General features: G+C 42.0%; 1 protein-coding gene across 5 annotated transcripts; it reads right to left on the reverse strand.

Annotated features, from left to right (window-relative positions):
- Positions 1-30,323: 30,323 nt before the first annotated feature.
- On the reverse strand, positions 30,324-84,741 carry LOC139448285 (organic cation transporter protein-like). Of its 5 annotated transcripts, none has more exons than XM_071229826.1 (10): positions 84,482-84,741; positions 46,672-47,129; positions 44,581-44,786; positions 41,591-41,806; positions 39,554-39,790; positions 38,769-38,903; positions 35,509-35,591; positions 34,259-34,379; positions 33,068-33,140; positions 30,324-31,781 (listed from the first exon to the last, which is right to left on the reverse strand). In XM_071229826.1, the coding sequence occupies exons 2-10, from the start codon at positions 46,966-46,968 to the stop codon at positions 31,611-31,613; spliced, it is 1,539 nt and encodes a 512-aa protein (XP_071085927.1). In that variant the 5' UTR covers positions 46,969-47,129; positions 84,482-84,741; the 3' UTR covers positions 30,324-31,610. The 5 variants fall into 5 exon arrangements, with proteins under 5 accessions (XP_071085927.1, XP_071085928.1, XP_071085930.1 ...); XM_071229827.1 differs by lacking the exon at positions 84,482-84,741 and adding an exon at positions 84,157-84,239; XM_071229829.1 differs by lacking the exon at positions 84,482-84,741 and adding an exon at positions 73,870-73,953.
- Between the last annotated feature and the right edge of the window lie 37,572 nt (positions 84,742-122,313).

Here is a 122,313-nt window from a genome sequence, read left to right on the forward strand (position 1 = left end):
TATTGGCGTTCAAGTATTGACGTTCAAATAGTGACGTTCAAGTATTGACGTTCAAGTATTGACGTTCAAATAGTGACGTTCCAAAATTAACGTTCTTTTGTTGACGTTCAATTACTGATGGTCCGGTATTGACGCTCAAGTATTGGCGTTCAACTATTGACGTTCCAGTATTGACGCTCAAGTATTGACGTTCAACTATTGACGTTCAAGTATTGACGCTCAAGTATTGACGTTCAACTATTGACTTCCAGTATTGACGTTCCCGTATTGGCGTTCCTGTTTTGACGTTCATGTATTGCCCTTCGTTAATTGCTGTGCAAGTATTGACGTTCATGTACTGACGTTCATGTATTGGCGTTCCAGTATTGACATTCATGTATTGACTTCCATGTAATGGCGTTCATATATTGACGTGAAACTATTTACGCTCAGCTATTAACGTTAAAGTATTGACGATGTTCAACTATTGACATCCCTGTATTGACGTTCATGTGTTGACGTTCATTTGTTGAAGTTTATGTGTTAAAGTTCGAGAATTAATCTTCATGTTTTGACGTTCATGTTTTGACGTTCATGTGTTGACGTACGTGTAATGACGTTCATGTATTGCACTCTGAGCTCGTGACCCGAACAGTCAATAATAAGTAACACATCCGCTGAGTTTTAAGCGTTGGGGTGTATTCACTTGCATACTTTCATAACACGTGTGAAAATGTGTCTGGGTATGTACATGCTTTTAGCCTAGACCTAATCAGTCTTAAGTATATAATGATAAATTACAATAAATGTATGTTTCTTTGCTTCTTTCTTCCTTTCCTATATATTTTTCTTCTATCCAAAGAGGACACCTTTCGTAAACATAACTCATAGACATAACTGACCACAGGATACTACGATCGCTTTACGCGTGTCTGGCGTATGTTGTTTCTTTGCAGATCTCTGCAATAATCTTATCGCATACGAGAACTAGTTTTAATGGGGCAAGAAATATCGTCATCTTGTTAAATATTTTAGAATTTGGGGGTAAGAATATCGTTTTCGAAGTTACGGGTCCTTCGCCTTACGAGAGTGTCATGGTCAACTTTGAATTTACGGATCGCTCGGCTTACGAGTATTTTATGAAACGGATGGTTAACTTTGTATTTAGGAGTCTTAAGACTTACGAGAGTTTCATGACTTACGAGTTGAGTCTTCAAGTTTCATTTTGTGATGCGACAACCGTTAGTCTGTGATTCGTGGCTATATTGTGATCAGAACTGCGCCAGTGCCTGTAGATCTTATCCAAATGCTAAACGCTATGGGACTTTTGGTCTGTCAGCACCTAAGGGACCGACCATTTGATATTCCTGAGAGGGATTTTGTATCGAGATTAGGTATTTTGTCAGCTGCAATATTTTTAACAGTTTGAAGCATGCATATTTTTTCAAGAATTTTCGGGGTCAATTTATTTTAGATCAATTGCCAGCCCCTCCCAGGAGTATCAAATGTACGGCCCACTACCTCTGATCGGTTTGAGTCACTTTGTGCTTTCCTCAAACATGAAGCTGACACGTTATATAACTAAAGTATTGTGCAAACCGACAGGGGCATAGTTGATCGTGTCTAGTACAATTCGAGTTACAAATAGTTTGTCATATGGCTGTGTATTTTATTGTTGAACAATGGTTGTAACTGCGTTACCTTGTTTCTGTTGAGATTCGGCAGATTCATTGCATTGTATTTGGGCAGTGATTTGTCGCCATGAATGTAGTACTATTTAGTGTAAGCCGTCGTCAGGAAGTTACTCTATTTAGATGCTAGTCTGAAGTGTAAACTTCCGGTATATAGTGGACTTAGGCGGAATATCATGATCATTTGATCATGAGGGCACTGTGTAGAAATGTCCAGATGCTTGTTAGATTGTTTATGAAGTGACAAGAGCGTGTTTGCGTATCTCTCACGCATTTCATTTCGTCAAGACCAGCTTTCATGTGAGAATCACTCATCATCCCTGATTCCCAGCCTAGCCAATCTCGGAAGCTTGACCACTGTCGCCTCTGTGTGAAAATATATTATCATCACTGAATTTTGCTATCACCACTGTACTTTTGTATTTGATACTGACCACTTCCATCATATTGTATTTTGCCATTGAATATTGTCCTGCCAAACAATTGTGTTCTGCCATTGTAATTGCTATGCAGTAATTTGTGTTGATTTGTAAACTTTTTGTAATACAGCTGTTAATTTAAACCATTTGTTGGTCGATGGTTGGTTTCACAATAAGCTCTTTTACGTACAGGTTTCTGGGTTAAGATATTGTTTCAATCTGGGAATAGACAGGTAACGCTTACAAAATAGTTTCACTGTACCCCATGAACTTCCGTGTTTCCAAAGCAGCGTGACTGCTATCATGATCTTAACCCATTAGGTACCAATCCCATTTCATGACGAACTAAGATTGTCGTCATCTTGATGTTCAGTTATATGGAGGCGACGTTTTCACTCCGACACCTTTTAAATTAATGGAGGTCACCGAATAATGGTTATGAATGAAACCTAGATCTATCAAATTAACATTAACTCATGTCCTCTCTTGACACAGCAATTTATTAAATGTTTTATTTATGCAAACGTCATCTCATTTTATGGCATTTTCGCGGCGACAAAAAACGCCAGCAGCAGGTGGTCCTTGTTTAGTGTAGCAATATGTCATGACGGTTAAAGCGACACAGACAAATCCGGCCTTCGTTATGTTTCCAGGATCTTCCTGCCCATGATATGTATTATTAATCATGTCCTCCCTTGATGGCGTATATAACAGCATGTATTCCCTCAAATAATGGTTACAAACAGGCAAATCCCCTAAGCTACCTATGGATCTTTCTGACATATTTGTGTACATTTATCACTGACTATCTCAATGACGTATACAAAAGCATGTCATCCGCAGTGATAATGGTTACAAACAGTCATATCCCGAAGGCTTGGCCTGACCAGGATATAAGATGCCAGGCAAAAGAAAGCAATCACTTGAAAATTGTATTTGACCAAAAAGATCAAAACATTACTTAGCCGAAAATAGTCTCCGAAACAACGCAAACTTAAGGTCCATAACACAAGTATGATACCCGTATATATGACCATCGATTAGCAAGTTCTTGTTTGTTTCATTTTAGGCACAGTTGGCTGGAATTTCAATTGTCAGACGTACAATTGACGTACAAATGCAAGGAACATCGGTGTCGCATCATTTTGGTATGTCGTTTTATGATCCTCGTTTTTGTCAACAACATATCCGTGCCAGCGTCAGAAATTGGCACTGGTCCTGTAGTGCTTGCCAAACTGCCCAATAGTAAAGGTATCCTAAGGACTAGTAGAAATTGGCCCATTTTAAGGGTTTTGCTATATGTTATCATTATAAGGACTAGTGGACAAAAACTGTTGGTTTGTAACCCTGCATGCACAGATGAACCAGTCATTCAGGAGAGAACGTCACTGTGAAAATTATTCCAATTATAACATGTCTGTTTAATACCAGAGAACAACAGTCTCTCGGTTAGCCGACGAAACACATCCATTTGGGCGTAAAAGGCCAATTTGTGAACCCTTTCCTAAACACAATTAAGTGTAAAGCACTTTCGAGTGACTTATAATGTGTCACATAGCATGTCACTTCACAACGGCGATGCATGTATAATCACAATAAGCAACTCGAAGCATTTCTTGCAATATTCAGTGAAGTCCATCTCTACGTGATGCCTGCATTCGATCCGTAAATAAGTATATATGTAGACATACATAATCGTAACCTGATTTTTCTGTTTATATTTTCAGGGTTATTTGTAATGGTGATTTATTGTTCGTATTGTATATTTGGGATAACACTTTCTCAGTAAAGTACAGATTCTCGTACTTTTTTGGGTTGAGTCCCGTCCGGGATTCGAGTGAGGCACCTAATCGCCAGCACACAAAGTCAGCGATCTAACCCACTCAGCCACCGAGGCTTCCACAAAAACGAAAGTCCGACAACTGGTAGTATAGATCACGTACCTTGAGTACCCCTCTGACAAGTGTAAATTGGCACGGTTCCCATGGCCAAATACCCCAATACCCATTTTATCTGGAGTTCCATTTATGTTGGTAAAATCCCCGATATGGACCTGATAGACCAGGATCACAAGTCGGTCCTACAATTCCTGGATTCGAACCCACAAGCTGATCATTGCAGGTACAGCCAAAGAAGGATCAGTGGACCCTGACTCCACTGGACCAGTGGACCCTGTACCTCTTGCGAGTATTGTGTGATACTGAGTGAGTGAGTTGGATCCAACGCCGCTTTTAACAGTATTCCAGTTATATCACGGCGTGTCAGCTTAATGTAGGAGGAAAGCCCGAAGTGATACAGGTCTCAGACATTTACCACTTCGGTGAAACCCACAAGCACAGGTAAGGTGCTGACAAACCCAGAAACATTATGAGGGCGAACCGGGATTCGAACCCACAATCATAGGTTTCTGGCGTGCCCAAGGGACGCAACTCTGCACAGCGAATCGCGGCGCCTTAGACGACTGGGCCACCGGTGCCCCCTGTGATACTAAGCGACAGAGTTATAACACTGATTAGTATTCCACACACGATGCTATGTGAGCTGTAGAGGTGGAGTCCAAAATACCTTGTTGATACATACATATATTTGCATAAAGTGATAAAGCATTAGGCACCGATCCCGGCTTTAGAGCTGAGGAGAGCAGCACTCTCGTCTGTCACATGAAGACCTGGGGCAGTCCCGCAGAATGTCTGCAATGTAAGGTATCTGTCGCCTGGTGAAGGGATCAACGGTGGCATTCAACCCGCTCTGGACATTCGTCCACATCATGGCTGTAGGTTCTTGAATGTCTGTCAAGCAAGGTATCAATTGGAAACTATATATTTAATGATTTTTAAGGGTTGTCACTTCTACTCGAACACATTGCTCACTGTGTCACTTAATTCGCGCGACGACTTTATAGAAGAAAGCTGGTTCCGGTAGTTGTGGTTCTGCGTCTATATTGTCAGTGGGGTAGTTACGAAGTCTTATAGCTAAAATGGATAGAATTATCATTTAACCGCCCGCATGATAACAGAAATGAGCGGGATATTGTAACTTGATAATGCCCTCATATTGCTTGACGACGGGACATTATCACACCTTTTGTTAGGTGACGTCATATGACCTTCAATAGTGACGTCAGATGACGTTCAATAGTGACGTCATCTGATTTATTCTATGAAGTTTCCTTATTTGTAAAAGCGGGTCAGTGACATTCGTTGTGTGTTGATTGCAGTAGATATTTCAAGACTCATAGTATTGAAGAAGAGCAGTTGAAAAGTTGAAAAGGGCTTCTGCAATTGATATTGCCCTGAAAAATAGCGTTACCCTTATATTAGTGCTACGTCTATATTAAAGTGTGGGAGTTACAAAGTTGCTGTGCTATCTATATTAAAGTGTGGGAGTTACAAAGTGGCTGTGCTACCTATATTAAAGTGTGGGAGTTACAAAGTGGCTGTGCTACCTATATTAAAGTGTGGGAGTTACGAATTGGCTGTGCTACCTATATTAAAGTGTGGGAGTTACAAAGTGGCTGTGCTACCTATATTAAAGTGTGGGAGTTACGAATTGGTAGTGCTACCTATATTAAAGTGTGGGAGTTACAAAGTGGCTGTGCTACCTATATTAAAGTGTGGGAGTTACAAAGTGGCTGTGCTACTTATATTAAAGTGTGGGAGTTACTAATTGGTAGTGCTACCTATATTAAACTGTGGGAGTTACGAAGACTTAGTGCTATTAAAGTATGGCAGATAGGAAATTGCAGTGCTATTTATATTAAAATATGGGAGTTACGAAGTGGTGGTGCTACGTCTATAAGAATGACACCTGATCTGATAGTATGGCACTGATGAAGATAATGTTTACCCATCACCATTCTCCCAGGGCGGTAACAAGGCGAGACAAGTAGTTTCGATTTTGTGAAATAGACCACTATCAACTCCATTGCAAAGAATGTCGAATGTTGACATGACACTAGCTTTGCTTTGAAATGATTGGAAAGAGTGAGGAAGTTCTAATTCATGTCAACTTGTCTTCATTGATACTCCAGCTTAATGTCATCAAAATATAAGGTTATGCAGGGTTTAACAGAAATAAGGTACTCGGTTTTTTTCTAAAACAAGGGGCGGTCTGGTAGCCTAGTGGTTAAAGTGTTCGCTCGTCAGGCCGAAGACCCGGGTTCGATTCCCAGCATGGGTACAATATGTGAAGCCATTTCTGGTGTCCCCCGCCGTGGTATTGCTGGAATATTGCTAAAAGCGGCGTAAAACCATACTCACTCACTCAATTATTTTATAACATTGATCAGTTATACACGGCTCACAACGGTGATCGGTTGGGTTGTGTCATGTGATAGTCACGTGGTTTGTTAGCATCATACCCGCGCTCGTCGTTTTCACCAAAGTAATAAACGTGAAAGACCTGCATCACCTAGGGCCCACATTCCACATTAAACTAACACGACCTGATATATCAGAAATAATGTTTATATCGGTGTTAAATTAAACTTCTTGAGTACAAAGACAGAATTCGTTGAATTAATCATGTCTATTTTTATTGAATAATTGAACACAGCAGCGAAATAGTAACATATGACACCAATATGGCTTTCCAGGTTGTGTCCACGAAGGGAATCGAACCAAGATCCCCTGTGTCTGTAACCGAGGCAGTACCTACTGTGCCACCAGTGCAGCTACACTGACGAATGTGAACGGCTTGGGGAGGATCTGCTGCTTGCCCGTGGCTCGGGAGTACATGGTGACATCGCTGTAGATTGAGTGAGTAAGTGATGAGGTGAGGTGAGGTGGGTGAGGTGAGGTGAGGATAGGTGGGTGAGGTGAGATGAGGTGAGGTGAGGTGAGGTGAGGTGAGTGAAAACCAGTGAACTCCGGATTAAATGAACACTAAACATTAAGTTTAATAAGAAAACCAATCCTTAATCACAACATTCGTCTCCGTCAATCACTTCTGCTTTTTTACCGAAATGTGTATATCAAGCGGCTCAAACACATATCACGAATGTCTGTATTAATACGATCTGAGCCACAGCAACTATCCACGATGTCGGGGCACGATAACAGACATTGTAGCCTCGACATCCTTAATATGGTCTGCTCGACTAGGCTAGGTGACAACAAGGGGGTTAGGGTGATCTATTCTGTCCTGGAATCCCCACCAACCCACCCACCCCACCGGAAGACTAGCAAATATTACATGTCTGGAATCTGTCCCGCGAGACAAACAAGGCAATACACGGGGCATATTGTGCCTTGGAATCTCCACGGGGATACAGGCAAAAGGTAGAGGGGGCAGATTCTCACTTGGACTCACCACTTGGTAATAGCATCATAACTCTCCACCAAGATCTCAACATGACAACTGTATATCACAATATATATATATCTGTGTGACATCCTTCACAATGTCGTATACTCACCCATCATGGTGCACATAGACAACGTAACGTTGTGTTGCAATTATGTCGGAGATGTTTTTGTCATGTAATGGACCCTTGCAATCATCTGTCTTTCTGTACGTGTCATCTTGACCTTTCACCAAACACGTGATGGTGGTACCCTGCCCGGCGTAGATAATCTGTCCTGTATGCAAAACCAATGCATATTAAAAAGGCTAAGGGTTTATCTCCCTTATAATATAAAGTACACTACCTGCCAAAAAAAAGTATACACCCATGATGGTGGCTACAAATGAAACAAGCAAGAAGTGGTTATTCAAGGGTGGTGTTTTTCATACGGGTATCATAATAGAGTTTTGGACTTTAAGTATGAGGTGTTCCTCAACTGTTCAGTTTAGTTACATTATGATAACGTTTGAAAATTGTTGGTCAAATCGAGTGTTCAAGTGTACTCTTCCTTTTCCCGGCAATTTATATTCATATACTCTGGTTGATTTCAGTGTATCGTACATGGTGAGATGAAGGGTACATGGTCAGATGAAGGGTACATGGTGAGTTGAAGGGTGCATGGTTAGATGAAGGGTGCATGGTTAGATGAAGGGTACATGGTGAGTTGAAGGGTGCATGGTGAGATGAAGGGTGCATGGTGAGTTGAAGGGTGCATGGTGAGATGAAGGGTGCATGGTGAGATGAAGGGTACATGGTGGGATGGTGAGATGAAGGGTACATGGTGAGATGAAGGGTCCATGGTGAGATGAAGGGTGCATGGTGGGATGAAGGGTGCATGGTGAGATGAAAAGTGCATGGTGAGATGAAAAGTGCATGGTGAGATGAAAAGTGCATGGTGAGTTCAAGGGTACATGGTGAGTTGAAGGGTACATGGTGAGTTGAAGGGTGCATGGTGAGTTGAAGGGTGCATGGTGAGATTAAGGGTGCATGATGATTTTCAGTGGTCAAATCATATAGTTTTCACAGCTATGTTAACCCTTAGGCCAAATGTTAACCTGTTTGGCGGATAATCTGGGTTGGTTCTTCTCTAGCATTAACAATATATATTTTGGGGTTATAAAGTAAAGGTAACAATTCGAATAAATGCATAATATTCGATATATTATAATTATTGTGTGTAAATATAAACGCCAACCGCATCCTCCAAAAGAGACTCAAGTGGGCACCAAAAGCAAAATAGCAGTAAAAATTATATGAGTGGATCACTGAAAATCAGTGATGACACCAAGTGAGTAAGTGAGTGAGTATGGTTTTACGCCGCTTTTAGCAATATTCCAGCAATGTCACGGCGGGGGACACCAGAAGTGGGCTTCAAACATTGTACCCATGTCGGGAATCGAAACCGGGTATTCGGCGTGACGAGCGAACGCTTTAACCACTAGGCTACCCGACCGCCCCGATGACACCAAGAGAGTTAGCAAGTCCTGCATTACAGGTAGCAAGCGATACACACGATTTGCGCAAAAATGAAAACGTTTGTTGTCTAACGCCGCACAGCAGCACTCCTGCCACACGACGGTGATACACGATTTTGATAAATTGTTCATCTTTTTGTTCAACGCCACAGTAAGCAATTTTTCAGGCACATCAAATCGAGTCTTGGTCAGGCAAACCAGTGACAGAAAGGATAAGCATCGGACAATCCAAACAATCGGAATACGATTACACAAAACCAGACAAATCACAGAGGACTACCGATCTCAATTCTACGGTGGCCCTTAAGGGACATGGAGTCTGTTTTTCAATATTTTGATATTTCACTTACTTTTATGGTAACCTTTTGCAAATTAACACAATTTGTCATACAAATATGTGATAAATCATGTATAAAACAACCGAAAACATGGAAAATGTACTGTCAAGTAGCTATAGAATCGCTGAAATATGAAGCGAAAATGTCAAAAACTAAAATGGAAAAGTCAAAAACAAAAACGAAAATGTCAAAAACTAAAATGAAAATACAGAAAACTATTTCCACCGCGGTGTAAATAGTTTTCACCGCGGTGGGAGTATTATCACCGCGGTGGAAATAGTTTTCTGTATTTTCATTTTAGTTTTTGACATTTTCGCTTTTGTTTTTGACATTTTCGTTTTTGTTTTTGACATTTTCATTTTAGTTTTTATCCTTTTGTTTTTGTTTTTGACATTTTCGCTTCACTTTTCAGCGATTCAATATCTACTTTATACATGATTTATCACATATTTGTATGACAAATCGTGTTAATTTGCAAAAGGTTACGATAACAGTAAGCGAAATATCAAAACATTGAAAAACAGACTCCATGTCCCTTAAGGGCCACTGTACAATTCCAATCGCCCCTTATGACAACCATGAGTTAGTTGGAACCTCATGTCACCCGGAATCCGCTCAAGGATGTCTCACCTAGACTTTTAGTGTATTGGGTCGAGAGTCGGCAGCTTACCGTCAAAGTCAAGAGGCGTTTTAACACCAGTCCTCAGTCTCCACAGCAAGGTTGGATTAGAATTCAGCTCGTAGGTATATCTATAAATCTTGCCATTTAATGCCACGAACACGCACCTGAAGAACAATGTAAGTCAGTCTTTTGTTACTATATAGGTGTTAACGGCTGATGGAACTATTTGAACCATGGATGACAGATGGATGGATGGATGGATGGATAGTAAACAGACAGACAGATAGCTAGATAGATATAGATACATAGATAGATCTATAGACAGATAGATAGATGGGTGGATGGATGGATAGGTAAATAGACAGACAGACAGACAGATAGATAGATAGATATGTAGACAGATAGATAGATAGATGATAGATGGATGGATGGATGGATGGATGGATGATGGATGGATGGATGATGGATGGATGGATGGATGAATGGATGGATGGATGGATGATGGATGGATGGATGGATGAATGGATGGATGGATATTAGGAACTTACGGGAACCCCGTTTGATCTTATCTGATGTATATATATTATGTTATATAAAACGTGTATAGTTCCTAGTATAGAATATATTTAAAGGAATACCCATCATTACTGATGGATAGAGCACAGGCATGGTGCTGACAAACCTAGAAACATGATCGGGGCGAACTGGGATTCGAACCCACAATCATAGGTTTCTGGCGTGCCCAAGGGACGTAACTCTGTACAGCGAATCAAAGCGCCTTAGACGACTGGGTCAACCGTGCCTCCGAAGAAATGTAAATTGGATTATTTTTTCATTTATTTATTTTTTATCATTATTTTTTTTTTTTTTTTTTTTGGGTGCAAATATAACTTTTTTGACTGTGTATAAGCCACAGGTTTGGGTTGAAATGTTAACACTCGCGAGTCGGGAAATCCCTCTCCTCGTGACCAAACGTCGGAGGCGGGTTTTCTCCTATACTTCAGCATTATGACACTGGCCTACTCATAGACTCACTCACTCACCCTCGCCTGGCCAACTCACTCACTCACTCACTCTTACCTGGAAGAGGTATCAACAGCGAGGTTATTCCCCAGATGCACATAGGACCCTGGTTTGTTCATCACAACATCCACCTCGGGATGCTTGAGGTCAATACGAAATAGTTGAACTGCAGAGGCTGGCTTGAACATCTTTGGTCCATGGCGGATCAGGACGAACAAGAAGTTGTCCTTACTGTCTATTGCCAACGTGACAATTGCAGAGAATCCTGAAATACGACGGTTGATTAACAAGTTCTGAGCAAAGCCTCACATAACAAGAATTGAGTAAACTGGGACCTTGTTAGTGTGGGTATGACATGACGTCACAGAGGTATCCGGAAAAGACACGTGGGCATATTGAGCACATTGTTGTTCTGTAACTAGTCAGCAAAATATACAGGTGTCTGTGACATTTGTGAAATTGAAACTACTTGAGTAACGTGCTTAACATTTTTCAAACCTCGGCGGGAGACGAATTTTGTAAGTCTTCACACTACAACCTGTGTTGCGGAGATTTGTGACAGGGTGCGTTGGACATCTGGCCGAGATGATACATACATACATACATACACACACACACACACACACACACACACACACACACACACACACACACACACACACACACACACACACACACACACACACACACACACACACACACACACACACACACACACACACACACACACACATACATACATACATACATACATACATATCAATGGTCACATATTTGTGTGGAGCCCATGCTTGTGTTTCCCGCTGTAATATTACTGTCACATTGCTGAACGAGTTCCACACTCACTCGCACTACTGACCTGATCCTTTAAAGGTTCGAACAGAATTATACCCCGTTGGAGGATCCCATGACTTTGAAAAGAGCCCCATTGAATTTCTATTGCAGAAGTACAACTTTCCGTCACCCGGGTGATAGACCAAAGCTCCATGTGTAGACTCTGCAGGAATAGGGAAAATGGATACTACTCACTATTTGACAAGGACATTCTAATTACTTTCTGATACACCTAACTTATTACCAATAATATATCTGTGTGTGTGGTTACTCTTGGTCGTCCCGACCTTGGCCGATCACGTGTTGACCCATTGTTGAAACCGATCCAACAGCCTTGTGGAGGTGCTGGGCGCTACATTGAAATCCCTGGCTACAGCTGATCGGGATTACCCTAACTTATCACCCATAATATATGTGTGTGGTTGATTTGGATTTGTTTGTATTGGCATGGTTTGGTTTGACCCTCAACACTCGATATCGTTTGTCGCCCCGTGTTATTGTGTGTGTGTGTGTGTGTGTGTGTGTGTGTGTGTGTGTGTGTGTGTGTGTGTGTGTGTGTGTGTGTGTGTGTGTGTGTGTGTGTGTGTGTGTGTTGTTTGGTTAGGTGTCCATTCAATTTGATTGATGACGGGGGGGAGGGATTGTATTGAATACTTTGGTCAGAAATATGCCCATGAATAGTTTGTAGGCAAGTAGTGAAAAATATTGAAATAAATTACCCAAACGCCACATTTTTGCGTTAATAGTGAAACCGAATAGATTGTTTGTTGGTTACAGCTGGAACATAAAAAAAACGATTATTATTATAACCCCGCCATACATGGATGCTCCCTTACCTTCCGAAAAGTACGTCCAATTATAACTGTTTAAGTTGAATGCCGCTAAGCGTTGACTGTTTGAGGACCACCCAGAAACAATCAGTGTGACGTCACTTTCAGAGCTGGTGACACGTGACCGCATTGTACCTGTATGATGCACACAATCAGTTTATTGACTTTCACTTGGTGTTACTACACTGGAGCCTTCATAGAGTGACGGCTAGACTTGCACAAGTCTCTAAGGCAATAATTATTAGTTTAAATCATAATTTCCAGATTATATAAAACAAAAGAACAAGTTGTCCCTTTCAGAGACTGGAGTCGTTGTACTGTCTACATATCTAGAGTTGCCTATTATTAAGACAGAATTACTTCACATCCATAGAGTACAGCCTTGAGGGCTAAACTGTATGAACGTCGGAGTTTGCTTAGAGTCAAACACCGTTGTGTCGAATTTGAAGGGACCTCCCACATTAAGCTGACACGCCGTGATATAACTGGAATACTGTTAAAAGCGGCGTTAAAAACCCAACTCACTCACTCACTCATGGAAAGAACATGACCAGGAAAGGGAACAGTTACGGACTTTGGGAGGATCACAATGACAGACAGAACAGAACAAAATTATATTTACAATATATGTATTTATATTTATATATATATTTCTGGCGTGCCCAAGGAACGCAACTCTGCACAGCGCATCGCGGCGCCTTAGACGATTGGGTGCTTTCAACGACGTCGCCAGGATGTGTTGGTCGATGTCTGACTGTCATGGGTAGTGTCATGTACTGAATAAACATTTCCTATATATTGTGTAAAGTAGTGACGGATGTGCAAAGATGTTTAACTAACCGGGAGGACTTCAATTTTTAAAATACAATTTCAAAATTTACTAAGATTTGTAAGCATACTGACTTTTTGGCTTTAGAACAGAGAACGAAACTTAAGTACGTTTGGGGATGAGTGAGTGAGTGGGTATGGTTTTACGCCGCTTTTAGCAATATTCCAGCCATATCACGGCGGGGGACATCAGAAATGGGCTTCACACATTGTACCCATGTCGGGAATCGAACCCGGGTCTTCGGCGTGACGAGCGAACGCTTTAACCACAAGGCTACCCGACCGCCCCTGGGGATGAGTGAAGTTTGCTGGCATATACTAGTATCTAATACGTTCTTTACTGAAAACTGTACAGAGTGGAATTCATCTCCAATATCTTTTTAATCAAAGATTGCAGCTTTTATCGTACAATGCAACCTTTTTCCATCTGCCAGTTTCGACTGGAAGCGGATGATTTCATGATCTAAAGTACAATAGTGGCATTCTATATTTTACATCCAAAATAGTAAGGTATTGTTCAAATGGTACACAGTCCTTTAAGATGAGGTGACTGACGAGATTGTAATTGTACTGTTCTACACATGTAGATATTGGTCTTTGGGATAGATCTCTGTTTATTATTTTCGAATCCACTTTGTAACAGCCAAACATCCCAAAGTCCCCGAGCTTCTAGTATTGATTTTACATTAATAACCCATTGTTTACATATACCAGAATAAACATCATTTAGTAATATTTTTTTTTTTTTTTTTTTTAGTAATAAAATCGCAGATTTTTACTGCACTAATTTAACGTATACAGATAACGGGAAAGTTCCAGTTTCCCCACATAACACTGTCAGTGGTGTGCATTTTTTAACTTTCAACAGATTTTTTAAGAATCGTGATTGCAGATATCTGAATATTGCACAGTTGCCATCGCTCCATACTTCACAGCCGTAAAGTAATATTGGTTTAACAGGGGCTCGGAGTCAGGATACTGTTTCTGAGTGGGATATGAATGTTAAACTCTGGGCTGGCACTATGAACTGGCATTAGTCTGGACTAGTACGTTAAATCTTGATCTAGACGTTAAATCCCATTTAACCTCACCTCATGTCAAGGGACACGTCACTGGTGGGTACAATGTGTGAAGCCCATTTCTGGTGTTCTCCGCCGTGATATTGTGTGAATATTGCTGAAAGAGGCGTAAAACCATACTCACTCACTCACTCACTGTGTTCGGTGCTTTGTGTTTTGGGTTTTTTTATTTTCGAATATCCTTTACTTTTAGTGGGTAGTATATGCTGGACAATATATTCCAGGTTCGCTAGTATTTTCCTGAATAGATTACTAGGATATCATAGCCACCATGGCATTGACCAATGACTGGTGGTGTTGTTTAACGCCGAACTCGTCAGTGGCCCATCCATATAACGGTAAATAATCGAGGCTGGACCAGACAAACCAGTGATTTTTCGAGTACAAAGTACAAACAAAATATTAGGAGTTATAGAAGACAGAAGACATACCTGAATTAATGTTTTGAAAGAAGGTGGAGTGTAGCGCAGCGCCTACAGTTGTCGAGTGGTGTGTCAAGTAGAGGAGACCACGGTAAACAAAGCCGGTACATTGTTCCTTGGACGCGCAGAGACCAGCACACAGAAATACGTCAACAGTAGGCCAGCAATCCATGCAAGAACCATCAAGGTTCCAACTAGCCTGGTGCTTCTTGAAGTAGCTGCAGTTCTTCGTGTCCACGATGTGGAGAAGGGTCAGAAACACTACTGCCAACATGCTTCTATCCAAGAGTGATGCTTCTATCCTAGAGTGAGTGAGTGAGTGAGAGGGTGTTTGGGTGAGTGAGTGAGTGAGTGAGCGAGTGAGTGAGTGGGACAATGCATCAACTTATGCTGCAAACCAAGAAACATAATCGTGGCAAATATAGAATTCCAACCTGGCATCCCATAATTACCTGTCACGGTACCCAATCCCGCACAGCAACAGCAACATATAAAATATTCCAATAACACAGGGCAAAGCGTATATAAATTACTGCTTTGTCTATTATTCATGTGTCAATAACATGCTACGTGTCGATTCGCAAATTGAAGCAATATGTTAACACAGAAATTTGTACGTGAAGGAAATTAGTGTGAAACCAACAAACACTATCAAGTGGCATACAATCAACAAATATATTACAAAATTAACTAAGTTTGCAGATCAATACAAATTACTGCAAAGCAATTAAAATGGCAGTGGCCAGTATCAAATATAAAAATACAGTGGTGATAGTAGAAGTCAGTGATTATAATATATACATGTATTCACCCAGTGGTCAAGCTTTAACATACTAGAACATGACAGAATAATCCATATGTTTCTATAACATACTATCCCCGTTCGTGACATATGGACCGGAAGTTTACACGCCAAACTGGCATATATAGTAACTTCCTGACGACTGATCATTGTCCAAACACAACGCAATGAGCGTCTACTGAATCTCAACACCTCTACTCGAAACCATTACCGTCAATATAGCAGATTGTGTTGACGCGATTGTGTGCTGCATTTATTCCACTAAAGGATCTACTAACTTGTAGCCAGACCAGTAAAATGCCGAATATAACTCCACCGATATTGTTGACAAAAAAGTGCGGGTGTCATGACAAAAATGAATTATGACAAAAGACGCTCAGAAAACACATTCACAACGATGACATTAGAACCAGTCAGCTTTGGTATTTTATGTGAAATTTAATATAAAAGATCGTCATATATGGATTCTTTTGAAATGAATCTTAACACCAGTTTATCAGTGAATATGGTTCCAACAGTAGTTTATTTCTTCAAAATGATTGTCAACAGTCGCATGACTTTATGAAGATCTCTCCCATGCAGAAATGCTTGTATAATATATCACAACAGTGGATATCGCAATTGGGTCGCGATAGAGGGACTGTTAGATTTAACTTGCATTGTATACATTTGATTAAAGTGAAGCTGTCTGTGTACCTTATTATACACTATAGACCGCCCCCGTGGTCTAGTGGTAGAGCGTCCGCCCGGAGAGCGGAAGGTCCAGGGTTCGATCCCCGACCGCGTCATACCAAGAGACGTTAAAACGTTGTTACGCGCTCGGCGTTAAGGGGCTAAAACAAGGACTGGTCGGCTGGGAGTCAGTATACTGTCTGTGTGGGGTATTCATGTTAAACTGTGGCATGGTATCTCAGTGAGCTAGCACTATAAATCGGCATCAGTCCGGACTAGTACAAGCAGCCACACAAACACACACACGTACATGCACGTCGCTATATAAGTGCAATAATCTTGGCCGCGACGTTAAACCCCATTTCACCTCACCTATTATGCACTACGCATCTTACCTGTGTCCTTGGCGTAGTAAGGATCCTGTCTGGAACTAATACTACAGTAACTATTAAAATAGCATTTTATAATGTTCCCTATTAAATATTACATGCTAAGATTGAGCATCAGACAGGCCGAGAGGCCCCATGTGAGTCTTTAAATAATGCCATTGCGGTTGGAATGACAATGATATATCCACAGTGGGGCAGCACAAAAACATTACAACAGACCTATTTAGTCTTATCAGTTAATAACAATGGCAGATGCTCCCTTCCGTGTTTTGTATTACTCCTCTGAGGTGAATAGACACGGGGAGATGCGGTTTTTACATTCATTATTGGATGTTGGTAGATGTTATATGTCGGGATGGGTACATTAGACGCATCCTTAAGTCCTCGAGTGTATTGGGATTATGAAAGTTATACATGAAGATGTTCGTTTATGGATTTAAACTTCTTTATTATTTCATTGGGACTTTTTTTTGGTACGCGTGCTGGCATGTAAGCAGCAATTTAGTAGGATACACAATCTTTACAAAGAGACGTATGTGACGTGACCCACAAGGAGTAAAGGGATAATTATGCTATGACGTCATAAAGACGTTTGACGTTTACTTACTTCAGGGGTGGTCGGGTAGCCTTGTGGTTAAAGCGTTCGCTCGTCACGCCGAAGACCCGGGTTCGATTCGATGGGTACAATGTGTGAAGCCAATTTCTGATGTCCCCCGCCGTGATATTGCTGGAATATTGCTAAAAGTGGCGTAAAACCATACTCACTCACTCACTCTCTTACTACTTACTTCAGTGAAGGGGGTTGGGATGGTTGAGAACAATCTGAACACTGTACAAAACAATCTACTTATTTACCGAATAATATCAAACAAACTTTATCTTTCCACATATTACTCACAAATTTGGACATTGGGTGTTTCCACACAAACATTCACACGCCGCGCACGCACGCACGCACACAAAGAAATAGTGAGTGAGTGAGTATGGTTTTACGCCGCTTTTTGCAATATTCCAGCAATATCACGGCGAGGGACACCAGAAATGGGCTTCACACATTGTACTCATGTCGGGAATCGAACCCGGGTCTTCGGCGTGACGAGCGAACGTTTAAACCACTAGGCTACCCGATCGCTCCTTTTTAAGAAATAGACGAGGAATGGGAGTTGCTTATGGTACAATAAAACACTGCAGGTAAAATATTATTATTTCTTATATGAGATATCAACATTATGTACTGCTTATTTAAGGATGGTGGTTCAATGTACAAGCTTTAAAAATAACTACCCGTATTTTATACATGATGACTCCCTCAATAGAATCCGACCTCAGCAATGTCGGGAAGTCATTTTATGCACAGGTTGATATTTCCCGCATATTCTCAAATCCTCATTGACTGTTTCTCCCAATACCGATTGTCATATTTGTCCCGCTTTTGGATGCAATCGTTCGGCAATCGCGTTTATCTGCGTTGTCCAGCTACATCTATGGAGAACAACGCACTAAACACTCCCCTTTAAAAAAAAAACCGTCGTCCAAGTTGCGAGCGTTTGTTGGAAGCTCAAGAAATGACGTCATGATAGAACAATGGGATTTATGTGTGTATTCTCCCTTACTGATTTCACAATTTAGTTGTGTACGAAATGATTTCTGGATTAACCTCTGCTTTTCAATTTCGAAACCCCTCGGAATAGTAGCTACAATGATGATATGATGATATGATGGTTTTGTTTGTTTGTTTGTTTGTTTAACGCCGCACCCAGCAATATTTCAGCTGTATGAGGGTGGTCAGTTTATTAGTTGAGTCTTTGCAAGACAATCGAGTGATCGACATCATGAGCATCGATCCACGCAATTGAGGTACGATGACATGCATTAACCAAGTCAGCGAGCCTGACCACCCGATCCCGTTGGTCGCCTCTTAGGACAAATCCAGTCTCCTAAGGCAAGGGACAGTGATCGAAATAAGCCTCTGTTCACCTAGCAGTGAATGGCAAACCCAGTGTGACTGTTATACTTTTTACGCCTCACAGGCAGCTTGGGTTGTATACTTCCCATGGAGCTGATAATGAAAATCGAAATCACATTGATCCACTTATCGGAGTTATAATGTAGAATCTGATCTATCGTGGTGTAAGCTATTTGAGCAGTTATAAATCGGAACGTGAGTTTGACAAATTCAAAATTTAATTTCAAACGAAATTAATTTGGGTATTAATAATATAAGATAATATAATGTAGATGTAATACACTTGATAAGCAAGGTCGAGGGGCGATGACACCTAATGACGTCATCTGTTAAGTCACATCATACGACGAGCGAGGGTACGGTGGCCCATTCGTCTAAGTCGCCGCAATTCGCTGTGCAGGGTTGCGTCCCTTGGGCATGCCAGAAACCTATGATTGCTGGTTCGAATCCCGGTTCGCCCCGATTATGTTTCTAGGTTTGTCAGCACCATACCCGTGCTCGTGTGTTTCACCGAAGTGGTCAATGTCTGAGACCTGAAACACTTCTGGCTTTCCTCCCACACGAAGGGAACTGGAATACTGTTAAAAGCGGCGTTAAACCCAAATCACTCACTTTCGACATGCGTAAAGAGTTTCGCTTTAAAGAAGTTTTTGTGAATATTTTACGTCCGTTTCATTTACCTCTGATAGCTCGGATCTGTAAATCGGTACTCTCACTTGCGTCGGTTTGTCGGCCAATACTCACAAAACCTTCGCTCAACCACCATATCGGGGGCTCCACGGCGAAACGTTTAAAGTATACTTAAGAACATCGAAAAGCACATCCTCGATTGTACAGTGTATTACATCTTCATTCTATTAGATAAATACCCAGGTAGCTCTCGATATCATTGCGAAGATCCGGGTTTGAACCCATGCTTGTGTCCCCGTGGGTCCGGGTACAGTATGTCGTCAGCAAGATCCTGGTTACAATAGGTCGTCAGCAACTCATGCTTGTCTCACCGTGAAGATCCTGGTAACAATAGGTCGTCAGCAACTCATGCTTATCTCACCGTGAAGATCCTGGTAACAATAGGTCGTCAGCAACTCATGCTTGTCTCACCGTGAAGATCCTGGTAACAATAGGTCGTCAGCAACTCATGCTTGTCTCGCCGTGAAGATCCTGGTAACAATAGGTCGTCAGCAACCCATGCTTGTCTCACCGTGAAGATCTGGGTTACAATAGGTCGTCAGCAACCCATGCTTATCTCACCGTGAAGATCCTTGTAACAATAGGTCGACAGCAACACATGCTTGTCTCACCGTGAAGATCCTTGTAACAATAGGTCGTCAGCAACTCATGCTTGTCTCCCCGTGAAGATCCTGGTAACAATAGGTCGTCAGCAACCCATGCTTGTCTCACCGTGAAGATCCTGGTTACAATAAGTCGTCAGCAACCCATACTTGTCTCCCCGTGAAGATCCGGGTTACAATAGGTCGTCAGCAACCCATACTTGTCTCCTCGTGAAGATCCGGGTTACGATAGGTCGTCAGCAACCCATGCTTGTCTCGCAACTGTGCCTTCCAGTTCCCGGATAGATTGCAATGTTTCGATCTGGAAGTTATTGACCTGATTTGAAACCCCTGCCTTCTCACTGACCTGTAAATTTTGATTCGTGAAGTTGTAGTTCTTCTTCTCGTCTCTTGCCTTCCTTGACATATCCCTTGAACGTTGTTTGATGCTCCTCTCCGTTGAATGGCTAATGACCTTTTGGGCGTGTCAAGTTATGTGCATAAATTAAACGATCACCTGATTCAGTCACGCCACAGTATGTTTTCCAAGGCATGGAATGTTTCTCAATCTCGTCATATTGTCAGTTTTGATTTGTATCGTGGTTTATGATCAAACTGCTGTTGATAACAAGTTTTTGTTGTCGAATTTAATCATAAGGATTGACTTTGTATTATTATCGGTTCATTGATATGTATATCGCGAAAGCGCTGTGCAAACTTTAATTAGAATCCGCTACAAGATACATACAGTGTACATATGTGTCTTCCGAGTCATACTTCAATAACCCATGTGACGTCAGACGTCATACAATGTACAAGTGACGTCAGAGGTAGTCATACACGGTACTCGTGACGTCGGAGGTCGTCATACACGGTGCACATGACTCAAGAGGTCCAAGTGACGTTAGATGTGGTTATTTACAGTACATATGACGACAGACGTAGTCATACATGGTGCAAGTGGCGTCAGAGGTGGTCATACAGGGTACAAGTGACGTCAGGGGAGCTAATACACAGCACATGTGACGTCAGAGGTGTTATACACGGTACAAGTGACGTCAGAGGTGGTCATACACGGTACAAGTGACGTCTGTGACGTCAGGGGAAGTCATACTCAGTACAGGTAACGTCAGGGGTGGTGATCTCACACGGTACACGTGACATCAGATCAGAGGTGGTCATACAAGATGCAAATGACGTCAGAAGTGGTCAACCATAGTGCATGTGACGTCAAAGGTGTCATGCACAGTACAAGTGACATCTGAGGTCATATTTACAGGCCGCCGTGATATAGCTGGAATATTGTTGAATGCGGCGTTAAAAGAACAAACAAACTTCCGATTGTCTGCATTAGATTAAAATTTGTGTTCAAGAATGGTTTTGAAAAGAGATCGATTATTTTGGGTTTTCCCTAATGGGAGATAAAGTGTATATATTTATGGCTCACATGACAGGTTCAAAACACACGGCGAGGAGATGCCAAGTGATGTTCAAAGAGAAAGAAAAAAATGCACTAAAACACCATGTTTCAAATAATCATCATGTCAGGATTAATTATCTGTTTGTGTCAACTGAATTTTCTTAGATACAGAGAAAATACAGAAAATATATTTTCTTTCATACGTGTGTACTGACTGACTGAGTTTGGTTTAACGCCACTTTTAACAGTATTCCAGTTATATCACGGCGTGTCAGCTTAATGTGGGAGGAAAGCCCCAAGTGATGCAGGTCTTAGACGTTTACCATTTCGGTGAAACCAACGAGCACGAGTATGGTGCTGACAAACCTAGAAACATAATCGGGATTCGAACCCACAATCAAAGGTTTCTGGCGTGCCCAAGGGACGCAACTCTGCACAGCGAATTGCGGCACCTCAGACGACTGGGCATACAGTCAGTTATTACGATACTATTGTACTACTCCGTCGTGCTTCCGCTTCATAATTGATCTCGAAAAACATCAGCTTGTCAGACAAAACGACACGAATGGAGTGGCTCGGCCGCTTGATTGCGAGTCATCGTATCCGCACGAAGTGAGGCGTTGCTCATAATATCAATCACTGGTATATATCCTCGTGTATATCTGTAATATTGCTGAGTGCGGTATGAACAGGACCCCGGGTGGCCCATTCGCCTAATTGTGCTAGAAACTTGTGAGTCTGGGTTCGAATCCCAGTTTGCCTTGATTATGTTTCTAGGTTTATCAGCACCAATTCCCGTGCTCGTGGGTTTCCGTGACCTGCGTCATTTCGGGCTTTCCTCCCACATCAGGCGGATGGTCGGGTAGCCTAGTAGTTAAAGCGTTCGCTCGTAACGCCGAAGACCCGGGTTCGATTCCCGACATGGGTACAATGTGTGAAGCCCATTTCTGGTGTCCGTCGCCGTGATATTGCTGGAATATTGCCGCGTTAAACCATACTCACTCACTCACTCCCACATCACGCTGATATTCCGTGATATGACTAAAATGCCGTTCAAAGCAGCGTTAAACCAACAAGACCAACGTAACATATTAACTTTTTTTCACTGAACCTTGTGAATGACAGATGCTACAACGGCGTAAAGCATCATTCACTCACTACTGTTAAAAAAATGATGTTCGTGATGGTTAGACACTCAGACTTAAACTTAAACTATTTCATCATCACTGTTAACTGAAACTTTCAGCAACGTCTTAGAATAGTTTCCCGTCCGTCAACACTCCGCAACAACGAGTGCCAATTTGTTGTACCATTTTATTACAAAATTTACATAAACTACTAGTTTATTCTCAAGACATTTCACCCCGTCTTTACAGAGCTGTCTTTGACAAAGCCCGTGGGTGTCAATCCAATTATTGTGTAAAGTGTATCATCCCGACGCCTGGCTGTGAATACGCTGCTGGCGTTCAATCTCGCCCAGGTCACGTGCACTCCTACCGCGTCCATTACGCGCAGGAAATTGGTTCCTAATTTACCAAGAGACACAGTACATGCCTCGTTGGTCTTTGCCGAGATGTGATCATCTTATTTTAAAGATATTTCAGGAGCATTGTGTAAATTCCATCCTCCTATGAACAATATTTAAAGATCATGTTATCTAATTAATTTCGCCAAAAGCGCGCATTTCACAATAGCAGTGCCTTTGGTTATTGCGTTCTTGTTACTTAAAGGGGGCATAGGTGGCCCAGTCGTCTAAGGCGCCGCGATTCGCTGTGCAGGGTTGCGTCCCTTGGGCATGCCAGAAACCTATGATTATGGGTTCGAATCCCGGTTCGCCCCGATTATGTTTCTAGGTTTGTCAGCACCATATCCGTGCTCGTGGGTTTCACCAAAGTGGTAAACGTCTGAGACCTGCATCACTTGGGGCTTTCCTCCAACATTAAGCTGACACGCCGCGATATAACTGGAATACTGTTAACGTTAAAAGCTAAACCCAACTCACTCTCTCACTCACTCACTCACTCACTCACTCACTCTTGTTACTTCGTATTGTGACATATTGCTGATATAAAAAAAATAAACAATATTCAAGCAATGTTACTACGGATCATACTGAAAAAGAAAAGAAATAAATACATTTATTTTTTAATTTGATATATGAAACATTTTCTCCTTTGTCGTTTATCGTTGTTTGATTGCTTGAGTCCGTTTAGTTCTGATTCACTGGTCACAAACTGTTATTACCTTTTATGCAAGTTTAACAGAAAAGTTGAAAGTTTTCATTATGGTTGGCGGGAATCGAAACTGCCACCTCACATATGTGTATTTTTGTAACCAATGTCATCTCACTGAGCCACAAAGGTAGTGATGAAAATTGTTCAGTTTTACATGTCATTAATCCAGTTGGTCCATGCTGCACATGTTTTTTCTCTTGCACGCTTTGATCGAATTCCTTTTATACCGTGACACTCTGTATTGTTTCAATATAAGGTATCTCAATGTTTTCTTAAATTATCTATGTGATGAGTCGCCTCCCTTTAGTCGCCTCTTATGACAAGTATTGCGGCCTTTACGTCAAGCATGGGTTGCTGAAGACCTATTCCTACCCGGATCTTTACGAGCTGGTATGGTGCTGACAACCTAGAAACATAATCGGGGCGAACCGGGATTCGAACCCACAATCATAGGTTACTGGTGTGCCCAAGGGTCGCAACTCTGGACAATGAATCAATCTAAACAGTTTCCATTTAGGGATCCAGCACTATGATGTCAGGATAGGGGTTCAAGTTGGAACTTCGGGAAGAAAAACAAAACACCTGGCTTTCTGAAACTGAGTAAGTTTACTTCAAGGTCTAATGCTGTTGCATAGGTAACCATTGTTTAATTCACACAGGTCCCCTTACAACTGCCACCTTAACCAGTAACAGATCCGCGTGGATTCGAGGGCAAGACTGGATTATTTACAGGCCGTCACATAAACTACCGGGCAAAAGAAAGTATACACTTAAAAACTGGATTTGGACAACAATCACAAACGTAATCAAAACGTTACTTGACTGAAAACAGTCACCAAAACACTACAAACGCAGGATCCAAAACATAACAATGATACCCGTATCAAATACATCACCATCGAATAACAATTTCTTGTTTGTTTCATTTAGCAACCATTAAACATAGGTGAATACGTTCTTCTGCCCGGGAGTTCAACTGGAATACTGCCAAGTGCGGCTTTAAACAACAAACAGAAACTGGTGATATATGTTATCCAACAAGTACATCGACGGGCCTATAACAGTCACAGCTTTGTACGACATCACACACTAAACATGTCAGTTAAAGAGTTCGTACGTGTTGCTACTGCAGCAGTATCTCGGAACACCATAATAGGGCATTCATCAATTTGGACATAAATCACTCGCACTTGACTGAAGTCAGTCTCACATTTGTATTCCTTTTGACAATATAGAGCTTCTGAGATTAATCATGTGTTTAAATAAGTACTGAGCACAAGTGTCTACATGGGTTTCTTAAACCCATCTGATGCTAGGTGTTCCTCCCCATCACTGAAGAGCAGTAAACATCATTCTGCTATATTAATATTGAGCTTCTGAGATTCAAATCATATGTTCTGTGAAGATAAACACAGACTGATGGTTCGGTACTCGTAAAGGAAATCCGTAAACCAAGGATCATTATCTAGGATTTGAACCCATGATCAGCTGATCCTTGAACAGCCTGCTAACACAGATATACTAATTCGCAGTTTATCACTCAGGTATTTCCTATCTTGATAGCATTATCGATGTGAAAAAAAATATTTGCATTATAATACAGGCGGCCAATCTATTAACGGTCGATTTGGCCCACAACACAAGAAACACAAGTGCCCCAAACTTCCTAGGACAAAATAACAAATCGTTTGTTACGAAAGATCTTCTACTCGCATGGAAGACTATAGCAATCCACAGACCTCACTGAGAACACCAATCCAACCGAGGCAATTACGGGTCAGTAGACACGTATGCATTTAGGTATTGCCAGGTTTGTGAAAATTCACAATAAAGCTATCTAAAGGATAAATAATCTAGGAATATGTACTAATCGATTGTTCTTTAACCTCTTTGAGTAGTATATATTCCCTAACCAAATTTCAGATCACCCGCACCAAAATATTACTTAAGTTCCTCAAACACTAAAAGAATGCAATCAAAATATGTAAAACAAATATTATGTTAAACACATTTTAACATATTCATTGTAATTCTTTTGATTGGGATTTGTTGGTGTCTGCGAGAGCCTCACTTACGCCTGATGATAACACAAATGAACGAAGTGGCAAGATTCTAGTCAACAATCTTAGCGTAAGGAACTCCGAGAAGTCTGATTTCCAGAGATCGAACTACACAAAAAACTGCATTTATTTCTACTTCCTAGTGTGAATTAGAAAAAACAAACTATTCTCTTTTCACATACTGAACAGCAAAAAGGTTACCCGTTTTATATGTTTTGTTTTGGCAGTACGAGTAGGCCCATATCAGAGACAAACTTCGGGCAGAATACAAATGAAGACTTAAGAAAATCTGGAGTTCAGAGATGAAGAGCTCACAGTAAAGTCTAAGCCATTAATACTTATGCAGTACCACTCCTTTTGTATTCTTTTCGTGTTGTTAATTGGACGAAACAACAAATTCAGGGTTTGACACCCTCTCACGAAGAATCATGTACGTTTTCCAAGGACAGGCTATCTGAACGAACACTGCATCGAGTTTGTGTGCAGTGTGTTGAGAAGATCAGCAACCCTGCAGTAATTCGCTTGGATGAAGTCGGCTGGCCTGAAAAGTGAAACAGAAGGCTTTCTGTTTGCTGCTCAAGACTAGTCACTTCCAACTCGAAACCGTCAATGTATAATTTTGAATCAAAATGTAAATATGAAATGTAGATTATGCAATGAATTTAATGAGACTGTCCAACACAGTGTCAGTGGATGCCCAGCTTTGGCACAAACACGGTATCTTAAGCGTCATGATGGCGTGGCTCTATCATTTTATTACCGTCTTCGCCATGCTTGTGGTTTTGACACAGAGGTCCATCCATGGTACGACCCGGAACATGTAGAGGGCGGCATGGAAAATGATAAATACAAACCTCTTTGGAATAGGTTCGTACAGCCTCAGACATATCCAGACCAATACACCTGATCTTGTCCTTTTTGATAAATCCAATGAAATCATTTATATCATTGAATTTTCTGTCCCTTTTGACACTAATGTGATTGACAAGATTCGGGAAAAACATGGCAAATATGCGGACCTCGCTTTGAAATGTCACGCTTGCATCCCATGTATCAAGTTGTCCGACTCCCCATTGTTCTCGGTGCCTTAGGTTTGGTACCTTCGTTGACCGGAAAATAGCCCTTCTGACAATCTTGGTAATGCAGAAGGCTGCACAGTGTTGGGGAATCTTCACATTCCCCGAAAAGTTCACGGCGGGTTCGACTAGGTAGAGCTTCCTGGGAGAAGTCCCATTCGCTGCCTTGGCTGCGTGTATAGGGGGCAAGAGCCCTGAGCTGATGATGAGCCTAACAAGCCTGACTGTGCCAGGAATCACCCAAACCCTAAAATCTGCTGCATTTTTTATTTTAATCTAATAATAATAATAATAATAATAATAATAATAATAATACAGGCACCCAAAATCGACCATACACAAATAACATAATTCAAATCAGAATATAATATTAAACTTTGAATTTGTTCATGCCAAATTATTCCTACCTGTCCAACCCTGGAATAGTAATGCAGACAAACCAAAAGCAAGTTTTGAAAATTGTGAATTGTAAATTCGGCCAAAGTACAGAAGCTCAACTCAAAGCAATAAAACCCAAGCGATCCAATGTCAATCTGCACCATTTCCGGAGAAGGAGACATTCGTCTCTAATTACGGGCATAATCGGAAGCTCCACATATGGAATGTTTCAAAATATGGAAATGTGGCTTTTCGTCCCGTGTTGGCCCAATACGATAACTGATGGTGGAAGAAGATTGCTAAACAATTTATACAAGAGTACATGTATATACATTAAAGGGACTGATCACAACGCTACCGTGTTACCGCTACGGGAGGAAGAAAAAGCATAACTGTATTTGGTAACAAAAATAAATTCGACAGGGTCATGAATGACCATCGTCAACTGGTGGGGTGCTTCGCATTTGACATAGCCAATATTTCTAATTGTTGATTAAACTCATGATTATATCCGAGTGCTAATAATTCCCTGAGTGTAAACTGACCTCTCCAAAGAAAACAATTTTATATCTGAAGCTTATACGATATATGGCTTTTCTATTGGATGAGAGGTCGGTCACATGACCGCGAAATTGACGTTCACAAGTGTATGAACGGCACAATTTGACTTTCTTACGTTTTTTCACGAGGCTGTATTCTTAAAGCCACGTAAACCCTGGCGGACAACTTAAACATTCCCTGGAAAACCCTGGGAATTCCCTTGGACGAATACATAGAGAAGCGTTCGGAAATCTCTCCCGTCACGTTAATCGTGTCGGACATTTTGACGTATTGTACTTGATGTAAATGTATTACGACGCGCTATCATATTTACTGACTTGACTGAGGTTGTTCTTAACAGACCTTTCTCATCTAATAGGGATATTATTTGAATAGATTTGTTGACACAAAGTAAAAGTCAATTATTAATTTAAAAACACACAACTTTTCCATAAGAATGTCCATAATAGATTCACTATTTAAGAATTGACTTTCACTTTGTGTGAGTTCCAGAGAGTACGAACCTTCATAGAGTGAGGGCCGTACAATTTTTGATCCTCACAAACCTAACACAAGCGATACTACTGCACACTAATTTTAATGTTGCAAAATACTCGTCGAAACATCAGTGACCTTTACTGAATCGGAGATTTTACAAGATAAAGACCTCTTTTTGCACTTGGCGTTTCGAATTGTTGACAATTCGTTATTGCAATGTATCCGTCTTCCAGACCCTAGAAAATAAATTGAAACTCAAGTCTAAAATGATTTGGCAAGTCTAGATTACCTTAGCCTGAACTTAAGGATTGTTCCGGGCTCTATTTGGATGTTAATTTTATTATTTTATAGATATGTATTTTTAAATAAGATAACTTCATTCTGGGACTAAATGTCAGTCGAAAAGATTTCGTACAGGTTAGGTTGTAAAAGTTTCAGTTATAATTTTTTTTAAAGTTATATCCATATATGGCCTGATACTTCAACTTCGTTTTAGTACTATGAAATAATATGTATATATAACAAGATACATTACTCCGTACCTATAATCCATTAATGTGGAATATTATTAAGAAGGTTAGGTCTTCGGTACAGTGTCATTTTTATCTTTATAAATACAAGTCCAACCTACAAATCTCAAACCACCCCAAGAACGCACATGTTGTGAAATCTCGTTGTCTCGAACTCTGATAAGTCGATTAAGATGACGTAAAATCAGTAATCTCTATAGTTCAAGTCGAACTACCCACATAGAGGCTTAGGGTTCGACATCACGGGAAAAACACTGTTTGAGTTATAAAGTGTTTATACGAATATTAGTAGTGAACAAACAAAAATAAAACAAAATAAAACTTGATATTTTTAATATACGTGTCCCCTCTAAGGAAGCTCTCAAATTTGTGTATTCAAGGAGATCGAGTTGTCTTGAATGTACGAATGTCATGAATGTCTGAAAGTCATGAATGTCTGAATGTCATGAATGTCTGAATGTCATGAATGTCTGCTGAATAAAAAAGCTTCCTTTATGGAGAAAAATATGGCAAATTGGACCTCACGTGGTGAAATGACATATATACTCAGCGTCAATAGAAACGCGAACCATAGAAACTTATAGAGAAGTAGGTACGTTAAGAAGAGATGTTTCCAATGTGTACCAATTTATGACAATACTAACAATCAGTCAAGTGTTACTGCAGAGTGTCTTTATTCTTATCACGATATGCTGCACGTGATTTCCAAACGTTTACACGTTAATCCTGCACGAGACAAATGGTGCATCTCGAGTCATGGATCTATGACGTCACATGTAATGCGTCCATGAGCGTCGATTCACGCAACATGCCAGTTCTTCATATCTTAACCAACCTGGTATTCGCGTTTCTTTTGTCGATGAGTATAGTATGAATCGTACAGCAAGTATGTCGGGACATTATTGGATGTACTTTATCAACGACAAGTATGGGAACCTCAAGGTTACACAAGAGATGGTCGGGATTGAGATGAACTTGTGTTTATCTTGGCGAACCAGGGCCCCGTTCCACAAAGCGATCGTAGTGCTAAGGCGATCCTAACTCCTATACTTTAACATAGACTTACGACGGTCGTAGCGCTAAGATCGCTTTGTGGAACGGACCACAGGAGAGCAATCTAATTGTAAATAGCTGAATGTTCGGATCCAATCAGAGCTCGTCATTTTGGTCAGTGTAGAACATAAGAAGAGAATGTCCCCCCTCCTTACAGTCAATGCTGCTGAAGCTACATGTACAAGATTTGCTCACATGGCTGGGCTTGTGGGAAATGACAAGTGACAAGTGACAAATGACGTAATATACAATCTGTGCTTTAAGACAGGTAGAGGCCACAGGAAGAGAAACAATGGACTTCGCCTCGACCTATTTATCCTTATACAGTACTGTCAGTCCAACTACAACCAAACCTGTCACTCCACCTCTTCCCAACGCATTCGTAAGCAAGAGGCATAGCCAGCAGTGGTGAATAAATGGCAGGAAATACGACTATGACAGGGTAGAAAATAGAGAGAGCTGTAAATAGCGAGAGTGTCATAAAAGTGACAGGGGAGGTCAGAAAAAAACTTATCACTACTATACAAAGCGGATTGGGGGGGGGGGGGGGGGGGGGGGATTGTCATGAAAATGACAGTTCTTTCTTCACAAATAAAACAGTCATACATGTGAACAATATTTAGGGACCGGTCACTTAGTATAGGGAAGAGGGGGGTGGATAAATATTACGTAAAATCGAAAATGGGGGAAGGGAGGGGGGCGTACTCGGCATAATATGATACTGACCTAAAACCGATCTCACCCCACCCCCACCCCCACCCCCACCCATACCTCCACACCCTAACCACACCCCTACCCCCACCCTACAATAAATGACCAGCCCCCAAACACGCTTGAGATGGCCTAAATACAGTAAGATCAGAATTCATCAGTTGGACAAAACGTACGATCAATCAATGTTCCTTCCGCTTGCATAAAAATATTGAGTATGATAAATTTTCAGCATCAGTTTGGTCGGAAAGTTCGCCTTTGAAACCTTGCAAGATTCATTGGAGACGGGATGTTCACAAATGCTGGTGAGTGTTTAACGAGGTGTTCACGAGGTGTTCACACAATGCTTTTCACTGGGTTAACCTCTGTTGGAATATTTTATAACAAAGATATCTCTTCGTTCATCAATCCAATTCCGAGTAAAATCTCTTTAATTACGTCATGTTTTTCACACGATGTCGCCTTACAGAGTACTTAGTTTGTCAAGTCCTAAGAGTAATCGTTCTTAGTTTCTCAAGTCCTTGCTGAGTACTCGTTCTTTGTTTCTCAAGTCCTTGCAGAGTACTCGTTTTTAGGTTGGTCAAGTCCTTACAGAGTACTCGTTCTTAGTTTGCCAAGTCCTTACAGAGTAATCGTTCTTAGATTCTCAAGTCCTTACGGAGTAATTGTTCTTAGTTTCTCAAGTCCTTACAGAGTAATCGTTCTTAGTTTGTCAAGTCCTTACAGAGTAATCGTTCTTAGTTTGTCAAGTCCTTACAGAGTACTCGTTCTTAGTTTGTCAAGTCCTTACAGAGTTCTCGTTCTTAGCTTGTCAATTCCTTACAGAGTTCTCGTTCTCAGATTATTAATACAAAAGTAAAGGCTCCTATGTTTGCAAGTCTATCTTTCTTCACAACTTGCAATTTGTTACTGATAGTCAAGTTATTACAGAGTGCTCGCTTCTTCGTGTTCTACATGGAACCGTCCCTTGATTGTAAAGGTATAACGGACTCACCCTATGTTTGTCACGTGCACGCAGATTAAAATAATAATCTTTGATTTCACAGATCAAACACAGACAACGGTCCTTTGTGCAAACAATCATCTCAGCAAGGTTTCTTCCGCCCACACGAGTCTGATTAGATAATCAGAGTTTTTCCAGTTCTTCTTGGTCCATGAGTTTGTTCTTGGCGGGGTTGGAGGCGATGGTGTCTTCAAGCGGAGAGTCTTTGGTCTCCGCGAGCAGGCACGTGACTACAATGCAGACGGCCATGGTGACGCTCACCACGATGAAGGGCATGAGGATGCTGTCTCCGCCCTGCAACACAACATCCTTATTTCAAACACAGAGTATGTGGGGGGACGAAATGAGACGAGGGGGGCCACTAGATTAAGGGAAAGAGACAGGGAGAGAGGAAGAGAGAAACAGAGGAGAAAAGAGAAAGAGGGAGATAAAGGCGGGAGGAAGATAAAGACGGGAGGAAGATAAAAACGGAAGGAAGATAAAGACGGGATGAAGATAAAGACGTGAGGAAGATCAACGCGGGAGGAAGATCAACACGGGAGGAAGATGAAGACGGGAGGAAGATACAGGCGGGAGGAACATAAAGACGGGAGGAAGATAAAGGCTGGAGGAAGATAAAGGCAGGAGAAAGATAAAGGCGGGAGGAAGATAAAAACGGAAGGAAGATAAAGATGGGAGGAAGATCAACACAGGAGGAAGATCAACACGGGAGGGAGATAAAGACGGGAGGAAGATAAAGACGGGATGAAGATAAAAATGGGAGGAAGATAAAGACGGGAGGAAGATAAAGACGGGATGAAGATAAAGACGGGAGGAAGATAAAGGTGGGGGAAGATAAAGATGGGAGGAAGATAAAGACGGGAGGAAGATCAACACGGGAGGGAGATAAAGACGGGAGGAAGATAAAGACGGGATGAAGATAAAAATGGGAGGAAGATAAAGACGGGAGGAAGATCAACACGGGAGGGAGATAAAGACGGGAGGAAGATAAAGACGGGATGAAGATAAAAATGGGAGGAAGATAAAGACGGGAGGAAGATAAAGACGGGATGAAGATAAAGACGGGAGGAAGATAAAGGTGGGGGAAGATAAAGATGGGAGGAAGATAAAGACGTGATGAAGATAAAAATGGGATGAAGATAAAGGCGGGAGGAAGATAAAGACGGGAGGAAGATAAAGGTGGTGGAAGATAAAGATGTGATGAAGATAAAGACGAAAGGAAGATAAAGACGAGAAGGGATATAAAGCAGGAGAGGGAGAGAGGTAGGGATGGGGGGGAGAGAAACAGGTGAAGGAAAAGAGAGAAAGATAGGGGAGGAAGAGATAAAAAGGGAGGGAGAGGGGAGAAATAAACGGGTAAGAAAAAAAAAGAGAAAATGCGGGGGAGAAAAAGAAAGATAAAGAGGGAAAGGAACCACGACATACAGAAAGTGAAAACATCACAAACAAATAGGGATCGAATTATAATAATCAGCATAATAGATAGATGGAAAATCAAAAGGCCAAATGGTCGATCCCTTACTAAAGAATATTAAGCATGTAAAACCGCAAACCACACTTATCAGACGGAAAGGACTCACCAGCGTAAAGATGAATGGTGCGATGATGGCGCCAATACGGGATAGCATTCCAGCTGCGCCATATCCCAGATTCCTGAAGCAAGAAACACGTCATAGTATATCCCTTCCTTGCAGTACGTGCATAAACCTTCGTTATAACACACACATTATCGGCATATACATGTGTACCTTCGTTATACTTATACCTGGCATAGCACTTAAACGTGGCTATGTACTTCCATGTGACTATGCATTTACACGTAGCTATACACTTACACGTGGCTATACATTTACACGTGGCTATACACTTACACGTGGCTATACACTTACACGTGGCTATACACTTACACGTGGCTATACATTTACACGTAGCTATACACTTACACGTGGCTATACATTTACACGTGGCTATACATTTACACGTGGCTATGTACTTACACGTGGCTATGCACTTACCCGTGGCTATACACTTACAAGCAGCTATACACTTACACGTAGCTATACACTTACACGTGGCTATACACTTACACGTGGCTATACACTTACACGTGGCTATACATTTACACGTATCTATACACTTACACATGGCTATACACTTACACGTGGCTATACACTTACACGTAGCTATACACTTACACATGGCTATACACTTACATGTAGCTATACACTTACACGTGGCTATGCACTTACACGTAGCTATGCACTTACACGTAGCTATACACTTACACGTAGCTATACACTTACACGTGGCCATACACTTACACGTAGCTATACACTTACACGTGGCTATACACTTACACGTGGCTATACACTTACACGTAGCTATGCACTTACACGTAGCTATGCACTTACACGTGGCTATGTACTTACACGTGGCTATACACTTACACGTGGCTATATACTTACACGTAGCTATACACTTACACGTGGCTATACACTTACACGTGGCTATACACTTACACGTAGCTATACACTTACACGTGGCTATACACTTACACGTGGCTATGCACTTACACGTGGCTATACACTTACACGTAGCTATGCACTTACACGTAGCTATGCACTTACACGTAGCTATGCACTTACACGTAGCTATGCACTTACACGTAGCTATGCACTTACACGTAGCTATACACTTACACGTAGCTATACACTAACACGAAGCTATACACTTACACGTAGCTATACACTTACACGTGGCTGTGCACTTACCTGATAACGGTGGGGTAGGATTCGCTGGTGAGAACTTGAAATGCCGTCCACCCGGAACCTACCCCGACCTTAGCCACCAGAGCCAGGGTGGTGATGATTACACCTCGGGTTTCCGGTGGTGCTGTGGAACAAGGAAAATCATATCACAGATATATCACACGAACCTCTTTATATCACAGATATATCACACGAAAATCTTTAATCCATCATCAAAATTGTAAACAGGACATCCAAATAGGCTCCCCAACTACACACGGCCGTAAGCTGAGCGTTCAATCATAACCTTGTCTGGGTTAACGAGGTTCTTTAAATAAGGTTTATGTGAAATATTTTACTCAATATTTGTAGTTTTAGATGACGTTTGTTTAAATATATGCAATAGTTCAGGTTGTCGTTTAACAAAGCGATCTTAGCTATGACTATCGGTACGTCCATCCCGTAACTTTCGATACTCATAGCGCAAGTACAGATCACCTTGTTGGAAACGATATTTTATGAGTTCTACGTACAAACATATTAATGTGTGTATGTACTGGGATATATTTTATTTGTCTTGTCTGTAGAGGAGCTCTACATTTTCTGTTTCTCTCAATAAGGGGCCGACCTTTTTTATATTCACGTTGACCTGGGATAATTATTCATAGAGAGACCACGTGTAGGCCTTTGCGGGAAAACATACGCTTTCTTCTCTTCAACCCGCGCCAATCTCAGTCCTCAACGATCATGCTCTTTTAGAAGTGATCACGCTTAGTCTCATAAGGTATTCACGACCATCCAACAATAGAAAAAGCTCATCCATTCGACATCGATGTAAATTTCAAAGTTTCACTCACTTACTCACTCACTCACTCACTAGACTCCCACACCACTACAAAGTCAATAAAGTGTAATTTGTTGTTTTAATACTTGTGTCTTCCCAGCATGCATTGTGTTTCACTCTTACATTTACAGTGGGGATTAGTGACTGGTACTGATAACAATCAAATAAAATGAAATAAAAATAACAAAAAAGACACTTAACTTATTACAACCTTAATATCACTGGCAATGATAGGAAATAAAAATAATAAAATAAACATTAAAATATGAATAATAAAAGTAAGTTGATAAATGACTGAATGATTTTTGTTCAAGTCCTATTTGGTTCATACTCAACGAAAGGCCCGACTCCGAATTACGTTTCTTTTTTAAAACTTTAAAATCAATATAATCGACACGCGAACCCCGCGAGCGACGGACATTATACAAACCATGAATGGACGCTATTATGACGCTAAGGGCGCCGATGACTCCTAACACCAAATAGCCCAAACATGTAAACTTCCGGCCGAACCTGAAACAACAAGTATGCGCATGTCCAAATTATTTACTACTTCCGGACACCGTCAACTGCTAGGTTCGATTTCCGGGTCGAGGGTCAACTGGAATAAAGCGAGAGTCAGGACATTGTTGCACCGAGTATGCTGTAAAATACCTGTTACGACTGAAATAGACTTTCATGTACAAGAAACTCATCAAACTCAGGTAGAAATATTTTTTTCCAAACACGAAGAATAAAAATTCACACCCGATTGTACAGAATTGCTTTCACTGAAACGGAAGTATCTTTTAAACACGAAACATCAAAAACCACGACGAAGAATTAAATAATGAAATCCTATTCTATTCGGCATGCTGGACTAAAATTTTCCATTATGGCGATCAATAATCCGTAGCACCTGCTTTATGGCAATTGAAATAATCAGCTGTGAAAGCTGCATTCAAGCTATTATAGTCATATATACATATTTATATCAATATTAATCAGGTTAAGCCTATGTGTTTATATTTAACTGTACACCCAGATATTGTCTAAAGTGTAATCGTTTCAGAAATGGAATGTAGCGCTGTGGCATAATTATACTGCTGTGATCACCATGTGTACAAAGTGTTAAAAATGCGATTTTCGAAACAGAAAAAAATAATTAAAACAAAAGAAACGTCAGTACTGATTGCAAATGTGAAAACTGACAGTGTTACATGATAAAGTTATTGCAACAATCGTCATAAACACAATCACAATTGTTTAATCGCGTTGCCTGGCAATGGTGTCGGTGGTCTCTCCTTTAAAGATTTTACTATTTTACATAAGGATAGAAGATAATACAAGGAGCCTATATCACGATCACTGACGTCAGTCAAGTGTGTCATTGTGTTAAGATTATGGAGATACTGTCCGTGAACAGTGGTCATTGTATTCAGACAACGCCAGAAACCTATGATTGTAGGTTCGAATCCCGGTTCGCCCCGATTATGTTTCTAGGTTTGTCAGCGCCATACCCGTGCTCGTGGGTTTCACCGAAGTGGTAAACGTCTAAGACCTGCATCACTTCGGGCTTTCTTCCCACATTAAGCTGACACGCCGTGATATAACTGGAATATTGTTAAAAGCGGCGTTAATCCAAACTCACTCACTCACTCATTCACTCTTATTGGTATGAACAGGGATGCCCACTCCAAGTCGATACCAAGCTGACACTACCACCTTCAACGTACATATTGATCCGTTTGATCGCCATGCTTGTGGTTTTGACACAGAGGTCCATCCATAGTACGACCCAGAATATGTAGAGGGCGTCATGGAAAATGAGAAATACAAAATTCTTTGGAATAGGCCCGTATACAGTCTCAGACCTTTCCAGACCAACACACCTCATCTTATCCTTTTGGATAAGTCCAATGAAATTATTTACATCATTGAATTTTCCGTCCTCGGTGCCTTAAGTTTGGTACCTCCCAATCTGTTGACTGACATTGGGAGAGTACCCGGGTTTGCGACCAGGAATCTGGGTAATGCAGAAGGCTGCAGTGTTGGGGAGTCTTCACATTGTACGAAAGGTTCTAGGTGGGTTCGACTAGGCAGCGCTACCTGGGAGAAGTGCCATAAGCTGTCTGGGCTGGAGAGGGGGCAGGGGGCCTGAGTTTTTTGTTTGTTTTGTTTGTTTGTTTTGTTGTTGGTGGTTTTTGTTGTTGTTTTGTTTTTTGGGGGGGATGTTTTGTTGGATTTTTTTGTTTTTGTTTGTTTGGTTTTATGGGTTTTTTTATGTTTGTTTGGTTTTTTTGGATGTTTTTTTTGTGTTTTTTTGTTTGTTGTTTTTGTTGGGGTTTTTTTTAGGGGGAATGGGGGGGGGGGGTGGGTGGGTGTCAAGGGCCCTGAGTTGATGATGAGCTTAAACAGCCTGACTGTGCCAGGATCACTCAAACCCTCTTTGCTGCATTTATTTATTTTAATCTGTGTAATAATAACAATATTTAGTATTTAGTATTTGGAAGAAGACGATTTAGCATAACGCAAACTGCAACGTTACACATCTCTATCATAGTGTGATCTCAATAGCTTGAATCAGGGCTACCAATACTTTCCTTCTGCATCCTGTAATTCTTCAGTAAACATGTCAACAATATTTTCATACGAGTATGGTCTTCAGAGATAATTTCATCTCAACTAGTAATACATATACAATGTATATGCTCAGACTGTTGCAGATGATTAAGAAGTAGATTAATCGAAGCAATGTCTATGTCACTCTCATCGATAGTAGAACTACTCTTAGTGTCTCTTAATTACTAAGATCAAATAACCACAACATATTCTTTACTTCAAAATATCAGAAAAAATTAAATCATCGCGATCACATTAATCCTCATTATCCGATCCGACATACCCGTGAAGATACGGGGTAGAATACGTCTTCAGCAACCAACGCTTGCCGTAACAGGCGATGCTTGTCGTAAGAGGCGACTAACGGGATCGGGTGGTCAGGCTCGCTGACTCATATGCCAATTGTCCAGACTCGACTATTTACAGACCGCCGTAATATAGCTGGAACATTGCTTGGTGCGGCGTTAAACAACAAACAAACAAGCACAAATACCTTCATTGTACTTAAACCATCCCGATCACACATTTCCTCATTATACTATGTAGGCCTATCCTAATATGGGATCGGTTATCCCAATATATACAAAGACCTTGTTTGATAGGCATTACTTAGAAGTTAACGGCTGACAAGGTACACACAATTTTTTTGGATAACAACTTAGATCCTTATACCGTTGTCAAACAGCTTGTCAACCTTTTTACAGTATTAAAGAAGTTAATCCATAAAATTGAGATACCTTGTCAGTACACAGGTCGTAAAAGAGTTTCTTTGTTATAAAGCAGCATCAGCATCCCTCACAATCGATGCTCTTAACATACTAGCATCATCTCGGCAGGGGACACAAGAAATAGGCTTCACATTGTACCCTTATCAGAAATGAAACCAGGTCTTCCGCGTGACCAGCGAACGCTTTAACCACAAGGCTACCCACCACCCTTTACAAACGTCTGTGACTATGGATCGACATTATACGGGACAGAACGCAGACATCACTTGTCCATGCTTGAGGAAATATACAGGCGAGTGACCTGATCGGGCCAGGTCACGTGGGGGGACGGTCGTGTGGTATAGTTTTTCAAGTACTATACCTATTATTGAGGTAGAGCGTCGCGATGTCGGCAGGTATATCCACGACGCCCATGAGAAAGATGTTGAGACAGAGGTTACCAGAGAGGGCGTCCACGCCAAACAGAATACCGTAGTACACCAACGCCAAGCACGCCCTGGGGACGAAGAGATCGGGTTAAGTAACACTATAATTATAAGTCATGTTAGTACATATGTCACAGTAAAAAACACTGTATGCAACATTTAAACAAAGCAAGAATACGTTATTCACATCAATAAATCTAGGTAGGTTCTCAATACGATATTTTTTTTTTTTTTTTTTTTTTTTTAACGCCGATCTCAGCAATATTCCAGCTATATGACGGCGGCCTGTAAATAATCGAGTCTGGACCAGACAATCCAGTGATTGACATCATGAGCATCGATCCACCCAATTGGGATACGATGACATGATCAACAAAGACAGCGAGCCTGACTACCCGATCCCGTTAATCGCCTCTTAAAAGCATCGTCGCTTTTTACAGCATGTATGAATCTACCCAGGATCTTCATGGTTACTGATGCCATCAATGGTTTACAAAGCATTACGAGAAAAGACAACCCTTGTTTATCCACATCCCTTCATTCCGCAAACCTTAATTTCCAATCGATTGTAAACAGCAATTTACGTTCGCGAAACCATCATTCTGTTAATCGGGAGGGCGATGAAATCAAAGCGTCTGGATAAACGAGTCAAAGCGTCTGGATAAACGAGGTTCTGGTTACAAATGGCGGGTGTTCACACTAAAACTGATAACTATTTTACCACTGAAACTGAACAAGGAGCGACATCCTGCACATCTTCCAGCCTCTATAGATGTCGATGTAGGTATATTTCTTGTCTAGGGCAAGCCTCCTCTCCTCATCCGCAACGAGTTTCAGTATGCCCAGGGTGTGTTCTGGCTTAGGGCGATTGTTGAACTGGCACACCTTGAGGACAACCGCTTCAGCCTCCTCCAAACGGTTCTTGACGGCGAGCCAGCGGATACTCTCGGGGATGTAGCTGGGGGGAAACGACAAGGGTGAGTGTCCTCTAAACGGCCCAATCATTATAACCGCCGTCATATAGCTGGAATTTTGCTTGGTGCGGCGTTAAACAACATGAAACAAACAAACAAGCACAAATACCTCCATTATACTTAAACCACCCCGATCACACATTTCCTCATTATACTATATAGTCCTAGCGTTTTCCCAATAAGTACACAGGCCTTGTTTGATAGGCATTACTTAGAAGTTGACGGGTGACAAGGTAGACACAATTTTATGGATAACAACTTCTTTAATACTGGAAAAAGCGACGTTTCGGTATGGATCCTTATACAGTTGTCAAGCAGCTTGTCAACTTTTTTTTACAGTATTAAAGAAGTTGTTATCCATAAAATTGTGTCTACCTTGTCAGTACACAGGCCGTAAAGGTTCTTTGTTATAGAGCAGCATCAGCCCCATCCTATCTTCATCCCTCACAATCGATGCTCTTATCAACATACTAGCATCATCTCGGCAGAGGACACAAACGACAAGGGTGAGAGTCCTCTAAACGGTTCTTGAAGTACGCCAATCATTATAACTTTGGGGAATGAAACCCGGGCCTTCGCGTGAAGAGAAAACGCTTCAGCCGCTTGGCTTCCCCTGACTAGCGCGCCAATCTCCCATAACATGTCCTAATATGGCTAGTCTCAGCTTGTGACGCCCTCAGCAATATTCCATCTATATGACAGCGGCCAGTAAATGTTCGACTCTGAACCAAGCAAACCAGTGATTGATATTACGAGCAAAATCCCACCCCGTCGTTGTCGTTAGCATGTAATCAACCAAATCTGACAACCCGATCGATTTGGTCGCCTCTTTCGACCAGCATATGTTATCGAGGACCTATTCTAACCGGATTGTGTCACCCATTCTAATGGGCAATCCCAATGGTATGACAAGCAAGTATGAATGAGGACTTATTCTAACCCGGAATCTCCACGGGGAGACAAGCATAGGCTCCCGAAGACCTGTTCTAACCCTGAATTCCCACGGGGAGACAAGCACGTGTTGCTGAGGACCTGTTCTAAGCCTGAATCCCCACGGGGAGACAAGCACATGCTGCTGAGGGCCTGTTCTAACCTTGAATCCCCACGGGGAGACCAGCATAGGTTGCTGAGGGCCTGTTCTAACCTTGAATCCCCACGGGGAGACAAGCATAGGTCGCTGAAGACCTGTTCTAAGCCTGAATCCCCACGGGGAGACAAGCATAGGTTCCCGAAGACCTGTTCTAAACCTGAATCCCCACGGGGAGACCAGCATAGGTCGCTGAAGACCTGTTCTAAACCTGAATCCCCACGGGGAGACCAGCATAGGTCGCTGAGGACCTGTTCTAAGCCTGAATCCCCACGTGGAGACCAGCATAGGTTCCCGAAGACCTGTTCTAACCTTGAATCCCCACGTGGAGACCAGCACAGGTTGCTGAGGGCCTGTTCTAAGCCTGAATCCCCACGGGGAGACAAGCATAGGTTGCTGAAGACATGTTCTAACCTTGAATCCCCACGGGGAGACAAGCATAGGTCGCTGAAGACCTGTTCTAAGCCTGAATCCCCACGGGGAGACAAGCAGAGGTTCCCGAAGACATGTTCTAACCCTGAATCCCCACGGGGAGACCAGCATAGGTTGCTGAGGACCTGTTCTAACCCTGAATCTCCACGGGGAGACAAGCACAGGTTTGCTTGGGGAATCCCAACATTACGACCAACATAAGTCGCTGGGGACTTGCTCTAACCCGGAATACCCATGTACGAAGTCACAAGGTCATACTACTTACAACCAGCCACACAAAAAGGGGATGTGGATGACGCCGCAGATGATGTGAAGATTGGACCAATCAGGCGTCAGCCACGCGGTCAGGGCGAACAGACACACGCCCATTGACCAGAACGGCATCCCGGAACATAGAGAGCGCCACTTCTTCCCGATGAACTCCATATAGTAGGTGAAGCTGACCACAAGTAGAGCACCGACTGAGATCCCCAGGAGGAACCTGAATTGAACAATCAGATGAAGTTGGGGTTGTCAATCAAGACGCAGCCATGTTCGTGTCAAGATAGTTTAACATTACAGTGCTGGGTAAACATTTAAGTTGAACAACATTTTCTTGTCTCCTAGTGATCCTTTGTTATCCACTCACTCACTTACCAACCCTGTCACTCACTCACTCACCATCCATGTCACTCACTCACTCACTCACTCACCAACCCTGTCACTCACCCACCCACCAGCCCTGTCACTCACTCGCTCACTCACCAACCCCGTCACTCACTCACCCACCAACCCTGTCAATCACTCACCCACCAGCCCTGTCACTCACTCGCTCACTCACAAACCCTGTCACTCACCCACCCACCAGCCCTGTCACTCATTCCCTCACTCACCCACCCACCAGCCATGTCACTCATTCCCTCACTCACTCACCCACCAGCCCTATCACTCACCCACCCACCAGCCCTGTCACATACTCACTCACCCACCAGCCCTGTCACACACTCACCAACCCTGTCACTCACCCACCCACCAGCCCTGTCACACACTCACCAACCCTGTCACTCACCCACCCACCAGCCCTGTCACACACTCACCAACCCTGTCACTCACTCACCCACCCACCAGCCCTGTCACACACTCAACAACCCTGTCACTCACCCACCCACCAGCCCTGTCACATACTCACCAACCCTGTCACTCACCCACCCACCAGCCCTGTCACATACTCACCAACCCTGTCACTCACCCACCCACCAGCCCTGTCACACACTCACCAACCCTGTCACTCACCCACCCACCAGCCCTGTCACACACTCACCAACCCTGTCACTCACCCACCCACCAGCCCTGTCACATACTCACCAACCCTGTCACTCACCCATCCACCAGCCCTGTCACACACTCACCAACCCTGTCACTCACCCACCCACCAGCCCTGTCACATACTCACTCAAGCACTTACTCCCTGACTCACCACCAGCCCTGTCACTCACTCACTCACTCACCAACCCTGTCACTTACTCACTCACCAACAAGCCCGGTCACTCACTCACCCACTCACCCATCAGCCAATTCACTAACTCACTCACCCACCAGCCCTGTCACTCACTCACTAACTCCCCCACCAGCCCTTTCACTCACTCACCAGCCCTGTTACTCACTAACTCACCCACCAGCCCTTTCACTCATCCACCAGCCCTGTCACTCACTCACTAACTCACCCACCAGCCCTTTCACTCACTCACCAGCCCTGTTACTCACTAACTCACCCACCAGCCCTTTCACTCATCCACCAGCCCTGTCACTCACTCACTAACTCACCCACCAGCCCTTTCACTCACCCACCAGCCCTGTCACTCACTCACTAACTCACCAACCAGCCCTGTCACTCACTCACTAACTCACCCACCAGCCCTGTCACTCTATAACTCACCCACCAGCCCTGTCACTCACTTACTCACCTACCAGCCCGGTCACTCACTCACTAACTCACCCACCAGCCCTGTCACTCACTCACTAACTCACCCACCAGCCCTGTCACTCACTCACCCACCAGCCCGATCACTCACTCACCAGCCCTGTCACTCACTCACTAACTCACCCACCAGCCCTGTCACTCACTCACTAACTCACCCACCAGCCCTGTCACTCACTCACTAACTCACCCACCAGCCCTGTCACTCACTCACTAACTCACCCACCAGCCCTGTCACTCACTCACCCACCAGCCCGATCACTCACTCACCAGCCCTGTCACTCACTCACTAACTCACCCACCAGCCCTGTCACTCACTCACTAACTCACCCACCAGCCCTGTCACTCACTCACCCACCAGCCCTGTCACTCACTTACTCACCCACCAGCCCTGTCACTCACTCACCCACCAGCCCGGTCACTCACTAACTCACCCACCAGCCCGGTCACTCACTCACCAGCCCTGTCACTCACTTACTCACCCACCAGCCCTGTCACTCACTCACCCACCAGCCCGGTCACTCACTAACTCACCCACCAGCCCGGTCACTCACTCACCAGCCCTGTCACTCACTTACTCACCCACCAGCCCTGTCACTCACTCACCCACCAGCCCGGTCACTCACTCACCAGCCCTGTCACTCACTAACTCACCCACCAGCCCGGTCACTCACTCACCAGCCCTGTCACTCACTTACTCACCCACCAGCCCGGTCACTCACTTACTCACCCACCAGCCCGGTCACTCACTAACTCACCCACCAGCCCGGTCACTCACTCACCAGCCCTGTCACTCACTAACTCACCCACCAGCCCTGTCACTCACTCACTCACCAGCCCTGTCACTAACTCACTCACCCACCAGCCCTGTCACTCACTCACTAACTCACCCACCAGCCCTGTCACTCACTAACTCACCCACCAGCCCTGTCACTCACTTACTCACCCACCAGCCCTGTCACTCACCCACCCACCAGCCCTGTCACTCACTCACCCACCAGCCCTGTCACTCACTCACCCACCAGCCCTGTCACTCACTCACCCACCAGCCCGGTCACTCACTAACTCACCCACCAGCCCGGTCACTCACTTACTCACCCACCAGCCCTGTCACTCACTCACCCACCAGCCCGGTCACTCACTTACTCACCCACCAGCCCGGTCACTCACCCACCAGCCCGGTCACTCACTAACTCACCCACCAGCCCGGTCACTCACTCACCAGCCCTGTCACTCACTAACTCACCCACCAGCCCTGTCACTCACTCACTCACCAGCCCTGTCATTCACTCACTTACCGGAGTATTGCAAACATCTGCCATGACACGGAAAAGCCGGCGATGACGTTAGTGATGGCGTGGATGAGCATGAAGATGAAGTGGGACTTCCGGCGGCCGAACATCTCCGCCGACTGCCCCCCAGCGAGCGCCCCAAAAAGAACGCCGCCCATCTGTATAGACGTGATGATCGGCGTAATCCACTTCCGGCTGCAGACCAGATCCCACTGGCAATATAAGTAGGAGTGAGTGAGTATGGTTTTACGCCGCTTTTAGCAATATTCCAGCAATATCACGGCTGGGGACACCAGAAATGGGCTTTACACATTGTACCCATGTCGGGAATCGAACCGGGTCTTTGATGTGACGAGCGAACGCTCTAACCACTAGGCTACCCGACCGCAGGACAAACGTATTCAATATGTCCTTCACACATGGTTATGGCTGATACTTATCCATACTGTGAACTGAATCCTTATTTTTAACACAGATTTCGAATGTAGCGGAGAGAACCGAGAGGGAAAAGGTCGTGAAACTGATCGCAGCTCTACCGTAGCTACCACTTCACTTCGGGCTTTCCTCCCACATTAAGCTGACTCGCCGTGATACAACTTGAATAAAGTTCAAAGTTGCGTTAAACGTAATTCATTTAATAAATGTACAGCTAATGTCGATATTTTTTTCAAGATCATACAGATTTTGGGGCGTTAAACATTTCTTTTGAGCGGGCATATTAGTTAAGTTGTGATATTGCAATCGACCGGTCTCGATGACTTCAGTGTGCTTGTGTGTAGAACCAGATCGACAATGCGGTCCATTTACTGTTATCGTCAAATAACAGGGAAACAGGGACCGAGTTCACACAGGATGTATCTGGTATATTTAGGACAGCTGTCAGACAGGAGACTGACATAGAAAGATAATATTAGTGTGTCTCTATTGTTGATAGGGTCACCACCCCTACGATCACGTGAAGCCACAGAACGGGAGGTCAAGGACAGCGGGGTCAGAGGGTCACGGAATTGGTGAACTTTCATCCTTCAGTGTACCTTGACAGACAAAACAAAACCACACAAAACCACACAAAACCACGCTAGTACCGTGCACTACTGAGGTGAAATGGAGTTTAACGTCGCGTCCAAGATTATTGCACTTATATAGCGACGTGCTTGCACGTGTGTGTTTGTGTGGCTGCTTGTACTAGTCCGGACTGATGTCGATTTATAGTGCTAGCTCACTGAGATACCATGCCGTAGTTTAACATGAATACCCCACTCAGACACAGTATACTGACTCCGAGCCGACCAGTCCTTGTTTTAGCCCCTTTAATGCCGAGCGCCAGACAGGGTAACAACAAGTACCATCTTAAAATGTCTTTTAGTATGACGCGGCCGGGGATCGAACCCCTGACCTTCCGCTCTACCACTAGACCAGGGAGGCGGTCCGTACATAACAGAATAATACATTAGATATAAGAACAGAACCTTGCCTAAATAATAGATTAAGGCTTAAACGGATAGAATTATCATTAAACCGCCCGCATGTTATCAAAAATGAGCGGGCATCTGTAACTTGATAATGCCCTCATATTGCTTGACGACGGGCCATTATCACCCCAGTTGTTAGGTGACGTCATACTCATGTTCATTAAAGCTAAAAAGGATAGAACTATCATTAAACCGCCAGCATGTTATCAGAAATCGGCGGGCCACTGTAACTTGATAATGCCCTCATATTGCTTGACGACGGGCCAATATCACGCCCGTTGTTAGGTGACGTCATAGGATAGGGATAGGTGACGTCACGTTCAATAGTGGCGTCATCTGGTTTGTTCTATGACGTTTCCGTATTTGTATTCCAAGTCAGCAAGCCTGACCACTCGATCCCGTTAGTCGCCTCTTACCACAAGCACAGTCGCCTTTTACGGCAAGCATGGGTTTCTGAATATGAATAGGTCAACAACTGGACTGAACAGAAGAGGACAGAAGCGTCTTAGTGGAGATGCAAAACCAAGCAACAGAGTATTTCGAAAAAACAGATGAACAACGGAGTGAAAAACTACGACCAACAAAACACAGGATCGTTTTGTATCAAGTAACAAAAATAACTCACCTCGTTAACAATCGTGTTGTAGGTGTCGCTGTACACGCGCCTGCACGTGGCATTGCCGTCGGTGTAGCACTTGTGAAACGTTGTGTTGTCGAAGCTGACATTGCCATGTTTGGAATGGTTACCATGGTTACCTCCCTCAGGGCCGGGCAGGCACCACCAATCTGGTATCGTTCCGGTGAAGGACATCACCAGCATGCTCCATCCTAGGAGACCACGTGGACCCAGAACGGTCACCAGCATGATCTTCTGGAAGCGTCCAAATGTCCAGATCTCCTCAATAATCTCCTCCACGTGCATGTTGGAGACGTTGACAACCACGGAATGTGAGAGAGATGAGGGGATGAGTATGTCAGCGGATGGTGGTTAAAGCCCCAGGTATGAAGCACTTTCCGTCACTTCAGGGAGTTTCACGTACGGCGCAGAACTGGGAGCATCCAATCATTGTCTTTGCATCTTGACTGAAAGAGAAATATGAATTGCTAATAAAACCGACAAAACCTTTCCATATTTGTAAGAGATCTCTGCAAAAAGCACAGTCGATTGTACGATTCCGACTATAGCATGAGCATGTGTTTGTAAATCACTCTCAAACTGGGATGACACCAGGTGTTCGCGAAAAGGTGTGGATACCCGGCACTCGTCATAAAAACACATGCAAAGGCAAGGCAATTGTTCATCTGAATGTATGGTACACGTCAATATAGGGAATTGCATCGGACAGCATGCTCGATATTGTACCTCGAAAGGCTGGAGCTGCAGGAAAATCGCTCGACATAAAGGAAAAGATGACTAATGGAAAGTTGAAGTCATCCCTCTTGTCATACAGTCTTGTGGAGAGTGTTTTGTCACCCTGAATCTTTATGCATAAATCTTAATAAGAAACAGATGAGGCGGTCTCACTGGTCTCCTTTATTTCTAGTTCAGGTGGGTAGAACAGTGCAAGGGAATTGGCTATTTGATAGTTATTCCAAGATATCATCGATTTACTTGAAGTTTAAGTTAAACTTTGCTAAATAACCTTGTTTTGACTTTGCCAATCAGAGCATAAATTCTGATTCATATGCATAAAGAAACAGATCTGCAAGAAGGGGGGCACAGTTGGTGCCCATGGGGATGCCTACTTATTACCCAAACAATTAATGACTTACATACATTTTACATAGATGTTATCAGCATTTCACATAGTGTTTTCTCAGTAAATTGCAGATGGCATTTGCTTTCATATTTGACAAATTGCCATGAACATTAAAAATAATTATGTCGGAAACACACCACATAATATAACATAAAAGACACCCAAATGTCTATAGCTAATCTGTTATGGCTGGTGGATAAACAACATCCCATTTGTGGGTGTTCTTTAAATTTTCTTTTTGTACTAGATACTTACTGAAATGGTGTTGGGAAAGAAACGTCTGACAATTTGTAACAATCCATCAAATACCAATTATGGTTTAACATAATAACATAAATATATGTAAATTCACTGAGGAAATGTGAGTGATCCGTTTCTGTTTGTATGATTAACAATTTGTATTTACTTGGTAATATGTAATTCAATAAGTTGCTATATATTATAGCTTTATTCCACGATTCTGCAAGGGCTGTTCATGAGATGGCGATATCGGAATGTTCTCAGGGATTATTCTGGCCTCCCCTGGTCCAACAGAAATGCCATTTTTAGGCGTCTGAGATTTTGCTAACTATCCTAGATATTTCTTCGTCAAACCGTGGAAACTGTATTAGCTCTTCGTTATTTGTGTCACGTATTATGATGCAATTAATGTTACGAGATCATTTAGATAATATATTATTATCAATTAATTATTAATACGCTTAATTATTCCACAGCGAATATCTAAAATATATGTGTATATTATAGGATAATGAGCATTTTCAACTGAAACAAACTTACGAATTTCATTCTTTTGTATTTATTTCTGTTCATTGTCGCCCTTAGGGGGAATTTTTCACGAGTACAATCATAGATCGTTCAGCAAACGTGTTTACCATGATCAGCTGTTCATTTCGGGAGACGACAATCTGCAGTTATCAGATTTCTAGTTCTTTGACAATTATCTTAACTAAATCAATTCAAAGTGACAAGACATCAAATAGCGACCTTTTTGAGTCGTGTTGCAGTCTCCTGACAATATATTTACATATATCGAGAAATATATTTTTTAAACACGGTGCTTTCGTGAATTTGTTGTCCGTTTCCATCTGTACTATGTCCCATAAAGAAGGAAATACTGTGGATTTTTTAATTAGTAGTGATAGTTCATCATATGTTCACTATACAATGACTATTACTCCAGGTCACCCTTTTGTTTAATTAGTTACAATTAAGTTTTAATTTATTTGACTTGGCGTCTTTGCGATGTGCAACAGCCAGAAAATGTTGACAGTTAAACGGAACTTGAAAACACTGTTGACTTCATGTTTATGAGTTACGTTTAAAGATTAAGACACATTTTAAATTTTTATGGGCAAATCCGGAAGCAAGCGTATCGTATTCTAAACTGGAAATTCAATTTGATGTTTGACCAATAGAAATAGTTCAGAATTTGTAGTGAGTGAGTATGGTTTTACGCCGCTTTTAGCAATATTCCAGCAATATCACGGCGGGAGACACCAGAAATGGGCTTCACACATTGTACCCATGTCGGGAATCGAACCCGGGTCTTCGGCGTGTCGAGCGAAAGCTCTAACCACTAGGCTACCCGACCGCCCCTCAAAATTTGAAATTCCCTAACGGTGGCCATTCTTGCAGGAGGGGACTTCGTGAAAACTCTTCCCCCAGTGTCGTCGTACCTAAAGGCTCGGAGAATATCATCTAAAATACGATCGTTTGTACTCTGAATTTGTATATCATTATGGAGAAAATATGTATATTATCATGGAGAGTTGTAGGTATGTCTGTTAAGCTTTAAAAACAAACTCTGACTAGGACACAAACACAACTTTAACGAGAACACACACAAACACAATCGGTTTACCTTGCACTTGACACGACGCTATGAAGTGGACTGACGGCGTGAGCAAGTCCTCAGGCAATACATACTTGAAGATAACTGATCCAGAACTTCTAACACAATTACCTGCATCACAGTGGTATGTCAAGGAGCGTTCTATCGCTGTATATTTACGCTCACCTTGGACCTGAGAAGGTGAACTTATGTCAAGGATTACATCACTATGTCCCTACTTGCAACATAGTGACACTTAATAGTGCCTGATTTACTAAATAATATGCCTTTATACGTGTTATAAAGCAATTAACAGTGCCTGATTTTACTAAATAGTATGCCTTTATACGTGTTATAGAGCAATTAACAGTGCCTGATTTTACTAAATAGTATGCCTTTATACGTGTTATAGAGCAATTAACAGTGCCTGATTTTACTAAATAGTATGCCTTTATACGTGTTATAGAGCAATTAACAGTGCCTGATTTTACTAAATAGTATGCCTTTACACGTGTTATAGAGCAATTAACAATGCCTGTTTTTACTTAAAAGTATGCCTTTATACGTGTTATAAAGCAATTAACAATGCCTGTTTTTACTAAATAGTATGCCTTTATATGTGTTATAGAGCAATTAACAATGCCTGTTTTTACTAAATAGTATCCCTTTATACGTGTTATAGAGCAATTAACAATGTCTGTTTTTACTAAATAGTATCCCTTTATACGTGTTATAGAGCAATTAACAATGCCTGTTTTTACTAAATAGTATGCCATTATACCTGATAGAGCAATTAGCAATGCCTGTTTTTACTTAAAAGTATGCCTTTATACCTGATAGAGCAATTAACAATGCCTGTTTTTAGTTAAAAGTATGCTTTTATACCTGATAGAGCAATTAACAATGCCTGGTTTTTTTCTTAAAAGTATGCCTTTATACCTGATTATCGTGTTCTTGTGCTTCTTCGATTGAAAATAGCTCTTACTATTTCTTAGAATGTGTTAGTTGTTATTTCATAAGACAATTCATTTTAATAAAGTTTAACAAAAAGAAGGAATACCAGATGAAGAGACATTTTATATGGTAATATACAGATAAAGTCACATCATTATGTGTGCAGGCGATGAGGTGCCTCACTCTGGCAGTGTGGGTTCGAATCCCGGACGGGACTGAACCTCAAAAAGTACGAGAATCAGTTTTTTACTGTGAAAGTGTTATCCGAAATATAACATCTGTTACATTTGACCACTTTCTAAAGGACATTGAGTGTTTATTATTTTATGGGTATAGATATCGTAGTTGGTATATATACATTATTTATATATACATTATACATCATGGATGCGTGAATTATTGTATATAAATATGTACATATATTACATTATTTTTAATATAATATACATAGAATTCATAGTCTCTGTGCGTGACATTTCAGCAATGTCAGTAATGTGAGAGACTAGTATGTGAGCCACTTTTTCCGATCTGTTGTACTTTCGAGAGAAAAAAAAATGTTTAAACCACTACCCGCTTTTCCAAAAAGTGCAAACCCACCCCCAATAGCCTTTTCCCACTAAAAGCTGCTTCGGGTTTGCAACTCTAGGCTCCTTGTCTGAAACCTGACCACAAGGAATGGTATCGTTAAAGGGAGGTAACTCCTGTCACCTTACTTGTGTAAAAGGAATTTGAGTCCAAAAATAGTGCCTTCAATACCCATAAGGCATCATTAGCTGATCAATTCTTCGTTTTCACAAGAGTACATACACATTATTATATACTGCGAACACGACCTTTCTTCGTTTTAACAGGAGTACATACATATTATTATATAGTGCGAAAACGATCTTTCTTCGTTTTCACAGGAGTACATACACATTATTATATAATGCGAAAACAATCTTTCTTCGTTTTCACAGGAGTACATAATATGATATAGTGCGAACACGACCTTTCTTCGTTTTCACATGAGTACAAACTCATAATTAAACAGTGCGAAAACGACCTTTCTTCATTTCCACCGGAGTACAAACTCATTATTATATAGTGCGAAAACGACTTTCTTCGTTTTCACAGAGTACATACTCATTATTATATACTGCGAACACGACCTTTCTTCGTTTTCACAGGAGTACATACTCATTATTATATAGTGCGAAAAGGATCTTTCTTCGTTTTAACAGGAGTACATACATATTACTATATAATGCGAAAACGATCTTTCTTCGTTTTCACAGGAGTACATAATATGATATAGTGCGAACACGACCTTTCTTCGTTTTCACAGAGTACATACTCATTATTATGTACTGCGAACACGACCTTTCTTCGTTTTCATAGGAGTACGTACTCATAATTATACAATGCCTTTCTTCGTTTTCACAGGAGTACAAACTCATAATTATACAGTGCGAAAACGACCTTTCTTCGCTTTCACAGGAGTACATACTCATCACTATACAGTGCGAGCGAGAACGTTCTCCGATTTGATTTTCCGTCATATCATGTCCTAACTGTGGCTCCGGGTATTTCTCAAGAATTTCGAGGACCCATTTTGTGCCAATTCCCCGCCTTCAAAGATGCTTACATTCGACACATATTTCGCATGTTTACTTCCGTTGGAATGACTTTCCAAAAAAAGTTTAAATTTTGTAAACACCTAACTTCATGAAGTCTTTAATGGGCATTTAGACGTGGGACGAGCGTGAATGCATGGGTTTTTTTATGGATAAGAACTTCTTTTGTTCTTTGTAACGACGTTTCAGAGCTGATGAAGAAGCAAGAAGTAGCTCTTAAACGTCGTTGCAAAGAAATAAAGAAGTTGTTATCCATAAAAATGTGTCATGCATTCACCTCAAGTCACGTGGGAAAAGCGTACCCAATATTACGGGGATGGTACACCCTCGGTGTTCTGGCTATTTTTACCCTGAAAGCGGGGACGTGTTTGATTAGTTTAAAACGGAAGGAGAATACAACAAAGGGTTTGGTATGAGAGCTTTGGCATTATTTGTCTTCATAACCATACGGGGGCACGGGTGGCCCAGTCGTCTAAGGCGCCGCGATTCGCTGTGCAGAGTTGCGTCCCTTGGACACGCCAGAAACCTAGGATTGTGGGTTCGAATCCCGGTTCGCCCCGATTATGTTTCTATGTTTGTCAGCACCATACCCGTGCTCGTGGGTTTCACCGAAGTGGTAAACGTCTGAGACCTGCATCACTTCGGGCTTTCCTCCCACATTAAGCTGACACGCCGTGATATATCTGGAATACTGTTAAACGCGGCGTTAAACCCAACTCACTCATTCAATCATAACCATATGTATGGTGCCAGCTCGGTATGCAAAGTTGAAACCAGATTTGTTTCAAATACTTTATGTAAGCAATGTATTATTCATACCGTTTGGTTTCACACATTTACATTTTCGTAATTTACACACGGACCTGATTGGTAAGCAAGTCGTACGGCTTGTATAAATGCTGTTACAGGAATATATACAATTAAGGATTGACTGTGGACTGTTTTCGTTTTTTTGTGGTGTGAATCGAAAAATCGATGTGCAAACTATGTGATGAGTGAGTGAGTTTTGTTTTACGTCGATTTTGGCAATATCCAGGAATATCATGACAGGGGACACCAGAAATGGGGAATCGAACCCGGGTCTTCAGCGTGACGAGCGAACACTTTAACCACTAAGCTACCCCAAAGCCCGCTATTTATATGTAGCACATCGGTTCTTCTTGATATATTTCACATCTGAACAGGAGGTAATTCTTCTACAACCAAACGGAACCGTACATAACTGAGTGAGTGAGTGAGTGAGTGAGTGAGTGAGTGAGTGAGTTAGCAAGTACAAAAGAAATAATTATTGCGAGTTTGTTGCGAATATTAGTTTTTCGGGATACAATAACATATCCCAGAGAGACAAAAATAATATTATAAGTGGATAGTATTTAAATGTCCAAGTGAAGGTGTTGAAATCACACACTCCGTAATCGGCTTCCAAAACAAACCGATTTGGGGGCGTGGCCTAAAGCTACCGGCACAACTGTTGTCATTGGCTGAAAACCTGTGCCCCCTCCATAACTGTATCAAACTATCATACAACAAAGATGCTTGATAACAATTAGTACTTTAAACCCTCCCTCTCATCCTATTGCTATGCTTACACTTCCTTCCTCAGCTACAGTAAACTACGGTTATAACGAACTCAAAGGGCCACTAGCTTTAGGTCGTTATAACCGTAGTTCGTTATAAGCGTATATGTACAGCATATACATTGTATACAGCAAATAGATGGGACTATAAAAACAGTTCGTTATATCCGTCAGTTCGTTACGCGTGTTCGTTTTAAACGTAGTTTACTGTATTTGCGGGAAACATTTGATGTACTGCATCAATGTCTACTGGTTACTTTGATATTGTGGGGGCACGGGTGGCCCAGTCGTCTAAGGCGCCGCGATTCGCTGTGCAGAGTTGCGTCCCTTGGGCACGTCAGAAACCTATGATTGTGGGTTCGAATCCAGGTTCGCCCTGATTATGTTTCTAGGTTTGTCAGCACCATTCTCGTGCTCGTGGGTTTCACAGAAGTGTAGTCTGACTTACAGACCCTGAAACAAATATATCAAATACAGCCCATGCAAGTCTATACTGTTTGGCAAGTCTAGATTTCTGCTGTATCAGAATATGAAGAGAGTGTCTGGGCTCCTTTTTATTATTTTTTAAGATAATTTAACAACTGTTTTGTCTGTACGATATGTTCATGTCAGAGACTTCGGAGACCTGCATCACTTCGGGCTTTCCTCCCACATTAAGCTGACACGCCGTGATATAACTGGAATACTGTTAAGAGCGGCGTTAAACCCAACTCACTCACTACTTTCATATTGCCTTGTAGCCGCTGTGAACTGCATCGCCGCCATTACTCATGAAGACAGTGACAGCGAGAGGGCAGTGAGAAATCTCGAGTATTATTTCAATCGAAATATTCAGTTACTGGAAAATGTTTTTGAAATTAGGAGTTCATTCATATTGTGTAATCTGACCAAAAGTGTGACACATCTACATTCATTACTGTCGAGTTGATTGCAGCTTCTATTACCGACCGGTAATGTCAGCTGGTGAAAGCGGAGCAGGGCGTCTGTTCAACATCGCGGCTCTGATCAGAATGGTAACTTTCGAGCGAGGCGTCTGATTAGAAAGATCTCGACATTATCACTTCTGGTATGTGAACATTCTCCAGCGACCAGCATCACGTAGACGTGTGTGTTAACAATTACAGTAAACTACGTTTATAACGAACACGCTTATAACGAACTGATGGATAGAACAAACTGGTCTTTTGGGCATTTTGCTGAATATAGGATGCATATACGCTTATAACGAACTAAAATTAGCGGTCCCTTTGAGTTCGTTATAACCGTAGTTTACTGTACATACAGAATTAGCCACTCATTTCTAAAATACGGGATTCGGGAATCGGGATTAGAACCCACAATCATAGGTTTCTGGCGTGCCCAAGGGACGCGACTCTGCACAGCGAATTGCGGCGCCTTAGACGACTGGGCCACCCGTGACGCCCCGATTTTACAAATAACTACATTATGCACCTTTATGTAGAAAACCAAATATCCGAAAAAACGAATTATCTTAGGATCCTTAGGAAAATTGTTTAAGCCAATTACGTTTAAATAAATATTACCTTCATTGCATACTGTGGAATCTGACCAAATCGGATTTCATAACTGTCAATGTATTGTTACACGAGTACATGGGTCTTTTAGCAACAACCAATATTTTACCGAAGCGTATTGATGAGAGTTAACGAGTTTGGTTTTAACACCGCTTTGAACAGTATTCCAGTTATATCACGACGTGTCAGCTTAACGTGGTTGGAAAGCCCAAAGTGATACAAGTCTGAGACGTTTACCACTTTGTGAAACCCACGTGCACGGGTATGGTGCTGACAAACCTAGAAACATAATCAGGGCGAGCCGGGATTCGAACCCACAATCAAAGATTTTTGTTGTGCCAAAGGACGCGAATTGCAGCGTCTTAGCCGACTGCCCACTCCCAGCATTGATTAGAACAACTTACCGTAAATTACACGGTAAAATGATCCAAGGTACCACACAATCTGACGACAGTCCGGAGTGCAGAACGTCCAGATTAGACACTTATTGTTGATAAATGAACGTGTGGGATTACGTCTGGCTAAAGTACAGCTTACAAAGTATGATAACGATTCCACTGGACGAACCACTACACGTAGCTATGCTATGTGTTTCCTGACTCGCATACATATACCTCAAACATATTCGTTCTGCAAGACTTCACACCACACAAGCCGACACACCGGCACGAGTGGCACTCAAGCGTGTTGGACGGGCGGGACACAATAACCAATATGAAATCAGGCAGTTCATATTTATGTCATGGCTGCTTTTCAAGAGGTTATTCTGTACATAACAGAAAATTGGAAAATAGGTTTCATGGTATGCGGAAAGAATACAATTTGACAGTTATATAAGGTTCACACCTTGACACGTGTTGTGTCACGTAGTGGTCACGTGGACGAAACTAGTTGCATATTGATTCCTGCTTGTGTTGGCCGATGTCACAATTCCCTGAGTCGATCAGTGCTGAGTGGTCAGTTAAGCGTCATAAACTCCACGTGCCTGAGAAGCGAAACTAACTAACTCATGTCAAACAATGGTCGTCATATGACAATCAAAATGTTCGGTAAAACCAACACAAAGGCTTCCTCCCAGATAAGGCAATCAGCTGACAACCCCCAGCTGATATGTAAAGCTGGGGTGATATGTAAAGCTTGTATGATATGTAAAGCTGGGGTGATGTGTATAGCTAGTATAAGGCAATCAGCTGACAACCCCCAGCTGATATGTAAAGCTGGGGTGATATGTAAAGCTTGTATGATATGTAAAGCTGGGGTGATATGTATAGCTAGTATAAGGCAATCAGCTGACAACCCCCAGCTGATATGTAAAGCTGGGGTGATATGTAAAGCTAGTATGATATGTAAAGCTGGTTGATGTGTATAGCTAGTATAAGGCAATCAGCTGACAACCCCCAGCTGATATGTAAAGCTGGGGTGATATGTAAAGCTAGTATGATATGTAAAGCTGGTTGATGTGTATAGCTAGTATAAGGCAATCAGCTGACAACCCCCAGCTGATATGTAAAGCTGGGGTGATATGTAAAGCAAGTATGATATGTAAAGCTGGGGTGATGTGTATAGCTAGTATAAGGCAATCAGCTGACAACCCCCAGCTGATATGTAAAGCTGGGGTGATATGTAAAGCTAGTATGATAGGTAAAGCTGGGGTGATATGTATAGCTAGTATAAGGCAATCAGCTGACAACCCCCAGCTGATATGTAAAGCTGGGGTGATATGTAAAGCAAGTATGATATGTAAAGCTGGGGTGATGTGTATAGCTAGTATAAGGCAATCAGCTGACAACCCCCAGCTGATATGTAAAGCTGGGGTGATATGTAAAGCTAGTATGATAGGTAAAGCTGGGGTGATATGTATAGCTAGTATAAGGCAATCAGCTGACAACCCCCAGCTGATATGTAAAGCTGGGGTGATATGTAAAGCAAGTATGATATGTAAAGCTGGGGTGATGTGTATAGCTAGTATAAGGCAATCAGCTGACAACCCCCAGCTGATATGTAAAGCTGGGGTGATATGTAAAGCTAGTATGATATGTAAAGCTGGGGTGATGTGTATAGCTAGTATAAGGCAATCAGCTGACAACCCCCAGCTGATATGTAAAGCTGGGGTGATATGTAAAGCTAGTATGATATGTAAAGCTGGGGTGATGTGTATAGCTAGTATAAGGCAATCAGCTGACAACCCCCAGCTGATATGTAAAGCTGGGGTGATATGTAAAGCTAGTATGATATGTAAAGCTGGGTTGATGTGTATAGCTAGTATAAGGCAATCAGCTGACAACCCCCAGCTGATATGTAAAGCTGGGGTGATATGTAAAGCTAGTATGATATGTAAAGCTGGGTTGATGTGTATAGCTAGTATAAGGCAATCAGCTGACAACCCCCAGCTGATATGTAAAGCTGGGGTGATATGTAAAGCTAGTATGATATGTAAAGCTGGGGTGATGTGTATAGCTAGTATAAGGCAATCAGCTGACAACCCCCAGTTGATATGTAAAGCTGGGGTGATATGTAAAGCTAGTATGATAGGTAAAGCTGGGGTGATATGTATAGCTAGTATAAGGCAATCAGCTGACAACCCCCAGCTGATATGTAAAGCTGGGGTGATATGTAAAGCAAGTATGATATGTAAAGCTGGGGTGATGTGTATAGCTAGTATAAGGCAATCAGCTGACAACCCCCAGCTGATATGTAAAGCTGGGGTGATATGTAAAGCTAGTATGATAGGTAAAGCTGGGGTGATATGTATAGCTAGTATAAGGCAATCAGCTGACAACCCCCAGCTGATATGTAAAGCTGGGGTGATATGTAAAGCAAGTATGATATGTAAAGCTGGGGTGATGTGTATAGCTAGTATAAGGCAATCAGCTGACAACCCCCAGCTGATATGTAAAGCTGGGGTGATATGTAAAGCTAGTATGATATGTAAAGCTGGGGTGATGTGTATAGCTAGTATAAGGCAATCAGCTGACAACCCCCAGCTGATATGTAAAGCTGGGGTGATATGTAAAGCTAGTATGATATGTAAAGCTGGGGTGATGTGTATAGCTAGTATAAGGCAATCAGCTGACAACCCCCAGCTGATATGTAAAGCTGGGGTGATATGTAAAGCTAGTATGATATGTAAAGCTGGGTTGATGTGTATAGCTAGTATAAGGCAATCAGCTGACAACCCCCAGCTGATATGTAAAGCTGGGGTGATATGTAAAGCTAGTATGATATGTAAAGCTGGGTTGATGTGTATAGCTAGTATAAGGCAATCAGCTGACAACCCCCAGCTGATATGTAAAGCTGGGGTGATATGTAAAGCTAGTATGATATGTAAAGCTGGGGTGATGTGTATAGCTAGTATAAGGCAATCAGCTGACAACCCCCAGTTGATATGTAAAGCTGGGGTGATATGTAAAGCTAGTATGATATGTAAAGCTGGGTTGATGTGTATAGCTAGTATAAGGCAATCAGCTGACAACCCCCAGCTGATATGTAAAGCTGGGGTGATATGTAAAGCTAGTATGATATGTAAAGCTGGGGTGATGTGTATAGCTAGTATAAGGCAATCAGCTGACAACCCCCAGCTGATATGTAAAGCTGGGATGATATGTATAGCTAGTATGATATGTAAAGCTGGGGTGATATGTAAAGCTAGTATGATATGTAAAGCTGGGGTGATGTGTATAGCTAGTATGATAGGTAAAGCTGGGATGATATGTAAAGCTGGGATGATATGTAAAGCTGGGGTGATATGTATAGCTAGTATGATAGGTAAAGCTGGGATGATATGTAAAGCTGGGGTGATATATATAGCTAGTATGATATGTAAAGCTGGGATGATAATTATGTATAGCTAGTATGATATGTAAAGCTGGGATGATATGTATAGCTAGTATGATATGTAAAGATGGGATGATATGTATAGCTAGTATGATATGTAAAGCTGGGACGATATGTATAGCTAGTATGATATGTAAAGCTGGGATGATATGTATAGCTTGTATGATATGTATAGCTTGGATGATATGTATAGCTAGTATAATATATAAAGCTGGGATTATATGTATACCTCGTATGATATATAAAGCTTCTATTAAATGAAAACCTAGTATGATAGGTAAAGCTGGGATGATATGTAAAGCTGGTATAATATGTATAGCTGGTATGTGTGTAAAGCTTGGGTGATAAGTAAAGCTGGGATGATATGTATAGCTTGTATGATATGTGTAGCTTGTATGATATGTAAAGCTTATATGATATGTAAAGCTTGTATGATATGTAAAGCTGGTATGATATGTATAGTTGGTATGATATGTAAAGCTGGGGTGATATGTATAGCTAGTATGATATGTAAAGCTGGGATGATATGTATAGCTTGTATGATATGTATTGCTCGTATGATATGTAAAGCTTGTATGATATGTAAAGCTTGTATGATATGTATAGCTTGTATGATATGTAAAGCTTGTATGATACGTAAAGCTTGTATGATATGTAAAGCTGGGATGATATGTATAGCTTGTATGATATGTAAAGCTTGTATGATATGTAAAGCTTGTATGATATGTAAAGCTGGGATGATATGTATACCTTGTATGATATGTATTGCTTGTATGATATGTAAAGCTGGGATGATATGTATACCTTGTATGATATGTATAGCTTGTATAATATGTAAAGCTGGGATGATATGTATAGCTGGGATGATATGTATAGCTGGTATGATATGTAAAGCTTGTATGGTATGTAAAGCTGGGATGATATGTACAGCTGGTATGATATGTAAAGCTGGGATGATAAGTAATGCTAGTATGATATGTAAAGCTGGGGTTATGTGTATAGTTCGTATGATATGTAAAGCTTGTATGATATGTAAAGCAAATCTCAAATCTTCGTAGAAAGACCACGCTCGAGTGCACAGCTTTAGCTGTGAAATGTCGACACCTAAGAGCCTCTTGTCGTACAGTCTAGTTGATAGTTTTATTTTACTCAGAATCATTATGCCCAGATATAAATATGACACGGCTCACTGGTTGCTACTATTTCATATCCCAGGTGGGTACACAGATGGGGAAGGGAGCTAGCTATTATTTTCCATCATCATCATCATCATCATCATCATCATCATCATCGTCATCATCATCACCATGTACAGATCAAGATTAAAAAAATGCAGCAAAGAGGGTTTGGGTGATCCTGGCACAATCAGGCTTGTTAGGCTCATCATCAGCTCAGGGTCCTTGCCCCCTCTACACGCAGCCCAGGACAGCGAAATGGACTTCTCCCGGGAAGCGCTGCCTAGTCAAACCCACCCAGAACTTTTCGGAGAATGTGAAGACTTCCCAACACTTCTGCCTTCTGCATTACCCAGATTGTCAGACGGGCTGTATTCCTGGTAGCAAACTGGGGTACCCTCCCAATGTCAGTCAACAGATTGGGAGGTACCAAACCTAAGGCACTGATAACAATGGGGAGTGACATTTCGAAAGCGAGGTCTGCATATTTGCCATGTTTTTCCTCAATCTTGTCAATCACATTGGCGTCAAAAGGGACAGAAAATTAAAAAAAATAAAGGATTCCATTTGATTTATTATAAAAGGACAAGATCAGGTGTGTTGGCCTGAATATGTCTGAGGCTGTATACGGGCCTATTCCAAAGAATTTTGTATTTATCATTTTCTATGACGCCCTCTACATGTTCTGGGTCGTACCATAGCATGTCGAAGACGGTAATAAAATGATCGAGCCATCATGTCGCTTGAGATACTGTGTCTGTGCCAAAGCTGGGCATCCACTGAAAATGTGTTGGGCAGTCTCATTAAATTCATTACATAATCTACATTTCATATTTACATTTTGATACAAAATCACACATTGACGGTTTATTTTTATTACCGTTAAAACATTGTTCTACATTGTTAAATTTAAAACATTGTTCTTCAAACTTTTGATAGTATAAAGTAGGCACGATTGAAATTTGACTGGGAAATTGGTAAGCGCTACACTTACGAAACAAACAACTTTACTGGTACCATGACAGAAATTATTATCCTTTGTAGGTATAAGATCCTGACATTTCTAAGGGGCGCAACTCAATTGTGGCACATTTGACGTCAGTGTTCCACGTCGATCTTTCGTATGTCTATTCTGTTTAATGATGACAACTTGGCAAATCACTAAATTACCGAATCCCATTTTTTTACATTTATGCAAAGGGTACATCGGCAGGAAACGGTCTTTATTAAAGTTCTGAAATCTAATTGGGGCAATACGGTAGTATCTTCCATTGTATAGCACAATGTGCTGAAGTAACTGTGTTCAATGCTCTACATGTTTTACCTCTGGTTATATCAGTAAGTGTCTTATTTTCAAATGTGCATATATAAAATCATATACTTTCTTTTTTTCTTATCAATCAACTATGCAATATGAATTTCCCTTGGGATCATGAAGTCATATTTTATCTCCTATCCTATTGTAAATTGTTAGCTTGTTCAACCGATACTGAATAAATGTTGTTGTAAAATGTTTGAGTCCATGTGCAACTGTGTGCAAAGTTGTTAAATACATATGTTTTAAATAATTCCCGAGAACAGTCGCCGCCATGCAGCCGTAGGAACAATGGGAGATGACAGATGTGTCAGCGGTAATAATAAGCTCAAAAGTAATATAACTGTTTCAAAACGTTTAATGAACTCACTATTTATGCAAGCCATCAAAAATATTTAAATTCTTATTTGGAATATGACGTACGTCATGCTATGTGGAGATCTGTTGATTATACATCAGTAAATATAAACACTATGAAACCTTATTTATCATCACGTTCAACTGCACTGGTACATAGCCTCTCTCCTAATGTGTTGTTAGGGTTGACTAATCAAACGATAAGTGTGATGTAACAAGAACAGACTCCATGAACTGACTTTTACATAATATTATTTTTCAAAGGGCATCAATTTCATTTGCGTTTGTGTAAATACGTTGTTAACAAAAGGTGGGACCCAGGGCACCCTCCACAGGAACTCGCACCACACAACCACACACAAACTACACTCACATACCCAGACACTCACACACAAACTACACTCACATATCCAGACACTCACACACACACACACACACCACAGACACTCACACACATACACCACAGACACAAACCAACACACACAACACACACCAATGACACTCACACACACGCTACACAGAGACTCACCCACACACCACAGACACAAACTAACACACACAACACACACCAATGACACTCACACACACGCTACACAGAGACTCACCCACACACCACATACACAAACTAACACACACAACACACACCAATGACACTCACACACACACACACACACACACACCACATACACATACTAACACAACACAGACACTCACACACTTACCACATACACAAACTAACACACACCACACACACAAAACAGACACTCACACACACACACACAACATACACAAATTACACATACACAAACACACACACAAGCACACATAAAAGCTACAAACACAGAGAAACACACCAACTAAGCACACACACACACACACACACACACAACACATACAGACTACTCACACAAATACACTCAAACTACACACACAAACTACACACACAAATACACATAAACGCACACACAACAGACACACACACACATATATACAAACACATGCATACAAACACACACTCAAACATGCAAATACACACATACAAACAAACACACAAACACACAAAGACACACACCAGTCCTCAGTGCCCTCTCTGGCACGCCGTAGGATGACGCCACTCCTAGCTGTATCATATATCAAGCTAAAATTTATCATTATCGGTATCAGTATTTCAAATCTGTTGAAATAAATAAATATGCCCATATATTTACAATGACATTTCCACACAGGATAGATTAGCCTCAGTAGTATATGTACCTATATATTTCCAAAACCTACCGTGACAGCTGACGCACATTTGTCATGTTTTAGTCGAATACAGACATACAGTAGAAAATGGATATAACGAGCTACACGAGACCCGAGGAATCAGTTCGTTATATACGTTGTTCGTTAGCCATCTTGGATAAAACAAAAACAATACACGTTATTGCAGCACTGACCTGTATGTAGACATGTAAATACAAAAAAAAAAAAATTGTTTATTCCACTAAGATTACAAATTAAATGTACAAGATTCATGAACATTGACAAAGCATTGACGACTCAGGTTTGACGTGAAAAGGCATAGGAGCATATTTAAAATTTAATTGCACTCGCCGGTGGGTGGTAGAGAGGGGGGGGGGGGGTGGCGGCGAGTTCACGGTTTAGCAAAACGTGACTACCCCAGTTCCGTGACACGTGCTTCTTGGCGGGGTATTGTGAGGGCAGGGTAAACAAGCAGTGGCGAGAGAGTACACAAACACCACAGTCACTGAATACCATCTGACAGTGTCCGAGGTTTACACTGGTTCTCTCACTGATTGAGGTCCAGTCAGGTCCCACCGAACGTGGAAAACTTTACATTAGTATTTGCTGAGTCCCCGCTTGCTTTTTAACCGATAAAGGATTCAAGTCTGTGTGAGCTGTGAGCTGTGTAAAGTTTTGTTTGTTTGTTTGTTGTTTAACGCCGCACTCGGCAATATTCCACCTATATGACCCCGGTAAATAATCGAGTCTGGACCAGACAATCCAGTGGTTGAAATCATGAGCATCGATAAACAATTGCGATAGATGACATGGTCAACCAAGTCAGCGAGCCTGACCACCCGATCCCTTTAGTCGCCTCTTACGACAAGCATAGTCGCCTTTTAAGGCAAGTATGGGTTGCTGAAGACCTATTCTACCCCGGATCTTCACGGGTTAGGTTAGACCACGCGAACCCGGAACCTTATCATTGGAATCACTTTTCAAAGTTGAAGGCATGTTTTTTGGGTTCGAATCCCACGTCTTATTGTTCTATCATCAAAGTAAATTATAGGAACAACAGAAGTTCCGGTATTGTTTAGGGGCTTAACTTAAACTTTAGTTAGTTAATACTCGGTCATAGTCGTAGAAGTCATAGTTTAACTACATTTAATAGTGTGTATTCTGCGCTGAAAAAGCACGAGGAACTTTGCACGAAGAATGCCCTCTATTCTCATTAAACTTCATAGCAAGTGATTGTGGTTTGACGCCACTGCCAACAGTATAACACACTTACGTCACGTCGCACCGTAACCAGCAATATTACACACTTATGTCACGTCGCACCGTAACCAGCAATATTACACACTTATGTCACGTCGCACCGTAACCAGCAATATTACACACTTATGTCACGTCGCACCGTAACCAGCAATATTATGCACTTACTCTACCGAGATAGTTTTATGCAAGAAAAGCAGCTACTCTACCGAGATAGTTTCATGCAAGAAAGGCACTTACTCTCACGAGATAGTTTTATGCAAGAAAGGCACTTACTCTACCGAGATAATTTTATGCAAGAAAAGCAGGTACTCTGATGATAGTTTTATCCAAGAAAGGCATATACTCTGAGAGAATCATTTCATGCATGAAAGGCACTTACTCTGACAAAATACTTTTACGCAAGATCTGTCCTTACTCTGACGATAGTTTTATGCAAGAAAGAACATACCCCGACAAAATAAGTTTATGCAAGAAAGAACATACCCCGACAAAATAAGTTTATGCAAGATCTGTCCTACTCTGACGATAGGTTTATGCAAGAAAGGCATATTCTCTGAATCATTTCATGCAAGAAAGACGCTGCATGGTATCTCAGTGTGCGAGCACTATAAATCGACATCAGTCCGGACTAGTACAAGCAGCCACACAAACACACACACGTGCATGCACGTCGCTATATAAGTGCAATAATCTTGGAGGCGACGTTAAACCCCATTTCACCTCACCTCACCTCACCTTCATTGTACCAGTTTATTTTTACACAAGATTACCCAGCCACAGATTACTGGTTACAAACTGTTGCAGGGATAGACAGTTGTTTCAATTTTCAATAACGCAAAGAAAAAAATTCGGTATACTTTCTTTTGCTCCTCGGTATAACAAGAGAATTTGGAATATACGTCATTTATGTCTTCATTGTTAAAACAGCTTGTCACTCAGATTTATCATAGGCTGGCTCTTCATAAGCGGGTCAGGTGATGAACAATTCGGGTTATCTAAATAAACCATCAAAACACTGAGTCCTCGCGTTCTGCATGGCAGCTAACATCACATGTCATGCGTCACATAACACTGGCTGACATCACGAGACGAGCGTGATATCATTACAAAATGAATTTGTTACACACATTGTGGAAATTCTGATTGGTCGAGAGCTCAACTTTAATTTATATTCAATACATGCACAAAAACTTGCATTTACAGATCATAAATGCACGTTTTGCCGGAAGCAGCTGAACTATTTTCTAAATGACGTTGACGTTATTTACGTCTAGTGAATGAGTGAGTGAGGCACTCCAAAACAGATCGAGAATCGTAAAGTGAGTGAGTTGGGTTTAACGTTAAACAACAAACAAACAAACAACCCCACCTCGGTCGTATCGGTAAAACATGGCTCAGCCTGAAGACAATACGTATGGCAATATTGAACTGAACTCATCACCTATTGAACTTTTAACTTGAACAAGAAGAGTATGCTTTTAGATCTGGTATACATTTCAGTGGAATTAATAAACGCTAATGATGAGTCAAATCGGCATATTGAAGGTAAAACAAACTTGTTTACATTCATTATCTTAATTTTTCTGTTTTGATAACGAAAATATCTTGGCGTGTAGGAATGTCAAAAAACAAATCCAGACCTCATAAAACATAACATACATAACTTATATTTTTTAATCATTTTCTATCCATTTATGAATAAATTAATTACGAGAAATATCATTATTAGTTAATCTTGTAGATCTTCCAATAAATGACCAAAACGCCCATCCCGAGGGATGTGTGAATGAAAAAAGTGAATTTGACGAAGGTCGGGATTAAATTGAAAACACGAATAACAATTTTAAGTGTAAATTGAAGAATTAAAATTTAGATATACTAGAATTTTGAACATTAAAATTTATGTTCCGAAAACTAGCTTGAAGCTTTCAAAAAGCTTTCTAAGCAAGTAATGGCCGAAATTGAACAACACGCTCAACTCGAATCAACGAAAAGAAATACAAGGAGTTGTTAATCGTTTGGAAGGTAAAAATCCATCCTAAATCAGATAGATTTCTTCCCACCATAAACTACCAGATAATCGAATACTATTTCAATGGGCTTAAAAATAAGATTAATATTCTGTGTTTTTTCTTAACCTCCACTTTTTCGACTTTCCATAACATACCGGTATATTTGAAAATTTTCTAAACAGTCATCGTTGTTCAGATAATTGACTTGCTTCTTACAAAGTTTATTTTACTATCATAGCTTGGTGCACCGTAAGTGGCCAACCGAAACTGGCCCTGGCAGTTGTCGCACCCTATTACCCTTGCCAAATAGGCTACTTGGGGAATTTTACGCGACGCCATCCCAAAACAGACCGAGAATCGTACAGTGAGTAAGTTGGGTTTAACGCCGCTTTTAACAGTATTCCAGTTATATCGCGACATGTCAGCTTAATATGGGAGGAAAGCTCGAAGTGATGCAGGTCTCAGACGTTTACCACTTCGGAGAAACCCACGAGCACGGGTATGGTGCTGACAAACCTAGAAACATAATCGGGGCGAATCGGGATTCAAACCCAAAATCATAGGTTTCTGGCATGCCCAAGGGACGCAACTCTGCACATCAAACCACGGCGCCTTAGACGTCTGGGCCACCCGTGCCCCGAGAATCGTAAAGAGGCCCTCCCGGAAAACTGTGCGGATGAATATCGCAACCAAAGTCTAAAAAATATAAGAGCAGCCCTAAACAGAAAGCTAACAGATGCTGAAAGAAATGTTGATATTCTTAGAAATAAAACTTTTGATATGGCAAATAAACTTCTGAATACAAAGCGTAAATTAATGGCGAAACTACCGGTCCCGTCCTACGCGACACAAAAAGATAATTCAAAAAGGGGATCTAGAAAGAAGAAATGCCTCCCTTAAAACTCCTGACAATGTAGAAACCATGGTGTGGTTCTATCTTGCCACACATTTTGTTAGACGGGGGCTCGAGTTTCCCACCAACTAACAACTGGGGTGGGGGATACTGAACTTACTTCAGAGAAAAGAATGTATACGACTTGCGGTGAATTTAGTTTCCACCAGGACCCGCGCTAAACGCATGTTCTCCGAATTCATGCACGGTCTCCACGAATGCAGGTTGTAGCGTTGTTTATCGCCCTGTCACAAGGTTTCAGAGTAACTTGCACCTAGCGTGTAAAAGACAGTTAATACATTGTCATACGTCGAGCTTTCATCGAAAAACCATGATTTTGGCGTATCCATAGCGTATCCATAACGAGAGTGAGTAATGGTTTAAGCAATATTCCAGCAATATCACGGCGGGGGACACCAGAAATGGGCTTCACACATTTTACCCATGTCGGGAATCGAACCCGGGTCTTCGGCGTGACGAGCGAACGCGTTAACCACTAGGCTACCCGAACGCCCCATCCATAACGAGAGTTTACCGTATATGTAACGCATGTCTAACGTATTAGTAGCGTATCACTGACGTATACATAACTTATGACAGCGTATAAAAGCGTATTGCCAGAGTGTGTCTGGCGTGTTCAACGTATGGCCGGCGTATGAATAACGTATGACTAGCGCGCTCAGCGTAGGGGAAAGGCGCCTAAAACGGGCCGTATGGGTAACGTATATCTGGCGTATGTAAACGTATGAAGAGCGTACCTCTAACGTATGCCTAACGTATAATTCATACCTTCATACGTTCCCATACGCCGAAAATGCATGTACAAAACTGTTTTTTAAGCCTCGGCGTACTACAACGCACAAGCGTGCTTTTAACGTATACAACTTACGCCTAACTTATCCATAGCGTGTTTCAGCGTTGCCGGCGTTTTGGCAAAAATTCTCATACGTCGCCATACGTTACTGCTATACGTTGTAGTGAGACGGGGCCATTGCTCTGCCCACTTCGGACTACCGCCATTCACGTATTGAACAATGCCGGGGTGGGACCTCAATACAATGTTAATGTCTGGCCATAGGAACGAGGCTTCAGCTAGGAATTATACAGAAAAAGGGGGCAAAGGTGGCCCAGTCGTCTAAGGCGCCGCCATTCGCTGTGTGCAGAGTTGCGTCCCTTGAACACGCCAGAAACCTATGATTGTGGGTTCGAATCCCGGTTCGCCCCGATTATGTTTCTAGGTTTCAGCACCATACCCGTGCTCGTGGGTTTCACCGAAGTGGTAAACGTCTGAGACCTGCATCATTTCGGGCTTTCCTCTCACATTAAGCTGACACGCCGTGATATAATTGGAATACTGTTAAAAGCGGCGTTAAACCCAACTCACTCACTCACTATACAGAAGAACTGATCCTCTGACCAAACGAGAGCCAGGAGTGACACACTTGTCCACAGAGCTGCTCCAACTCCCTTGTGTCTTCAGACGACACCTGTGCCGACATTACACGTCGAGTACCCGCCGCCACATTTCCAAATCCTGTTTTTAACAGTTTTAGGCCAACGTGTCCCCCAACAACCTGTCTCCAACAGTATAATAATCTTACATACTTCTCAACCACCTTCTGCTTCTCATGCCATTTTGACTAATTCAAATTTTGAAAACTGTCAGTTCTCCATTTACATGAACAACGCTTGACATTACGACGTTAGCTGCTGTGATGCTCGCTGTCAATGCCATGTTGGTATGACTCCATTAATAAAGTCCCTTCCGAAAACAAATAATTTGAAGTTTTTCTCGCTCAGGCATAACGTCGGTGAAAGTAAAACATTTTCACAAACGATAAAGTATATGGGTATCCATTCAATAAACACATTTGTTTGTTATTTTTATGACGTAGCGGGAAAGTTGTCTTCATATATTTTGGCGCGTGTTACGATGTGCAGCGAAATGAGCACGCTTGTTAACAAACCTGATTAATAGAGTAGATATATCAGAAACGGATCGATATTGAACCGCTGACTGATGTCACGTGACAGCACGATTATAAAACCTGCTGACATCACGTGATAGGCTTTATACAACACTGACTTCACGTGTCAACGGTGATATATAAATAGCTGGCATCACGTGACAGACTCATGACACTGGCGGAAAGATATGACTTGTTCTAACATTGATATATTCGAATAACCTCGAATTTCAATGGTAAGCCTTTGCAATGCGTTAATACCGAAATATTATTAAATATATGTAACAATACACGTCACTCAAATTCAAAAAGGTATGTTTTAAACCCCCCTATCTTGGAAAAGGGGGGATCTGGTTTCAAAACATTCAAACCAGGGACCCACTTGGCAATGGGTGTCAGTTGGGTTTAATTCAGAGGCAATAATCCGGGTCAATCCAATAGTTCAAAGGTGAACAGTATGACCTGGATCACCCAACAAGACTTACTGGAGGAACTCGTCATATCGATTGTTACCCTGTCTGGCGCTCGGCATTAGGGGGCTAAAACAAGGACTGGTCGGCTCGGAGTCAGTATACTGTGTCTGAGTGGGGTATTTATGTTAACTGCGCCATGGTATCTCAATGGGCTAGCACTATAAATCGGCATCAGTTCGGACTAGTACAATCAGCCACACACGTGCAAAACGTTTGGACGCGACGTTAAACCCCATTTCACCTCACCTCATATGGACATTATTGTTGGATGTGCGCATTAGTGTAAAATCCCTGGAGCATGAAATATGCATGCTGCAATGGCGTGTCTGCCGGCAATAAAGGCCAGAGAAACATTTACGCACCCCTTCCTATTAAAATGTGGTCCTGAAGAATATTTACGTACCAAATTGAGGCCCGTGTTAACTGAAATGCATCAGAATACAAATCTTTAAGATAAAATCTAACATTCAAAACAGTTTTTGCATCAATTCTACCATGACTCAGTAAGTAAACCCGTAAGGGTGGAATCGAATGTTTTACGTAGATTGTCGATCTGACGTCAGGAGAGAGTGAGTATGGTTTTACGCCGCTTTTAGACAATATCGCAGCAATACGTCCTGTGACACCAGAAATTGACTTCACACAATGTTTTTTTTTTGGTTGTTGTTTAACGCCGCACTCGGCATTATTCCAGCTATATGACGGCGGTCTGTAAGTAATCGAATCCAGTGATTGATATCATGAGCATCGATCAACGCAACTGTGAAACGATGACATGCATCAACCTATTCAGCGAGCCTGACCACCCGATCCCGTTAGACGCCTCTTTCGACAAGCACAGTCGTCTTTTACAGCAAGCATGGGTTGCTGAAGACCTATTCTACCCCGGATCTTCACGGGTCCGACGCATTGTACCCATGTGGGGAACGAACACGGACTTCGGCGTAACGAGCGAACGCCTTTACCACTAGGCTACCCAACCGCCCCTCTGACCTCAAGAAATACAAACAACAGCCTTGAAACACAATATGGCGCTATAAATGCTGAAACATTGGTTTTTACATCACGATTCTTTACTCGCATACATGACTGATATTGAAACTCTGCAGGCCTACACGAAGTGGTTCCTCTGACAAAAAAAACACTTTTTTTCTAAGCTCGAATAGGTTAAACGTTCATATTAAGAAGAGTGTACCGGGCGATCAGTGTCTGAGTACGATTTCCTGGCCACGTGATAGTAAGGAATAGCACGACTCCTCCATTAGAGTGGTGTCACAGAGTGACTTAACTGCACTCTGGACAACGCAATGTTAAAGAATTGTAGCTTCTGAACAACAACCCTTTTTTGTACAGTATCGTTTAGGACATCTGAACTATTTTAACATGATGTAATCCATGCGTAACGGCGGTCAGTTGAACCTTTATCTAACACAGCATTTCACAGTATGACATTTATAGCCTTAATCCATTTTCCCCGGGCCGTGTCTGTAATCACATCCATAAGCCCCATGTCAAGGGCAACGCTATTGTCTCTTTGTCTGTCTATTGTTGTCCAATAGTGTATATATATGTTTACATCTTTACTGTTAGTCCTATCAGACTCGCTAAGTGCACTTCAGGCCATCAGTGGGAGAAACTCAAACTTCAGGCCAAACACAGTCAACAATATTCTATACGAATATACAAAACTATCGGACCAAGGGCAACAGGTGGAGCTGTGTTGGATCCCCTCTCACATAGATATTCATGGAAATGAAAAGGCAGACTCACTGGCGAAGCTAGCTCTAGACAAAGCGGATATACAGCCTATTCCCTTTAGTAAACTAGAGATAAAAAGCAAAATCAAAGCCTCCATAGCAAAAAGATGGCAAGCCCAATGGGACGCAAGTAAGATCGGCAGATGGCTATACAAAATTCAACCCAAGGTCCAACAAAAGCCAAACTCATACTCAAATGAAAGGAATATTGAAACTGCTATCTCACGCCTCAGACTTGGTCACAAAAAGCACTATGTCAAGGTTTGTTCATCTTGCAATCAGGCTGAAACCATTGACCACCTGTTACTAGAATGTCAAGACCATGCCCCAGCCCGGGCTAGGTTAAAACAAGAATTGCAGTTAGATCCGCTATGTGTCATAGATCTCCTAAAGCCAAGAGATGCAATAGCGAAGGCCAAACTAACTCTATTTCTCAGAGATGGACAGCTGCTCGAACGTATATAAACAGAGCAGCCAAGAATAAAAATGAAATCATATCAATATAAAAAAATAGAAATCATATCAATGCAAAAACAGAAAATATGTGAACACCGAAATCACAATAGATATGTGAACCCTTCTCACACACAGGAGTCCCAAAGAGGGACAGGTCAGCCGAAATTGCCTAGGCAGAAGGCGACTTCTTAAACACCTAATGCAACAACAACTGTTAGTTAGTCTGGTATTCCGACGGCACCTGCATGTACAGCCGCGAGTAGGATACGCCTGCTTGCCCGACTTCACTTGTACTTGTTGAGTTGGAATCTCCGCTCGACATATTTCTAATTGTATTTTGTTTTATTGCCGACTAAAAAAAAGTTTGGACTCAACGTATTCTTCGTCTTCAATCTGAGCTAATTTCCCCGTCAACACATGCGCGTTGACAGTGGCAACAATATCAATATGCTCACTACCCACACAATATAAACAAAAGGAACACGATTTTACATTTGATTTATACTTAGGCGTGTTATCAGTTGTTAAGAATGTAGCATTCGGGACAGTTTGTGTTGGACATCTGGCCAAGATCACGGCCATATTGGGAACAGGGACGTCTCCCAACGGAAATAGCTCAACCTTAACAGTGTGTGTGTGTGTGTGTGTGTGTGTGTGTGTGTGTGTGTGTGTGTGTGTGTGTGTGTGTGTGTGTGTGTGTGTGTGTGTGTGTGTGTGTGTGTGTGTGTGTGTGTGTGTGTGTGTGTGTGTGTGTGTGTGTGTGTGTGTGTGTGTGTGTGAGATGTGATATGGTCAATATGAACATACATACACACACACGCACATACATACATACATACACACACACAACATACGTACACACACACACACACACACACACACACACACACACACACACACACACACACACACACAATTCCATATGGACCTAATCATTGTATGGGACCAAAGTGATTGTATTTGACCTTCTTATGCCTCAAAAGTGAGATTGACCAATCAGAGAAAAGAACTATTAACCCCACAAGAGACCGTAAACCGTCAGTAACAGCCATCTAGAATTTTCCAACACCCACCTCACATATTTCACATGGAAATTCTGATACAGAAAATTGTTATTCGACACTGTTTTGTGTTTTAATATAATCAATTGTGATGAGCAAAGACATTATCTATTATAGAAACCACGTTTGTGACTTAATTTATAAAAAGTATAGAGAAAAAAACTTACAACGGAGGTCACTGAGTTACAAATAGCATCGTCATAGAACATACTATAGGATGACGTCACAAACAAGAAACAGCCCGTCGTTAGGGGAAAGCGGACGACTATCAAGTTACAGTGGCCCGCAGATTTCCATGTAAGACCTTACATAGATATTAGACAAGATTGCCGATATCAAACCATAGAGCTGATGTTAAACCATAGCCTCGATTTAAGACGATAGCATTGATACTAGATAACGCCGTCTATATTAGATTATTGTGTTGGTATCAGACCATACCGTCGATAAAAGACCATAGTATCGATATCTGATCATTGTGTCGGTATAACCCTCATGTGTATTTCATCATGGTGATTGAAATACTGATAAACTTTTTCTTAAATCAGTTATGTTAGATCACTATCATACATTTCCCACACACAATGTAGGCATTGACAACATATTACTCAAAACGCTGGCAAACAAAAAACAAACCAGGACAGACAATTATTTGACATGCCCCCCTTCCACACACAGCCCAAATCGGCGAGAGTAACACTACCCGTTTACCAGGCATGACCAACTAGTCAAGAAAGTCTTACCTTCTCGTCCGGTTATGAATAGTTATGTCAAGTTCAAACTCGAACAGTTCAACAGGACAAATCACGAGCGGTGCACGTGCTTGCTTTTCAAGTCAAGACTGGCAGCCAGCTATATCTGAGCAACAGGTGTGATGAATATCGCCAAATGGGTGAAATTGGTGTTTTAGTTTGTTTGGCCCCAGTCGTAAAAAAGTATGTGAATGATATTAGGAACCGACAGTGAACCGTGTTTTTGGGGTAACTGAGAACAGTACACACACAAGTAAAAGTACACGGCACAATTCTAGAAGGAGAGTATTATGTTTGAAAGACGTGCATCGATGAATGGAGCTGTTAAAGGCCCAACATTCACTGAGTAGCGTTTGTCATGGTAGAGTGAGCGCAAATACTCTACATGTCGGTGAGGTACACAGATTCGTACATCAGTCGCACACATGTGTAAACCTGATTCGTTCTCTCTGTCACTCTACAGCAAGCCCCCTTACTGTCACCTACATCCTCCCCTAACTGTCACTCTACAGCCCCCCCCCCCCCCTAACTGTCACCCTACATCCCCTCCCCCAACTGAGTGAGTGAGTTAAGATTTAACGTCACATCGGCAGTATTTCAGCCATATCATGACCATCCCCCTCTAACTATCACCCTATATCCCCCTAACTGTCACCTACATCCCCCCTAACTGTCACCTATATCCTCCATAACTGTCACCTACATTTCCTCCCTTACTGTTACCCTACATACACCCTGTCACCTTATAACCCTCCATGTTATCCTGCATCCCCTTCCCTAACTGTCACCCTATACCCCCTCTACCAACTGTCAGCCTTCACCCCCTCCCCTAATTGTCACACTACATCTCCTCCCCTAATTGTCACACTACATCTCCTCCCCTAATTGTCACCCTACATCCCCTCCCCTAACTATCATCCTACACCCTCCCCTAACTATCACCCTACATCCCCTCCCTAACTGTCACCCTACATCCCCTCCCTAACTGTCACCCTACATCCCCTCCCTAACTGTCACCCTACATCCCCTCCCTAACTGTCACCCTACATCCCCTCCCTAACTGTCACCCTACATCCCCTCCCCTAACTATCATCCTACACCCTCCCCTAACTATCATCCTACATCCCCTCCCCTAACTGTCACCCTACATCCCCTCCCCTAACTGTCACCCTACATCCCCTCCCCTAACTATCACCCTACATCCCCTCCCTAACTATCATCCTACATCCCCTCCCCTAACTGTCACCCTACATCCCCTCCCCTAACTGTCACCCTACATCCCCTCCCCTAACTGTCACCCTACATCCCCTCCCTAATTATCATCCTACACCCTCCCCTAACTATCATCCTACATCCCCTCCCCTAACTATCATCCTACACCCTCCCCTAACTATCACCCTACATCCCCTCCCCTAACTGTCACCCTACATCCCCTCCCCTAACTATCACCCTACATCCCCTCCCCTAACTGTCACCCTACATCCCCTCTCCTAACTGTCACCCTACATCCCCTCCCCTAACTGTCACCCTACATCCCCTCCCCTAACTGTCACCCTACATCCCCTCCCCTAACTATCACCCTACATCCCCTCCCTAACTATCATCCTACATCCCCTCCCCTAACTGTCACCCTACATCCCCTCCCCTAACTGTCACCCTACATCCCCTCCCCTAACTATCATCCTACACCCTCGCCTAACTATCACCCTACATCCCCTCCCTAACTATCATCCTACATCCCCTCCCTAACTGTCATCCTACACCCTCCCCTAACTATCACCCTACATCCCCTCCCTAACTATCATCCTACATCCCCTCCCTAACTGTCACCCTACATCCCCTCCCTAACTGTCACCCTACATCCCCTCCCTAACTGTCACCCTACATCCCCTCCCTAACTATCACCCTACATCCCCTCCCTAACTGTCACCCTACATCCCCTCCCTAACTGTCACCCTACATCCCCTCCCCTAACTATCATCCTACACCCTCCCCTAACTATCACCCTACATCCCCTCCCTAACTGTCACCCTACATCCCTTCCCTAACTGTCACCCTACATCCCCTCCCCTAACTATCATCCTACACCCTCCCCTAACTATCATCCTACACCCTCCCCTAACTATCACCCTACATCCCCTCCCTAACTGTCACCCTACATCCCCTCCCTAACTGTCACCCTACATCCCCTCCCCTAACTATCATCCTACACCCTCCCTAACTATCATCCTACATCCCCTCCCTAACTGTCACCCTACATCCCCTCCCTAACTGTCACCCTACATCCCCTCCCTAACTGTCACCCTACATCCCCTCCCTAACTATCACCCTACATCCCCTCCCTAACTGTCACCCTACATCCCCTCCCTAACTGTCACCCTACATCCCCTCCCCTAACTATCATCCTACACCCTCCCCTAACTATCACCCTACATCCCCTCCCTAACTGTCACCCTACATCCCCTCCCTAACTGTCACCCTACATCCCCTCCCCTAACTATCATCCTACACCCTCCCCTAACTATCATCCTACATCCCCTCCCTAATTGTCACCCTACATCCCCTCCCCTAACTATCATCCTACACCCTCCCCTAACTATCATCCTACACACTCCCCTAACTGTCACCCTACATCCCCTCCCCTAACTGTCACCCTACATCCCCTCCCCTAACTATCATCCTACACCCTCGCCTAACTATCACCCTACATCCCCTCCCTAACTATCATCCTACATCCCCTCCCTAACTGTCATCCTACACCCTCCCCTAACTATCACCCTACATCCCCTCCCTAACTATCATCCTACATCCCCTCCCTAACTGTCACCCTACATCCCCTCCCCTAACTATCACCCAACATCCCCTCCCTAACTATCATCCTACATCCCCTCCCTAACTGTCACCCTACATCCCCTCCCTAATTATCATCCTACATCCCCTCCCCTAACTATCACCCTACATCCCCTCCCTAACTGTCACCCTACATCCCCTCCCCTAACTGTCACCCTACATCCCCTCCCCTAACTATCACCCTACATCCCCTCCCTAACTATCATCCTACATCCCCTCCCCTAACTATCACCCTACATCCCCTCCCTAACTGTCACCCTACATCCCTTCCCTAACTGTCACCTACATCCCCTCCCTAACTATCATCCCACATCCCCTCCCTAACTATCATCCTACATCCCCTCCCTTACTATCATCCTACATCCCCTCCCTAACTATCATCCTACATCCCCTCCCTAACTATCACCCTACATCCCCTCCCTAACTGTCACCCTACATCCCCTCCCTAACTGTCACCCTACATCCCCTCCCCTAACTATCACCCTACATCCCCTCCCTAACTATCATCCTACATCCCCTCCCTAACTATCACCCTACATCCCCTCCCTAACTGTCACCCTACATCCCTTCCCTAACTGTCACCTACATCCCCCTGCCTAACTGTCACCCTACATCCCCTCCCTAACTGTCACCTACATCCCCTCCCTAACTGTCACCCTACATCCCCTCCCTAACTGTCACCCAACATCCCCTCCCTAACTGTCACCCTACATCCCCTCCCTAACTGTCACCTACATCCTCCCTAACTGTCACCCTACATCCCCTCCCTGACTGTCACCTACATCCCCTCCCTAACTGTCACCCTACATCCCCTCCCCTAGCAGTCACCTACATTCCCTCCCTAACTGTCACCCTACATCCCCTCCCTAACTGTCACCCTACACCCCCTCTCCTAACTGTCACCCTACATCCCCTCCCTGACTGTCACCTACATCCCCTCCCCTAACTGTCACCCTACATCCCCTCCCCTAACAGTCACCTACATTCCCTCCCTAACTGTCACCCTACATCCCCTCCCTAACTGTCACCCTACACCCCCTCTCCTAACTGTCACCTACATCCCATCCCCTAACTGTCACCTGCATCCCCCTAACTGTCACCTACATCCCATCCCCTCTCACCCTACGTCCCCCCTAACTGTCACCCTACACCCCCTCTCCTAACTGTCACCTACATCCCATCCCCTAACTGTCACCTGACATCCCCTCCCTAACTGTCACCCTACACCCCCTCTCCTAACTGTCACCTACATCCCATCCCCTAACTGTCACCTGACATCCCCCCCTAACTGTCACCTGACATCCCCCTCTAACTGTCACCTGACATCCCCCCTCTAACTGTCACCTACATCCCATCCCCTAACTGTCACCTGACATCCCCCCTCTAACTGTCACCTGACATCCCCCCTCTAACTGTCACCTACATCCCATCCCCTAACTGTCACCTGACATCCCCTCCCTAACCCTTCACCCCCCTAACTGTCACTTACATCAAAATGTTTATGTTTTAATCAACAAAGAAAAAAGTTGTTCACAACTTCACGTTATTGTTGATCGTGGAGATTCCTTTAACATATACATGTAGACGCTCCAATGGAACATTTCAGATCTGATCACAAAAGTAAATGAGCTTATATATAAAGCCGCTGTCCAATTCATACACGACACAAAACGATGTGTGACTTTTATCCTGTCGGGAGATCAGGTTAAGGGGTAGGATAGTGGGGTGGAGCGTGTCCAGTAGAAAGGGCAGGACCAAGATAGGACTAATAGTGATAAATAGCAACCGTGGTCTGTATTTCGCAATGTTTATCTCGGCGAACAAAAGGAAGGGTTCCTGATTTGCCGAGTCATGCTGACTTGCTGAATTTAACCGTTATAAAAGTCAGTGCGGATGTCATACGGTGCAGATATAACGGATCTTGGGGGAGCTATTTAGGAGATACACCTACTCTGTTTTTAAATTTGATGTAGTCCCACTGTACAGTAGATAACTATTATTTTAATTTAGATCCGAGCGCTTTAGCGCAATGACTCAAATGTATGAATAAGTGTACATTTATATATTGTGACCTCGATCGATACCCTCTTAGACGTTTTGGATTGTTTAAATGGATCAACTATTTGACTAAGCTTCTAGTAGTTAAGAACTGTATTCTTAAATAGAGAATCTCACCCAAGTGTCTTTCGATATCAAATATATCAACACAAGTTGATAAAAAAATTTATCAACGAGTGTTGTTATATTTGATATCAAACGACACGAGGTTGAGATTTTATTTATCATCAGACATCATTCTTCCAACTTTTTCAGTTTGTAGACAGTAATAAGCAGTGGCTCAGTGTAAAACGTACTGCTAACAGCTTCAGTAGGAGAGCCATTAGCTATGTCATTTGATTGTGACGTCATGGTAACAATGACGACACAATGGTCTGCAAAGCATTGTGATGCAATTTCATTGCAGCGACATCTACAATGTAGATATCGCTTGATCTCACCCAAGCGTTATTTCCCATGGGAGCCAGTTTTGAATGATAAAGGTTGTTTTTCATTTGGTTCGGAGACAATCATTTACCATCAATAAAGCAGAGAATTAAGCATCACAGACAATAATTCTTCTAAATGGGTATTGTATAGTTTTCTTGTTGATACCCACTCTATACAATATTATCTGAGAAAATCAATTCCAGTCATTTACCGAAAATATATAATCAACTTAAGGCTTTCAGTCCACATGTTATCAATTGAAACTGAATGACACCTAGGTTTATATTTGTTCGAAAGAATATGCCCGATGTCCTCTGGAAATAGAGGATGAATTTCATTTTATTCTTAAATGTCCATTGTGTGATAGTGAGTGAGTGAGTGCCACGCCGCTTTTAACAGTATTCCAGTTATATCGCGGCGTGTCAGCTTAATGTGGGAGGAAAGCCCGAAGTGATGCAGGTCTCAGACGTTTACCACTTCAGTGAAACCCACGAGCACGGGTATGGTGCTGACAAACCCAGAAACATAATCGGGGCGAACCGGGATTCGAACCACAATCATAGGTTTCTGGCGTGCCCAAAGGGACGCAACTCTGGACAGCGAATCGCGGCACCTTAGACGACTGGGCCACCCGTGCCCTCCATTGTGTGATAACCTAGAGATTGTTTCTGTGGTCTTTCGAAGGGAGGAGTGTTTTCTGGTGAACTTTCTAATCCCCTCCTGCCAAATCCTTACAGTGGTCACAAAAAGATTTGTAAACAACATGTTGTCATGAATAAGGTTTTTTCAAACACTTTTTATAATGTTATTTTAATCCATTGTCGGTTGTTTTAATGGGGAAATTGCCTGTTCCGTGTCTAATCGTCATCGAACATGCCCCTTACAGTTTAATAAACAGTATGATTTGTAGGCAAAAGATATGCCTTTGTAGAGTCTTGCCCCGGCTGCGTCATACCAAAAGACGTTAAAAGATGGTACTTGTTGTTACCCTGTCTGGCGCTCGACATTAAGGGGCTAAAACAAGGACTGGTCGGCTCGGAGTCAGTATACTGTGTCTGAGTGGGGTATTCATGTTAAACTGCGGCATGGTATCTCAGTGAGCTAGCACTATAAATCGGCATCAGTCCGGACAAGTACAAGCAGCCACATACACACGTGCATGCACGTCGCTATATAAATGCAATAATCTTGGACGCGACGTTAAACCTAATTTCACCTTACCTTCACCTCGTAGAGTCTTGTAATCTCATTATCGAAGCAGTAAGGGTTACAGCCTAGAACATCACACCGTGGCATCACTACCGTATTTCCTCTATTAGACGCTAGACTGTCTATTAATTTCTCGAGAGACGCAGACCAAGCATGTATTAGCGATCTGGCTTGTGTAAGAGCCCTAGCGTGTAATAGAGAACTATCGATACTTCTTACAGTTTCTATGTGTGATCGATCGGTAGCTATATTTTTATGAATCGATATGTATAGGTTATCGATGTATTCATGCTCACGTCTTTTATGGGAAAAGGCGTATGTATTTAAAAAGGGTATCCGTAGCAAAAAGGAAACCTCATCTTAACCAATCAGAATCAAGCATTCTTCAATGTCATGGTAGAGTGCCTGACAGAAGAAGCTAGCGGAAGAATTACAGATGGGCGAGAGTACAAACAATCACCATACCATCACAACACAACCACCATACAATCATTACACAATCACCACACAACCATCATACAACCATTACACAATCACCACACAACCATCATACAACCATTACACAATCACCACACAACCATCATACAACCATTACACAATCACCACACAATATCCATACAATCATTACACAATCACCGCACAATATCCATACAATCATTACACAATCACCACACAACCATCATACAATCATTACACAATCACCACACAACCATCATACAACCATTACACAATCACCGCACAACCACCATACAATCATTACACAATTACCACACAACCACCATACAACCATTACACAATCACCACACAATATCCATACAATCATTACACAATCACCACACAACATCCATACAATCATTACACAATCACCACACAACATCCATACAATCATTACACAATCACCACACAACCATCATACAATCATTACACAATCACCACACAACCATCATACAATCATTACACAATCACCACACAACCACCATACAATCATTACACAATCACCACACAACCATCATACAATCATTACACAATCACCACACAATATCCATACAATCATTACACAATCACCACACAACATCCATACAATCATTACACAATTACCACACAACCACCATACAATCATTACACAATCACCACACAACCATCATACAATCATTACACAATCACCACACAACCACCATACAATCATTACACAATCACCACACAACATCCATACAATCATTACACAATCACTACAAAACCACCATACAATCATTACACAATCACCACACAACATCCATACAATCATTACACAATCACTACAAAACCACCATACAATCATTATACAATCACCACACAACATCCATACAATCATTACACAATCACTACAAAACCACCATACAATCATTATACAATCACCACACAACATCCATACAATCATTACACAATCACTACAAAACCACCATACAATCATTATACAATCAGTACACAACCACCATGCAATCATTACACAATCGCCACACACAATCAACACACAATCATCACACAATCAACACACAATCATCACACAATCATCACAAAATCAACACACAATCACCTCACAATCATCACAGAATCAACACACAATCATCACAGAATCAACACACAATCATCACAGAATCATCACACAATCAACACGCAATCATCACACAATCACTTCACAATCATCACACAATCAACACATAATCATCACAGAATCATCAAACAATCAACACACAATCATCACACAATCACTTCACAATCATCACACAATCAACACACAATCATCATACAATCATCAAACAATCATCACAGAATCATCAAACAATCAATACACAATCAACACTCAATCAACACAAAATCATTACATGATTATCACACAATCAACACACAATCATCACACAATCAACACACAATCATCACACAATCAACACACAATCATCACACAATCATCACAGAATAATCACACAATCATCACACAATTATCACAGAATAATCACACAATCAACACACAATCATCACACAATCAACACACAATCATCACAGAATAATCACACAATCATCACACAATCAACACTCAATCAACACACAATCAACACACAATCATCATACAATCAACACACAATCAACACACTATCATCACACTATCAACATACAATCAACACACTATCATATCTCTGCCTATCTGACGCGACTAGAACCCCATTCAAGATCCAACACATACCATGATTATTGCAAGTGTTAATCAATCAGCCGAGCACAGGATGACCGAGGATATTGACAGCTGTAGGTAACATGTATCATAAGGTTTGATTAACCACAAAAAGGACCAACACGCTGCTTACTCATTATAAACGGAATGCAAGATACTGCAGCTGTGTAGCATGCAATATCGTATTTTCAGCATTATTACTTGACACGAACATGACCTACTGTAGTTAATAACATCGGACACTACAGCGGCTGGTGCAGGATTAAGATAAACTGAATAATAACAGGGTATTATTGTTATTTTTACAAAATATTAAAATGAGATGCGGTTTTCTGGAATATTTAATAAATATTAATCTTTGTGAGCATCAAAGTAAACCATTCGTACAATCCCTACAATAGCAATGCAGATTATGCCCCCGGGTCGTTTCAAACGGTGTATGATCTCCTGGTATATATTAATCTTGTATATGACGTTGACCACTTTGGTGAAATCCACACGGATATAATAAAGGCGAATCAGGGATTCGAACCCACGGTTATGGGATCCTGTCGCGACCAAGGGACGCATTTCAGCGATGCTGGGCCCCAATATGGTAAACATACATTTGCAGTATCGTGGAGTGACGCACTGTGGATAACGATAAATTGTAGTAACTTTTGAATGCTGGATTAATCCCACGGCTTTAATCATAACAACAACAATAATAACAATAATAATAATAATAATAATAATAATAATAATAATAATAATAATAACGATATGTTTCTTTCAAACATTTCATGAATCTTTGATAGAATGCAACAGAATACATAGTATTAATCTGTTTCGGGTGTAACAGCGATTTATGGCTGCATTTGACAGAACTTGTGTATCTGACGAAATCATCCCGTCATTGTGAACTTCAGAAAATAATCGATAACCTTTCCACAGGAATTTATTTCATCAGGAAAAATCCGTTTTTATCCTTATTTACAAGTTGTGAAGGGTTGTGGGGGCCAAATACGTTGTAAAAGTACAGACGTAGATTTCGGATATCATTCGAAACTAATAAATAACAGCTGTATATTGTTACATTTTCCTAAAATCTCAGGAAGTTAATTCAAGTTAAGACTATAAAAAGCAGGAATTTGAAATTACCTTCCTTTAAACATACTGTTGCGCTTTCACATAAATCGTGATAATTTAAACCATAAACAGACACACAACCTGACATTACACAACAGGCGACATAGGAGAGGAGAGGAGAGCTTTCGCGGATGCAAATGTTTCAGCTTTTTAACCATTGAGCACCGAGTAGCTTCAGCAACGTGGTTTGGCCAAGGGTCAGCGTGTTCTAACGGCAATATTTAGTTGACAATGGATTAACTTGAGTTGCACAGTTCCCATACGTGATTGCTCGCTGTGACATACTGCACTAAATAGTTCGTCATATCTGTCGTCATAACATCGCTCAATCTACGCATGTCAAACTGGTTAATCAAAATATTATGATGAAAACATTATGCTGTTATATTTCACGTTACCTTCTGCTGACTGATTCCGAGGGTACAGCGTGGCTCATCATTTCGCTGTTACGAAACGAGGCGATCGAAAGCTGGTATCGCTTACCATCTGGCCCCTCGGTACATTTCGCCGGCCCGAGAATTACCGAACGTATCACCATACAGCTTTTACACGCGTGTGCATCGGCAGGGATAGCATCCTTGATTCTCTCCGGATTTGATGAAATTCATAGCCACGTGGTGAAATAAATACTGGATTAACTATCATACTATAATGGTATTTCTGGACGGTCACACAGGCTAGACATGTGTCTCTACCGATAGAAAATAGTGATAAATGACTTACTTTTCTGTTTCCTCAAAATGGCGCCTTCGGCTGTCGTCTGCTTGCGACCCAAAGAAGGCAAATGTGACCTCTTTAGCTGGTCATGTGGAGTACAAGAAGAAGTCGGAATGAGGAAATGTACGATGTCGGTATACGCCACGGGTCTGTAGTCAAAGGGAGAATGAGAGCTGGTGACCTCTGTTATTTAAATTGAAGTGATCCACGTGGTTGACCTGTGAATGAACGCTCCGACTAAATCAAACACACACACAGATGTGGACGATAGTAAGTGGGGATCACCATGGTCTTCAGCCTACCTTCAACCCTCCATACATCAGTTAGCCAGCCTTCTTTTTCAATATGCACATGCTAATCGCCTGAAATACGCCCTCGTTATTGACTACTACTATGAATAGCACATCATAAACATATTGATTACTACCAGCCTCATATCACCATTTCCGACGCTTCTGAAGTAGTGCGAATCCCGTGTGGTGCCGTTATTCGATTTCTTCTAAATCCGTTACTCTGATATCGATTTTGGAAATTGTCCCCCTTTTCGGTACCAGTTTTGAGGAATAATAGGATACCATGGGAATTTCTTAATTCTTCATCATACTATAGACAGACTATGCATACACAGGGGCACTGTCCTGTTTTGAGGGTCATCCACAAGCCTATTTTTGGTTTTAAATTATATATTTCATTAGCAGGGCATTGGCCTACATCTTACGTTCCTTACTTGGATCTGTATTCGTGAAAAATCGGTTTCCACAGAAATTATCAATAATATATAATATAAAGGGCGTATTCTGCATTTTGGTATATCCATTTTGATTTTTAACTTATTCTGATTATAATGGACTAACACTAAGTCAATTATGAAAACTCTTCTTTAAAATAAATATATTTTTGTCTTCAAATGTCTTCTGCTGTTTGTGGAATTCAGAAAACTGACTTGGATCAGTTTGATCTAGACTTGCCTAGGCTTTTAGTAAAAAAAGTATATATATATATATATATGTATATATATATATATATATATATATATATATATATATATATATATATATATATATATATATATATATATATATATATATATATATATATATTCCGGGACGCATGGCACAGGACTATGATAAATAGGTTAACATAAAAAATACAATATTGAGATATGAGATCGGAAAGTACCGTTAGTCTGATACTGTGTTAAGTATACAGAAAAGAAAATCTAATTTGATAATTTTCATTGAAGAGAGTAAAGACTTGTGCAAATATGCTTCATACAGAAGAGTTCAAGTTATTCCGACAATGTAATGAATAGAATGGAATAAGGTTTAAAAAATATTATATATCATCCCAAACTGGCCTCCACGGGTGAGATCAAACGATCACTTCTTTGATATATCGCTACAATGAATTTGCGTGACAATGGTTTGCAGACAATTGTGGCGGCACCGGTTACCATGACGCCACAATTAAATGACAACCTTAATCTCTCTGCTACTGAAGCTGGATAGCCGTACTTTTTTACATTTCACACAGTTTTTACTGATTACAATCTGAAATAGTTTGAAGAATGATTTTGGGTGATAAATACAATCTCACACCCGTGTCTTTTGTTCTGAAATCCATCAATTCTCGTCGATAAAAGCTCAAAACACCAATAGTCTTAGAGCTTTTATTTTTTATCGACTGGTGTTGATATATTTGATATTAAAACACACTTGGATGCTGTTCTCTGTCTGGTTCTTATGGGAGGTATTAAGAAACAAATGCTTTGTTCAGAAGATGATCCTTCGCGAGGTGGGCTAGCTTTGGTTGCTGATGGCTTTTTGTCCGTGTTTTAAACAGTGTTTTAAATAATATTAAGCTCAAATTTGCATTTAAGTATCACTTAATTTAAAGCTATTAACTTGTTCTCGTCGCTGTATGGCCGTCATAATGCCGAAGTTAAAGTTTTACTCACTCACTCACTCACCCAATCACCCACCCACCCGCCCACTCACTCGGGGGCACAGGTGGCCCAGTCGTCTAAGGCGCCGCGATTCCCTGTGCAGAGTTGCGTCCCTTGGGCACCCCAGAAACCTGTGATTGTGGGTTCGAATCCCGGTTCGCCCCGATTATGTTTCTAGGTTTGTCAGCACCATACCCGTGCTCGTGGGTTTCACCGAAGTGGTAAACGTCTGAGATCTGCATCACTTCGGGCTTTCCTCCCACATTAAGCTGATACGCCGCGATATAACTGGAATACTGTTAAAAGCGGCGTTAAATCCAACTCACTCACTCACTCAGAAGATAATGAAATATGTAACTTTGCCTCAGGGTTTACGTCAAGAGTAACATTATTCAAGATACACGCATCTAGCATCGTACACGTATCTCGTATCGAATACGTATCAAGCGCCGTACACGTATCTACCCTCGTACATGTATCTGTCATAGCCACGTATCGAAATCGTATACGTATCTAGTATCGTACACATATCTAGCATCGTACACGTATCTAGCACCGCACATGTATCTAGCATCGTCACGTATCTAGCATCGTACATGTATCTAGTACCATGCACGTATCTAGCATCGTACACGTATCTAGCATCGTACATGTATCTAGTACCATGCACGTATCTAGCATCGTACACGTTTCTAGCATAGTACATGTATCTAGCATCGTACATGTGTCTAGTACAATGCACTGATCTAGTATCATACACGTCTCTAGCATCGTACACGTATCTAGTATCATACACGTCTCTAGCATCGTGCACGTTTCTAGTATCGCACATGTATCTAGTACCATGCACGTCTCTAGTATCATGCACGTATCTAATATCATACACGTCTCTAGCATCGTGCACGTATCTAGCATCGTGCACGTATCTAGCATCGTACACGTCTCTAGCATATCACACGTCTCTAGCATCGTACACGTATCTAGCACCGTACATGTATCTGGCACCGTATATGTATCTAGCATCGTACACGTATCTAGCATCGTAAATGTATCTAGTATCATGCACGTATTTAGTATCATACACGCCTCTAGCATGGTGCACGTATCTAGCACCGTACATGTACCTGGCACCGTATATGTATCTAGCATCGTTCACGTATCTAGCATCGTAAATGTATCTAGTATCATGCACGTATTTAGTATCATACACGCCTCTAGTATCGTACACGTATCTAGCACCGTACATGTATCTAGCATCGTACACGTATTAGGATCATACACGCCTCTAAAATCGCACACGTATCTAGCATCGTACACGTATCTAGCACCGTACATGTATCTATTTGTCTCTAAAAGCTGACAGTGCATCTAAGGATGGCAGCCTTTTATGGGGACAACTTGTTCTTACTATTTACATAATATAGAAACTATGATTTTAGGTATTAATTATGCTTTCTAGACTTGTTCAAGTCTATCCGGACAAGTACAAGCAGCCACACATGTACACACACATCTGCGCGCTCGCGTCGCTGTATAAATGCAATAACTTTAACACAAACGTAAACTCCCTTTCAACTCACCTTCATCGATATATCATAAAACATGTAATCAAAATTACTCCAAATATTTATCACATGTCATGTATTTCAGTCAGCTGTTGAAAGTAATCAATTCAAATCATTTTATGTAGAAGGTATACATGGATAATGTATGTAGTGGGTGTATATAGAAGGTATACATGAGCAATGTATGTAGTGGGTGTATATAGAAGGTGTACATGGGCAATGTCTGAGTGGGTATATATAGAAGGTATACGTGTGCAATGTATATAGAAGGTGTATATAGAAGGTATACGTGGGCAATGTATGAAGTGGGTGTATAGAGAAGGTGTATATAGAAGGTATACGTGTGCAATGTATATAGAAGGTGTATATAGAAGGTATACGTGGGCAATGTATGTAGTGGGTGTATATAGAAGGTGTATTTAGAAGGTATACATTGGCAATGTATGTAGTGTGTGTATATAGAATGTGTACATGGGCAATGTCTGAGTGGGTGTATATAGAAGGTGTACATGAGCAATGTATGTAGTGGGTGTATATAGAAGGTGTACATGAGCAATGTATGTAGTGGGTGTATATAGAAGGTGTACATGAGCAATGTATGTAGTGGGTGTATATAGAAGGTATACATGAGCAATGTCTGAGTGGGTGTATATAGAAGGTATACATGAGCAATGTATGTAGTGGGTGTATATAGAAGGTATACATGAGCAATGTATGTAGTGGGTGTATATAGAAGGTGTACATGGGCAATGTATGTAGTGGGTGTATATAGAAGGTATACATGAGCAATGTATGTAGTGGGTGTATATAGAAGGTGTACATGGGCAGTGTATGTAGTGGGTGTATATAGAAGGTATACATGGGCAATGTATGTAGTGGGTGTATATAGAAGGTGTAAATGAGCAATGTATGTAGTGGGTGTATATAGAAGGTGTACATGGGCAATGTATGTAGTGGGTGTATATAGAAGGTGTACATGGGCAATGTATGTAGTGGGTGTATATAGAAGGTATACATGGGCAATGTATGTAGTGGGTGTATATAGAAGGTGTACATGGGCAATGTCTGAGTGGGTGTATATAGAAGGTGTACATGAGCAATGTATGTAGTGGGTGTATATAGAAGGTGTACATGGGCAATGTATGTAGTGGGTGTATATAGAAGGTATACATGAGCAATGTATGTAGTGGGTGTATATAGAAGGTATACATGAGCAATGTATGTAGTGGGTGTATATAGAAGGTGTACATGGGCAATGTCTGAGTGGGTGTATATAGAAGGTGTACATGAGCAATGTATGTAGTTGGTGTATATAGAAGGTGTACATGAGCAATGTATGTAGTGGGTGTATATAGAAGGTATACATGAGCGATGTATGTAGTGGGTGTATATAGAAGGTATACATGGGCAATGTATGTAGTGGGTGTATATAGAAGGTATACATGAGCAATGTATGTAGAGGGTGTATATAGAAGGTATACATGAGCAATGTATGTAGTGGGTGTATATAGAATGTGTATTTAGAAGGTATACATTGGCAATGTATGTAGTGTGTGTATATAGAATGTGTACATGGGCAATGTCTGAGTGGGTGTATATAGAAGGTGTACATGAGCAATGTATGTAGTGGGTGTATATAGAAGGTGTACATGAGCAATGTATGTAGTGGGTGTATATAGAAGGTGTACATGAGCAATGTATGTAGTGGGTGTATATAGAAGGTATACATGAGCAATGTCTGAGTGGGTGTATATAGAAGGTATACATGAGCAATGTATGTAGTGGGTGTATATAGAAGGTATACATGGGCAATGTATGTAGTGGGTGTATATAGAAGGTGTACATGGGCAATGTATGTAGTGGGTGTATATAGAAGGTATACATGAGCAATGTATGTAGTGTGTGTATATAGAAGGTGTACATGGGCAATGTATGTAGTGGGTGTATATAGAAGGTATACATGGGCAATGTATGTAGTGGGTGTATATAGAAGGTGTACATGAGCAATGTATGTAGTGGGTGTATATAGAAGGTGTACATGGGCAATGTATGTAGTGGGTGTATATAGAAGGTGTACATGGGCAATGTATGTAGTGGGTGTATATAGAAGGTATACATGGGCAATGTATGTAGTGGGTGTATATAGAAGGTGTACATGGGCAATGTATGTAGTGGGTGTATATAGAAGGTGTACATGGGCAATGTCTGAGTGGGTGTATATAGAAGGTGTACATGAGCAATGTATGTAGTGGGTGTATATAGAAGGTGTACATGAGCAATGTATGTAGTGGGTGTATATAGAAGGTATACATGAGCAATGTATGTAGTGGGTGTATATAGAAGGTATACATGAGCAATGTATGTAGTGGGTGTATATAGAAGGTGTACATGGGCAATGTCTGAGTGGGTGTATATAGAAGGTGTACATGAGCAATGTATGTAGTGGGTGTATATAGAAGGTGTACATGAGCAATGTATGTAGTGGGTGTATATAGAAGGTATACATGAGCGATGTATGTAGTGGGTGTATATAGAAGGTATACATGGGCAATGTATGTAGTGGGTGTATATAGAAGGTATACATGAGCAATGTATGTAGAGGGTGTATATTGAAGGTATACATGAGCAATGTATGTAGTGGGTGTATATAGAAGGTGTACATGGGCAATGTATGTAGTGGGTGTATATAGAAGGTGTACATGAGCAATGTATGTAGTGGGTGTATATAGAAGGTGTACATGGGCAATGTATGTAGTGGGTGTATATAGAAGGTGTACATGAGCAATGTATGTAGTGGGTGTATATAGAAGGTATACATGAGCAATGTATGTAGTGGGTGTATATAGAAGGTATACGTGGGCAATGTATGTAGTGGGTGTATATAGAAGGTGTACATGAGCAATGTATGTAGTGGGTGTATATAGAAGGTATACATGAGCAATGTATGTAGTGGGTGTATATAGAAGGTATACATAGGCAATGTATGTAGTGGGTGTATATAGAAGGTATACATGAGCGATGTATGTAGTGGGTGTATATAGAAGGTATACATAGGCAATGTATGTAGTGGGTGTATATAGAAGGTATACATGAGCAATGTATGTAGTGGGTGTATATAGAAGGTATACATGAGCAATGTATGTAGTGGGTGTATATAGAAGGTATACATGAGCAATGTATGTAGTGGGTGTATATAGAAGGTGTACATGGGCAATGTATTTAGTGGGTGTATATAGAAGGTGTACATGGGCAATGTATGTACTGGGTGTATATAGAAGGTATACGTGGGCAATGTATGTAGTGGGTGTATATAGAAGGTGTACATGGGCAATGTATATAGAAGGTGTATATAGAAGGTGTACATGGGCAATGTATATAGAAGGTGTATATAGAAGGTATACATGAGCAATGCACGTGGAGAGTGTATATAGAAGGTTACATGGGCAATGTATATAGAAGGTGTATATAGAAGGTGTACATGAGCAATGTATATAGAAGGTGTATATAGAAGGTGTACATGGGCAATGTATATAGAAGGTGTATATAGAAGGTGTACATGAGCAATGTATATAGAAGGTGTATATAGAAGGTATACAAGAGCAATGCACGTGGAGAGTGTATATAGAAGGTGTACATGGGCAATGTATATAGAAGGTGTATATAGAAGGTATACAAGAGCAATGCACGTGGAGAGTGTATATAGAAGGTGTACATGAGTAATGTATATAGAAGGTGTATATAGAAGGTGTACATGGGCAATGTATATAGAAGGTGTATATAGAAGGTATACAAGAGCAATGCACGTGGAGAGTGTATATAGAAGGTGTACATGGGCAATGTATATAGAAGGTGTATATAGAAGGTATACAAGAGCAATGCACGTGGAGAGTGTATATAGAAGGTGTACATGGGCAATGTATATAGAAGGTGTATATAGAAGGTATACAAGAGCAATGCACGTGGAGAGTGTATATAGAAGGTGTACATGAGCAATGTATATAGAAGGTGTATATAGAAGGTGTACATGAGCAATGTATATAGAAGGTGTATATAGAAGGTATACAAGAGCAATGCACGTGGAGAGTGTATATAGAAGGTGTACATGGGCAATGTATATAGAAGGTGTATATAGAAGGTATACAAGAGCAATGCACGTGGAGAGTGTATATAGAAGGTGTACATGGGCAATGTATATAGAAGGTGTATATAGAAGGTATACAAGAGCAATGCACGTGGAGAGTGTATATAGAAGGTGTACATGAGCAATGTATATAGAAGGTGTATATAGAAGGTATACAAGAGCAATGCACGTGGAGAGTGTATATAGAAGGTGTACATGAGCAATGTATATAGAAGGTGTATATAGAATGTATACAAGAGCAATGCACGTGGAGAGTGTATATAGAAGGTGTACATGGGCAATGTATATAGAAGGTGTATATAGAAGGTATACAAGAGCAATGCACGTGGAGAGTGTATATAGAAGGTGTACATGAGTAATGTATATAGAAGGTGTATATAGAAGGTATACATGGCAATGAGCAATATAAATATTTATATATCAGAGGTATTTAGAATGTATACATGAGCAATGTATATACATGTATAAGGCGTATATAGAAGGTATACGTGGGCAATATATAACGAGGATGTTCATAGAGGGCAATGTGACTGCTTGTTTGTATCACACCACTTGTGGACGATATGTGACTTGATACGTGGTCCCAGTGTATAAACATCGTGACTCAGGAATCAGCTCATGGCAGCTGCAATCTGTCCTGTATCTTTAACTTATCATCTTGTAAAAAGTGAATGTAAATACTGATATGTAATTCTATCTTGTACTCTCTGAAACTAATGGAGGAAATAAGGATTATTCATTCATTATAGAAAGTGTATATAGAAGTGGTTCACGGGCAGTGTATGTAAAGTGTGTACACAGAGGTAATAAACGTACGCTACACAGATGTTCATAAGTCACAATATAGTCAGTTGACATTGTATAAGTGACAATGGGAGGTGGGGTGAAACAGGGTTTTACGCTGTTTCCAAGATTATTGCACTTATATAGCGATGTGCATCCACGTGTGTTTGTGGCTGCTTGTACTAGTCCGGACTGATGCCGATTTACAGTGCTAGCCCACTGAGATACCATGCCGCAGTTTAACATGAATACTGAATACCCCACTCAGACACAGTCCTTGTTTTAGCCCCTTAATGCCGAACACCAGACATGGTAACAACAAGTACCATCTTTTAATGTATGACGCGGCCGGGGATCGAACCACGGACCTTCCGCTCTTCCGGGCGGACGCTCTACCACTGGACCACGGCGGTCATAAGTAACAGTAACATGATAGCAGTGTTAATATACACGTGGAATATGCTAGAATTCGATATGTTGCGTACAAAATGTATTCCTAATGATCATTTCAACAAATATAGGATGAGTACAGGTGGAAGAGTTCCTCCTTGTGTCACACCGACATCACATGGGAAAGAAGTTGGAAAAGTCCAATTTATCCTCACACGCGACTTTATGCCCTGGTACAAACTGAATTATAAACTAAAACGTTTCCCTAGATCACATAATGTAAAATCCTTTCCTACGGATTTGATTCACTATGCGGCTTCTGATGACCAGAACAGATGACCGGGATCAATTCTAGAATCCCCGCCGAGCCTTAATTTGATATATTTGTCTCTAAAAACCTTTTAGAGTCACATCTTATTAAAACTAAAAACTACAAACGTCTCGTGCTTCATGCCTTGCCGAGGGCCAGGGTTCGATTTCCCAAATGGGAAGAATGTGTAAAGCCCATTTCTGGTGTCCCCCGCAGTGAATGAATGAATGAGTTAATGTCTTTATTTTATCCAGAGAACTGAAGAGTTGCTTTGATGTAACATCACCTCTTTTTTTTTACAATGTATTTTATTTTCATAAGTTATCTATGTACACATTATCCTCCGTGGTCTAGTGGTAGAGCGTCTGCGCGGAGAGCGGATGGTCCGGGGTTCGATCCCCGGCCGCGTCAAACCAAAAGACGTTAAATGATGGTACTTGTTGTTACCCTGTCTGTCGCTCGGCATTAGGAGGCTAAAACAAGGACTGGTGGGCTCGGAGTCAGTATACTGTGTCTGAGTGGGGTATTCATGTTAAATTGTGGCATGGTGTCTCAGTGTGCTAGCACTATAAATTGGCACCAGTCCGGAATAGTACAAGCAGCCACACAAAAACACACACGCACATGCACGTCGCTATATAGGTGTAATAATCTTGGACGCGACGTTAAACCCAATTCCACCTCACCCCCAACTGATGAAATGATAGTGAAAGAGTAATGACGATAAATATCTGGTGCGTCCACCATGTTGGGTGATACACACACGGCATCTTCATGGCATACTGTTGTTTAACTGCGTATGGTTGCAATCGGTATTGCACATCATTCCGCCTGAAGAGCTACCCAAGCTGGGCCACGTTGGCGTCTCTGGGTCCCTGGCGTACACACTGCGCCCAAGAAATCCCACAGATGTTCTATTGGGGGATATATCCGGGCCAGTCAAATGGCCGTGTGCCTTCTCCTCAGAGATACCCTGGGCACGGAGGGGTAGGGCATTGTCTCGCAGTTCAATATGTCTGCCGATACTTCTAGCCAAAGGAACAACAAATTTCGTCATCATATCGCTGGTCAGTCAAATGACCATTTACAATAACCAAATCAATTCGCCTGTCACGTGTGATACCTCTTCACACCATGACACTAACGCCCCAACACCGACTATAGTCAAGAATTGCTGCCCATGATTTCTGTTCGCCACTACGTCGCCAACATTTTTTTTCTGCCATCTGTGAAATTGAGTAAAAGCCTTGAATAAACCGTTAAACATGGTGTGACGCCCATTGACGCACAACCCGTCCCTCGTGTTGCCCACTCCGCTCATTGTCGCCTGTGGTAAGCTGTTGGGGTCACACCCTTCACATGACGTCTTGTATTAAGGTTGGCCGGTTTTTAACGGTAGATGTTGAAATTCGCCATCCGGTTATTGTACGGATTTCACTTTAGATAGCAAGAACAGAAATTAATGTTTTGCGTAATGCAATTAATGTTATGAGACAAACTTGTCTGGGTGTCGTTTTTTAAGCCTGCCACGTCTATTATTTAAGCACGCACGTCCGATTCTTGACCCACTCGTCCCAGGAATATTACTAGGTACACCTGTCTAAATGTATGAAGTGATAATTTTGTCGGGTTTTGTTTATAACAGTATTCCAGTTATATCACGGCGTGTCAGCTTGATGTGGGGGAAAGCCCAAACTTACGAGCACGGATAACTCCATGACTAACACATATACGTGCGCTGAATTGTCTGAAGAATGAAAACTTTGATATATACTCACACGTTCATTTCGTGCGTCCGATATACGTAGCTAGTGCATATGATATGCCTAATTCGTGCGTACGTACGACACGAGCTCATGTTCTCCATACATAAAGTTCATATAGAAAACATGAAAAATATCCTTTGTGTTTTGGAAGCACATCCTTGCTTACAATAACCGTCCACTTCCGATCACCGGTAAATGAATAAAATGTACTCAAGTTTTTATTTAAATATTTTAGAGTTATAATATTGATTATTTTTTTAGAATTTCAGCAAAGGGCTAAGGACAGCTGTGAACAGTTAAATGAACAGTTAAATGAACATTCAAATTTAGATGTTTACTCAACTATAAATGCAACTTTCACAATTGAACCATATTTGTTTCATGTACACCAAAAAGACCAAGCAAGATATTTAATATCATTTAGAATTGGACAATTACAAATTATGAAAAATCAAGGTAGACCGAAGGGTGTTGATAGAAACCTTTCAACTATGGGCACAGAAATCGAAAAGAACGAGTACCGAGCAGTCATCAAGTTTTCAATCTCATTAAAATCAGATCTTAGTTCTCCCTACCGCTAAACAAAGATCTGAGGACATCCCATTAGGGGCCCACAATGATAACTGGTCAAAATGTTAAAATTTTAGGATTGTGAAGTTTTTAATTTGGTTCAGTATATATATATATATATTTAGCAAATTTGTCATCAGAAACGTTTTCACCTCTCGTAGAAGAATTTGACTCAGTTCTTATTAACATTGATCATAGCTTCAGGTTATAGACTGAAGCGCTTGTGTTTGCCGTTAAAATATGAAAAGGGAAGTAACCATTGGTTTGACTGGGAGTGTGAATTACTTAAAAAGGAAAGATGTATTAACTTAAACAATTTCAGAAAAAAGGACAAAGAAGCCCTCTCTGCATATATAAGAGTTAGAAATACATAACGGACTACATGTAGACTGAAGAGGCCTTTTTTATCAAAACAGAGAGATGCTAGAAAGAAACATCTCCTCTTCAAAAGAATTCTGGGCAATATTACGAAAGGTTAACTTAAAAATAATAATCCCTAATGGGATGTCTTGAGATCTTTGTTTAGCGGTAGCGAGAACTAAGATCTGATTTTAATGAGATTGTCAAGTTTTTGACTTCAAAAAAAAAGTACACCCCAAGAAATTCATGACCGCATGTCACAAGTGTATGGGGATAAGTTCACTGTTAAACGTCGGGCAGCTATGTTTTAGGCTGGGAGAACAATCCTTGATGAGGACCCTTGACTTGGACGTCCCTCAACTTCCATCACTGAAGATTCAATCAAGGAGATAGAAAAACTTATACTGCCAGATAGACGTATTACCATTGCTGAACTTGAGGAAGGCACAGGTCTAAGCAATGGAGCCATGGAAACTATTATTCATGAACATTTACAGATGAATAAGATATCGGCTCGTTTGGTGCCAAAGCTTCTTATTTCTGATCTTAAGGAAAAAAGAAATGACATTGCCAGAGAAAACTCCTTCTTTATTGGAATTGAAAAACACTTCACTATCGATATGAGAACTTAGAACTTATTATTATTATCATCATCATCATCATCATCATCATCATCATCATCATCACCATCATCATCATCATCATTATTATTATTATTATTATTACACTTCATCTTTACTTTTTACCTCTTCCTATTGACCACCACTTTTTACACACTACATGTATCAATATTGTACTTGGGCCTGAGTAGATGCATGTATTATGTAAAAAGGGCTGGTTCATTAAGACGAGGTAAAAAGTGGGCAAAACTGTACTTGTGTTTGTTCTACTAATGGTCCCGTGAAGATCCGGGGTAGAATAGGTCTTCAGCAACCCATGCTTGCCGTACATGGCGACTAACGGGATCGGGTGGATCGATGCTCATGATGTCAATCATTGGATTGTCTGGCACAGACTTGATTATTTACAGACCGCCGTTGTATAGCTGGAATATTGCTGAGTGAGGCGTTAAACAACAAACAAACACAAACGTTTGTCTGTGCCCTTTATACTGAAACCAACTTTCTTTTATAAGTTGTGACAGTGCAGTTTGATAAAACTTTGTCCGCTTTGTATATGTGTATATGTTACAGTCAATGTGTAAAATCAGTCAGTTTGTAAAATTGACTAAAAATAAGGTAGGACATTTGCCACATTGACGGAAACTCGTCAAGTCATAAATTCATAACATATGATATAAACTTGCACCATCCTTTGATCAAACAGTATGTATCTGTAAGAACAACTACAGGATCACTGAGAAAACAGGAATCTGTTAATGGTTGTACGAGTTATGCCGGCGTGACATCTTCTGTGACCTCTCAGTTCTACTTCAAGGTGAGGTGAAAATGGGGTTTAACGTCACGTTCAAGATCACTGCACTTATATAGTGACGTGCATCCACGTGTGTGTGTGTGTGTGTGTGTGTGTGTGTGTGTGTGCTTGTACTAGTCCGGACTAAAGCTGGTTTTATAGTGCTATCTCACTGAGATACCATGTGCAGTTTAACATGAATACCCCACTCAGACACAGTATACTGACTCCGAACCGACCAGTCCTTGTTTTAGCCCCGAGCGCCAGACATGGTAAGAACAAGTGCCATCTTTTAACGTCTTTTTGGTATGACGCGGCCGGGGATCGAACCCCGGACCTTCCGCTCTCCGGGCGGACGCTCTACCACTAGACCACGGAGGCGGTCCTGATTTTACAAACATCGTTGATTAAATACACCTGCACCGACTGCTATACAAATCTAATATATATATATAATAATGAGTCGCCCAGGATGACACCTATGTAAATCGTCATAGATGTGACAGCAATATTCACAGCATATATGCAAACAAAGTCCTCAAATTAATAAATGTGTATATAAATCTTTATAAGGCTGTATAATTACAACTTCATGTCGCATTCAGCAACCGTACGTTGGTCATGGTAACCACTAGCCAACAACGCCCAATAGACGTAACCATACTTCCTTCAAAAGAGGGGCGGTCGGGTAGCCTAGTGGTTAAAGCGTTCGTTCGTCACGCCGAAGACCCGGGTTCGATTCCCGACATGGGTACAATGTGTAAAGCCCATGTCTGGTGTCCTCAGCCGTGATTTTGCTGGAATATTGCTGTAGCGGCGTAAAACCATACCCACTCGCTCTTTCATAAGATGCTAATATTAGATGAAATACGTCTCTGTGCGTATATTTGGAGATCTTTGATATCGGGGTAGAATTGATCCCCAGTAATCTATACTGTGTTCATGCTCGGTTTGCGCTAAGACGGAACCTGGTCGCAAAATGGCCATGAGAAGGGCAGGAGCATTCGTGACCAACTCGTGTTATTCCGGGACAAGCCGAATAGCGACTCGTGCCACTCTCATGGCCATTTTTGCGACCGGGCTCCGTCTTAGCGCAAACGGGCATACCTAAAACGATTGTTAACTCGTTGCGTAATGGTTCACATATATTTCCCAGTATATTATATATGTTTCAGATGCAATTTAAAGCACATCTGGACATGCGTTATTATACAGTATGATTGAACACATTTAACTGTGTCTTGGGTATATTTTTATATGCAAGACATATGTAAAATCAAAAAATATTTCTTAGTGATTCTTTGACGAAGAACTTGAAATCATACGCGCATTTTGATTGGTTTGTCGTATTTTCGCCTATAACATTCATCGATAGTGGGACGAGTCCTCTTGCAGGTAACGGAAAGGGGCGAGTGGTGACGAATGAAAAACTGGTTGCTTGTCTTTGAGACACGTGACCTACGGCAGAGATCGTCCTCACGAGAAGTTGTGGTACTGTATTCTAAAGGTGCTCCCTGTTTGTTTATCAAAAATCTCGAACAACACTTTGTAGTGTCTATTTTTCAAACCAGTTTAATATTTGCAGTTAATTTCACATTCTCGGATAGAAAATTAAATATTGTACATCTCGGTGTAATTGAATACTTGGAGGAAGACCCAGTGTCACGTGACCGCAATTCGCGTACAACGTTCACTTTTCATAATTTAAAAAATCAAGGGGTTAATGGAGACGTTTTGGCAATCTTCATTTTGTTTCTTCTCATAAAACATATGGGGGCCTCGAGGAAGAGAGTGATCACCCCCCCAAAAAAAAAAAACAAATTTAAAAAAATTGACATAATTATATTTTGTGGGTTGCCAGATACTGAAGTATCATCCCAAAGTGTGTTGTCTCCCCTACCTCGCATATTTATTGCATTACATCATCCCTATAACTATGACACACCACAGTACTTTGGTGCCATGTCGGAAAGAAGGTGCCAACCCGAAAAGACATGGCCGCTCACATGTTCACAGATTTTTCACAGACGTTTTGTGGGAAATATCTTCTTAAAGTGATAATGGCAGCACAGAGGACCTGACCATGCGAAGATGTTCCAGGAGAATCAGAAGTTGACACGTCTGACCATTTCAGTTGTACAAAATACCAAAATTCAAATCTTTTTAGACTTTTCGTGCTTTGTCGTCTTACTTCCCAAACCGATATTACAGTGGTTATAATATTGCTCAGTCGTTTTTTCTGGAAGATTAGTTTTTTTTCTGTTTCCAGCATGTCCAGTGTAGGTAAACGACTGAAGATCCGCATGAAGATTTTAAATGACTGGGTTTTTTCAATTCTGTTTTGTAATGCTAAGTTGTCAAACAGGGCTCTGCAAGCATACTTGGAATTTGGAACTTGGAAACCTCACTCACTCACTCACACATTCACTCACTTACACATTCAGTCACTCACACATTCACTCACTCACTCACTCAATCACTCACTCACTCACTTGTGAAAGAAACATATTTGAACACGATTATGGCGTAACAAAGTACAGAGTACAGAGAGATTTAATAGTATTTGTTTAGTCATCAAGATTCATAGGACTGGTACCTGCCTACGTTAGATCGGGTCTACCTCGCTATCCCTCCCGTCGGCACTGTATATCTTTCGTGAGTGACAGCGTCCATAAAATTGGCCATGATATCATGGACATAAAATTTGGCTGAAATATCAGCCATTAATTCTGGACATAATTGAGCGGTAATAAAAACGTGCTCAAGTAGTATCATGTTACACTGAGCACCATAAACGTATTTATCTAGGCAACAGGCGAAAGTACATAGCCTACAGAGGCTCATTGGTGACAGAGGTACTAAGACAATTGCACATGGAGAAACATTCGACTCTCTGATTGATAAATATTATTATGATTGCCCAAATATCTTTAAGTTTAAGGGTGCACGGGTGGCCTAGTCGTCTAAGGCGCCGCGATTCGCTGTGTAGAGTTGCGTCCCTTGGACACGCCAGAAACATGTGGGTTCGAATCCCGGTTCGCCCCGATTATGTTTCGAGGTTTGTCAGCACCATACCCGTGCTCGTGGGTTTCACCGAAGTGGTAAACGTCTCAGACCTGTGTCACTTCGGGCTTTCCTCCCACATTAAGCTGACACGCCGTGATATAACTGGAATACTGTTAAAAGCGGCGTTAAACCCAACTCACTCACTCACTTTAAGTTTAACGTAACAAATGTTATATTTGGGATAACACTTTCGCCGAAAGTCCCATCGTGAACACGACTACCTATGTTTTATCCAATTTAACATTAAGTTTCCATTTCTCACAGTATGATTCTAACTGATGATCAAATGTTGTGAACCCTTAAAGTACTTGAAAAAATTACAATATCACTAGCAAAGATGAGCATGAATATCTTAACTGTTTCAGGGTATAGTTGAATGCCACTTTCACAGTTAGGTTGATCTGTTCCGCATACTCGTTAATGAAAAAACAAAATAGAAGAGGACTTAATACACAACCCTGTCGCACACCAGCATGGCACGTAAACACATCAGAGTAAACACTGTTATTTTTAACACATTATTTTACATCTTTATACATATTACACAACAGTTTTCCCATTTTATTACTTATATTATGGGAACGAAATAGTAACCTCATTTCTTCATATAGCATCGGGGGGCACGGGTGGCCCAGTCGTCTAAGGCGCTGCGATTCGCTGTGCAGAGTTGCGTCCCTTGGGCAAGCCAGAAACCTATGATTGTGGGTTCGAATCCCGATTCGCCCCGATTATGTTTCGAGGTTTGTCAGCACCATACCCGTGCTCGTGGGTTTCACCGAAGTGGTAAACGTCATAGACCTGCATTACTTCGGGCTTTCCTCCCACATTAAGCTGACACGCTGCGATATAACTGTAATACTGTTAAAAGCGGCGTTAAACCCAACTCACTCACTCACTCATATAGCATCGAAGGCTATTGAAAAATCTATGAATATTGCATACAGCCTGCCTCCCTTCGTTCTTATATATCGGTTAATGATAGTGTGTAGAAAAAAATTATCAATGGTTAAATACCCACTTCTAAATCTAGCTTGCAACTTGGTTATTTTATCTAAAGATTCGGACCAAAATGTCAAACGTTTATTAATCATTGAAAAAGAAATTTTGCTTACTGTATTTGAAAGTGTAATACCTCTGTAATTATTCGATCCGTGAAGATCCGGGGTAGAATAGGTCTTCAGCAACCCATGCTTGCCGTAAAATGCGACTATGCTTGTCGTAAGAGGCGACTAATGGGATCGGGTGGTCAGACTCGCCGACTAGTTTGATGCATGTCATCTTATCCCAATTGCGTGGATCGATGCTCATGACGTCAATCACTGGATTGTCTGGTCCAGACTCGATTATTTACAGACCGCCGTCATATGGCTGAAATATTGCTGAGTGCGGCGTTAAACAACAAACAAACCAATCTGTAATTCTTCACCTTGTTATGAAGAGGAACAATAAAACCTCGTGCCCAATCTTTAGGAAAGGGAGAAATCTCCAAAATAGTGTTGAATATTAATTCAAGATATGGTAATATTGCCTCAAGAGAATATTTTATAAAATCCGATGTTAACCCATCCTTACCAGGACTTTTATTGTTTTTCGAATTTTCTACAGATTCGTCACTAGTTATTGGTAGATCAGTGGTCAAATTACATTCACTATCAAATCCCATACCAAAATCCCATATCATCTGAAGCATCTGTATCACCCGTACCACTGAAAATACCCTTGATGTATTCAAACCAATCGTCTATTTCTTTACTATTGGTTCCTACGTTTTTTAAGTTAACCTTTCGTAATATTGCCCAGCATTCTTTTGAAGAGTGAGTGATTTGGGTTTAACGCCGCTTTTAACAGTATTACAGTTATATCGCGGCGTGTCAGCTTAATGTGGGAGGAAAGCCCGAAGTGATGCAGGTCTTAGACGTTTACCACTTCGGTGAAACCCACGAGCACGGGTATGGTGCTGACAAACCTCGAAACATAATCAGGGCGAACCGGGATTCGAACCCACAATCATAGGTTTCTGGCTTGCCCAAGGGACGCGACTCTGCACAGCGAATCGCGGCGCCTTAGACGACTGGGCCACCCGTGCCCCCTCTTTTGAAGAGGAGATGTTTCCTCCTAGGATCTCTCTGTTTTGATATAAAAAAGGCCTCTTCAGTCTACATGTAGTCCGTTATGTATTTCTAACTCTTATATATGCAGAGAGGGCTTCCTTGTCCTTTTTTTCTGAAATTGTTTAAGTAAATACATCTTTCCTTTTTAAGTAATTCACACTCCCAGTCAAACCAATGGTTACTTCCCTTTTCATATGTTAACGGCAAACACAAGGGCTTCAGTCTATAACCTCAAGCTATCATCAATGTTAATAAGAACTGAGTCAAATTCTTCTACGAGAGGTGAAAACGTTTCTGATGACAAATTTGCTAAATATATATATATACAGAACCAAATTAAAAACCTCACAATCCTAAAATTTTAACATTTTGACCAGTTGTGGGCCCTTATTGTGTATTTAAACAGTAACGACCACGTATTGTCTTCAGATAACACCCGTTTTTGTGCCGTTGAATCGATCAAAATCATGTGCACAGCACTGTAGTGGCAAAAGTGTTTTTTCACGTGCAACTGGTCACGTGGCCATAATACCGCACGTGTTTTCAGCCATACTTGTTAGCAGTCATTAACAAAAAAAAGAAAAACACAAGAAAACAAAAGTCTTTACGGCCATTTGTCATGCCACGCCTTTCAAATGTGCAACGTGAACGTGCCATCGGCATGTTGCAGACGGGAACGTCCGTAGCTGAAGTCGCATGGGCGATGGGTTGTAGTCGACGAACTGTTTATGATTTACAGACGCATCTACAGCAAACGGGTACCACCGCTGATCGCCCTCGGCCAGGTCGACCACGTGTGACGTCACATGCAGAGGATCGTCAGACTGTCTTACGTCACCTCCGTAAACGATTTTTGACGGCTACATCAACCAGAAATGAACTGTTTAGGAGTAGACTGAGTGCGCAAACTGTTCGAAACCGTCTGAGAACTGCTCACCTTCAAGCACGACGGCCATACTGCGGGCCGATTCTGACTCAATTACACAGACGTCAACGTCAATTGTGGGCACAGCGAGTCGTCTTCAGTGATGAATCCCAATTTAATCTTCGATTTGCTGATGGTAGGGCGAGGGTGTGGAGGCGCCGTCATGAACGTTACGCCCAGTGTTGTGTACAGGAAGTTGACAGATTTCGAGACGGAAGTGTCATGGTGTGGGGTGCTTTCTGTGGCAATGCACGTTCCAGGCTTCTTGTCATCCGTGGCAACCTCAACGCTGCTGCTTACCGCGACCAGAAGCACCAGAACTTCTGCCTTTTATGGCTGCACACGGACCTGGTTTGATCTTCCTACACGACAATGCCAGACCCCACACAGCAATTTTGACAAGGAATTTCCTTCAGAATGCGGGAGTCAACGTCATGGACTGGCCGTCAAGGTCTCCCGACCTCAATCCAATCGAACACGTCTGGGATGCTCTTGGCAGAAGTCTGCGCACTCTCCAGAACCAACCACAGAATTTGCAAGGTCTTGGCACCATTTTGCAGCAACAACGGCGTCGTCTTCCCAATCATGTGTTCACAAGCATCACAAGGTCCATGCGGAGGCGTTGTGTGGCAGTTGTAAACGCACATGGTGGCCATACACGCTACTGAACTTGTGTGCCATCAGATTTTCGTGCTTGGGACTTATGATTTAAACTGTTGATGTGATTACCGAATACCGTAGGTGCTTGGAACAAATTATGGTTACCACCGTTAATTAAAATCCTTCTTTGGACATTAATGATTAAAAATTACCTTCTCTGATACATTTGTCCGTTATATATCATATATGGGATTACTTTTAAAAATGCGAAGTTTTTAATTTGACTCAGTATATATCCTTATTTCTTTCCCGGTAAAAAACTCTGGTGTTTATCAGAGTGAAGCCCTCGTAAAGTTGAGATGGTGTGACTCGTGACGAGACTCTTCGTTCAAGTGTTCATAAATGACAAGTACCTAGAATAAAATCAATTACTCTAGCTCCCATTTATAATAATGAATAATGAATTGGAATTCCATAAATAATAATATGATTTCTCCTATCACGTTCTGGGTTCATTGCTATATCAGGTAAAGGATTAGATATGAATAGGCACAGGCTATGAGAGAAAATGTCCACTTTTCGATATATCAACAAATGTGAAGACTCAACTACTGATAGTACATTAAAATTCTTCTGACAAATAATTTTCAGATACTTCGGACAGTGACATCAGTGGTATTCTAGATGTTCAAAATCTAAACCAAGGTCACGAGCAGGGCCGACTTGCACAAAGCGATCTTAGCGCTAAGATGATCGTAACTCCCATACTTTAACATAGGCTTACAATGGTCTTAGCGCTAAGATCGCTTTGTGCAAGTGGACCCGGATGCACACAGCAAACTCAAAACTGTCAGAGGTAAGAAGCCCAATTCTGGTTGCTTGAGAAGAGCTAGTGATTAAGCTAAATATGATGTACCATGGCCGCAAGACTATGCTGATGAAGACGTGAAATACATTGACCTCTCTTTACCAGAATATATTGGAGGTGAACCCACCTTATTCAGTTCCTTAAACCCAAGACAGAAGGAAGCCAGTTCAAAAGATGGAACTCCAAGTCTCGTTCAAAAAAGACATCAAACGAAGCAGCCGGCGGTTACCTGTTGATCCTTATGATAATAACCTTTCAGGTTTCAAGTGGGACGAGCTGTATTAGTTCGATACGAAAGTACCCTTAGGCATACACGCTGGAGCACTGACACTGACGAACTACTGTTGCGTTAATGCAGATGCAAATATAGTGAGTGAGTTAGTTGGGTTTAACGCCTCTTTTAACAGTATTCCAGTCATATCACGGCGTGTCAGCTTAATGTGGGAGGAAAGCCCGAAGTGATGCAGATCTCAGACGTGTACCACTTCGGTGAAACCCACGAGCACGGGTATGGTGCTGACAAACCTCGAAACATAATCGGGGCGAACCTTGGGCACGCCAGGAACCTAAGTAGTATAGTCTCAGTCCGCAGAAACCTTTTTTGGTTGATCCGGTTGATCCAGGCGGATCCGAAGTTGATTGGCTGATCCAAGTCACGTGATCAGATAGGATGACTCATGCATCAACAGCGCGTTGGGAAAATGGGGAATGAAAGGTGTGTGTTTATAAGGCAGAAAAGAATTCATAAGAAAACAAAAGTAAAGGGTTATGAAAAGAGCTATGTGTATAGCGTGCTGCCCTAAATAGACACACCGTACCCGTCAGTCCAGTTTGAATTGAGTGCGCTTGACAACTCTCGTGGCCTCGTCGTTTCAAATAACCCGCGCTCGCTAGAGCGTGCGACCTGGTTTGATGAATACAGGGAGCGTGTTGAAAGTACATCATACCACAATAGAGACGGGTTATGTCAACACGATATACGCCGGGTAATGTAGGAATAAAAAATGTACGTCTAGCTGGATCAAATTCATTTTGTACGGTGTACAAGTTGTACACCATGAACGTTAGACAACCTGTACAGAAAAAATATATAGATAAAATAGATAAGACTTCACAATCAGCCAGCTAGCAGTGTAGTTTACATTTAGCGCGCAACAACGAGGTAGTCACGTCAACCTGCATTGACTATAACGCTGAATGCAGCCGGATTTCGAATCACCCGCGCTGCGTACTATTGTGAACCATTTGTATAGAGGGCGTTCACTTATTCAGCCCTGTCCCGACTTGCATAGTTGATGTTTCAATGCTAACTTTTCCTTTTAACGCCATGATAAATAAACCGTGCGGTCTGAGTTTGAACCGTGTAACATGATGTGCACAGTTTTACTTCAGAACGTGCTATTTTGAAAATAGATAGAAAACTGATAAGTACATGTACCAGTGTGACGGCACGAAGCTAGGTTTGTTGGGAAAGTGATGGAAGCAATCTATAGGACATTTTCATGTTTACAATACTCACCCTTAATTCGAAGAGAGAACAGAGTTTATCATGGAAAATTGTTTGACGAGGAAAATGTTTTATTGGAAATATATGTCGAAGCAGGTTTATTCATAGCTAATGCATAGCAGAGAGACTAAGCGACCGACCGCCCATAACAATGTCAACATACCCCGGCCTTACAATTAATGTTAACATACCAGCCTCGCCTGAAGCTTCCCATTCATAAATTGTGTGACCATTGTCCCGTATTTATGATATGTTAGGGAAGATGTTTGTACATTTGTTATTTTAAAAGGGAGTTATTTCAGAGAGGATATATATGGGTATTCCCCTCATTAAACCTTTCTTTCGTTGGTGTCTATTAAACGTATCCGGTATTTAATACATTTGAATGATGTAGGAAAGTATGTGCGTGTAGATGTTGTACCTATATCCGAACACGAATGTATGACACCTTTCAATGGATCAATTACGGTTCTGACCACGACACACAACATGACTATGAGCGTGGTTAGCAGTTCATATTTATAAACACATCGTAAATGACAGATTTCTGATGAATGAACTCGCCCGCACACATGTCTATAGGGTTATGTTCGCCCGAACTGTAAACAGTGACACATTGATAACAGGAAGGGTGTGTGGAATGCACACGTCCTTGTAAGGGTAAAATACGCGTTTAAACTCACCATTTAAATGATGACATTACTTTTTTTAGATGTATTGGTATCAGTGAGTGAGTGAATTTAGTTTTACGCCACACTCGGCATTATTCCAGCTCTAGGGTGGTGGTCTGTCAATAAACGAGCTTGGGCCAGACAATCCAGTGATCAACAGCATGAGCAGCGATCTGTGCAACTAGGAACCGATGGCACGTGTCATCCGAGTCGGCGAGACTGACCAACCGATCCCCGTCAGTCGCCGATAAGCATGGGTTACTGAAGGTCGATTCTATAACCCGGACCTTCACGGGTGTAGTATGACGAAGACTATATACTAATATGATCGCTTTTTTTAACATACTCACAAGTCTGCTGTGAAGAAAAGAGTGTCTTCCAAGATTCCCTGCACGTGTAAGACAGTATAAACTCTACAGTAGTGTAGCACGACAAACAGTTTTACTTTCGCCAGCAAACGGATTGGACGTGAACAACATGGAGAAAGCATCAGATATTAGACTTGACCCTAGAGATATATTTAGGAAGACTACGTTGAGAAAATCACAACAGAGAAAGAAACCACAAGCAGCCAAGAGGTCGACGCTGAAGACAAAGAAGAGACAGGTAACACCTAAAATGAAAACGATGACAACCAAACAGGGATCGAAGACAACCCCCCAACCCGTGAAAATACAACATGTGTCGGAGGTGAAGGCTGTGGTGGAACGGGCACTTGCTGCCTTGAAGCGTCAACAGAGTCAAGGGTATAAAAGAAAGCTTCATACCCTCTAATCGCAAACCGTATTGGATCACCATGGGGGTTGCCACCTGTCCGGACTGTGAAAAAATGTTTTCAAGGAGAGATGTCATGTTACGACACAGGAGAAATAAACATAGCATACCGCCGCCGTTACAAGCCCACCCGCCGCCGCAAGTCCACTTGCCATTACAAGCCTACCCGCTAATGCCGCCGCCGCAAGCCCATCCGCTACCGCCGCCGCAAATCCACCCGCCATTACAAGCCCACTCGCTAACGCCGCCGCCGCAGCAAGTCCACCCACCGCCGCCGCTGCGTCAAGCCAACCCGCCGTTAACAAGCACATCCGCCGCCGCCGCCATCGCAAGTCCACTCGTGGCTTCCTCATTTACCATGTATATCTGATCTTCGAGAACAATTCAAGTTCCTGATTCCCTCAAATGCGCTCGTTGTGGGACCCAGTGGTTGTGGAAAGTCTGTGTTTACCTCTCATGTACTCCGGCATGGCCTGATCCAACCCCAACCTACCCGCATCGTTTGGTGTTATACTCAATGGCAGCCATCATATCCTGAGCAGCTGCCTCAGCTGACCTTTGTTAAAGGAATTCCCTACGATATCTTGGACGAGGATTACTTTGATGCTCGTCAACAGAACGTGTTGGTCCTGGATGATTTCCTGGCCGAAGCAAAGCACGACAAGCGTATTTCGCGGCTGTTTACTCAAACCTCACATCACAAGAATGTATTGATCTTTCTCTTGATACAAAATCTGTTTCCGAGAGGTAAGGAATCGAGAGAAATTGCTTTGAACGCGCATTATGTCACCTTGTTTCATTCCCCCCTAGATAAACAGCAAATCAAACTCTTCGCTCGTAGAATTTTCCCCGAACATATGGATCACTTTATGGCTATGCATGAAAAGGTTGCTGAAACACCCTATGGACAACTCACCATCGATCTAAAACCTACCACCAAAGATAAGGATCGACTGCATGTTAACCTCATAAATGAGGAAAACAGGAGAACAACAGCACAGTCTGAACCTGATCTGCGTAGGGAGAAGTTGACTACAACAGAATCTCTGGATAGTCCTCTGACACAAGAAGAGAGATTGCCCCAACATCAGCTCACTCCAATTGAAACCGATTCGGACACGAGTAGTGAGACATCATCGACTATGGCCACGGCTTGCGCAGATTGCGGGGTGCTGATAGATAACATGCACGATCTACAGCGACATATCAAACACTGGTGTCCGGCCAATAGCCTTCAACCTAAGAGAAAGCGTGCCAGACTCGAGAGTGATGACGATGACAGTGACTTTGACGACCTAGCCTCTTCCCAGAAAGGCAGTGGTCTTGCCGTCAAACCTCCACGTGGGAAGTCAACATTCACTAATATGGAAGCCGAGGAGTGGCAAAATGTAGGCTTACAACGCATCTGGAAGCAGGTGTACGATACGTTTCATGACAAGATGAAACTGCAGAAAAAACAGTACAAGTGACAGGGACGAACGCAAGAATGGATTGAGAGAAGATTGAAACTGAGGTGGGAGGATCTAGTGCGTAGTACTCTCAACTATGCGATGGAACATACCACGTACTTTAAAGAGGCACCTCTGTTTCAAAACATGCTATACAACCTGGGAGACATGAATCCTTCCACGGTACAATCCGTTCTCAAAAATAAAATCAAACTCCTCCTAAAACCCAAGATGAAAGAGATCCTGCCTTTGATGGATATGCCGGAAATAGAAAGTGAGACTGAATCTGATAGCATTGCAGAGGATAACGACGGTGATGACGAGGAGGAGGGTGATGATCGTGAGCAGAACGATTAGGCATAAATACCCATCACTACTATATCAGTCTAACAGTCAGAAGAGAATGCCGAGTCAACGCCACGCGTCTAGTTTGATTCATATTTTGAAAACACCTCGTAAACTGAGGCGTTTGAACGATAAGAAACGCCGAATTTCCCTCTACGTGAGAGGAATTGTGAAACTGGGACCTCCTGGACGGAAATCGTTACAAGCAATGGATAAAACATAGACTATAGATAACCATTCAACCTTGAAACAGCGTAGGAAAGGAAACATTCAACAGTGCGAAATGTATTTCAAAACATGGACTCGCTGTTTAAACAATAGGGCCTTCGAGCAGCAGTAGCATGTGTATATGAGTGACTAAATAATGTTCCAGAGTGAATACTATTGTCCATTCGTTTATCACGGCTTTTTATGGAACCGATTGACTCGAATCAATAAATGATACGAATGAATTGTTTGTTTTTTCTCAGTGTTTGCATATTAGTATATAGTCTTCGTCATACTACACCCGTGAAGGTCCGGGTTATAGAATCGACCTTCAGTAACCCATGCTTATCGGCGACTGACGGGGATCGGTTGGTCAGTCTCGCCGACTCGGATGACACGTGCCATCGGTTCCTAGTTGCACAGATCGCTGCTCATGCTGTTGATCACTGGATTGTCTTGGCACTTATAAGTTGTCTATCTATTTTCAAAATAGCACGTTCTGAAGTAAAACTGTGCACATCCTGTTACACGGTTATAACTCAAACCGTACGGCTTATTTGTCATTGCGTGAAAAGGAAACGCTAGCATTGAAACATCAACTATGCAACCCGTCTCTATTGTGGTATGATGTACTTTTGAACACACACCCTGTATTCATCAAACCAGGTCGCACGCTCTAGCGAGCGCGGGTTTTTTGAAACGACGAGGCCACGAGAGTTGTCAAGCGCACTCAATTCAAACTGGGCTGACGGGTACGGTGTGTCTATTTAGGGCAGCACGCTATACACATAGCTCTATTCATAACCCTTTACTTTTGTTTTCTTATGAATTCTTTTCTGCCGTATAAACACACACCTTTCATTCCCCCCTTTCCCGACGCGCTGTTGATGCATGAGTCATCCTATCTGATCACGTGACTTGGATCAGCCAATCAACTTCGGATCCGCCTGGATCAACCGGATCAACCAAAAAAGGTTTCTGCGGACTGAGACTATACTACTAACCTATGATTGTGGGATCGAGCCCCGGTTCGCCCCGATCATGTTTCTAGGTTTATCAGCACCATACCCGTGCTCGTGGGTTTCACCGAAGTGGTAAACGTCTGATACCTGCATCACTTCGGGCTTTCCTCCCACAGTAAGCTGACACGCCGTGATATAACTGGAATACTGTTAAAAGCGGCGTTAAACCCAACTCACTCACTAACTCACTTACCATGCTTGATGAATTTGCACCATGGGCCCAGCCTTTCACAACTTTTGTGACTTTAATTCCTTCAATGTGTATGAGTAAATTGCCTTTTCGCAAATTAGGGATATAATATTACTCCCACCCCACCAAATGCTACCTTCCACGAAACTAGCTATTTGAGCACAGTATCAGGTCGTGGTGGGTATTTGTTTTCGCACCTCTTACGACCAGACTCACTCCGTGTTCTAGTGGTAGAGCGTCCGCCCGGAGAGCGGAAGGTCCGGGGTTCGATCCCCGGCCGCGTCATACCAAAAGACGTTGAAAGATGGTACTTGTTGTTACCATGTCTGCCGTTGGCATTACGGGGCTAAAACAAGGATTGGTCGGCTCGGAGTCAGTAAACTGTGTCTGAGTGTAGTATTCATGTTAAACTGCGGTATGGTATTTCAGTGGGCTAGCACTATAAATCGGCATCAGTCCAGACTAGCTAGCACATGCCGCTATACTGGCATAATATTGGACGCGACCTTAAACCCAATTTCTTACGACCAGCATAGGTTTCTGGGGACCTCTTCTCACCCGAAACCCCGGGGGCTTTGAAAGCAGAAAACCCATCCTATCTGAACAAATTATTTCAATACTGTGGTTGGCTTGAATATTTGAAAATGCAGAAATATAAATCTTCCAATAGTTCCTGCTTCCAACGTCTGATAGGTGTCGTCTAACTTCGCCCATACCTGCTTCTACAGTGGGACGGCCTGTTAATTGAGGCTGATGATGTTGGAGATTAAACGAGCGCTTCCGGAGATGCCGCTAAATTGAGGTAATCAGTGTCCTTAGATAATGAACTGCGTCAGTTGCATGTTTTTTTTTTCCATAATGGCCTCTAAAGATGCTCGGGAGATGTCTCCTAATGCCGTCTTGGACCTCTGCAAACCCTGTCGTGGTTACTACGCTGTCTTATGCTCCTACGTTCAATCTACATTAAAAAAATCCAGCAATATTCCAGCTTAATGACGGTGGTCTGTAAATGATTGAGTCTGGACCAGACAATCCAGTGATTGATATCATGAGCATCGATCCACGCAATTGGATGTTACTGTCATACGCCTCTCTGTTCACTGTATGTCACATTCCTATGTTACTGTCATACACCTCTCTGTTCACTGTATGTCACACTCCTATGTTACTGTCATACACCTCTCTGTTCACTGTATGTCGCACTCCTATGTTACTGTCATACGCCTCTCTGTTCACTGTATGTCGCACTCCTATGTTACTGTCATACGCCTCTCTGTTCACTGTATGTCGCACTCCTATGTTACTGTCATACGCCTCTCTGTTCACTGTATGTCGCACTCCTATGTTACTGTCATACGCCTCTCTGTTCACTGTATGTCACACTCCTATGTTACTGTCATACGCCTCTCTGTTCACTGTATGTCACACTCCTATGTTACTGTCATACGCCTCTCTGTTCACTGTATGTCACACTCATATGTTACTGTCATACATCTCTCTGTTCACTGTATGTCACATTCCTATGTTACTGTCATTCGCCTCTCTGTTCACTGTATGACACCCCTATGTTACTGTCATACACCTCTCTGTTCACTGTATGTCGCACCCCTATGTTACTGTCATACGCCTCTCTGTTCACTGTCGCACTCCTATGTTACTGTCATACGCCTCTCTGTTCACTGTATGTCGCACTCCTATGTTACTGTCATACGCCTCTTTGTTCACTGTATGACACACTCCTATGTTACTGTCATACACCTCTCTGTTCACTGTATGTCGCACCCCTATGTTACTGTCATACGCCTCTCTGTTCACTGTATGACACCCCTATGTTACTGTCATACACCTCTCTGTTCACTGTATGTCGCACCCCTATGTTACTGTCATACGCCTCTCTGTTCACTGTCGCACTCCTATGTTACTGTCATACGCCTCTCTGTTCGCTGTATGTCGCACTCCTATGTTACTGTCATACGCCTCTTTGTTCACTGTATGACACACTCCTATGTTACTGTCATACTCCTCTCTGTTCACTGTATGTCACACTCCTATGTTACTGTCATACGTCTTTCTGTTCACTGTATGTCGCACTCCTATGTTACTGTCATACGCCTCTCTGTTCACTGTATGTCACACTCCTATGTTACTGTCATACGTCTCTCTGTTCACTGTATGTCGCACTCCTATGTTACTGTCATACGCCTCTCTGTTCACTGTATGTCACACTCCTATGTTACTGTCATACGCCTCTCTGTTCACTGTATGTCGCACTCCTATGTTACTGTCATACGCCTCTCTGTTCACTGTATGTCACACTCCTATGTTACTGCCATACGCCTCTCTGTTCACTGTATGTCACACTCCTATGTTACTGTCATACGCCTCTCTGTTCACTGTATGTCGCACTCCTATGTTACTTTCATACGCCTCTCTGTTCACTGTATGTCGCACTCTTATGTTACTGTCATACGCCTCTCTGTTCACTGTATGTCACACTCCTATGTTACTTAGGAGATAAACCTACTGTGTTTTGAAATTTGATGTAGTCCCACTGTAGAATAGATACCTCTTTTTATAATTTTGAACCGAGCGCTTTAGCGCGAGGTTACAAATTATGATAAAGAGGTTTCTATTCTACAGTGGGACTACATCAAATTTCAAAACACAGTAAGTCTATCTCCATTCTACCATGACTGCAACTACGCTTTGAAAACGGCGCTCTCTTGCAACGCGCAATAACACAGGTGCACAGGTCCGCGATCTTAGAACATTCCGAAAAGTGGTCACAGGTAGTTGTATATGTAACAAATATTACTAAAGTTCAAGATTAAAAAACACCAAAGTCGTGAGTAGTTCATAATAAGTGTTCAAAACACATAGTTTTTCAAACGAAGTTGACAAATAACACTCCTAACTTAATCCAAAGAAAGATGTTTTAATTTCTATCAAACTGTTGCACACTGTTGAACACTGTGGACTTGGCTGTCGTTTCTCGGAAATTTGTGCGAGAGGTCATTTCTTGGAAATCGAACATGCCATCATTTCTATTGTAGAGGTGACGGGTAATAGAAAAAGGTTTTAAAATACTAAACGAATATATTTCTACAGCAAACTTTATGAATAAACATTCCCCTTATTCATTTAACATGTCTAAGAGTTATTAGGTAGATAACAATTACCCCCAGTAAACAAGAATAACATCAAAGTAAATGCCTCTCTACCCCGAACTTGGATGTGGCAGAACTTGACCTAAATCACGGTTACTCACACCTCACAGCTGTCAATGGCTGACAATCATGTGTTTACATTAACTTGATCTAGTTAAAAGAAGCAAGATGACAACCCCGATCTATGATGTGGTTCAACATTTACCTGTAGATTTACTGGGATTGATCGAGCCTGCTGGTACATCCATATGCTTACTAATGGAACTGAGTATGACAGAACAGCCACTGTTTAGGCTGCAGACGAGCCGGATATTTTGAAACGAGGAATCTGCATGGTGTGACCTGTCAATTTCAAGATTTCACGGATCCAAAGCCAAATAGTGGCAGAACTTAGACATTTGTGGTCCAGAAATAGTAGGTCGTGTATAATTTTCATAACTGTGCGTGTTCTGAAATGAATTTCATCAAGTTTAATAAGCTGTCACTTTAGTTGGGACATTGTTTTCGTGGACTTTCGAAAGGGAGTGTGTTCTGATGCACTTTCAAATCCCCTCCTGCCAAATTCCAACGGTGGTGGTTGACGGAGTTGGTAATGGATATCGATCAGAAAAAGGTTTGTAAACACTATGTTGTCATGAATAAAATGTCTTCAAACATATTTTATTACGTTATATTTCACTTTCATTGTCGGTTGTTTCAATATGAAATTACCTGTTCGTGGGTTTCAGAAAAAGTTACCAAAAAATTAAAAAATGAACAATTATTATTTTCTAATTTTTTTTATTAGATATCACTCTTTCACTTATTTTGAATGTGTGAATCTTTGAATTATACCTCCCCATCCTGAAATGAGAACCGCCCTAACGTGTCCCGGTTGTCACTGTACCATCTGCACTGCACTCTCAGTTAACGTTATGGCTGCCAAAGAAATTGTTAACAGTAACGGAGGAAACCAGAAGCCAAACCAGTACTGATGCACAGTGTGATGCTGTTCAACATTAACACGTTGACTAACTGTCCCTGCTGATGTAATGTTGTTTTTTTCAAACAATTTTTATAATGTTATATTTTACTTTCATTGTCGGTTGTTTCAATGAGGAAATAGCTTAAATTGTTCCGATTCTGGTCACCATAGAACATTTCTGTAGATCTAACAGTTTCATAAACATTTCATTTGTATGCAAAAGATATGCCTTCGTTAAATGTTTTAATGTCATCATCGAAGCAGTCAGGGTTGCGGCCCAGAACGCCCCAAACATCCGATATCAAACTACCGTATTTCCTCTGTTTGACACTATACGCCGTCTATTAATTTCGCGAGAGCCCTTGACTCGGCGTGTATTAGAGACCTGTCTGGTATTAGAGACCCAGCGTGTATTAGAGGAAATATAGATATGTTTTACAGTTCATATGGGGGTGATAGATCGGCAGCCATTTTCTGTGAATCGATATGTAGGCTATCTATGTATTCATATGCACGTTTTTTTTGTGAAAAGGCTTACTATATTTGAAAGGGGTTTCCGTAGCAAAAAGGAAACCTCTTTTTAACCACTCAGAATCAAGCATTCATCAATGTCATGGTAGAATGTCATACACCTCTCTGTTCACTGTATGTCACACTCCTATGTTACTGTCATACGTCTCTCTGTTCACTGTATGTCGCACTCCTATGTTACTGGCATACGCCTCTCTGTTCACTGTATGTCACAGTCCTGTTACTGCCATACGCCTCTCTGTTCACTGTATGTCACACTCCTATGTTACTGTGTCATACGCCTCTCTGTTCACTGTATGTCACACTCCTATGTTACTGTCATATGCCTCTCTGTTCACTGTATGTCACACTCCTATGTTACTGCCATACGCCTCTGTTCACTGTATGTCACACTCCTATGTTACTGCCATACGCCTCTCTGTTCACTGTATGTCACAGTCCTATGTTACTGTCATACGCCTCTCTGTTCACTGTATGTCACACTCCTATGTTACTGTGTCATACGCCTCTCTGTTCACTGTATGTCACATTCCTATGTTACTGTGTCATACGCCTCTCTGTTCACTGTATGTCACACTCCTATGTTACTGCCATACGCCTCTCTGTTCACTGTATGACACACTCCTATGTTACTGTCATATGCCTCTCTGTTCACTGTATGTCACACTCCTATGTTACTGCCATACGCCTCTCTGTTCACTGTATGTCACATTCCTATGTTACTGTGTCATACGCCTCTCTGTTCACTGTATGTCACACTCCTATGTTACTGGCATACGCCTCTCTGTTCACTGTATGTCACACTCCTATGTTACTGGCATACGCCTCTCTGTTCACTGTATGTCACACTCCTATGTTACTGGCATACGCCTCTCTGTTCACTGTATGTCACACTCCAATGTTACTGTCATAAGCCTCTCTGTTCACTGTATGTCACACCATGTTACTGTCATACGCCTCTCTGTTCACTGTATGTCACACCATGTTACTGTCATACGCCTCTCTGTTCACTGTATGTCGCACTCCTATGTTACTGTGTCATACGCCTCTCTGTTCACTGTATGTCACACCATGTTACTGTCATACGTCTCTCTGTTCACTGTATGTCACACTCCTAGGTTACTGTCATACGCCTCTCTGTCCACTGTATGTCACACTCCTATGTTACTGTCATACGTCTCTCTGTTCACTGTATGTCACACTCCTATGTTACTGTCATACATCTCTCTGTTCACTGTATGTCACACTCCTATGTTACTGTCATACGTCTCTCTGTCCACTGTATGTCACACTCCTATGTTACTGTCATACGCCTCTCTGTTCACTGTATGTCACACTCCTATGTTACTGTCATACATCTCTCTGTTCACTGTATGTCACACTCCTATGTTACTGTCATACGTCTCTCTGTTCACTGTATGTCACACTCCTATGTTACTGTCATATGTCTCTCTGTTCACTGTATGTCACACTCCTATGTTACTGTCATACATCTCTCTGTTCACTGTATGTCACACTCCTATGTTACTGTCATACGTCTCTCTGTCCACTGTATGTCATACTCCTATGTTACTGTCATACGCCTCTCTGTTCACTGTATGTCACACTCCTATGTTACTGTCATACGTCTCTCTGTTCACTGTATGTCACACTCCTATGTTACTGTCATACATCTCTCTGTTCACTGTATGTCACACTCCTATGTTACTGTCATACGTCTCTCTGTCCACTGTATGTCACACTCCTATGTTACTGTCATACGCCTCTCTGTTCACTGTATGTCACACTCCTATGTTACTGTCATACATCTCTCTGTTCACTGTATGTCGCACTCCTATGTTACTGTGTCATACCCATTACTTGTCTCTTACGACCAGCACAGGTTGCTGTGGACCAATTGCGAGATTGATGCTTATGTCTATCACTGGATTGTCCAGACTCGAATAATACAGACATCCCTCAATAGCTTGAATATTCCTGAGTGCAGCATTAAACAACAAGTAAACAGACGATTAAAACAGCAATCTGCAATATTCAAGCGATAGTCCAGCAACATGGTAGTCTGGACCAGAAAATTCAGTGGCTGTGCAACGATTCACGCTGCCAGGGTACAAAGACACGTAACTAAACCAAGTCACAGAGGACCGTCCGATCCATCGTGTTGCCTCTTACGACCAACAGAGGACCATCCGATCCATTGTGTTGCCTCTTACGACCAACAGAGGACCATCTGATCCATAAGTCAGCTCTTACGACCAACAGAGGACCATCCGACCCATCAAGTCGCCTCTTACGACCAACAGAGGACCATCCGATCCATCAAGTTGCCTCTTACGACCAACAGAGGACCTTCCGATCAATTGTGTTGCCTCTTACGACCAACAGAGGACCATCCGATCCATCAAGTCGGCTCTTACGACCAACAGAGGACAGTCTGATCCATTGTGTTGCCTCTTACGACCAACGGGGACCATCCGATCCATAAGTCGGCTCTTACGACCAACAGAGGACCATCCGATCCATCAAGTCGGCTCTTACGACCAACTGAGGACCATCCGATCCATCGAGTCGGCTCTTACGACCAACAGAGGACCGTCTGATCCATCAAGTCGGCTCTTACGACCAACAGAGGACCATCCGATCCATCAAGTCGGCTCTTACGACCAACATAGGACCATCCGATCCATCAAGTAGGCTCTTACGACCAACAGAGGACCATCCGATCCATCAAGTCGGCTCTTACGACCAACAGAGGACCATCCGATCCATCAAGTAGGCTCTTACGACCAACAGAGGACCATCCAATTCATCAAGTCGGCTCTTACGACCAACAGAGGACCATCTGATCCATCAAGTTGCCTCTTACGACCAACAGAGGACCATCTGATCCATCAAGTCGGCTCTTACGACCAACAGAGGACCATGCGATCCATCAAGTTGCCTCTTACGACCAACAGAGGACCATCCGATCCATCAAGTTGGCTCTTACGACCAACAGAGGACCGTCTGATCCATCAAGTCGGCTCTTACAACCAACAGAGGACCATCCGATCCATCAAGTTGCCTTTTACGACCAACAGAGGACCATCCGATCCATCAAGTTGCCTCTTACAACCAACAGAGGACCATCCAATTCATCAAGTCGGCTCTTACGACCAACAAAGGACAGATTTTTAACTCGATTCCCTACAGGGTCAATTGTACATTGTAGAATGTATTTTCAGGGATGTCAGTGTGAGTTTATTCTGTGTCACAGTAGGGTATCACAGTAGCCTGGGGGCACGGGTGGCTCAGCTGTCTTTCATGTGATCAGATCACACCAACACTTTTCTGCAAAGTGAGACCCTGCCCACCGATCTTACTGCTATCAATTCCACCTCAGAATCCCCACCTGGTACTGAAAACATGAAACAATCAACCACTCAATTCATCTTCGTATTATATTTATTTGGTTTTTCACAAAATACTGATACATCTGTAGAACACCCTTCTGTTTCTGAGTGAGTGAGTGCATTTGGTTAAATGCTGCTTTGAACAGTATTTCAGTTATATCACAGCATGGCAACTTGCTTTGGGTTGAAAGCCCAAAGTGTTTGTTTATTTGTTTGTTTGTTTGACAGCAGTCTGTTAATAATCATATGTGGACCAGACAATCCAGTCAATGATATGATAAGCATTGATCTTCGCAATTGGGATATGATGACATGCACCAACGAAGTCAGTGAGTCTGACCACTCGATCCGATAATCTGGACCAGGCAAACGCAATTGGGATATGATGACATGCACCAACGAAGTCAGTAAGTCTGACCACTCGATCCGCTAGTCTGGACCTGACAAACGCAATTGGGATATGATGACATGCACCAACGAAGTCAGTAAGTCTGACCACTCGATCCGCTAGTCTGGATCTGACAAACGCAATTGGGATATGATGACATGCATCAACCAAGTCAGCGAGCCTGACCACCCAATCCTGTTAGTCGCCTTTTACGACAAGCGTTGTCGCCTTTTACCGCAAGCATGGGTTGTTGAAGACCTATTCTACCCCGGATCTTCATGGGTCTCTTTGGTGATGTCGTATGTATAGGGCTGGACCCGACACATGTTAAGCTTCATTTCATCCTAAACAAAAGTAGACACTAATATACCTCGTCATCTCCTGACTTTCATAAGAGTGTGTGCTTGCATAGCACCTATCAGGGGTTGTTTAACACCACACCTAGCAATACTCCAGCTATATGAGTGAGTGACTGAGTTTGGTTTTAAGCCGCTTTTAGCAATATTCCAGCAATATCACAGCAGCGGACACCAGAAATGGGCTTCACACATTGTACCCATGTCGGGAATCGAACCTGGGTTTTCGGCGTGACGAGCAAACGCTTTAACCACTAGGCTACTCGACCGCCCCCCAGCTATATGACGGCGGTCTGTAAATAATCATGTCTGGACCAGAAAATCCAGGGATTGACATCATGAGCATTGGTCCACGCAATTTTGATACAATGACATGCATCAACCAAGTCAGCCATCTGATCCTTTAGTGACCTCAAATATGCCTCTTACATCAAGCATGGGATGCTTAAGACCTATTCTAACTGGGATCTTCACAGGTTCTATCAGAGTTGAGTAGTAGTATTCAGACCCCCGCATGTGAGTGAACTTCGGACTCATTTTGTCATAGTTTGGGAGAGATGAGAAGCCTGCATGCAAAGATTAACTTCTTCCCATTGTCTCAACACAAGCACCAGCTGTTTAAACTATGCAATACCTATTGCCTTCTTGCAGAAATCTTCAAAAACTTTGCACAGCCCCATTGTATTTTTGTTTATTATTGCTTGAAATGTAGCTTAACATGTGTCCGTTCCAAATGACATACTACTTGTACACCAACTCCTCCAAACATATAGTCAGATTTCCCACCATCTGAACACCCTACTATCCCTATCACATGTGTAGTATAGCTATTTAAAATTACTGATACTGTCAACACAAGAAATGCAGTAAGCACAATAAAAAAAATAGTAGGTTTGTAGGACCAGCAACTGAGACACAAAACTCTCCAAGATAAAATTTTAAAAGAGGTTAGTCCAATAGGGGAGCCTCACACAACATGGAACATGTCAGCATTGTGTTACTAAAATATTCTGACCAAGGCCCATCTCCACAAGATGTGTGAAACTGAATGTTGCTGAACGCTCCACCACATCATCCTGTGAACATCCCACATTGATCTGTGATTGAATCCATAGCACTGTGATTGTCGTAAGCCCTTACTTAAACACAGACTTAGATTTGGAAGGAGAGGCAGTGTTCCGCCAACAAACATAGCACTGTGATTGTCGTAAGTCCTTACTTAAACACAGACTTACAAGTTGAAGGAGAGGCAGTGTTCCGCCAACAAACATAGCACTGTGATTGTCGTAAGTCCTTACTTAAACACAGACTTAGATTTGGAAGGAGAGGCAGTGTTCCGCCAACAAACATAGCACTGTGATTGTCGTAAGTCCTTACTTAAACACAGACTTAAAAGTTGAAGGAGAGGCAGTGTTCCGCCAACAAACATAGCACTGTGATTGTCGTAAGTCCTTACTTAAACACAGACTTACAAGTTGAAGGAGAGGCAGTGTTCCGCCAACAAACATAGCACTGTGATTGTCGTAAGTCCTTACTTAAACACAGACTTACATTTGGAAGGAGAGGCAGTGTTCCGCCGACAAACATAGCACTGTGATTGTCGTAAGTCCTTACAGACTCATGATGTGTAGAAGAAAGATACCTTGTGGAAAAAGGCCCTGGTCAGATTTGGAATTGCACAAAATTTGGGTTCATTTTTTGCATATTTATCTGACATGTAGGCAAATAATGACCCTCACAACTCGAACCAAATTGATGTTGGTATTCTTGATGGCTACATCAACCGAGGGGAGTATTCTTTACAAAAAAATACATGTAGCTAAAAACATAAATGCTAGGTAACAAAAACAGAAATGAACATACCAAGGTTAGTTATTCTTGATCATAAAACTACAAGGACAAGCCTTGATTTAACACACCTTAACAATAGTTAAGTAAACATACGTCGGATAAATAGATGCTAGAAAGAATGAGTTTGGTTAACACCCATTAACTAGTACTTCAATGTTTGTTTGTTTGTTTGTTTGTAGTTTAACGCCACAATATTCCAGCTATATGACAGA

This window comes from Haliotis cracherodii, unplaced genomic scaffold, assembly GCF_022045235.1.
Source record: "Haliotis cracherodii isolate W230 unplaced genomic scaffold, xgHalCrac1.p SCAF_7, whole genome shotgun sequence".
Taxonomy (NCBI): domain Eukaryota; kingdom Metazoa; phylum Mollusca; class Gastropoda; order Lepetellida; family Haliotidae; genus Haliotis; species Haliotis cracherodii.

What these genes read in the sequence shown, in the direction of transcription:
- LOC139448285 (XM_071229826.1), bottom strand. Translation starts at nt 46,968, where the DNA reads ATGCACGTGGAGGAGATTATTGAGGAGATCTGGACATTTGGACGCTTC. An exon ending in ACGCTCTACCTCAATAATAG is followed by an intron (nt 35,592 to 38,768) that starts GTATAGTACTTG and finishes TTGTTGTTTCAG; the next exon opens with GTTCGGCCGGAAGTTTACAT. An exon ending in TCCTACCCCACCGTTATCAG is followed by an intron (nt 33,141 to 34,258) that starts GTAAGTGCACAG and finishes TTCTTGCTTCAG; the next exon opens with GAATCTGGGATATGGCGCAG.